Raw genomic sequence first — 118,698 nt, forward strand, 5'->3', positions numbered from 1 at the left:
CCAGGCACTGAGCAGTCCACTGGTGGGAATGAAGTGGCTCTAAGAGTAAAAGCTTACTAGAAATCCCCAGCTCTTTAGGCTCTTATAAATTCTACAGTCCAATACCACATCCAGAATCAGGATAAGTGGATCAAATATCAGCTTGAAATAGTACAAAATAGAAATTTATCATAGACAGTCTTCTTTTCATATATTTATATTTTAATGGTATAATGATATTTTTAATGAATTAGATATATGCATCCCTGTTGTAAATAATGAAAGGTAAAATATCATTTTATATGCTTAAAATAAACAAAATGGGAGTGGTCTCAAGAGACAAATGGTTCTAGTGCCTTTCAATTACAAGGAAGGGGGATTCAATTTTAATAAGGACAAAACAAAGATACAGCAGGGCAATATATCTACACTACATCATGATAATTTTCCCAAATTAAAACTATAGATCTACATGATAATTTTAATAGCTTCATAATATTCCAGTTTGAATATACCACACTTTACTTAACTAATCCCTAACTGTTGCATATTTATGTTGTTTCCAATATTTCACTTTTACAAGCAAGGCTACATTCTTATGCATTAATCTTTACACACTTGGCCAATTATTTCCTTAGGATTAATCTATGGATTTCAAGTTGATGAAGTAAAGAATATAAATTTATTTAAAGGTTTCTGATACATGTTGTTGAACTGCCCTTGAGACAGATCATATTTCTAATCCCACCAGCACATATAGGAGTTGAATAGCAGATACTAATCTAGTGAAATTCAATTTTAATATCCAAGGGGAAGATGTAGCTTTCAACAGTACTGAAAGTACACAGAAATTCAGGACAAAAAAATCCAAAAACCACATAAGAAATTTTAATGATCACGTGTCTTCTTATGTATGCAATTTTTTTAAATAAATAAATTTATTTATTTATTTTGGGCTGTGTTCGGTCTTCGTTGCTGCGCGCAGGCTTTCTCTGGTTGCAGCGAGCGGGGGCTACTCTTCATTGCAGTGTGCGGTCTTCTCACTGCAGTGGCTTCTCTTGTTGCGGAGCATGGGCTCTAGGTTTGCAGGTTTCAGTAGTTGCAGTACGTAGGCTCAGTAACTGTGGCTCATCGGCTCTAGAGCACAGGCTCAGTAGCAACGGCACACGGGCTTAGTTGCTCCGCGGCATGTGGTATCTTCCCAGACCAGGGCTCGAGCCCATGTCCCCTGCACTGGTAGGTGGATTCTTAACCACTGCGCCACCAGGGAAGTCCCTATGTATGCAATTATTATGTGTCCTATCACGAATGAAAAATCCTTTTTATTTTGCTACATGCTTTAGATAGCTAAGAGAAGCACATTTCTAATTTTAAAATTATATTATTCTTGATTAACTCATCAGTTTAATCAAGATTAAATTGTCAGAAAGATGTAGGAATTAACATACTACCAAAAAACTTTAAATTTTCCTAATTTCCTTTTTTTTTCTTTAAACATCTTTATTGGAGTATAATTGCTTTACAATGGTGTGCTAGTTTCTGCTTTATAACAAAGTGAATCAGCTATACATATACATATATCTCCATATCTCTTCCCTCTTTTGTCTCCCTCCCTCCCACCCTCCCTATCCCACCCCTCTAGGTGGTCACAAAGCACCGAGCTGATCTCCCTGTGCTATGCGGCTGCTCCCCACTAGCTATCAGTTTTACATTTGGTAGCGTATATATGCCCATGCCGCTCTCTCACTTTGTCCCAGCTTACCCTTCCCCCTCCCCATGTCCTCAAGTCCATTCTCTAGTAGGGCTGCATCTTTATTCCCGTCCTGCCCCTAGGTTCTTCATGGCCTTTTTTTTTTTTTTTAGATTCCATATATATGTGTTAGCATATGGTATTTGTTTTTCTCTTTCTGACTTACTTCACTCTGTATGACAGACTCTAGGTCCATCTACCTCACTACAAATAACTCAATTTCGTTCCTTTTCATGGCTGAGTAATATTCCATTGTCTATATGTGCCACATCTTCTTTATCCATTCATCTGTTGATGGACACTTAGGTTGCTTCCATGTCCTGGCTATTGTAAATAGAGCTGCAATGAATATTTGGTACATGACTCTTTTTGAATTATGGTTTTCTCAGGGTATATGCCCAGCAGTGGGATTGCTGGGTCATATGGTAGTTCTATTTTTACTTTTTTAAGGAACCTCCATACTGTTCTCCATAGTGGCTGTATCAATTTACATTCCCACCAACAGTGCAAGAGGGTTCCCTTTTCTCCACACCCTCTCCAGCATTTATTGTTTCTAGATTTTTTGATGATGGCCATTCTGACTGGTGTGAGATGATATATCATTGTAGTTTTGATTTGCATTTCTCTAATGATTAATGATGTGGAGCATTCTTTCGTGTGTTTTTTGGCAATCTGTATATCTTCTTTGGGGAAATGTCTATTTAGGTCTTCTGCCCATTTTTGGATCGGGTTGTTTGTTTTTTGATATTGAGCTGCATGAGCTGCTTGTACACTTTGGAGATTAATCCTTTGTCAGTTGCTTCATTTGCAAATATTTTCTCCCATTCTGAGGGTTGTCTTTTTGTCTTGTTTATGGATCCTAATTTCCTTTTAAAGGGGTCTTAACATTTATTTTGGTTCATAAATTTGGTTGAATTTGTAATCAGATGATGCCCTAAAGCCTCAATGATTCTTACTTCAAAAATCTTCAAGTTCAGGTTTCCCCCATCAAAACCAAAATGGCATGTTCTTTGACATATTTTAGCAAAATTCGTCCTGAGAATGAGAAGCAGTTTTGTCTTACAAAGTTGAAAACCACAGGAAAACCATGATTAACCAGAACTCCCACCACACAGTTCCTTACCTCCAAGCCTCGAATTCTACTTTTGGGAGAAATAGACAATGAGAATATAAAAGGTTCATGTAGGGAATTGATGAAAAAGATTCCACAGGATGGAATATTATACAGCCATTGAAAACCATGTTTACTATGAAGTTGTAGTAATATGAGGAAAAGCATATGCCATTATTTTAATTATAAATATATATGTATATATAGATATTTATGTATACATACATATATAACATACATATAAACACACACAAATGTGCTTGTGTTTGTATGTCTTAACTATTTTTAAAAGATATAGAAAGAAAATAAGGAAAAAAACTCGAAGTGTAAATAGTTAATTAAGAATGGTAGAATTGCGGGTCATTTTTTAAAAATTCTTTCCAGTTTTTTCTATGTTCCACATTTTCTGTAATAAATAAATAAATAGACTTTTAAATGCTAGTCTACAAATTCTGTCTTAGGAGCACATGTCCTACTTAATCTACCTTTCTTTGACAACTACGACGATGAAAAATCAAAATTAATGCTCAAAGGAAAAGCTTCAAGGATTCACTTATGTTCGTTATTACTGCTCTTAGCAGCACAGTGCACTTTAGTATTTTCCAGTGTTAACGAAAATAAAATGGTTTTCTACTTAAAACTTCATGTAACTACAAAACCTTATATGCTGACAACTGACCAAATCAAGACGTCACTTTCCCCAACTCTCTCATAAAACATTTCCTAACACAATTGCCCCAGAGCCGCAAATATGAAAAACTAGAAGTTTCTGAATTAGTACTTTTGATTTTTTCTCTCTGCCATATGCTCTCAAGCTTGTTGACAGTTCCCAGTACATATTAACTACAGATTACCATATTCTCTTAGGTGGAAATTACCAGAAACTTTAGTGAGTTTATAACAAATTATCGACATAGTTTCTTTTTTTTTTTTTTTTTTTCTTTTTGCGGTATGCGGGCCTCTCACTGTTGTGGCCTCTCCCGTTGCGGAGCACAGGCTCCGGACGCACAGGCCCAGCGGCCATGGCTCACGGGCCCAGCCGCTCCGCGGCATATGGGATTCTCCCAGACCGGGGCACGAACCCGTATCCCCTGCATCGGCAGGCGGACTCTCAACCACTGCGCCACCAGGGAGGCCCATCGACATAGTTTCTTGACCTCTCTCAAACCTTAAAGTATGATTCTATTATCTAAGCCTAAACATCCCCTCCACAGAGATACCCCTCTCTGACCAATCGAAAGTAACCCCCAGGTCTCGCTATCAGAGAGCCTTGTTTTCTCTACCAGCTGTGATGTATTTTTTGTGTGTGTGTTTGCCTTTATTATTCACCCCCCACTGCTAGACCATTTTGCTCCAGGAGAGCAGGGACCTTGCCTTTTATGCTCATGTCTATAGCATCAGCATGTGTGGAAGGAAAAAAATGAATCTGCACCCGACACTATCTCTTCCCCCAGTAAAATGAAGAGGTTCAGTTAAATGCCTTTGATGACTTACACATCACCCATTAAATATGCCAATTAGAGAACTTCACTAATTAACTATGTGTTCTTGGGTTAGTTACTTAATATCTTGACTTCATTATTACTATTTTTAATTGCTAATATTTGAGTGATTACTTTGTGCCTGGTGTTGGACTAAGCATTTTATGTAGGTCATCTCATTTAATCCTCCCCACAGTGATGTAGATACTACTAGCATATCCATTTTGCAGGTGAGGAAACTGAAGCAACCTCGCCTAAGGTTGCACAACTAGTAAGTGGAAGATCCTGGCTTCTCTTCAGGCAGCTATGCTCCCAGGCTTGTGTGCTTCTCTACAACACTACATTTTCTCTCCACAGACAAATGAAACACCAGACAGAACAAGAACTATAGTCATACTTAACAACAACTATGGGATTACCAAAATAGACTGATCCCATCAAATCACATTCAAAGACTGTCTTGCACTATAAAAAAAAGTTGGGCATTGTAAATACACTTCGGGTTTTTTATTTTGTTTTAAAAGCCCTGAGAAGTACAGAAAAATGAAAATATGTTTTCAAATTTTACAGTAAGCAGGGCACACAATACAATTTCAAGACTAACGTTGCTAAACTTTAATTCTGCCAAATCGCAAGCTGTTTTTTTTTTCTTTTTCTTTTTCTTTTTCTTTTTCTTTTTTTATACTTAAGGTTTAGAGGGTTTGAATAGTTCTGACCCAGAAACAAAAGATGTTAAACTTTGGAGGTATTACCACAACTTCAAACTTCAGTAATTTAAGACTTCATAAGATTATGGTTTAGAAAGTCTATATGTGGAATCCAAATGAAAAATTCAGGAGCAAAGCTTTCATTTAGACTCTCCCAAACTTGATTCTCTGAAAAACTGTCCAGCCAGCCCATAATGTGGAAACAATTATGAAAATTAAGACATGCGAAAACCACTCAAGCAGCTTATTTCGAGCTACATCTTACGAGACAAGTTACTGCTGGCCTTTTAGTTGACTTTCAATAACACTTTCTTTTTCCCCTTAGGACAAAACAGGGTACATCGAAACAAGATCATTTGGTGCTGTGCACATTTTCTTTTCCCGTGGTCTACAAATGTAGAACTATCCTCCCCACTCTGGAAACTCCAGCCAGGTGGGAGTTGGAGATTAGGTTAGTTGGTACGCTAGCGGCCAGAAAAAGAGACCACTCCTTCTAAGCAATCACGTTTGCTCACTGAATTCTTTTAATAATTCATGTTAATGGCAAAATTAGGATAGTATGGGAGATTTAAATCCACATATGATCCTTGAGGTTCATTCTAGCCATTAGTTTCAAGGCCCTTAAACTGCTGCTCCTGCCAGAAGCCTCTTCCCCCAGATACCTTCAGGGCTCACTTTGCCACCTCATTCCAGCTTAAATGTCATTTCACCAGATTCTCTTCCCTGCCCCTTTGTAAAAAAAGCACCTCACCCAAACCCCTGCCCTCAGGGCACTATCACCCTTTCCTCTGCTTTATTTTTTTTACAGCATTTCTCACTACCTGACACCATCTGCTTGGGGTTATGGTCTGCCCCCCACCCCCACCCCATGTGCTTAGGAAGTCAGGGACTTTGTGGTGGAACAATGCCCAGCACACAGCAGGCACTCAGTAAATACTAGTTAAATGTAGAATTAAATTAAGTATCCTTGGACACACGTGCCCCCTACCCAAACTGAGCATTATTACTTTCTTCTACTGCTGCATACTCTCTAATTTGGGTCTCAGAACTCTTTCATTTTCTTCTGTAGACTTGGCTCCAAGCCCTGCTGGCTGAGAGGTGTGAGGAGTGGTGTTTGCCACCCTTGAACAGAGGCTTTACCAGAGCAGACAAGACAGGGTGGTCTGAAGGGCAGTCCCACCGTAGAGACCCCCCACCCACTGTCTGTATGAACATCAGAAATTATGACTTCTCTTTGAACATAACTTCCAAAGAAAGGGAGACCCAATGGCCAAGGTAGAACAATTTGAGCAACAAAATAAATAAAGTAGGATTGGACTATATAACCCAATGTATTTTTTAAAAATCTATTAGTCCATATTGTTGGAAGTAAATGACTGAAAAAAATAATAAATGAAAAAGAAGAGACATATCTTCCATGCAGAAGAATTCCAAATAAATTATGTAGATATTCCACTCTAAAGGAGGGGAACATATCTCCCACTCTGTAAGTGTGGACTGTGCATGGTGACTTCCCCCCAAAGAGGACAGTATGAAAGGGGGAGGCTCACTTTTCAGTGGAGAAACTTGACAAACATGACTTCGGCCAGGTGATCAAGGTCAACAACAACAGTGATAAGTCATGTTGCTAGTCTGTAACCTTGATAAAATATGTTAAGAATGGCACTTTACTCTGTAATCTTCCTTCCCAAAACCCATAACCACAGCCTAATCTGAGAAAAACCTCAGACAAATCCCAGTTGGGAGACATTCTCAAAAACCATCAAGGTCATCAAAAACAAAGAAAATCTGAGAAACTTTCACAGCTAAGAGGAACCTAAGGAGACATAACATCTGAATATAATGTGTATCTCAGATCCTGGAACAGAAAAGGAACATTATGTGGAAAGTAAGAAAATCTAAATAGAGTGGGACTTTAGTTAATAATGATGAATCCACATCAGTTCATTAACTGTAACAAATATACCATATTACTGTAAGATGTTAATAATAGGAGGGGAAACCGTGTGTAGGAGTGGGAGTATAACATGGGAACTCTATTCTATCTGCTCAAGTTTTCTGTAAATATAAAACGGTCTTATAAATAAATAAATATTAAAAATAGATTTTAAAAAGAGAGAGGGGAGAGGATATTATCAATTCTACTATACCACAGTAATTGCAAAATAAATAAAGCCTGCAGATTTCATAAGCAGTTATTTTACTCTTTGCTGTGGTAAAATAACACAAAGGAGTAGCCACCTATAGGAGATTCAACTTAAACAGATATTATCTATGACAGAGTATTGAGATCCTCGATATTCTTGGGTAAAGCTAATACGTTTACTTTAGGGATACCTGTTAAGTGTAGGGCTTTTACAAATCTGCTACTCTATCTTAATACACTAGACCATTTCTCTTAAGAAAGCTGAACTCAACTTTGTTAAAGTTTCATTACTCTGTTTCTTAAGAACGGACGGTAAACTCACGCACATAAAATTGTTCTGATTGTGACCCCCTGCTCTCCACAGAGCAACAAGGTCCCACAGCACACCGAGTGCTTCTACTGGTAGTAAAGTTCCCAAGACAGCAGCCACAGAGGAGAAGCAGGCACACACCCAGTGCGCTTGGGAAATGAGAAACTTCCATGCCTCAAGTCATCTTCAGCTCAATGACACACGGGGGCAACTGCAGCCAGAGCTCAGCAAGATAAACAGGTTATTGTGCCAGTGCACATTTCTGAGTCCTGTAGGTAGGGAGGACCTCCTGTTGCATGTCAGCTGTTTCAACCACTGCTTTCTCTCTCTCCATCGAGTGGGTGGATTTACAAGAGGCCACGGTATATACAAACAGCTGCTACCCTAGGACTTGTTTAATAAACAACTATAATCTAATGTATTGTTCCTCAGATGTCACTGATGACTGAAGACCTCTTAAACCTCTTGGTTAAACAGGAAGGCAAACTTGAAAACATACAGAACTAAACCAAACAAACGAGGTGAGACAGGGATTTTATATGATCAGCAAACTCCCTGACTCAGCTTATCCAAATGTAATGTAAATCTCTAATTGTGTTTACTTTACCAATTGTAAATGATTTTAATCTCATCTAATTCATTAGGCTGGAAAGATGACAGACACATTTTGTCCTCTGACCCTCTTAAAAGTAAAGACACTAATCAAAATGCTTAAAATGAATAATACTTATATATAATATAACCCCATATGTTCTATTATATACCAAATAATCCTTAGATCATCATGTAATCACGTTTGAAGGAGGAGAGAATGCCAAAATTTAAAGTGTGGACATTCATCTCTGAAAGAGATGTTCTTGTACAAAGAACTTCGTCATTCTGTGAAAATATATTTTGAGAAATTTCAAAGTTCCTACTTACAGCCAATGACTTCCCATAAGAAGAAAATTAGATTTCTTTACATTATAAAATTCACAACAGAGAAAATTTTGGTCCAAACTGTTTGTCCTGACTTAACCATGAACTGCATTCATTCCCTGGCTCACTCTCCATTTCGTGACTCCATCTCCTGCCACCAGTCCTGAGAAGGATATTCAACAGCCTCTTGTTCTAAATATCCCCCGCTGTTCCCAGCAATAGGTGAATAGTGATCTGCAGTGACCCATCCTTGCTTCTGGAAAGCACACCAGCTCAGGTTAATGCCTGACTGAATTCTGAAACTCTATACAGAAAGGACAGTCATATTTTCAAAGCATGTGGCTGTAGTGGGAAATGGTTGTTTTAATGAAGGCTTCAGAGGCTCTAAAGGAGGGTACTGCTGTTTCATCACTAAAGCAAGGAACTCATAGCCATCCCCATCCTGCCCCCCTCTCCCACCCTAGGCGTGTCCCGTAGTAAAACAGCACATCTGTGTGAAGGTAACCAGGTCACGGAAATGCATATAAAAGGCATTTGAATGCTGTGCCTGATCTCATCCATTGGTCCCTCCAGCTCCCTCTCCAACCTCCTCCACTTGCTCTTTTCCCTGTGGGACTGAATCAACCGGTTTCCTTGCCCTCCAGCTCTTGCCCTGAGAGGTACAGCGAGAGGTGGGGAGGAGTGGGTGGGGCAAGGCTGAGACATTGCTTTCCCCTGCTCCCTCCCTGCTGGTTTGCTATGGGTTGGCTGGGTTAGTGCCTAGCAGGCAGCCTCTCCTTCTCCCTCCCCTTGGCTTCCAGGTTGAGGGGTGTTAAAAGCTCCTTGCTGTTTCTAGCTCTGGGTCATTGTACTATCTCTTGGTTTCCATGAATTCTGCCCTCCCCCAGTTACCAAGTTACCATCCCCCACTCCAGATACCAAATTAACTATATTATGTTTCCTGTGGAACTCTGAGCAATACAGATATCTTCAAAGACATTGTAATACAACAGTGCTATTTGTAAGGTGTTAATATGTTACAGATTTTTCTTAAATCTTTTAGTAAGATTGAGTACACATAATATTTCCTGGCTATAAGTGTAACAACTCTCAGAGAAGGAAAGAGGAATAAACCGTATTCCCAAAGGCATGGGCCAGTATCACAATTCTTTGGATGCCCCCTATGTCCCCTTAGAGTACCAGAACCCTAGTAAATTTCGCTACACACAGTGATTCAGTCAATGAGTGATTTGCCCATAGTTAGAGGTGTTATATACAATAAAGATGATTGCACTGGATTCCAACAGATCCCTGCATGTTGAAGTCTACCTCACAGATGTCCTCCAGTGTAATCAAGGATCAGTTCCAGCTCTGTGTTCTTGGTCTTGTATACCATGGAAATAAATGACATGGGTTGAAGTGTTTATTGGGACCTAAGTTTAGCCAGGTTTGAATCTAGACACTGCAGAGAAAGAAGCAGTATTCCTTAAGGTGCTGTGAGGAGAGCAGGGCAGAGGGGGTCAGGGTAATGATGACCTGAGCCAAAGGGGACACTGCAGCCTGATGCAAGGCCATACAGCCGTCACTACAAGGACTGCCTTTTGGTGGCACTACTGATCCATCCTTCACGGTGGCATTTCCAGTGGCAGGGCCAGCCATGGGGAATGCTGGATAAGTGCTACTCTCCCAGAAGCTCTGCAGGCTGCAACCTAGGTGGAGATGCTATAATGGCAGATGACCTTTAGACCCTGGGGACACAAGCTAGACTTAGTCTCTGAGTAGACAGAGAAGCATGGGGGCTCAAGGCACTGGGGGGAGGGAGGTCAGGAATAAACTCATTTCTATTCCATCAACAGTCTCATCTTATTCTAGCATTCCTCACCTCTACTCTTCGTAAATGAATACAAACGCACTTGGGGGAGATCGGAGGTGGTCCTTGACTCTGGAACCTGTACACATCTATATACCTGGAACTTTCAGACATGTGTATATTCATTCTCCTAAGGTGACTTTTTATTTACTAAATTCGGACTCTCTTTTAGCCACTGGAGGGGGACTCCCCTGATACTGCACTGTAGAAGCAGCCTCTGCCTCAGTGTCAGCCGTTACCACCATACTGTGAGCTTCTGAAGGGCCACCACAGTTTCTTACTTGTGGCTGTGCACCTGATGCCCAATATAGGTGCGTGGACAATGCGTGTCCGGTTCACGTGTTGGTTAGTTTTAGTTCACTGTTTGAAAGCAGAAGAGACAGAAACTTGATCACACTGTATTGAATAATGCTCGGGTGATATGGAAGTGGAAAGAAAGTATAGGCTATTCTTCCAAGAAATTTGGCTGACAAATACTTGGTAGCTCTCCTGTGGCATTCAACACATCACATTAAATATTGATTCGTCTTAGCCTCACTTCCAAACCCGTTGGAAGCAGAGCTAGTATCCTTCTGTCTCCCTGTTCTTTGAGGCACAAACACAGAACCTTGCCTGTAATCAGCACATAATAAAAATATGTTCAATTTTATTGAATAATTCAATAACAATTCCTTTGTTTCCAGTTCTCTTTTTCTTTGGTTTCACTGTGGACGCTGAGAGAGTTATTCTCTTTTTGAAACTCCCCTCCCAAGCCTCTGTGACCCTACTTTTTCCTGGTTCTTTTCCCACTGTCCTCAGTATTTCTGCCTCCTGTTTTTCAAGGCTGTTCTTCAGCCTTGAAGTGTACATACTCCTAGACTTGGCTCTCAGCCCCCTTTTCTTTTCCCTTTAAACTTTCTTCCACAAGAGCTATGATTGCTCAAGTTTTTTCCTCTATGTGGATGACTCCTGAACTAGCTCAAGCCCTGACACCACTCATGTCCTCTCTCCCTCATGCTAAGCTCCCAAACTGCCTTCAAGATAAACAAGAAGAAAGTCACCATAAGGGTAGCATGTATGCAAATTGGGACCTGAAACCTCCCTCAGTTCAGCTGTCGGATTAGGAATAAAGTTTGAGGTTTAAGCACCAGGTTTTAATGCAGGGGCTAAAACAATGGTGGCCTCAGGCTTCACTAGCTGTTTGTAGCATAGCATTTGCAAGCTGGCAGACAGGTTTGGGATTGGAGAGGCTTCGTCTGGCTGGCTCACACTGGCCAGGACCTTTTGTTCTCCCTCCTCCCGGTGCTTTGCTTGGGCTCAGGGTAGACTATTGGAACCCCTTTCCACTGATCCTGACTACTGCAGTGTCCTAAGCCTTCAGATGTGCCCCTGCCCCAGCACTCTGAATACCACCTTGTGGATTCCAGCTCCAAACCTGGGTATTTGATTTCTAGATTTCTTCCTGAGAATGGCTCTCAGCCTCTTCTCACATGAACTTCCCCCTTGTTAACCTCACTGCACAACCAGCCTCTGACCTCCTGATTGCGTGAAAAGGCCAGCAGGACCCCAGACTCTATTTCTGAGAAGCCCTGTCCTGAGTGACAGGGCACTGAACTCAGAACAGTTCTTCTAACTCATTTGCCCATGATTGTCTGCTGCCCTGCGATTTCTCTCATAAATAATTCTTTTATCATTATTTAGCTTTATGGTCTATGGCACAAAGTGTTAAACCATGTTTTCCTTTTCATATAGAGTAAAAAACTCTATTTCCCAGCCTCCTTACAGGGAGGCATGTGACTAACTTCTTGCCAATGGACTGTGAGCACGAATGAAGTATGCTGCTTCCAGGTTAGCCCTGAAATAGCGTGTGTGCCTCCGAGCTCTTTCAGCTTCCTGCAAGCTGGAGCACGAGCAGCCCTGTGATCAGCACTGAACATTCAGACCAGGGCAAAGCCCTAGAAGCACAACTCAAAGTAGTCCAGGGACAAGTTTCCATTAATGAGGAGATAAGTACAGAAATCGTGAATAAACACCTAGACATGTTTGCGACAATTTGACACTGCTGTGAAATACAAGTGTGTGATCACTGCAGTATAAACCAAAAGTATTGGTCTTCGGCACACCGGCCATAAAAATAATCCAGTCTTTAAACAAAGGGAGTTTGAGAAACATTGCCCTGGTGGATAGTGGAAAAACAAGATAAAAGAAGCCCTTCAAATCCAAACCACTCACCTCAGGACTGTTAACAAGAGAGAAAAATAAACTTCTGTTGTCTTCAAATCACTGTATTTGGAGGCCTCTCTGCCTAAGAAGCCGGCAGCTCTAGGTGCAGGCACTGGAAGGAAACATGATATAAGCAGGCACTGGCTGCTCCTCGCAGCTTTTAGCAAGGCATTCCCAGAAAGAGATGAGCTCAGGCAAGGAACGTTTGTAAGCAAAGGTGGAAAAGAATGGTCAGCATGCAGAAGCTGGAGGCCTTGGAAGGTTAGAAAAGTGAACTGCTTCTTCGACCCCATAGAGCAGAAAATAGTATCACTGCTCACAGACTTTCTCAAAGGCCTCTCAATAAAACATGGCATTGGAACAAAGAAGTCAGGCCGACAGTAAAGAGTAAGCGTGCATCCTCCTGCCCAAGTCCATGTTTTAGAGGACTTCAGGGCAGAAACCACTAAGGAGAGGAAAAGAGAGATGGGCCCAGCATAGAAGTTGGGAAAAAAGAAATGCCTGAGACCTTGGTCCAAAATAGAATTTGGATGTGGTAATTGGTGTATGGAACTGACTAGAAGCAAACAGACCAGAAGCCTATAAACTTTTTAAGGAATTATACTGCTGTGGAAGCCACAGAGTGGCCTGGAGCACACACTTTCCAACACCCATTTCAGATATGGCCACAGAGGGTAATGGACAAGGAAGAACTTCCCAGGGAACAGAGTGAAAGTCAGGACCACCAGGAAGCCTCTCACATAAAGCAGAGGAAGGGACCAGGGCAGGGAAATCTTAATTCCTGCCCAGCGGAGTTTCATCATGTCTGCTGAATGTCTCCCTTTCTTCTGAATGGGAGTTTTGTTTTGTTTTGTTGTGGTTTGCTTATTTCTATTCCTCCAGTGCATAATGGACGTTCATTGGTCAGAATAAATAAAGAAATGGACATTCTAGCATGGGTATTTAAAACAGGGTTTAGAGAATGGAAGGCCAGACCAGTGGAGTTCTGGTCACCTAAACACTTTCAAGGAGAGCATGGCAGGCTGTGACACATAGGAGGGCTGGGTAGCGGGGGGAAAGGAGCAGAAGCTTTGGCATCAGCTGAACCTGGGTCAGATGTAGGCTCATCACTTTCAGCGATGGCTCTAACCTGGCATACTGCCGATCTGGCCAGAGACTTTTCCTTCCTCTCTAAAAATAACTACAACATAATAACTACAACAACTATATACGATTGTTGAAAGGATAATTAAAGCAATGTTTATAAAGTGCATAGCAAGATGCTTAGGACATAGGGTGTACTCAATAAATGGTAGATAGTACCTCCCAAGAAAGTCAACTCAAAATTTCCCCAAAATTCAATAGAGTATACAACTGGCATTCTGGAATTTTAACTGTTCATGCTCTAACACTTCAATTTAACAAGGACCAATAACAAAGGCATCCTATACTTACACTAAAATAACTACAGTCCAGGAAAGACTCTTCTCCTGCCTGAGAGTACGGGCCTAGAGCCACAGTGACTAGGCTTAAGAGACTGCCACTTCCCTCTTCTGTTGCTTGAAACAAAGCAGGGAGGCAGGAGTGTAGAAGGGGGTGAGGAAGCAGAGGAGAGACAATGTGGTGTGGCAGAAGAACACAGGCTTCAGGTTCTGGGTTCAAGTATTAGCAGATAAGCAGGTAAGCAGAGTGGTTAAAGAGCATGACCCCCAGAATGAACATCATACTCAACAGTGAAAAACTGAAAGCTTTTCCTTTAAGATCAGAAGCAAGGCAAGGAGACCCACTCTGGTCACTTCTATTCAACAAAGTATCACAAGTCCTAGCCAGACAAGACAAGGATATAAAAGGTATCTATATCAGAAAGGAAGGAGTAAAATCATGTTTGCAGATGACATGATCTTATATGTAGAAAACCCTGAAGATCCCACAAAAAATAACTGTTAGAACTAATCGATGAATTCAGTAAGGTTGTATGATACAAAATCAACATACAAAAATCAGTTGCATTTCTATACGCTAACAACGAACAAGCTGAAAAGGAAATTAAGAAAACAACCCATTTACAATAGCATCACACTGAATAAAACACTTAAGAATAAACATAACCAAGGAGGCAAAAGACTTGTATACTCAAAACTACAAAACAATGATGGAAGAAATTAAAGAAGACATAAATAAATGGAAAGACATGCTGTGTTCATGGATTAGAATCTAATATTGTTAAGATGTCTATACAACTCAAGGTAATTTACAGATTCAAAACAATTCCTATCAAAATCTCAGCAGCATCTTTTTTTTTACAGAAGTAGAAAAGAAATCCTAAAATTCAAATGAAAACACAAAAGATTCCAAACAGCCATAACAATCTTGAGAAAGAACAAATCTAGAGGCCTCATACTTCCTGGTTTCAAAATATACTACAAAGCAATAGTAATACAAAACTACAGTAATCAAAAAAGTATGGTTCTGACATAAAGACAGACATATAGATCAATGGAACAGAATAGAGAGCCTAGGAATCAACACATGCATATATGATCAATTGATCTTTGGCAAAGGTGCCAAGAATATACAATGGGGAAAAGACGGTCTCTTCAACAAATGGTGTTGGGGAAACTGGATATCAAAAGAGCAAAAGAGCATGGCCTCTGGAGATAACTGGCCTGAGTGTGAAGCCTTACTTACCAGCAAGTTAGTTAACCTCTCTGTGCCTTAATTCTGTCATCTATAAAATGGGGATAACAACAGCACCTTCTTCCTAAGACTATAGGGAGATTTAAATAAGGTGCTTAGAATAGCCTCTGACACAGAGTGTTAATTTCATTACTGTTATTATCAGTGGGGCCTGAGGATAGTTACTTAACCTCTTTGAGCCTCAATTTCCTCTGTTACAAAAGGGAGACAAGATCTAACTTGTCAGGTTACTGGGTTACTGGGGCAAAGTGAATGAAATTGCCAATGTAAAGTCCTCAACCCACTGCCAGGTCCAGAGGAGTGAGACAAGTCCAGTAAAGCAACAGGGTAAGTCTGTTCCCAGTAGGTTGGGGAGAGGGATCCCAAGAGAGATTACCAGGGAGGGGAGGTCAAAGGAGGCAATCCCTCCCTCAGACAGGGTGGGTCACTGGCATTACAACCCCAAGAACTTCTCCCCTCTACCACCCTGTCCAGGGTCACTAACTGGTGTTTTTCACTACCAGTTGAAACTACTTAGTCCCAGAGAATAAGTATAAAAGGAGTTTAGCCAGCTGGGTTGAAAACCTGATGTTTAACCTTCTAATCATATTACCAGGCTTCCTCTAGGCTACTCTAACTGCATCTTAGAGTAATCCATCAAAATATATTCACGAATATACCACTGAACAGTTTTCAAAGTGAGTTCATGTCTCTTTTCCTATTTGATCCCATGGTGAGATGGGCAGTGTAGCTTTCTGCATCTTACAGAGAAGAAAATTAAAACTGGGAGACACTGATTCACTTTGACCAGCTCTCATCCTTCTAGCCCAGGGCTCTTTTCACCACCCTGACCACTGGAGCCTTTTTTCAGTAGTTAATCCTCTAACCCCAAGAGAAATAAAAATGCAGATTTGTTCTCCATAATGACATTCATGGCTTTTGCAAATATTTAGTGATTCTAGAAGTAATATAATGTGGTTGTGGTAAATGTCAATAAAAATTTGTAAATGTGTCTCTACTTAGAATTGTTGACAAGAGTTTATGGGAAAAATCCATAATCAAATGAAAAGAACTGAATAAAACTCTAAACACACGATAGAAAATAGCGATGATTAGTCAGTTTGCCTGCTTCAGAGAAAGCTCAGAAGAGCAAGCAACCCAGTTTACTTCTAACGTGTTGAACGATATAACGTAAGAAACAGTTTCTCCTAAAGCATTTTACTTTCTCCATCAACAAAATAGAGACTACCAGTTGAACTAGGCCACAGACATCAATTATCTGACTATAGAAATTAGGCTGGAAATCAACTGAGAAAGGCTAGTAATGACCTAGTAGCAATCCATGGAAACCTTTAAAAATGTATATGCTGTTTCTATCTTTGCTTTCTTTCATTCCCATCTTCTTCTCTCTTCCTCTGCTTTCTCTTTTCTTCCCTCCCCAGAACTGAGGGGTCAGCATGTGGCTGAGAACGCAGTATGATGGAGAGAGTTTGGGGAGTTGCACAGAAGCATGGGCTGTGGCTGGGGAGCCATACACAGTGAGCTGGAGGGACTGGAGCCTGATAATAAAGCTGCATAGACACCTGGGCTAGCAGGCCTGGCACCAAAGATGAGCAGCAGTGGGAAGAGAGATGGACAGAGAGGAGGCAGGATGGCCTTTGTGGCTGAGAGGCAGGCTACTCTGAGCAAATAAGTAAAACTATTGAAGGTAATGAGAGTCAAGTTTCTAACTGCCAGAGAAGATATGTAAAAAGATATAAAGGGATAAGACTAGAAAGATCCTTGGGTGTTGGATTGGCATTGGAGGTATTAGTATGAACTCATGATTTTGTAATATATGGCCTAATGTAGAAAATATATAAATGTGTATGTGTAACTACATACATACATGTATTTCCTAGCTCTGTCCTTTGAGAGATCTAAGACACCCCAGTAAAAATGGACACAATCAACCTTCTATATCTTGGTTTCTAAATACCATTCTCTACCAAAAGGGATGACTAACCAGGTGAGGGAAAGTACAAGATGAGCCTGGGATGCCTTGTGGTGACAGAAAATTGTTAAATGTTCAATGGATGATAAGGATGTCAAAAGGACAAAGGAGCCAGTTCAAAGGGACTCCCACTGGCCAAACTGAGAACAATTTGAGCATCAGAATAAGTAATTATAGTAAGAGATCTCAACATATTGTATACAAAAGGAATCCACGAATACTTCCTAATATAAATGAATACATGCACGAAGGAGAAAGAAAGTTCTTCCTAATAGCAGAATGCCAACTAACAAATGTGGAAGGAGGGATGGAAATAAAGAATCACCGTTTGGCAACCTTCAGAGAGGTGGCTGATTCGGGCAGAAGTCATCAGTGAATGATAAGGCTGTAGGTGGATGTTTAATGAGAAACAGGCTATTAGCATAACCTCAGAACACCTCCCCACAAATACCAATAAGTTTCAAAGGGAAAAATGGTGAATCTAAGGTGGGGAGATCTGGAAAACACCAACAGAACCAGGTGATTAAGGCCAATATTCCAGTGGTGGACAGGTTGACATTGTGTACCTTCTAATGTGATGTGCTGAGAAGAGCAGAGTACCCTGCCAAGAACATATGACCTAAGTCTGGTTCTGAAGAAACACCTGCTAGACCAGGTTGAGAGTCATCTACAAAATGCTAAGACCTGTACAACTGCAAGGACTTTAGGAACAGGGAAAGTATGAGGAACTATTTTACAAAAGACATGACAAATAAATTTAACATGGATCCTAGATCAGACAGGAAAAAGAGACACTTGGGGAAGTACTGATGAAATGTGGATGGGCTCTGTGGATGGTAGTGTTGTACCCGTGTCATCTTCCTGGTTTGGTGGTGCAAGAATTAATTTTATGGGCCAACTTGACTGGGTTAAGGGATGCCCAGGTAGCTGGTAAATCATTATCTGGGTGTATCCATGAGGGTGTTTCCAGAAGAGATTAGCATTTGGATCTGTAGATTGAGTAAAGAAGACGATCCTCACCAATGTGGCTGGGTATCATCCAATCCCCTGAGAGACTGAATAGAGCAAAAAGGCAGAAGAGCAAATTTGCCTGGTTGCTTGAGCTGGGATATACATCTCCTCCTGCCCTCAGACATCAGAGCTCCTGTTCCCAGGCCTTCAGACTCAGACTGGACTACACTACCAACTTTCCGTGTTCTTCAGCTTGCAGATAGCAAGACCGCAGGACTTCTCAGCCTCCATGATCCCATGAGCCAATTCTTATAATAAACCTCCTCTTATAAATAGCTATATATGTCCTATTGGTTCCATCTCTTTGGAGAACGCTGACTAATCCCAATGTCATATTTATAGAAAAAAAATTATCCTTATTTTCTCTTTGCCAGACCCATGTGACAGTTTAGTTCAGGGAAAGGGCTCCCATTTAAAGGACTGGCCTATTAAAAATCAACCAGGGCAGGAGGCAAATGATTCAGTGATGTTCTATACCTGATGCCTTGCTTTGATCTTCAATAACTAGTTACTCTCAAGGGCTCTGAGCCTTAACGTTAAATTTCTAGCTCTCCTTGGGAAGTGAATGCCTCTGACTGACTCCACTGACCACCTCTGATTTACATGGTCTGAGTCCATCTGGGGACAGCTCCAGAATTTCTGAAGAGGAGGGGTTTGGGGGCAGACTGACTGAAAGGGGGTTTGCCTTAAAGCTGCATTTGCAAAGCAAGCACACTGCTTTTATTTAGACTGCATGTTTGTTTGGAAAGCCTTTGGGAAAACTAGTGGCACTTATGGGGGAGGCTAAAGTGCCCTCTGACCCACCCCCAGCACCTGCCAAGCCACCCTTGATGATACCACTGAATCTGCACACGGCGGCATCAAAACCAGGGCTAGGGCTTCCCTGGCGGTGCAGTGGTTGAGAGTCTGCCTGCCGATGCAGGGGTCCGGGAGGATCCCACATGCTGCGGAGCGGCTGGGCCCATGAGCCATGGCTGCTGAGCCTGCGTGACCGGAGCCTGTGCTCCGCAACGGGAGAGGCCACAACAGTGACAGGCCCGCGTAAAAAAACAAAAACAAAAACAAAAACAAAAAAAACAGGGCTAGTAGGTCCTGCAGCCTAATGTCCCAGGGAACAATAAAAACATAGGACTAGCTGATGAGTAATTAGGGGGCTGACTAACATTGTTTGGAAGGGGTGAGGCAGGCTATACTGGGCAGGCTGTTTTCCAGAGACACCCAGTCTGGCCTGGACTAAGGTATATGAATGATTCACATCTGAGGAGGGGAGGCAAGGTCCATGGGAGCAGGGAGGGGCACAGGCAATGGAGTTCAAGGAAGTAGGCAGACAGGACAAGAGGCTAGGGATCAGGGGCCGCAGAGGCCAGGCCAGGAGATGAAGAGGAATAAGGATGATGACATCAATCTGGGGAGGAAAGAGGGGGTGGGGACAATCCAGGAAGTCAGACCTTCCTCTCACTGGGCACTACTCTCCTGGCTCACGAGGCAGGTCAGGCAGAGAGCAACACACACCTCTCAGATTGAATTAAATAATTAGTTTAATTGTTTGTGGGGGGGTGGGGGGATGCCTTGAGTCAGTTTAGTGCTTTGCAGAGTGAACCTCAGAGACTTAAGTTAGCAAGAAGGTACAGGCCAGTGAGGATGGCACAGGGCACCCCAATTCAACGTCTGATGATCGCCAGTACCACTGTCCTCTGCCTCATTGGCTGATTAGTTAACTCTATGTTTCTGTCCACTAAGAACTGAGATAAGCAGACAGTACAGGTAATTCTAAGAGGGAATTAAAACTTCTTTGGACCTTTGCCCTGTGCCTTCGATCACACAATGTTAGGTAATCTCAGCCCTGAAATTTCTCTTCCTTTCATATTTCCCACAGAGCAGCTTCTCAACCTTTGGCAGGATTTCCTCCTTGAAATCTCATTTGCCATCAGAAGGCAGGAAAGAGGGGTGTGGAGAGACGGCAGCAATGACCACTTAGCACGTCCAACACCCACATGGAGGTCCTCCCACCCCCTACAGCCTGCCTGGGGTGTCCTACATCTGGAGGCCCTGTCTCTTTATCCAACATTTATGTGGCCCTCACCAGGTACAAAGCTCTTTCACATGCCTGATTTAATGGGACCCAACACAACCCACGCAGGTAGCTAGAAAAGGAATTATTATCCCCATCGTGTGAATGAGAAAACTCTTTCAGAGATGATAAGTGATTTATTCTAGGTCACAAGAGCTCACAGGAGTGGGGCTGGGATTAGAACCCAGACCCCTGTACTCCAAATTGCCTCTCTAACCCAGCACTGTGAAAGCACAAACTCTCAGGGCTTCTGCAGACAGCTCTAAACCCCTCACCTCCATCTCTCCCATCCACGGCAGAACTAAGTTCCAGGGGTCTCCTCCACATAAACACAGAATCCAGGATGAGGGACAAAGGATCAGCAAGGCCAGACAGGAGGCAGCTCAGTACCTGCAGGAGAAATGATGGAGGAAAGAGCAAAAGGACCATGGCAAGGGAGGAGGAAAGCAAGTAAGGAAAGTGAGCAGAACATCTCTAAATCACCCAGGACTTGGGAATCTATCTTTGCACTCTCACCAGTGCAACGTACATTTGCACCATGTTTATAGAAATGTCAATACTTTATCTAGGAAAAGAAGAGGGCAACCAACATATAAGGAATACTTCCTGTACATCAGAGACCCTGCTAAGTGCTTTCTCTTTTCATCTTGGGAGGTGGATATAATCTTCATTTTTACAGACAAGGAAATTAAGGCTTAGAGAGGTGAAGCAAAGTATACAAGGTTACGAAGCCTGGCCTAGAACAAAGCCTGGTCTCTCTGCAAAGCCCTGCTCTTCTCTTTACACCACATTAATACCTTAGGCCTGGGCTCTGCCATTTAGAACCTTGCAATCAGACTTAACCACTCTGCTGGGTATAATCACAGGCTACAGAGCATTTTGAACTAATGTATACTCCAAGGAGAATGGTTAATGGGTAATTTGAGCTATAGTAATTCCCATCCAAGTTATAGTGATTCCCCCTGCCGCGGCCCAAAGAAATAAGATGCTGGGCTTAGGTTATGGTGGATTTCTGCTCCAAGATGAAAAACTTGGGGGAGATGCAGCCAGCCTTGGACATGTGTGCACCACTTTGAGAATGTGTGCCTTGATTGCTGCCTGGCTACAATGCTGTGTGTGCAGTGGTTCCTCTGTGCCTGTGTGTTTTGGAAAAATGAGAGAGAATCAGCATGTAGATTTTCAAATAGGCTCTGATGGACATACATGAAAATAATCCCATATTGGAATGTTTTCATTTCAGTCTTCATTCAGAGAAAACATATGCAGATCTGTTCTATCAAACATCTTGTAAAACAGCCAGATACCTAAAATAGATCTGATCTAACAATATAAAGAGGCTGGTAACTACTATTTATGCATTTGTCAGATTTAGAAAAGAAATGTGTTATTTCTCGTTTAATCGAAGCTACAGAGTTTTGAATTCTAAAGACAAAAAAAAAAAAGAAAACCTGAAAATGTGCCAAAATAATCTATTTTCCTAGTTACCTGGTAGTAACAATCGATATAAGTTACGTCCAGATGATTGGATGTCCAGTCCCTACATGATACAGTCATACAGTCTCATGGCACAAGAAACAAGTCCAGAAGCTTATCTCAAGTACATAAAGCCCACTGGTAGGGTCTGCTTGCTGGTCTTTTTAGAATGGCCCAGTTTGTTTAGACAAGCATGGTGTTCATAGAGCCAAGGTTGTGTGTTTCTAACTGTATCACTTCTGTTCAAAAAAGAGGAAAACTCTATTCACAGGACTCAGACCACACAAAGTTGGATGCAATTCCTCACTGTAAGCAGGGTTAGCAACCACTGATAGGTAGTTCACTGGAAAACCCAACAACTCTCCGTAGCAACACAAAAGTTCATGCATTAATGACATGCTGTGCAGTGCATGAAATAATAAGCGACTTGTAAAGAGATCACCTGTTTGGCATTTACTTTATTCTCCAACTTACAAAGAGCAAGTAGGAACTGTGACAAGCTAAGCGGCCCTTAACTTCTAAAGTAACGTTCCAAGGCCAGGTAATGCTCAGGGCAGCAAAGAAGTGAGGAGGGAGAAATGTACGACAATGACAGTAACGAAGCACCAGGAACACACTTCGTGGAAAATACTCAGTTTAAAAATGCTTTTGAGGGCAGCTTAAATGATGACCTTAATAAGACTAAATTGTTTCCAATACTCACAGTCACTCCTCAAAGTACTTGCTTGAGAAATTTCTAAGCCATTTTAGGTGGTCGCAACTTGTTGAAGGAAAGCAATAAAGTAACGCTGCTACAGAACAAAGCACTTTTGTCTGCCGGTGGTGAGAGGGGGACCGCGGGGACCGTCACTTACTCTCAAAGCACAACCCCCAACAGTGTCACTAGTCAGTTCGTAATAACCATTTCCCGAATCTTTGGATGCTTTGCTTGGTTCGAGCTGTTCCCTAACACACCACCGGCTAGGGAGTAACTGAAGGCTGGAAAATGTTACATCCCTAGGCTCCACGAGAGAACCTCAGTTCAAGCATCGACGGCTGTAAAACCGAGTTTGGAAAAGAAGCACCTGTGCAAAAGCAGAGCGGAGCCTGCGCCCCACTCTGCGCTCCTCTGCGCCCAGCCCACCAGCCCACAGCTGGGGCGGGGGCTACGCGGATTCTGCATCCCGACTGCTTCTCCCTCCTAAAATAAAAAAAAAATTTTAAAAAGAAGGCCGATAGGGCAAGATGCGCCACACACCGCTCAAAGAGGGCTGTCCCAGGTACTTGGAATGGGTCTGGAGCCCGGGCTGGACGCCAGGCAATCTCGAAAAGCCTCCCCACGCGCCCCGGCCGGCCGCCGCTACGAGAACCCACTCACCGCTCACGCTCGCCCGCGCCGCGGAGCCCGGGAGCGGAGACACCTGCTGCTGCCGCATGCCCTCGGGGCCGAGCGCGACAGGGAGACCGGGGGCCGGGCGCGAGCAGCCGAGGGCGACGCGGCGAGCGGGCGGGCGGCGGCGCGCCTCCTCTCCAGCGGACACTGCGACCCGCCCGGAACCCGAGGAAAGTTCGGCAGAGCGAGGGGTGGCGCCAAGGGGGCGGAGGGGCCGCGTCCCGCCCTGCCCCTCCCCGCCCTGCCCGACCTTTCCCACGGGAGAGCGCCCCCCACCGGCGAGGCACGGATCGGCGCTCGGGGGATCTTCTGCTGATGCCCTTCTGCCCGGGACTGGTCCCCAGGAGTGTGGCCGGCCTCCAGGGGGAGATGGCGCCCACTAAAGGACCGCTAGCACCCACAGGCCCTACAGGGCCGTACTTCGGAGCCCCGTATTAAATCACTGTCCTCCTGTCCCTCTCCTCACTCTCCTCACACTTCGGGGAGAGATTTGTTTGAAGTGGCTTCAGGGAAGTACAGCCCACGCATGAGGCAAGCTCACCGCCAGGCTGACCGCTTGCTCTAAAACTCCAGCTCCAAAGCTATCTGAGGGAGCAGGCGGTCCCCAGAGGCCACAGGTGTTCACAGACATTTGGCTTGGGACCCTTCCTGGGCACCTTTTTATTGAAACAGGAAACAAAAAATATTTAAAGTTCTTGTAAGAGAAATCTGGGCCTCTTGGGGTCAATAGTCTTGGATACTTTGTTTTTCAAAGCTGAAATATAAAGCCTCCACTGACCCACATTTGGTAAAGAAGAAAGGTACAAAGTAAAACAACGTTTGTCGTGAAGAATTTGTTCTCTCTGAGCTCTGCAAAGCAAAAAGAGGGCACAGGCGTGCAGAGAGTTGGGTTCTCCCAGTGACCTCAGAAGGGAAATATTGTGAGTCCTTCCTCCTCATTCTTTAAAACCTTGGGAAAAACTGAGAGCATATGCGGGAGATGTCTACCTGTAGCCCTTTGCCATTCATTCGTTCGTTCATTTATCATTCAGTATTGATATTGGGTCTTTCTGTATGCCAACTAAGAACCATATCCCAGGAAACAATCTGGACCTGCCTTTTACCATCAAAGAAATTCCACTGTCTCTGAAAATAATGTTTTAATAATGTTTTATTCCTTGTGCAATGGATCTCATCCCATAGACCATGACAGCGTGGTGTGCCTCAAACCTTCACAAGGATTGGGCTATATTTTGATCAACATGTGCCCAAATTATTGTTGCTTCACCTGGGTGTGCAGAAAATGACTCTGTTGTCTTACAGATGAACTGCGTAGAGAGAGATACAACTTACAATGTTAATGCTAAAGAAAGATCATGTTTACCTGCACAAGCAAAATTCTTGCAGATGATATATATGAGAATGAGGCCAGGGGAGTGAACAGCTCAACTCAAATAGCACAGTGCTGAAGGGCAATGTAGTGAACACAAAAATTCTCAGCCACCAGCACTTAGCAAATGCTTGACTCAACAGATGTGTAGTATATTGAGTGAGTAATTTGTTGTAGGCCGGACTGGGAACTGTAAATACCACTTAGAGCCTACTTTTTGCTGGGAAATTTGTTCCAAGTTCCAAACAACTTATTCGCAAAGGCACTTTGGCAACACATTATGTTGTAACTTGAGAACTTCCTGAACTGGATTCTGTAGAGCCAGATGCGATTACCTTTAATGTATGAATCCTTAAAAAGGAAGAAAGGATAAAGAAGCATGGTGAGCTGTGTTGCAAAAGGAAGAAGACATTCTAACTAGATGGTTTTCAACAAATGTGGCTCAGATCTGAGCAGAAGACAAGGAAGTGATGTAGGAAAGAGATGCAGAGGGGAGGGGGTAGAGAGAACATCCAGTTTATTGACCTACAGGCAGGAACAGGAAAAAGAAGACAAGAGGCAAAGTAAAGAGAAAGATGTGGCCCCAAATTCTGGTTTTTAAGAAGAAACTCAGGGATTATCCACCAGAACTTTCTTTAAGTCCTCATAGGGTCTACAGTGTCTCACTTCTCTACCAAATTATTTTTTTAAATCAGTAAAACCAAGTTAAAATTAACATCAAAAAATGGTGAACACAAAGCCTGAGGGTATACTTTGCCTTAAAGAGCACTGGCTGGAAAATCATTCAAAACTTTTTCAACAAACATTTGCTGATCAGCTGCCTGTATACAAAGCGTTGTATTTTGTGTTCCTGGAGACTGTGAAGATTTATAACATTGTTTCTATAAGGGGAAGGGGGGCTGGAATTCTACAGTGCTTGATAGAAAGGAATAGCGATGGCTGAAGGAACAATTATGGCCTTGGAGAACTTGTGTCAGCCAGCATTTACTTGGCAAGGAATAAATGCTGCAAAATAAATAAATAAGCAAATAAAACTAAAAACAGGCCAGCCACCTGCCACAGTGAGAAGCAATGTGGGACAGGAGCACAACTTCTCCCTCTCAGGATTTATGAAAAGAGGTTCATGTTCTTCTGCCCCCAACTCAACTGGGACCTCCAAGTACAAGGGCAGGAGCTCACAGATTTGTTCTTCTTATCTTTGGGAAGTATATGAACTGAATCACTGTTCAGTTTTGCTCATCTGTACTAATTAGCAATGAGGATGCTTATAGCATGTGAATGGTATGAGGAAGTGGAATGGCAGCTGTAAAGTGAGATGTGAGTGGTACTAGAAATAACAGTTAGCTAGAAGGTTCTGAGGAAAGCCTGAGCAAAAGGTTAACTCTAAAGAAACCAAAGGAAAAGAGAGATGGCACAAGCAAGATGATGGCCATGTAGAGTGTCTCTCAACTGCATGTAACTTCAAGTGGAAAACCATACTGAAGATCACAGTAATAGTCCCAAAATACCAAAATTCAACATCAACTTAAACTTCATTTAAATTGAGCAAACCATCTCATATGACATGTGTGAATCATTCAGAAATACTTCTTAGATATTCATCCCATCACTACTTTATTCTGCATAGTTTTATGTTTGCAAAAAGAGTGACCAATTTTGAAAATAAAACTCATGATGGGGATATTGCTTTAGCAGATATGAAAATACATTATAAAACCATAACTAGGATGCCCCGGGACCCAGATTTGTGATTTGCAAAAGATGGGTGCTCTTGAGCTTCAAAAGGCTAAATGCTGAAAGAAGCTGAACATAAACTTTTTGTTCCCCATAAACAATCAACTAAAAGAAAGCAGATGAAGAACCAGACCACCCTCCCTGGAGACTAGATAAGGTTCTCCCTTACTGGAGAGGAGAACTGAGCTGGAGAAGAAGCAACACTGATAGCCTTGAGCATGAAATAGCTGACTTCTCACCATTCCTCAAGCTAAATTATCAAAGAAACGTAGATCCTTTCCTTAAGTTATGAAGCCAGGAATAGTGTGGTAGATTGTATTATTTAAAAACATAAGCTACCCCTCCCTGGGGAAGAATTATACTTCTCTGCTTATCCATTTGACTTCTTTGGTCAATAAAGTGTGAGCTGGACTACTAGCCAGAACAAAGTTCATCCTGTTCTCTCTTCCTCTATACTGATATCAGCAATGTCCCAGACAGAGAGAGTTCCATCATCCAGTTCCTGGATCCAGGAGTAAAGAGGGCATGGACCAGCAGTACCATGCCTGACCCAGGAATGACATACAAGTGAGAAATAAACCTTTGTCCTTTTAAGCCACTGAGATTTGGGGAGCATTTGTCACCACATCATAATCTAACTTATCCTCATTAATACAAGTAGAGACATACTGTGCCCTGCTGTCCATCTGAGACTTGGGTAGGAAACTTTCTTGCATGTGTGCTCCATGCTATGGTGATAAGGGAACAACAATATTGAAGTGGTGACATGGCTTAGTTAGACGTAGGAGGAACTGAATCCACTGTCTAAGTTTTCTGTGGGCCCCAGACTGAGGCAGAAAATCACTGAAGTCAGTTATGTATGGAAAAGTACCTAAAGGGACATATACTGGCAGTGGGTGCATCAGGGATAGAGCCAGAATCCAAAGACTCACCTCTTAAAAGAATGTATACTATGTGTTCATTACTCACCCATTCAACCCCAACACCTGAATACTAATAAGTCCATTCAGGTCTCAGATGTCACAACAGGGAGAAAATGCGAGCAGCAGAAGCCTAAGTATAAACTTCAAATGACCAAGACTGCTGAATTTGCCTGTCAGTGATAGAAATAGGAGGTTCAAGATAGAATTTAAATCCACTTTTAGAAAAATAGTTATATGTTTGCCTGCCTCAGTTTGCAGCCTGAGAAATGTGTACATACTACACCAAGATACTTTAAGAACACATCATGGAGGTTGCATATATTCAACCACTGTGGGGTGCTGAGAGTCTAGGCAGGCAAAGCTAAAGCCATGCATGGACAATGAGAACACCTTATATAATAGGCCAGTTTCTGCTCCCAAACCTGACACTCAAGCTATGACTAGATATTTGCCCTGTCTGAGAAGCCATCAAGAACCTGCTACTAGCAACACTTTCAGCTGAACAAATATTTATTCTGGTAACCTGAAAAAGAAAAAGCAAATAGTTGTAAATAAATCTTGTCAGAATTTTCTGCATTCCATGCACTAAACTTTTTTTCCTTGTTTTGCAAAAGAAAGCTGTAATATGACCCTAACGTTCTCATCTCAGGGATTGATTGTTTCAGTTGGATTTGATGGATACTGTCTGGGTTAATATTTAATGTCTTTTGTATAATTTGAATAATAATACAGAAGACTGAGGCATGAATAGACTATAAAAACAATCTGAGCTATTAACCTTTACTCAATTTAAAACAGAGGATTGATTCATTCAAAATAGAAGATCAAGAGAACTTTTCATTCTTTTTTTTTAATGTAGTAAACTTTGAAACCAAAAAATATAAAATAAAATCGGGTTCTGTGATTTTATGAAAGAAGCACATTGTAATAACTACATCACATAATTTTATACTTGGCTTTACAATCATTAATGAATATTTCTTTCTTACAAACAAGAAAATACGTCATGATACATTATTTTGCTATAACTGAAGATTTTTTTTGAAGGCTCAGTTCTCAGCTCCTTTTAATTTCTGGGTCATGGCTTACTTTGATTATGTTGTGTTATGGTGAGAATGAACATAGTGGAGGCAAAGAACAATGAGAGAAGCATGAATATTAGTAAGAAGAATACTGACTCGTGTGTAGGAATAAATATTAAATAAATAAATATTGTGAAAACCAAAAAGATTTTTAAAAGACATGTTATAGGACTTTATCATAGAAGATTGTTTGAATTAAAGTACCTATAACTTCTAAGACTTGCTGTCAAGTTCAAAAACTTTACTATACTCTACCATATTCACTAGTTATACAAACTTGGCCAGTTTCACTCAGTCTTTACAACTATAAATATAATAATGTACCTACCTCAAACTGCAGTGAAAATTAACAAGAAATATTATACTATAGTAATTCTTTAAAAGATGAGATTATTACTAGAAAAATAAAACAGGGTTATTTCATGATGTTAAAAGGGTCAATTCATTAAATAACAGACCTTCAAAATGTATGAAATAAAAATTAACAGAACTAAAAGGAGAAATAGACAAATCCATACACATAGGTGGAGATTTCTTTTTTTTTTTTTAAGAGTTAGGTGGTGACTTTTATTCCAACCTCCCACCCAGGACAGAAATTCTTCCTGAAGGATGATTCTAGGTCTCAAGTATCTGGTTGAAGGTGACCAGAACTTGGAAAGTTCCTGACATGGTAAGTCAGGACATCCAATTTAAGAACAGATGTAATGTTAGAAAAGTTTTCTTTATGTAGAGCCAGATCTGTCTCCATATGTAACTTCCAGCCATTTGATCCTGGTTCAGGCCTTGGGAGCTGGTTTTGTTTTTTTTTTTTTTTTGAATTTCAGAATTTATTTTTTTATACAGCAGGTTCTTATTAGTTATCCATTTTATACATATTAGTGTATACATGACAATCCCAATCTCCCAATTCATCACACCACCACCACCACCCCAGCCACTTTCCCCCACTTGGTGTCCATACATTTGTTCTCTACGTCTGCGTCTCAATTTCTGCCCTGCAAACCGGTTCATATGTACCATTTTTCTAGGTTCCACATATATGCATTAATATATGATATTTGTTTCCCTCTTTCTGACTCACTTCACTCTGTATGACAGTCTCTAGATCCATCCACGTCTCTACAAATGACCCAATTTTGTTCCTTTTTATGGCTGAGTAATACTCCATTGTATATATGTACCACATCTTCTTTATTCATTCGTCTGTCAATGGGCATTTAGGTTGCTTCCATGACATGGCTATTGTAAATAGTGCTTCAATGAACACTGGGTGCATGTGTCTTTTTGAATTATGGTTTTCTCTGGGTATATGCCCAGGAGTGGGATTGCTGGGTCATATGGTAATTCTGTTTTTAGTTTTTTAAGGAACCTCCATACTGTTCTCCATACTGGCTGTATCAATTTACATTCCCACCAACAGTGAAAGAGGGTTCCCTTTTCTCCAGAGCCTCTCCAGCATTTATTGTTTGTAGATTTTCTGAGGATGCCCATTCTAACCAGAGTGAGGTGATACCTCACTGTAGTTTTGATTTGCACTTCTCTAATGATTCGTGATGTAGAGCAGCTTTTCATGTGCTTCTTGGCCATCTGTATGTCTTCTTTGGAGGAATGTCTATTTAGGTCTTCTGCCCATTTTTGGATTGGGTTGTTTGTTTTTTTAATATTGCACTGCATGAGCTGTTTATATATTTTGGAGACTAATCCTTTGTCTGTTGATTCATCTGCAAATATTTTCTCCCATTCTAACAGTTGTCTTTTCATCTTGTTTGTAGTTTTCTTTGAAAAAGCTTTTAAGTTTCATTAGGTCCCATTTATTTATTTTTGTTTTTATTTCCATTACTCTAGGAAGTGGATCAAAAAAGATCTTTCTGTGATTTATGTCAAAGAGTGTTCTTCCTATGTTTTCCTCTAAGAGTTTTATAGTGTCCGGTCTTACATTTAGATCTTTAATCCATTTTGAGTTTATTTTTGTGTATGGTGTTAGGGAGTGTTCTAATTTAATTCTTTTACATGTAGCTGTCCAGTTTTCCCAGCACCACTTATTGAAGACACTGTCTTTTCTCCATAGTATATCCTTGCCTCCTTTGTCATAGATTAGTTGACCATAGGTACATGGGTTTATCTCTGGACATTCTATCCTATTCCATTGATCTACATTCCTGTTTTGTGCCAGTACCATATTGTCTTTATTACTGTAGCTTGGTAGTATAGTCTGAAGCCAGGGAGCCTGATTCCTCCAGCTCCGTTTTTTTCCCTCAAGACTGCTTTGGCTATTCGGGGTCTTTTGTGTCTCTATACAGATTTTAAGATTTTTTGTTCTAGTTCTATACAAAATGCCATTGGTAATTTGATAGGGATTGCACTGAATCTGTAGATTGCTTTGGGTAGTATAGTTGTTTTCACAATATTGATTCTTCCAATCCAGGAACATGGTAAATCTCTCCATCTGTTTGTATCATCTTTAATTTCTTTCCTCAGTGTCTTAGTCTTATACTTTTCTGCATGCAGGTCCTTTATCTCCCTAAGTAGGTTTATTCCTAGGTATTTTATTCTTTTTGTTGCAACAGTACATGGGAGTGTTTCCTTAATTTCTCTTTCAGATTTTTCATCATTAGTGTATAGGAATACAAGAGATTCCTGTGCATTAATTTTGTATCCTGCAACTTTATCAGATTCATTGATTAGCTCTAGTAGTTTTCTGGTGGCATCTTTAGGATTCTCTATGTATAATATCATGTCATCTGCAAACAGTGACAGTTTTACTTCTTCTCTTCCAGTTTGTATTCCTTTTATTTCTTTTTCTTCTCTGATTGCCGTGGTAGGACTTCTAAAACTATGTTGAATAATAGTGGCCACAGTGGACATCATTGTCTTGTTCCTGATCTTAGAGGAAATGCTCTCAGTTTTTCACCATTGAGGATGATGTTTGCTGTACGTTTGTCATATATGGCCTTTATTATGTTGAGGTAGCTTCCCTCTATGCCCACTTTCTGGAGTGTTTTTATCATAAATGGGTGTTGAATTTTGTCAAAAGCTTTTTCTGCATCTATTGAGAGGATCATATGGTTTTTCTTCTTCAATTTGTTAATGTGGTGTATCACATTCATTGATTTGCATATATTGCAGAATCCTTGCATCCCTGAGATAAATCCCACTTGATCATGGTGTATGATCATTTTAATGTGTTGTTAGATTCTGTTTGCTAGTATTTTGTTGAGGATTTTTGCATCTATATTCATCAGTGATATTGGTCTGTAATTTTCTTTGTTTGTAGTATCTTTGTCTGGTTTTGGTATCAGGCTGATGGTGGCCTCATAGAATGAGTTTGGGAGTGTTCCTTCCTCTGCAATTTTTTGGAAGATTTTGTGAAGGATGAGTGTTGCCTCTTCTCTAAATGTTTGATAGAATTCACCTGTGAAGCCATCTGGTCCTGGACTTTTGTTTGTTGGAAGATTTTTAATCACAGTTTCAATTTCATTACTTGTGATTGGTCTGTTCATATTTTCTATTTCTTCCTGGTTCAGTCTTGGAAGGTTATACCTTTCTAAGAATTTGTCCATTTCTTCCAGGTTGTCCATTTTATTGGCATAGAGTTGCTTATAGTAGTCTCTTAGGATGCTTTGTATTTCTGCGGTGTCTGTTGTAACTTCTCCTTTTTCATTTCTAATTTTATTGATTTGAGTCTTCTCCCTCTTTATCTTGATGAGTCTGGCTAATGGTTTATCAATTTTGTTTATCTTCTCAAAGAACCAGCTTTAATTTTACTGATGTTTGCTATTGTTTTCTTTGTTTCTATTTCATTTATTTCTGCTCTGATCTTTATGATTTCTTTCCTTGTACTACCTTTGGTTTTGTTTGTTCTTCTTTCTCTAGTTCCTTTAGGTGTAAGGTGAGATTGTTTATTTGAGATTTTTCTTGTTTCTTGAGGTAGGCTTGTATTGTTATAAACTTCCCTCTTAGAACTTCTTTTGCTGCATCCCATAGGTTTTGGATCATCATATTTTCGTTGTAATTTGTCTCTAGGCATTTTTTGATTTCCTTTTTGATTTCTTCAGTGATCTCTTGGTTATTTAAGAACGTATTGTTTAGCCTCCATGTGTTTGTGTTTTTTACGATTTTTTCCCTGTAATTGATTTTTAATCTCATAGCATTGTGGTCAGAAAAGATGCTTGATACCATTTCAATTTTCTTAGATTTACTGAGGCTTGATTTGTGACCCAAGGTGTGATCTATCCTGGAGAATATTCCATGCACACTTGAGAAGAAAGTGTAATCTGCTGGTTTTGGATGGAATGTCTGATAAATATCAATTAAATCTATCTGGTCTATTGTGTCATTTAAAGCTTGTGTTTCCTTATTAATTTTCTGTTTGGATGATCTGTCCATTGGTGTAAGTGAAGTGTTAAAGTCCCCCACTATTATTGTGTTACTGTCGATTTCCTCTTTTATAGCTGTTAGTAGTTGCCTTATGTATTGGGGTGTTCCTATGTTGGGTGCATATATATTTATAATTGTTATATCTTCTTCTTGGATTGATCCCTTGATCATTATGTAGTGTCCTTCCTTGTCTCTTGTAACATTCTTTATTTTAAAGTCTATTTTATCTGATACGAGTATTGCTACCCTAGTTTTCTTTTGATTTCCATTTGCATGGAATATCGTTTTCCATCCCCTCGCTTTCAGTCTATATGTGTCCCTAGGTCTGGAGTGGGTCTCTTGTAGACAGCATATATATGGGTCTTGTTTTTGTATCCATTCAGCAAGCCTGTGTCTTTTGGTTGGAGCATTTAATTCTTTCACGTTTAAGGTAATTATCGATATGTATGTTCCTATTACCATTTTCTTAATTGTTATGGGTTTGTTTTTGTAGGTCCTTTTCTTCTCTTGTGTTTCCCACTTAGAGAAGTTTCTTTAGCATTTGTTTTAGAGCTGGTTTGGTGGTGTTGAATTCTCTTAGCTTTTGCTTGTCTGTAAAACTTTTGACTTCTCTGTCAAATCTGAATGAGATCCTTGCCGGGTAGAGTAACCTTCGCTGTAGGTTCTTCCCTTTCATCACTTTAAATGTATCATGTCACTCCCTTCTGGCTTGTAGAGTTTCTGCTGAGAAATCAGCTGTTAACCTTATGGGAATTACCTTCTCTGTTATTTGTCATTTTTCCCTTGTTGCTTTCAATATTTTTTCTTTGTCTTTAATTTTTGTCAATTTGATTACTATATGTCTCGGTGTATTTCTCCTTGGTTTTATCCTGCCTGGGACTCCCTATGCTTCCTGGACCTGAGTGGCTATTTCCTTTCCCATGTTAGGGAAGTTTTAGACTATAATCTCTTCAAATATTTTCTCAGGTCCTTTCTCTCTCTCTTCTCCTCTGGGACCCCTATAATGTGAATGTTGTTGAGTTCAGTGTTGTCCCAGAGGTCCCTTAGGCTGTCTTCCTTTCTTTTCATTCTTTTTTCTTTATTCTGTTCCATGGCAGTGAATCCCACCATTCTGTCTTCCAGGTCACTTATCCATTCTTCTGCCTCAGTTATTCTGCTATTGATTCTTTCTAGTGTATTTTTCATTTCAATTATTGCATTGTTCATCTCTGTTTGTTTGTTCTTTAATTCTTCTAGGTCTTTGTTAAACATTTCTTGCATCTTCTCAATCTTTGCCTCCATTCTTTTTCCAAGGTCCTGGATCATCTTCACTATCATTATTCTGAATTGTTTTTCTGGAATATTTCCTATCTCCACTTCATTTAGCTGTTTCCTTCATCTGGTACATAGCCCTCTGCCTTTTCATCTTGTCTCTCTTTCTGTGAATGGGGGTTTTGTTCCACAGGCTGCGGGATTGTATTCCTTGCTTTGCTGTCTGCTCTCTGGTGGATGAGGCTATCTAAGAGGCTTGTGCAAGTTTCCTGATGGGAGGGACTTGTGGTGGGTAGAGCTGGCTGTTGCTCTGGTGGGCGGAGCTCAGTAAAACTTTAATCCACTTGTCTGCTGATGGGTGGGGCTGGGTCCCCTCCCTGTTGGTTGTTTGGCCTGAGGCGACCCAACACTGGAGGCTACCTGGCTCTTTGGTGGGGCTAATGGTGGACTCTGGGAGGGCTCACGGAAAGGAGTACTTCCCAGAACTTCTGCTGCCAGTGTCCTTGTCCTCATGGTGACCCACAGCCACCCTCTGCCTCTGCAGGAGACCCTCCAACACTCGCAGGTAGGTCTGGTTCAGTCTCCTATGGGGTTACCGCTCCTTTCCCTGGGTCCCGATGCACACACTACTTTGTGTGTGCCCTCCAAGAGTGGAGTCTCTGTTTCCCTCAGTCCTGTCAAAGTCCTGCAATCAAATCCTGCTAGCCTTCAAAGTCTGATTTTCTAGGAATTCCTCCTTCCATTGCCAGACCCCCAGGTTGGGAAGCCTGATGTGGGGCTCAGAACCTTCACTCTAGTGGGTGGACTTCTGTGGTATAAGTCTTCTCCAGTTTGTGCGTCACCAACCCAGCAGTTATGGGAATTGATTTTACTGTGATTGCACCCCTCCTACCATCTCATTGTGGCTTCTCCTTTGTCTTTGGACGTGGGGTATCTTCTTTGCTGAGTTCCAGTGTCTTCCTGTCGATGACTGTTCAGCAGTTAGTTGTGATTCCGGTGCTCTCACAAGAGGGAGTCATAGTTGGAGATTTTAACATCTGTTTCTCAGTAATTTATAGGATAGGTAGGCAAAAAATTACATTATAGATTATTTGAACAACACTATTGAGCAACTTGACCTAGTTGGCATTTATTAAACATTAGACCCATCAACTACAAAATACACATATTTTTTAAGTGCACATGTAACACAGACCATATTCTGAATCATAAAACAAGTTTCAATAAATCTAAGAGGACTGAAATTATTCTCTGGCCAAAATGGTAATAAATTAGAAGCCAATAACAAAAAGATATCTAGAAAATCCTAAAATATCTGTAAATTAAGCAACATATAGAAGAATAACCTGTTGGTCAAAGAAGCAATAACAAGAGAATTTAGAAAATATTTTCAACTGAATGATAGTGAAAACATTACATATCAAAAGTTATGGGGGCCTCCCTGGTGGCACAGTGGTTGAGAGTCCGCCTGCCGATGCAGGGGATACGGGTTTGTGCCCCGGTCTGGGAGGATCCCATATGCCGCGGAGCGGCTGGGCCCGTGAGCCATGGCCACTGGGCCTGCGCGTCCGGAGCCTGTGCTCCGCAACGGGAGAGGCCACAACAGTGAGAGGCCCGCATACCGCAAAAAGAAAAAAAAAACAAAAACAAAAACAACAAATAAAAGTTATGGGCTGCTGCCAAAACTGTATTTAGAGGGATGTTTATAGCTTTAATTATTGATAATAGAAGGAAATAAAGTTTAAAACTCAATGACCTAAACTTCTACCTTAAAAAGCTAGAAAAAGAAGAGCAGAAGTTCTCTTGGGGCCCTTTCCAGTGAATCACTGACCCTCTGATTTCTATCACTATATCTTAGTTTTCTTTGTTCTAGAACTTCATATATAGAATCATATACTATATCTGGCTTCTTTCACTCAACTTAATGCTTTTGATATTTACCCCAGTTGTTGTTGTATTAGTAGTTCATTACTTTTTGTTGTTTTTGTTGAGTAGTATTCTATTGTATGGATATTTAAAAATGTATTCATTTATCTGTTAATGGACATTTGTGTTATTTCCTGTTTTTAGCTACTACAAATAAGACTGCTCTGAATACTGCTATACAAGTCTTTTTGTGGACATATGTTCTCATTTCTCTTGAGTAAATAACTGTAAGTTGAATTGCTGAGTCATGGAGCAGGTGTATGTTTAAATGTGTAAGTAATGGCTAAATAGGTTTTCAAAAGGTTGTACCATTTTATACTCTTCTTGGCAATATACGAGACTCCCAGTTGATTCACTTTTTGCCAACATTTGGTATCTTTAGTCTTTCTAGTTTTAGTCATTATAGTGTGTGTGAAGTGGTATCTCATGGCAGTTTTAATTTGTGTTTCCCTGGTGACTTTTGATCATCTTTTCATGTGCTTATTAGCATTCATTTATATTCTTGAAGTGTCTGTTCAAGTATTTTGCCCACTTTAAAATTGGGTTGTCTTTTTATTATCACTCGTGTCTAAAAGTAATCACAGAATGCCCAATTATCTAATAAAAATTAGGACATTTATGAGACTTGCCTATGACTTCACCTAAAAGACAGGGAAAAGGCCTGATCATACATCAGGGTTAAATGGGAATTTGGGGAAAGATTACAATTATAATCTGTTTATATCTTATGAGTCCTGCTCATACAAGAAGTTGAAAATATAGCAAGACACTTTTAAAAGAAAATAGGACAGTGAAAAAGAGAATCAAGAAGAACTTCTAGAGGGTTTCCCTGGTGGCACAGTGGTTGAGAATCTGCCTGCCAATGCAGGGGACACAGGTTCGAGCCCTGGTCTGGGAAGATCCTACATGCCGCGGAGCAACTGGGCCCGTGAACCACAACTACTGAGCCTGCGCGTCTGGAGCCTGTGCTCCGCAACAAGAGAGGCAACGATAGTGAGAGGCCTGCGCACCGCAATGAAGAGTGGCCCCCGCTTGCCTCAACTAGAGAAAGCCCTCGCACAGAAACGAAGACCCAACACAGCTAAAAATAAATAAATAAATAAATAAATTTATTTAAAAAAAAAGAACTTCTAGAAATGAAAAATTGAGTCATTTGAATTTCAAAAAAATTCAATGAACCACTTGAACAAAAATTTTAAAACCTCTGAAGAGAGAATTAATGAACTGAAAGATATTACCTAAAGAAATTCATTACACTGTAGCAGAAAGAAAAAAGGGGGATTAAAATATGAAAGAAAGATTAGGAGATACCAAAAAGAGAAGGTTCAACAGGTTTATAATCAGAATTTCAGGAAGCCAGGTAAGAAAGAATGGGCAGAAAGAAATACTTTTTTTTTTTTTTTTTTTTACTGTACCGGGCCTCTCACTGCTGCGGCCTCTCCCGTTGCGGTGCACAGGCTCCGGACGCACAGGCTCAGCAGCCATGGCTCACAGGCCCAGCCGCTCCGCGGCATGTGGGATCTTCCCGGACCAGGGCACGAACCCGTGTCCCCTGCATCAGCAGGTAGACTCTCAACCACTGCACCACCAGGGAAGCCCAGAAATACTATTTTTTTATACTACTGACTCAGTATTTTTCAGAATTTAAGAAAGACATACATTTTCTGATTCAAGAACCGAGGTTCTTATGCAATTAAAGAGTAATATTAAAATTTTGATTAACTTGAAGGACTTCCCTTGTGGTCCAGTGGTTAAGACTCCATGCTCCCAATGCAGGGGACTACCTCAAACAAGTAAATTTTAAAAATACACACACACACACACACACACACACACACACACTTGCTGAAGTATTAAAGATGAGTAAATCTTAAAAGCAACCAGTGAGAAAAGACAGTTTACTTAGACTGATAACATTTCTCAACAGCAAGAGACCAAGGCAGTAGAATACCATTACCATTTAATTTAATTTTCAGCTAGAGTTACATATTGACAACCGGCTGTGAAATAAAGATGTTTTTCAAATGAAGACAGAATCGATAAAAGAGCTACTAAAGAAAAAAGGAAATTAAACCCAGAAAGAGGAAGTGGTTTGCAAAAAGCATTTTTACTAAAGTAAGTGGTAAAACTATGAGTAAATCTGAATAAACATTGCCTGTACCAGACAATAAGTAAAAATAACAATTAATGAGGGAAATGAGATAGAAAAAGGAAGTAAATTACTAGACAAGAAAATCATGTAAGACAGACAGTAAATGGAAAATGAGGGTGACCTGAGGCAAAAGACCAAGGTTCTTATGCAATTAAAGAGTAATATTAAAATTTTGATTAACTTGAATGACTTCTCTGGTGGTTCAGTGGTTAAGACTCCATGTTCCCAATGCAGGGGACCAGGGTTTGATCCCTGGTCAGGGAACTAGAGCCCGCATGACGCAACTAAGAGCCCACATGACATAAAACTAAGACCCAGTGCAGCCCAATAAATATTTTTTTAAAAAACTTTTTTTATTAACTTGAGACTTTTCTAAGTCAGGTAAAAGATTCAAAAGTTAAGAGTAAATACTAAAAGAAAAGAAATAGAAGGGAATAAAGAAAAGCTCCACTAATCCAACAGAGGAAAGGAGGGGGAACGAAACAAGAAAAAAAGAGCATAATTTATGAAAAATAAAAATTAGGATTGTAGAAATACATCCAAATATGTCTGTTGTCACAGCAGCGTAAACAAAATAAACTATCCAGTTTAAATATAGATGCTTTGATTTAGCTAACAAATCCAGCTACATGCTCTTTGAATGAGATATATTTAAGTCATAATGATAAGAAATATATACTAAGCAAGGATTAACCAAAAGAAAGCCTCTGGGGCTTCCCTGGTGGCACAGTGGTTGAGAGTCCGCTTGCTGATGCAGGGGACACGGGTTCGTGCCCCGGTCCGGGAAGATCCCACATGCCATGGAGCGGCTGGGCCTGTGAGCCATGGCTGCTGAGCCTGCACATCCGGAACCTGTGCTCCGCAACGGGAGAGGCCACAACAGTGAGAGGCCCGCGTATCGCAAAAAAAAAAAAGAAAAGAAAAAGAAAACCTCTGTAACTCTATCAATATCCAACAAATGAGACCTTAAGGCAAAAAGTATTTGAGATAAAGAGAATCCTCACATACATAAATTATTCTCCAAGAAACTACTTTGCTAAATAAAAAAGCACAGTTTTGGCTATGAAACTGTTTTTTCCTAACTTCCCTTGCAACCTTTAGAGAAGTATTTCTACTGGAAAAAAAATAATAATAATAACCCCTTTCCATCCCACCTCCCAAATAAATCAGATCTAGAAATTACTAAGTTTAGTTCTTTTATCTTTCCTTTTAAATTAACCCCATGGCAATTTAAAAGGTTTTAAGCTGCTTGCAATTTTCAGCAGTGTCAAAGGAAAAGGAAATCATGTTGAGTGCTCGTATTATTTTATTCATTAAATCCTGATTGCAAAGAGCAGCAAAAGGAATTATAGATTTAAGTGAGGGTTCTCTGCAAGTTGGGAACACTGACTATAGTATATCAGCAATTATATTAAATATTAAAAATTATAAAAGAAATGAAAGTTTCCAGGCAGAACAGTAGGTAGTTTCAGAAACTGAGTTCCTCTTTTGCCAGGTTTCAGATGCATTTCTTATAATGCATGGGCATTTCAATTAACTTTCTTTATTTAGCTTTTCTGTTTGTGAAAGAATATAATTTCTCCATATATAAAATAGGGATAATAAAACTTGCTCTACCTAGTGCAAGGTTATTGTCAGAATAAAACTAAATAATACATGTGACAGCCCTTTGCGAACCTTTTAGTTTTTACTATTGAATGTAAGAAGTTATTATGAATCCATGGTCCTAGGATGGATTGTTAGTATTAGCTTTACTCACCATTTCTTGAACATGCCTATAAAATTTCAGTTATCTGTTATTGTGCTTTGTCTAATGTTTAAGAGTAAAACTACTCCCATTCATACAGTTACACAAATATAAGCAAATCATGGCCCAGTAAAACAATTCTCACCATTCATCTCTCTCTCATTGGAAATGCACACACTGGAGTTAAATGTATACCAAAGAGAAAGAAAACTTGTTTCAGTGTTTAGTGTAAAGAAGTGTTTTTTCTTAGTGGTTGGTTTTGTAGCTCTTGTAAGTTTGGTTAGAACGTCTAACCCATCATTCTTATTTAGGTGACCCTGAATTTTTGAGGTGGAGACATGAGTCTGGCAAAAAAAAAAAAAAAGTGGTCAAAATAGTAGAGAAGAGGGGGTGCGATGGAATATGCAGTGGATATGATATAGCAGTGTTCCCTCCAAAAGCAATGGCCGCCTTCTCTTTCTGTGAAGTCTGTGGATTCACACAAACATATCTGCAGAAAGAGCAGGTGCGCTGACCTGTCAAAAAGCTGGGAGCTAGGTGAATAAAGGCAAGTCACTCCATCTCTCTGAGCCTCCATTTTCCCACGTATAAAATAAGGATAAGAAAGTCTACTAAATACGGTCTTCAATCCACAGCTCAGTCTGTCTGCTTTTGCACTTCAGGAGATCAAGTGCTTTTTGTAAGCTACCACCAAGACCTCTGGCTCTCACACTAGGCCTTTAACTACTTCTCAGCCTTAGTTTCTCACCTCTCTGCAGAGGGCCAGTCAACTTAGAAGTAATCAGCCAACTCTACTGTCTTTGTAAGCATTCTTCTCCCCATATCTTCAAAATGACTGAGTCATCCTGAATCATCGCAGCTGCAATGGCATTCCTGACCACCAGGACGCATTCCCAGGTCACCGGTAGTGAAATCTTTGGCAACTGGGCCACCACCTTGTATCAGAGACTATGTGTGCCCCACCTACCACTCAGGACGGTATCCTCTTCACCCACCAGGGATGAGTTAACCAGTCCCAAATCTCCATCCTAACACCTGTTTTCAACCACCTCTTTCTGTATCATTTTGTGTTAGTTCAGACCCTCCAAGAGGCAGATGCCGGGAAATGCAAAGGAATTTGCAGGGAAAAGGAGCGGCTGTGAGGGGAAAAAGGGGAGTGAGCCACAGGAGGCAGGGATGGCTGGCAGACAATGTCAGTCTGACCTCACGAGGGAGGGAGGAGAAGATGAAGTGCTGGGTAGGAGAGTTTTAGATGCAACCCAGTTCAAAGAGGAATTCAGCCAGGCTGCTGGGAGCCCATCAGAGGGGTCCCCGTCTGGCAGGAATGGGCCTGACTTATGATTGTTGCTGTGTTCACTCATTGGCCAGAGCAGTTAGTGGAAAGTGGGATCTCCACACAGATGGATTCTGTGCACAGCAGCCGGGACAGTCATCAGTTAGGCTTCTCACGTTGGGAGGTCTGAGTTGTGCATTTTTATGACCACTATAATGATGGAGAAACCAGATAACATCTTGACAGGGTGATCAAAATAGATATCACCCATGAGGAGCACACCAGTGTCATGTGCTTCTAGATATGATACCGTGAGGAGGACACCACAACGCTTCCGTGGTATTCCTACCAAAAATATATAACCTATATGTAATCATGAAGAAACATCAACAAATCCAAATTAAGGGGCTGTACATAAAATAATGACCAGTATTCTTCAAAAATCTCAGTGTCATGAAAGACAAAGTCTGAGAAAGTGTTCTAGATGAAAGGGAACTAAGGAGATATGATAACTAAATTCAGTAGAGACTCTGGATTGTATTCTGTGCTGGAGGGGAAAGAATGTTATGAAGAATATCACTGGGACAATTGATAAAACTGGAATATGGATTGTAGATTTGATAAAAGCATTGTATCAATGTTAAATTTCCTGAATTTAATTATTGTACTATGATTATATAAGAGGCGATTTTTGTTTTTTGTTCGCTTTTTAATTGAGATATAGTTGATGTACAATATATATAAATTTCAGGTGTACAACATAGTGATTCACAATTTTTAAAGGTTATACTTCATTTATAGTTATTATAAAATATTGGCTATATTCCCTGTGTTGTACAATATATCCTTGTATATAAGAGGCTATTCTTGATCTTAGGCAATACACACTGACGTCTTAAGGCATAAAGGGACATAATATATACAACTATCTCTCAAATGGTTTAGAAAAATAAATTATATAAATTAGACAGACAGAATATGAAGGGCGTTTTCCAAAAGGTTCGTTGATTGAGATGCACATACAACTGCTGACTTTGTCAATGATCAAATACTGCACAGAGGCATGAAAAGTACATGAGCAATATTAAAACAGGTTTTAACACTGACTCTCCTGGCTTCCCGCCAGTGAGATGAAAGAGGTGCTGAGTCGAGGTTTTATGGGGTGGCTATCTTTTCTCAATCACAACTATATGGTGATTCATCATTGCACATGCCAGAAACTCCACCCCAGTGGATGCAATTATCTGTTTTATTTTCATTTTCTTTTTTCTTTTGAAAAAGCTAGTTGGGTATGATTCTAAGTGTGGGCACGTTGTCTTTAATCCATTAATCAGTACTGCCATACTGGTTTACAAAAAGGGGATGGGAGGGAGGGGATGATCAGACTGCCAGTGTACATTTTAAGCTGTAGAAATTTTAAAATAGATACTAGGTCAAGAAGGACACACCCAGACATCTGAGATGTCCCTATCAAGCTCTTATTTTCACAATGCTTGCACACACAAAAAACAGGTTTATAACTTTAATTTTTATCTCCGTTCACCCAATGTGTCCAGTTTATCCTTTTCAAACCTTGCTGACATCCCTTATCTCCTAGACATTACATCAACCTTGTGAGCTAGCCAGCTCTAATGATGGACTGCCTGGGTCTGAGTCCCAGCTCTGGTGATTACTGCTGTGTGACCTTGCACAAGTTACTTGACCTCTCTGTCAAGAGAGTCTCAATTTTATTATCTCTGTATTAAAGATAAGGATGCTCAGGTTTCGAGCATCTTGACAACTTGTTTAAATCACTTGGCAATTTAATGTAAGAAGTGGGAACTTCTATGGAGCTTTTAACTCTCCTACAAAGATACCGATTAGTTTCCACTAGCACCAGCATTGTGTGAGTTCAAGGAATGTTGCTTAACAGGGTGTTGTTTGAAAATAGAAGTCACATCTCTTATTAAGGAGGTTAAACATTTTTTTCCTGCCATTCAGTTCTATTCAGCAAGCATTGTTTAGAAAGCAGGCAGAAGAAAGGGAAGATGAGAGAGAGCTTTGGAGTCAGAAGCTTTGGATTTGAAGCCAGGCTCTGTCACCTAATCTGAAGTTTTCTCTTCAGTAAAGTGGAAATCCTGGTACATAAGCTGTAAGTTTGTTGGGAAGAGTAGCAATAATAGGTGTACGTAGTAGGCATCCAGCTGAATATAGCTTTTCAAAAATATACTGTTTTTTGTGTGCTTGCTACTCGTCAGGAAAAATGCTATACACATGAAATACAGAAACACAAAAAATTTAGTCCTTACCTTTGGGGCTCACCCTCCAGAAATTTGTAATGTTTCTTCTCTGAGAAAGGATACTAAGCCAGTCATATATGCTGCAATTCTTTTTTCCCAGGGCATTTTAAAATTTTTGTTTACGTTCTTAATTCTCTGAAATTTTCCCTTTTTGTGTAGTAAATCTGTCTGATTTTTCTCTTATGGTTTATTTGCAGCTTTAAACTCAGAAAGCCCTTCTCTACTTCTTAGGTCAGATCAATATTCATCTATATTTCTTTCTAGTTCTTTTACAGGCTTAATTTTTCATGTTTAAACCTTTAATCCATCCAGAGTTTATTTGGCTACATGGTTGCAAGGTGCTGAATAGTTCTCTTTTTTAAGACACATTTCTGATGATGCTGGTTGATGAGACTAGCTCATTTGGCTTGTATGCATTTCTATCTCAATAACTTACTGTCTGAACTGCCTGCTGTGAACATGAATTGCCCTTCTTGGAAAAGGCCCATGGGGTAGAAGTATATATCTACGGGGTTTATCCCATTTAGTTGCTTCATTTTTAATGCAGAATAACAAATATCAACTCTTTTGTCTCAATCATATGCATGTGGAAACTGTGACAGAATATTTTGCATAAGGGCTAAAGGTTAGAGCCTCCTGAAGCCCAGAGAAAAGTGTGAGAGAGATCAAGCCCTGTCATCACCCATTAGCCATAACCATGCCTGCACCCAAACTTCCCTCACCTGCCTGTCATCTCTTCCCATGTGCTCATCTTTCCCAGATGGACTCTGGAGCCATTTATGCAAGGGAGATAAAAGTCTAGTACAAGAATCATCACTGATCCACCCATCCCTTCCTCAGTCCATTACTATGGTTCCTTAAGTACTGTTCCAGGAACTTGACTTTCTCAAGAAAAGATACAGGAAACAGTCTCCGAGTTAGTCTGCCTGGAAACTCCAATGCATTTTCCCCAGAGATCAGACTCGGGCTGGGCAGCCTCACTGTCCAGGAACAGTTGTGGACAAGACAGTTTGCCCGCATAGGGTCTTGCTGGTCACCCAGGGTCACAGTGCTGGTGTAGAGTGCCTGAAGATCACGGTTTGGCCCTCTGAGCATGCTGAGAGGGTGAACCTCCAGCAGCCGAGCCAGGCTGCCCACTGTGCCCCTCAGGATGCTCAGCCTGTAGAGCTTCGAGAGTTCTCTCTCACCACCAATGCCCAGCCTGGCTTCCCTGACCTCCTACTTTGAGAGGTGAGGAAACCCCTGATAGGGTTCCCACCCCCTGCCCCTCACCCATTCCATGAATAAGGAAGTGTTAAGAGTCTCCCACCTCTAGTCCTCATGAGGTGAGTTCACTGGAGCAGGTAGACCTTGAAAGGAGGAATGACTGAGGTTGGTCTCAGCACAAACTGCTGACCTTCTCTGCAGGGGTCTGGAAGGAAACAGTGCACCTGAGCACTTGTACATGCCAGGTTTTCTACATTTGTGAGATGGAAGCTATGCCACCCTCTCTGCCCTGGCTCTCCTCCCAGTCTCAGGCTACTTGAGACCAGGAATATTCCTCTAACATGACCACGTTCACTACAGACCTCCAAATCACACAGTCTCTTCTCAGAATCCTTTTCTCTTTTTTCTTTTTTTTCTTTTTTTTGCGGTACGCGTGCCTCTCACTGTTGTGGCCTCTCCCGTTGCGGAGCACGGGCTCCGGACACGCAGGCTCAGCGGCCATGGCTCACGGGCCCAGCCGCTCCACGGCACGTGGGATCTTCCCGGACCGGGGCACGAACCCGTGTCCCCTGCATCGGCAGGTGGACTCTCAACCACTGCACCACCAGGGAAGCCCTAAGCTTCTTTTTAAATATGTGGGAAGGATAAATACCATGTGATAGAAATATGCATTCAACCCATTCATCCTAATAAATACATTTCTCAATAATAGAAGTTATGAAAAGAGACCCTCCCTCTAAATGCATAGGCTAAAAGCACAAACTCTCAAGGAAATGACAGAGTATTTAGCAGAGAAACCTTTTAAGAAAGAAAAAATATACATACAGATAGATAACACATATATGTGAGAGCTGATATATTCCTCAGAGACAGTTTTCAGGCAAAGTTTCTCATTGTGTTTGTTTTTGAGTTTAATTACAGGGTAATAGCATCACTTTTTTTTTTTAATTTGGATGATTGCAGCTGCTTTGTAATGGATTTCCTTGCTTATCTCATACCACTCTGATCCATCCTTCCCAGTTCTGCCTTCTCTGGTCATGGACCTACCGGGTCTAAAGCCCTCCTTTGTCATTTCTCGAGTTTTGTCTTCTATCATTTTCCCCAACATGTGACCTATATTCTGACCACCCCCAAAACATAGTTTCCCTAACTGGCTGGGTTCTCTCTCAGATGTCCAAGCCATTGCCACACTGTTCCTTTTAGCCAGAAAGCCCTACCCACCCACCCTACACCATGGCCATCTGGTCAAATAAAATGTGTTATTCAAGTCTCAGTTCTAGCATTGTCTACTTCTCCTTCAGAGGCCTTCATTTATACTCCAGGCAGGCAGGAGCTACTGCCATTCTGCTCTCATTTAGTACCGTGGGTGACCTTGTATTATCCTTGCTTGGTACATGGCTGTCCCTCCCACTAGACAGCAAACTTCGTGAGGGCAGGGATCGTGTCATTCATTCCTTACTTCCTAAGTTCCCAGCACAATGTTGGAAATCAACAAATATGTATTGAATTACAGTCTTTAATAGCGTCACCATTTTCCATCTACACACGTCTTTATCTAATATTTCCCAAAATTAATGGTGCTTATCACTTCCCTTGCTTAACTTGTCATCCTGGAAATGTCCATGTTTCTTGTCTAAGTCTACCTTTTAAACTCCCAAGCTGGAAAAGATTAAATATTGATAGCAGCTCCCTGATTTTTCTCCAAAGGCAGCCAAGAGCTAAGACCCAACACACTGTCCTGTATTCATAGATAACACATGCAGGATAACACAAAGCTGGAAAAAACTAAATATTGATAGCAGCTCCCTGATTTTTCTCCAAAGGCAGCCAAGAGCTAAGACCCAACACACTGTCCTGTTTTCATAGATAACACATGCAGGATAACACAAACAGCCGGTGCTGGGTCTGAAATCAGGCATTATTAATACCCTCTCCTTCTGTAGACCCGGCATGGCAGGCTCACAAGTGAGGATGTAAATTCACTTTGTCAAAGCAAACATTTCTCTTGGGGGACATGGGCTCAACCACCAGGAGAGAGTAATGACCGTAGCCCACAGGAAGCGGGGGATGAGTAATTTACTGCTGCTAGGCAATTAGTGCTGCTAGAAAAAAAAAATTGCTTTCATTTAAAATTCTCTGTAAACCATATGTATCATGGCTCATGGGATAATTTATGTATCATTAGAAACTAAGGAACATATATCACGCTAACAAATTGTCTTTTCCATCCACCACAGCTGATAGCTCCCAGGGATCTTTAAGAACTCAGAGTTTTGCTGTCCTTATTACAAAAGGTGGTGTGGAAATGTTCATGTGTACCCATTTACCTTCTCGTTCACTCCCTGGTTCTCTGGCAGAGACAGATGGCAAGAGAAACATTGGCCATCAGTTTCATCCTCTGGTTTGCAGCTTCATTTGCTGTAAATGAGCCTATGGTAGAAATGCCATGAGTTGTATTGTTTTCCCTAACAACTTGAGTGTCTGTTTTGAGATTTGGTTCATCTTGAAGTCTTCCCAGTGCTACTGTGTTATTTTCTCCAATACACAGCAAGCTGAACAATTCTACAGCTTCCCATTCAAAGATGGGTCTTTTATTCTAAAAGCAAATGACTGCAAAGACCTTGGAGCGAGTGCTTGACTATCCAGTGGGTGGAGCAGGTCCCAAAGGACTTTGCTGAGCAAGGTGAGAGGTCATATGGCAACTAGGCAAACATGCTCGAGTTTAGAAGAACCACCCTAAGCTGATTCTCTGTCAAGGGAAAAACATGAAGTGGAAATTGGGAAAATGAGGCTCTTCATTGATGGGGGGTAGGGGGCAGGGTGGTGCACAGGGAAGGGGGTAAAGTTGAGCAGCCCAGCTCCAACCTGCCAGCGTGACATGCAAATGATATTGGCCAATATCACCAACCACAGTAGTTTAATCTGTGAAACAAAGATGTGAGATGAAAAGAAGCCCCACAGCCACTTACTTGCGAGAATAGAAACTGAGAAAAATGATGCACCCAAAAGTCTGTTAAAAAGTATTCCCGGGGCTTCCCTGGTGGCGCAGTGGTTGAGAGTCCACCTGCCGATGCAGGGGACACGGGTTCGTGCCCCGGTCCGGGAAGATCCCACGTGCCGTGGAGCGGCTGGGCCCGTGAGCCATGGCCGCTGAGCCTGCGTGTCCGGAGCCCGTGCTCCGCAACGGGAGAGGCCACAACAGTGAGAGGCCCGCAAAACAAACAAACAAACAAAAGTATTCCCACTCAGCTTCACTCTTTCCTTTTGTTACATTTCAATTATTTGAAAGAATGTACAATGCTGGGATCCTAGTCTTTTCCTAAAAGGCCATGCTTTAATCATTTTGTTAGTCGCTGAGTTACACAGTCCCATCATCAGAATTTGCTACATCAATTGTGAGGCCCTCTGTTAAAAAAATATTGAGAATTTCAAGACTGTGAGGGCAGAGCATTAAACCTTTTCAGATGCACAGGTCACACAGACACGAAGCTGCCTTTTATCAGTACTGAGAGCCCGGAACCTCTCAATTAGAAAAAAAACAAGGAGGGGAGGCAGAGGTGTTCCCACGAGCTCCAGCACCAGTTCCCAGGCCATCATTCACTGTCCTTAGGTGCCTAAGATTAGGATGCCGCGCTTAGGGTTTCGCCTGTGAGGTCCTCAATCATCCTGTCACACAAGAGCAACTTCGTGCATGTTCTACAATTATGGGAAATTCTAGATATTTGCTAGAGAAAGACTCTGCGTCATTGGAATACTGTGGTCGAGACGTTCAAACTTCAAGTCAGGGGTAGCAAAATAAGATTTGCTCAAGTTACATGAAAATAAAGGTGAACCAGTGAGTAGTAAAATGGGGTCTAGTTATTCAATGGTATTGGAAGAAGTGGCCGACACACATGAGTGATACAGATATCTGGAATCGTATCTCTAAGCATCACGGCTCTTTATATTGTCAGGAGCAATCCATGGCCAAGACCATAGTTGCAGTTCAGGGAACATACTTTCCCAATGACTCTAGGGCCCCTAAACCTCAATGACAGTGCTGGGCTATTTTTACAGGGAGGCCCTCGGGTACTATAGGGTGACTGGCTAGTAACCTCTAAATCAAGAGGCTGGATCACTGTGCTTTTCATAAACCTAAGATGCTAAGCCTAGGCCTCCTCGGGCAGGAGGGTGGGTCAGGCAACCCTCCCACGATTGTTATGATGTGAGCCTTCAGCAGGGGTTGGGGACGGTGACTGGAATCTCTTGAAGACCTTTTCCTAAATACCCTTTCTCACCTTTTCACATTTGCTACCTCGGATCAGCAATAGCTGACCTGTACTTCACACATTCTGACAAATTTGGTTGAGACAGTGGGCTCCTAGCTGAGGACAGAGGGTCTCACCCAAGGTGAAGGACTGGGGATTTGTGACACTTGTACACCTTGGGGAATTTTACCCTCTCATCAGGACTGACAGCTTTGCCCCTGAAGGCAGGGTATTTAGGCTGTTCATGTCCACAGTCTCCTGTACAACTGTGTGAACTTTAGAAGCTGAATTGATCACTGCCTCCAGGACAGGGCTGGATATGGGTGTCTACACACTTAGAGTCCTAACAAAGTCCACCAAAAGTGTGTGATGAGCTCACTTCAAAGCAAAGATCTTCCTGGCTGGCCCAGGTGATAGATTTGTACATTTGTAGACCGTGAAAGAAAAGCTTTTTGAAGATCTAACATTCACTGAGCACTTATAAGTCATGCCCTGCTCTACTCACTTTAAATTTGACTCATTTAATCCTTGTAAGCCCCACTTTACAGATGAGGAAGCTGAGGCTGGTATGACCTGTCCAAGGAGACTCAAATAGTAGGAGGACAGGCACCCAGGCAGACTAAATGTCTTAACATCTTCACTCCTCCATGATCCCATGGAACCTACTTACTAACATGGCAGAAAATCAAAAGAAAAGAATGGCTCAAGTTTCAATTCAGTGCCAGGCTTTGCATGAGTTACCTGACTTAAATGCCAATCCCACAGTTTAAGGTTTGTCATCATCACTTAGAAGCAGAAAGTAATTTGCTCAGGGCCCAAAAGCTACAGGATAAACTGGGATTTTGACTCAAGTCTGTCTAGATGTCCTCCACGCCCGTGATCTTTTCTACCACCCCAAGTCAACAGGCCTAACGATGCTGCATCTGGCTTTGAGCAAGTCACTGCAAGCCAAGGAGGTACATTCGAAAAGAACAGGAGATCCCATAATGAAACCAATAGGCAGAAAGAATGTGTCTCCTAACTTTCACAGTGAACTCTCCAAGTGGAGGCCTAGGGAAGGAGAGAAAGTGGATTGTCCCAGATGTGTCTATTAGCAGAGTTATGAGAAAACATTGTTCAATAAAATCCAAATAGATAATACAGTTGGCAAGGTGACAATTGTTTAAAATTATTAAAAAGAGAGAAAACAATGTTTCCACAGATACAGGGTAAACTTGAAAAAAGATTTTTCTTCCTGAAAGTGTTTTGTCCAGCTGGAGGGAAAAGAAATAAAAGGAAACATGAAAGCCAATAAAAGAAAAATATGAGCATAGAAGACCGTCATTAATCTTCAATTCAAATGGTAGTCACAGCGGCATCACAGTGGCAGATTACATAAAAGACATTAATAGCAATTCTATTCAGAGATAAATGATGTACTGGGGGTATACTGAGGTGAATAAGTGATCTAACTGCACACTGATTTTGGAGTCATGGGAATGACCCTAGAACCACAGGTTAAATGGTTCTTAATTTTAAAATTGAGGGCTTCCCTGGTGGCGCAGTGGTTGAGAGTCCGCCTGACGATGCAGGGGACACGGGTTTGTGCCCCGGTTCAGGAAGATCCCACATGCCGCGGAGCGGCTAGGCCCGTGAGCCATGGCTGCTGAGCCTGTGTGTCTGGAGCCCGTGCTCCATGACGGGAGAGGCCACAACAGTGAGAGGCCCGCGTACCGCAAAAAAAAAAAAAAAAAAAAAAAAAAAAAATTGAATATAATTCTTGACATTTTTGGTAAGTAGTTTATAACTAAAATAATTTTAGCAAAGTATTTTGTGTATAGACCTGAGTCACCCACCTACAGACTTTAATGGCCTTAACTGGAAGACTTTCCTGGCCTAGATTTGGTGTGGGCACATGAAGAAAGTATGGGGGCATGGAGAGAGGAGTGGGGCACCAGAAGGACTCTGGCAGGGGCTTGGTGGGGAGGAGCAGGATAAAAAGAAGGAGAGCCCTGGGATGAGAGTCTTACTTAATTCAAACCCTACTCTTCACCAGTAAATTTAAAATAGTTGACCCCTAAAATAGCTCAGGTATGAACTAAATCTATGCATGAAGTGATCTTAATCTGAAGTCATTCTCATAAACATTTCTTGAATAACTAGCCCCTATATCTCCTTCACTGTTTTTAAGAAAGTGGGAAATCCCTTTTGGAGACCAGATAGCTGATAGAGATGTGATCTGAATTTTTCACTAAGTGTATGTTAAGAGACAATACATTTTAAAAAAGTAGTAGTAGTTCCATATATTATGATAAAAATTAATTTAATTTATTTGGGAAAAAATACCCTCTTCCTTGCTTGACAAGGGTAAATCCCCACCACGGTGGAGTTTGGTTGTTAAAATGAGTGACCATTGCTGTAGTATAATGTCCACATGTCATGTGTGTACAATCAACAATTAGCACAAGTAGTAACAAGGTGTCCAAATGACTGTTTCCAGTTTAACCCACTGACTTTACCGATAGTTTCATATCATGCTGAGAAGAAGACCACAGGAAAATAAGCCAAGAAATGTCCACTGCAAGAGGTCTTTTTGTTGATTTAAGTGTAATCTTTACATGGCTTAACAGTTCTCCAGCTTTGAGTGCCTAAATTGTTATTGCAACCAATTTCAGTTTTGTGCAGACCATGAATTAACAAATGTCTTCTAACCCAAGAATCACTTTTAAGACAAACCCATATTTGATGATAAACTTATATCTTCAAATGCATGGCTTTAAACACCATTGTTTTGCACACTCTGAAATGTGATTTTTTTCCATCCCAACATTGTGATGTCATAAATTAAAAGACTAATACAGAATTTCATCATCACTGCTCTATTACACTAATGCCCAGTAGCTGACTCTGGTCTATTCTTCATCATCCAAGTTTATTTAAAGGAATTTTGAAACTTCAGTTCTATTCAGACAGCTCATAGCCAGTCCTCTTTCCCACTCCGCAATCAGTATTTTTGGAAGTGTTGGTCCAAGCCATTTGGGATCCCTCTTCATTGTCACTTGATATGGAGACCTGAAACTTGATTATCTTCAGCAGGAGAATTTTAGTTAATAAGTATCAAGTGGTCATCGCTTCCATTCCTGTAATAGAAAGGAAGACAAGGAAAGAGAAAAGAACAATGGCTTAAAAATCTTTAAGATGGAACAGGAATACATACTCTATCATGTATGCATACATAGGTTATTGACATGCTGAGTGTGACATTTAAGAGGAAGAAAACTTAAGAAGGACAATTTACATTATTGGGGGTTTGACTAGATGCTTTTGGTAATTTTGAGGAGCTGTCTACCCTCCATCTCCCTTTGACAAAGCTTCTCAATGGCTAGAACCGCAGATTTGCCTCCTTGTGGTAGAGAAGGAGAAAGATTAACTCTGCATCTGCTCAACCAAGCACATCTCTCCCAAGAACCAGATCACATTAGAACTAGAAGAGGTTGCAGAGGCTACCTGTTCCACTCTGATGACACTGGAGGAACCAAGAGGTTTAGGAAAGGTCAGGGGACACATTCAGTAATTGGCAGGGTCCAAAACGAAAACCCAGGTGTTCTGACCATCAGGCTAGGGGCTCAGTCAACTATTCAAGGGAGAATCAGTCTGTGGGAGATTGAATCTGTGGTGGTTGCTGGACTGCTTGGTTGAAAAAGAGCAACCCAGCCACGCTCTAGAGTAGGTGGAGCTGTGATAGCTGGGTTGTATGTCATGGGCACTGGAGAGGGGCCCAGACACCAAGTCTTATGATGCCCTTAATTCCCCAGGTTCCCTCAGTGAGGTCTGTCTCCAATATATACTCTCCATTCATAGCTTTCCTCAATTTTCTTCCATTCTTAGGTTTCTGGCTGTTGAACACATCCAGGTGTATTTAATTTTTGGTGATTTCAAAGCCATCACTTGTTCCAAGGCCCCAGTACAACCCATTTCCTTCATCAGGCCCTATGACCCTCATTGACTCTCTGCAGGGTCCATCCAGACTGCCCTAGGTTCCAGGCTTTGATCTGATTATTCAGCTAAAACTGATCTAGCTGACTTTACCCATGACCACCTTCAGCCACTTCTGTTTTCATTTTTGATATCCTCTGTTTTCAAAACTTACAGCATCTTAGTTCTTCACCTGATTTCCTTTGGTGGACTCTTCTGTTCCATTTAATCCTTTCATTCCTCACAATGGGCGGACCTGCCTCCGCACCAGGCACCCTCTCTACAACCCTTAGCATGTCTTAGGGAAGACTGTCTGCTGATGTTGCTCTGTTCTTCTCACCACTCAGGTCCGATCTTATCACTCAGTCTTCCAAGTTCACTCCTTAAGTCTTTCACTCATTCCATATGGCTGCAAAGAAATCATTTAACAACCTCCCAGGGCTTTTTGTGGTATAAACTGAGGCCCAAAAATCAAACACCAAAACCTATCCATTACTTTCTAGAATTCACAACTACATTCTCAAATGCTTTTTTTTTTTCTTTACAGTTAACTACATATTAGAAAAGCAACTTTGAGAGACTTTCCTTATAATACAAGGTGCCTCCTAGGAGGCAGCTGCCTATTACGAAAAGTAATTTCCCTTTATCCTTGCTTCCATGGCAACACTTTAATGCTCTGAGAGGATAAAATGTGATTGTAAAAACTTAACTCTTCTCAGAAGACCTCATTTCATATTTACCAGACATTCTTTGGAAATGCTCCAACATACCATTTCAAATCCCAAGTTGCAGTATGACTTGATTAACGGAAAATACATCCTGTGATTTTAAGTAGCAATTATGTTCTCCCATCTTCCTTCAGGAATCTGGTTTAGAGAATCCTTCTCGAAACACATGAGTAGGGGGCACCTGCAGTTAACAACCTCTACTCCTGACTTCAGACGAAAACAAACATGGGCATAATTAAGAAAATTATCCTCATCTGACCCCCTTTCTAGTCCCCAAGCCACTATGTGGAGGCTTTGCCACTGAGGTCCAGACTATTTTTGTAAGTGCACTGATGAATGGCGAGCAAACAGCAGGTGATCAGCTCATTTGTGTTTGCAGCCAAGGACACTTACTGCTTCCTGTCAAGCAAGTTTCCTGCTCTGCTCAAGGAAGGTTATTTGTACTACAGATTGCGAAAAGGGGAAAACACCTTTGACATTCCCAGAGCTCCACCTCTAAAAAGAAGGGCTTTGACCTCTTCCTTTGGCCAGCTCACCCTCTCGACTTCAGGGACATGGTTCATGCCTTCTCAAAACAGTCTCATAATATTCCCAAGAGATTTCAACCATGTCATGTACCTTTCTACCTTGTTTTATAAGAAACAATTCATTTCTAAAGTCAATTACAGTGGGAGGAAAGCAAGAAGGGATGCATTATTTCCCCCAGTCAGCTGATTCCTGAGTGTAGCATTTGAACTGGGAGGAGTCTTTGTTAAGGCAGCAGGGCGTCTCATCCCCGGAGCACAGAGACCCGACTGAACACAGTACTGACCTCCTCAGACAGCAGATGCAGGACAGGAAGGCTGATGACTCTTTTTGACACTTCTCTTTGCTACCACACTCCTTCAGGAATTCCTGAAGATCTGTGGCAGGAAACCCATTCTGTTGGTATTTCTTTAAAAAATACACAGTGTTGTTACCTTAGTTATACTGAGAGAAATTGCTTCTTGTCAACAAACCAAATCCATCTCTGCTAAAATAAAACTCTCCTACGTTGCTAGCACAGATCCAAGAACTGACATTAACAATGATCAATCATCAATCAATGTATCAGTCCCTTGAAAGCCAAGCCAGGGTCACCATGGCTTCAACAGAGAGCCATGGGAACAGACAGCTATCCAGAGGAAAACTCCAGAAATCAAGCTTTGGTGGGGCAGGGGAGGGGTGTGTTAATTAAAGGAGTGAAGGAAATAGAAGTCTAAAGCTTTCATGTTAATTGCAAGACCAAGTAAGACCTCTTCTTCCCCACACTGCCCATATAGAGTCTGGCTGGGAAGTAATCCCTATTTCCTTTACTTGTGTAGAAGTTGGTCACTTAGTGAGGTAGAAGGCAGTAGGTCCCTCCAAGCAGACATAAAGACCCTGAGAGACCCCTCCCCTCACACTTAGTGAGGTCATCCACCAGGTCACTGAGGCTTGGCGCACTCACGGGGACATGGCCGCATCAAGGACAGGCTCCCACGGTGAGCAGGGCACTGCTCATCTCCCCACGGCCAGCCCCGCTCTGGAGCCAACCACCCATTCCTACAGGAACACTCATCTCCTTGTGCACAAAGTGCTCAGAAGTATTTCCAATGGACTGGCTTCTTCTGAGATAGTCTGAGAAGGGTTCAAGAAGAGGACAACACCCCAAGACACGGACATGGCACCCCTGGTTGCTCAGATGCTGGCCCCGAAAGAGGATTTTCTGAGTATGACCATCTGCTGCGGAGACACCACTGCCCCCGAGGCAGCAGAGCTTCCTTCACGCTACAGATAAGTTAAATGGACCTAGTCTGAAAGGACACACAACCCACCGGGTGGCTTAGGAAGGCAGGAAGCTAAACAGCCACAAAAGCCTTAGCTTTCAAAATGTAAAGGAAACCTGCACCACATGAGCGGCATCCAGTGTGTGAGGTATGCCAATATCTGGACACTTGTCAGGATGACGGTCACCCCTTATCACTGAAACTTACTACTCAAAGTCTAAGTTCCGGGACAGGCAGGTACACCTGTCAGTGCCAAGACCGACAGCCCAACTACTTGATTTACCAAACTCAGCCCATCTTTACCCATTTCCTTTCTCTTTCCCACCACACCTCCAAACCAATCCACTGGGCACCAGGGACAATGTCCTAAATGCATATTTAAATTAACCTCCAGCATCTAAAAAGTTTCTTTTCTACAAAACCTCAAAATCTAAGTAAAACTACAGTATTTTAAGTAAGTAAAACATTATAGTATTTTCCCATGTTCTGATCTATACAGAATTTGCAATAGTTTTTTGGCAGGAAATAATAACTGCTTACCTTAATGGTGTCATAAGAATCTGTAATAATTGCAATGAAAAGGCTGAGAATCATATATATGAAAAGACTGATGAAGGAATATAAATACAGGCGACTGAACAGCCACACCAAGAGGCTCTTCTGCTGGATGTGAGCAAAGGTCGCATACATGTCATCACCGTTGACCAGAGAAAACAAACACTCAGCAACTGTGTTCAGATTTTCAAACTGTGCGGGGGAGACCAAAAGTAGCTTTTGAGACATATTAGCCAAAGAAGCAGAGAAGTATCTAGTTAGCTGGTTTTGTTGAAGATGTTGCTGCCATTGTTATTAACATTCACTTTAGGGAATCTGGAATACCACGCGTAGGAAAGCGTTACTCAAAACTTTCCTCCACACTCACAAAGATCATCTCTTGACACTTCCCTCAGTTTTTTTCCTTTCTACTTTTTATATATTTGTGGTCATATCATCTAACAACTTTGGATCCAGATTCTTCTTTCTTTTCTATTTAACATAGTCTTATGTTATTCATACTTAGCATTTGTTAGATAATGGAACCACTCCTTGGAAATGTCAAATTTAACTATTTCCCTGTCACTGGACATGCCAATCATGTTTGCTATTATAAAGAACAATGCAATGCACGTTTCTTAGCATAATGTTTTTTTTTCCTATTACTGGGTCTAAGCAATTAACTTTTTTTTTTTTTGGCTGCGTTGGGTCTTCGTTGATGCACGCAGGCTTTCTCCAGTTGCAGGTTTTCCCGAATCAGCTGCTCCTTTAACCCCATTCTGTCTGAGCTAAGAACAGATGCCCTCAGGTGACCTACACGCAGAGGTAGGGTCAAATCCAAAGCTGAACCCCGGGAGCTGTGCGAACATAGAAGAGAAAGGGAAATCTCTCCCAGCAGCCTCAGGAGCAGTGCATTAAATCTCCACAATCAACTTGATGTACACTGCATCTGTGGAATACCTGAATAGACAATGAATCATCCCAAATTGAGGAGGTGTACTTTGGGAACAATGATATATATATATGTATTTCCCATTTTCTCTTTTTGTGAGTGTGTATGTGTATACTTCTGTGTGTGATTTTGTCTGTATAGCTTTGCTTTTACCATTTGTCCTAGGGTTCTGTCTGTCCATTTGTTTTTTTTTTTCTTTCTTTTATTACTTAAAAATGTTTTTCTTAATAATTATTTTTTATTTTAATCACTTTATTTTATTTTACTTTGTTTAATTTAATTTAATTTTATCTTCTTTCTTGCTTGCTTTTTTTCCCCCCTTTTATTCCGAACTGTGTGGAGGACTGGCTCTTGGTGCTCCAGCCAGGCGTCAAGGCTGTGCCACTGAGGTGGAAGAGCCAAGTTCAGGACACTGGTCCATCAGAGACCTCCCAGCCCCACATAATATCAAACAGCAAAAGCTCTCCTAGAGATCTCCATCTCAATGCCAAGACCCAGCTCCACACAACGACCAGCAAGCTACAGTGCAGGACACCCTATGCCAAACAACTAGCAAGACAGGAACACAACCCCACCCATTAGCAGAGAGCCTGCTTAAGATCATAATAAGGCCACAGACATCCCAAAACACACCACCAGACGTGGACCTGCCCAACAGAAAGACAAGATCCAGCCTCATCCACCAGAACACAGGCACTAATCCCCTCCACAAGGAAGCCTACACAACCCACTGAACAAACCTTAGCCACTGGGGACAGACACCAAAAACAACAGGAACTACAAACTTGCAGCCTGAGAAAAGGAGACGCCAAACACAGTAAGTTAAGCAAAATGAGAAGACAGAGAAACACACAGCAGATGAAGGAGCAAGGCAAAAACCCACCAGACCTAACAAATGAAGAGGAAATAGGCAGTCTACCTGAAAAGGAATTCAGAATAATGATAGTAAAGATGATCCAAAATCTTGGAAATAGAATGGAGAAAATACAAGAAACGTTTAACAAGGACCTAGAAGAATAAAGAGCAAACAAACAGGGATGACCAATACAATAAATGAAATTAAAAATTCTCTAGAAGGGATCAATAGCAGAATAACTGAGGCAGAAGAACGGATACGTGACCTGGAAGATAGAATAGTGGAAATAACTGCTGCAGAGCAGAATAAAGAACAAAGAATGAAAAGAATTGAGGACAGTCTCAGAGACCTCTGGGACAACATTAAATGCACCAACATTCAAATTATAGGGGTCCCAGAAGAAGAAGAGAAAAAGAAAGGGACTGAGAAAATATTTGAAGAGATTACAGTGGGAAACTTCCCTAATATGGGAAAGGAAATAGTTAATCAAGTCCAGGAAGAACAGAGAGTCCCATACAGGATAAATCCAAGGATAACCACACCAAGAGACATACTAATCAAACTATCAAAAATTAAATACAAAGAAAAAATATTAAAAGCAGCAAGGGAAAAACAACAAATAACACATAAGGGAATCCCCATAAGGTTAACAGCTGATCTTTCAGCAGAAACTCTGCAAGCCAGAAGGGAGTCACAGGACATATTTAAAGCGATGAAGGAGAAAAACCTACAACTAAGATTACTCTACCCAGCAAGGATTTCATTCAGATCTGACGGAGAAATTAAAACCTTTACAGACAAGCAAAAGATAACAGAATTCAGCACCACCAAACAGCTTTACAACAAATGCTAAAGGAACTTCTCTGGCAGGAAACACAAGAGAAGGAAAAGACCTACAATAATAAACCCAAAACACTTATGAAAATGGAATAGGAACATATATATCAATAATTACCTTAAATGTAAATGGATTAAATGCTCCAACAAAAAGACGTAGGTTGGCTAAATGGATACAAAAACAAGACCCATATGTATGCTGTCTACAAGAGACCCACTTCAGACCTAGGGACACATATAAGACTGAAAGTGAGGGGATGGAGGAAGATATTCCATGCAAATGGAAATCAAAAGAAGGCTGGAGTAGCAATTCTCATATCAGACAAAATAGACTTTAAAACAAAGACTATTACAAGAGATAGAGAAGGACACTACATAGTAATCAAGGGATCAATCCAAGAAGAAGATATAACAATTGTAAATATTTATGGACCCAACATAGGAGCAACTCAATACATAAGGCAAATACTAACAGCCATAAAAGGGGAAATCAACAGTAACACAATCATAGTAGGGGACTTTAACACCCCACTTTCATCAATGGACAGATCATCCAAAATGAAAATAATAAGGAAACACAAGCTTTAAATGATACATTAAACAAGATGGACTTAATTGATATTTAGAGGACATTCCATCCAAAAACAACAGAATACACATTCTTCTCAAGTGCTCATGGAACATTCTCCAGGATAGATCATATCTCAGGCCACATATCAAGCCTTGGTAAATTTAAGAAAATTGAAATCATATCAAGTATCTTTTCCAACCACAACGCTATGAGACTAGATATCAATTACAGGAAAAAGTCTGTAAAAAACAAAAACACATGGAGGCTAAACAACACACTACTTAATAACCAAGAGTTCACTGAAAAAATCAAAGAGGAAATCAAAAAATACTTAGAAGCATATGACAATGAAAACACGACGACCCAAAACCTATGGGATGCAGCAAAAGCAGTTCTAAGAGGGAAATTTATAGCAATACAATCCCACCTTAAGAAACAGGAAACATCTCGAATAAACAACCTAACCTTGCACCTAAAGCAATTAGAGAAAGAAGAACAAAAACATCCCAAAGTTAGCAGAAGGAAAGAAATCATAAAGATCAGATCACAAATAAATGAAAAAGAAATGAAGGAAACGACAGCAAAGATCAATAAAACTAAAAGCTGGTTCTTTGAGAAGATAAACAAAATTGATAAACCATTAGCCAGACTCATCAAGAAAAAAAGGAAGAAGACTCAACTCAATAGAATTAGAAATGAAAAAGGAGAAGTAACAACTGACTGCAGAAATACAAAGGATCATAAGAGATCACTACAAGCAACCGTGTGCCAATAAAATGGACAACCTGAAAAAATGGACAAATTTTTAGAAATGCACAACCTTCCAAGACTGAAGCAGGAAGAAATAGAAAATACGAACAGACCAATCACAAGCACTGAAATTGAAACTGTGATAAAAAATCTTCCAAAACACAAAAGCCAAGGACCAGATGGCTTCACAGGCGAATTCTATCAAACATTTAGAGAAGAGCTAACATCTATCCTTCTCAAACTCTTCCAAAATATAGCAGAGGGAGGAACACTCCCAAACTCATTCTACGAGGCCACCATCACCCTGATACCAAAACCAGACAAAGATGTCACAAAGATAGAAAACTACAGGCAAATATCACTGATGAACGTAGATGCAAAAATCCTCAACAAAATACTAGCAAACAGAATCCAATAGCACATTAAAAGGATCATACACTATGATCAAGTAGGGTTTATTCCAGGAATGCAAGGATTCTTCAACATATGCAAATCAATCAACGTGATACACCATATTAACAAATTGAAGGAGAAAAACCATATGATCCTCTCAACAGATGCAGAGAAAGCTTTCGACAAAATTCAACACCCATGTATAATAAAAACCCTCCAGAAAGTAGGCACAGAGGGAACTTTCATCAACATAATAAAGGCCATATATGACAAACCCACAGCCAACATCGTCCTCAATGGTGAAAAACTGAGACCATTCCCACTAAGATCAGGAACAAGACAATGATGTCCACTGTGGCCACTATTATTCAACATAGTTTTGGAATTTTTAGCCACACCAATCAGAGAAGAAAAAGAAATAAAAGGAATCCAAATCAGAAAAGAAGAAGTAAAGCTGTCACTGTTTACAGATGACATAATACTATACATAGAGAATCCTAAAGATGCTACCAGAAAACTACTAGAGCTAATCAATGAATTTGGTAAAGTAGCAGGATACAAAATTAATGCACAGAAATCTCTGGCATTCCTATACACTAATGATGAAAAATCTGAAAGTGAAATTAAGAAAACACTCCCATTTACCATTGCAACAAAAAGAATAAAATATCTAGGAATAAACCTACCTAAGGAGAAAAAAGACCTGTATGAAGAAAATTATAAGACACTGATGAAAGAAATTAACGATGATACAAATAGATAGAGAGATATACCACGTTCTTGGATTGGAAGAATCAACATTGTGAAAATGACTATACTACCCAAAGCAATCTACAGATTCAGTGCAATCCCTATCAAACTACCACTGGCATTTTTCACAGAACTAGAACAAAAAATTTCACAATTTGTATGGAAACACAAAATACCCCGAATAGCCAACACAATCTTGAGAAAGGAAAACGGAGCTGGAGGAATCAGGCTCCCTGACTTCAGACTATACTACAAAGCTACAGTAATCAAGACAGTATGGTACTGGCACAGAAACAGAAATATAGATCAATGGAACAGGATCGAAAGCCCAGAAATAAACCCATGCACATATGGTCACCTTATCTTTGATAAAGGAGGTAAGAATATACAGTGGAGAAAAGACAGCCTCTTCAATAAGTGGTGCTGGGAAAACTGGAAAGCTACATGTAAAAGAATTAAATTAGAACACTTCCTAACACCATACACAAAAATAAACTCAAAATGGATTAAAGACCTAAATGTAATGTCAGACACCATCAAACTCTTAGAGGAAAACATAGGCAGAACACTCTATGACATAAATCACAGCAAGATCCTCTTTGACCCACCTCCTAGAGAAATGGAAATAAAAACAAAAATAAACAAATGGACCTAATGAAACTGAAAAGCTTTTGCACAGCAAAGGAAACCATAAACAAGATGAAAAGACAGCCCACAGAATGGGAGAAAATATTTGCAATGAAGCAACTGACAAAGGATTAACCTCCAAAATTTACAAGCAGCTCATGCAGCTCAACATTGAAAAAGCAAAAAACCCAATCCAAAAATGGGCAGAAGACCTAAATAGACATTTCTCCAAAGAAGATATACAGATTGCCAACAGACACATGAAAGAATGCTCAACATCATTAATCATTAGAGAACTGCAAATCAAAACTACACTGAGATATCATCTCACACCGTTCAGAATGGCCATCATCAAAATATCTACAAACAATAAATGCTGGAGAGGGTGTGGAGAAAAGGGAACCCTCTTGCACTGTTGGTGGGAATGTAAATTGATACAGCCACTATGGAGAACAGTATGGAGGTTCTTTAAAAGACTAAAAATAGAACTACCATATGACCCAGCAGTCCCACTACTGGGCATATACAATGAGAAAACCATAATTCAAAAAGAGTCATGTACCAAAATGTTCATTGCAGCTCTATATACAATAGCCAGGACATGGAAGCAATCTAAGTGTCCATCAACAGATGAATGGATAAAGAAGATGTGGCACATATATACAATGGAATATTACTCAGCCATAAAAAGGAATGAAACTGAGTTATTTGTAGTGAGGTGGATGGACCTAGAGTCGGTCATACAGAGTGAAGTAAATCAGAAAGAGAAAACCAAATACCGTATGCCAACACATATATATGGAATCTAAAACAAAAACAAAAAGGTCATGAATAACCTAGAGGCAAGATGGGAATAAAGATACAGACCTACTAGAGAATGGACTTGAGGGTACGGGGAGGGGGAAGGGTAAGCTGGGACAATGTGAGAGAGTGGCATGGACATATATACACTACCAAATGTAAAACAGATAGCTAGTGGGAAGCAGCTGCATAACACAGGGAGATCAGCTTGGTGCTTTGTGACCACCTAGAGTGGTGGGATAGGGAGGGTGGGAGGGAGGGAGACGCAAGAGGCAAGAGATGTGGGGACATATGTATATGTATAACTGATTCACTTTGTTACAAAGCAGAAACTAGCACACCATTGTAAAGCAATTATACTGTAATAAAGTTGTTAAATAAATTTTAAAAATAAAAAATAAAAATAAATTCCAGAACAAAAAAAAAAAAAAAAAAGAAGAGGGACAGGATCTAATCTGGGTTTCTAAACGGTAACCACGGCTTGTGAAGATCTCCTAGAATGAGAACAGCCCAGGGCCTGGATGCCAATGAGAGTGAGTGCAGGGGGCCCAGGACTGCAAGGAATCCACAGGAAACTGAGGAGGAAACTGGGGAGAAAGTAAGTCCAGAAGGGGGAGGGGGAGGGAATCTCTGCTGGACTTAGTTCTAGACGAGGCGAGTTTGAGGGGCCAGGTAGAAGCTGTGACATGAGGTAGTTAGCTGGAGGCTGACTGAACACCTGACAGCCCTGAGGGGCAGAGCTAAGCAGGGGCCGGTGTGGAATGCCCCCGGAATCCCTCAGCCCCCATCTGGCTTACGCAGTTGACAAACGACTGCCACATCGACTGAAAGCAAACAGCAGGTGCTTAATGAATGAACATCTCTGGGGTCAGAGGGTTAAACATTAGATGAATGCAAAAAACTTCTATGTAAAGAATGATAATGACTTAATAGGCAAAAGGCAATATAGTTTTCAGAAACGCAGATGCAACAAGTTACTGTAGAGTTGTGAACCAATTCTGTCCTTAGTGGTGGGGGCCTATACATCCATCAAGTCAGTAAGTGTGGCTTTGGGGACAGCCAAGTCCCTCATGAATGTCTCTGGGACATTTCCAGTTGGCAGTCATGCTACTAGTTCACATGCAACACAATAAAACCTCCTACCACCTGAACCCAGAAAACATGCTGTCCTTCCAAATTTCCCTATTTCTGTCAGTGATTCCAGTCTCCTACCAAAGAAAAATTACTCCAAAATAATCAAGTGCTTAAAACTGTGTGTCGCTTATATGTGGAATCTCGAATATGACACAAAGGAACCTACCTACGAAGCAGACTCATGGACATAGAGAAAAGACTTGTGGTTGCCAAGGGGGAGGGATGGAGTAGGGGGGTTGGGTTAGCAGATGTAAGCTACTATATAGAGAATGGATAAACAACAAGGTCCTACTATTTAGCACAGAGAACTATATTCACTATCCTGTGATAAACCATAGTGGAAAAGAATATTGAAAAAAGAATGTATATATATATATATATATATATATATATGTATGTGTATATATATATATGTATGTATGTATAACTGAATCACTTTGCTGTACAGCAGAGATTAACAGAATATTGCAAATCAACAATACTTCAATTTAAAAAAAACAAAACTGTGTGTTGAATCCATTTATCTTTGCTGCTCTACAATCCAATAAGGTCTGTCTGTTCCTATGATGCTTCTCTGACCCACTCTTTCTACTCCATAAAAAAAAAAAAAAAAGGGACTTCCCTGATGGCGCAGTAGTTAAGAATCCGCCTGCCAATGCAGGGGACACGGGTTCGAGCCTTGGTCCAAGAAGATCCCACATGCCGTGGAACAACCAAGCCCGTGCGCCACAACTACTGAGCCTGCGCTCTACAGCCCATGAGCCACAACTACTGAAGCCCATGTGCCTAGAGCCCGTGCTCTGCAACAAGAGAAGCCACCGCAATGAGAAGCCTGCTCACCGCAATGAAGAGTAGCCCCCGCTGGCATGGACTTATACACACTACCAAATGTAAAATAGATAGCTAGTGGGAAGCAGCCGCATAGCACAGGGAGATCAGCTCTGTGTTTTGTGACCACCTAGAGGGGTGGGATGGTGAGAGTGGGATGGAGGGAGACCCAAGAGGGAGGAGATATGGGGATATATGTATATGTATAGCTGATTCACTTTGTTATAAAGCAGAAACTAACACAGCATTGTAAAGCAATTATACTCCAATAAAGATGTTAAAAAAAAAAAAAAGAGTAGCCCTCGCTCGCCGCAACTAGAGAAAGCCTGCTCGCAGCAATGAAGACCCAACACAGTCAAAAATAAATAAATAAATAAATTTATAAAACAAAAAACTGTACGTTGAATCCATTTATCTTCCCTGCTCTACAATCTAATAAGGTCTGTCTGTTCCTATGATGTTTCTCTGACCCACTCTTTCTACTCCACTCTGATGTCAACACTTACATACTTATTACAGAAACCTCCAAGGAAGCCTTCTTTACTTCAGCCGCTTCAGCTTCCAGTCCAAGCTGCAGTAAAATCTAAACTTCAGAGAATATAGCCTTCAGGTCATGTCTCTTGCTTAACAATACTCAAAGTGCGGAGGCAAAGTAGAAATCCAAACCAAGAAGTTTGGAGTAAGTTTCCTCCTTTATGTGGCCTCATTCCATCCCTTCATGGCAGTATTAACATCCTGTGTGTGCCCCCTCCTCTCACAACACCCAGTCATCTTCTCTGTCTTTAAATCATGGGGTTTATTCTCTTCATCTGGTATGTTCGTTGTTGTCTGTGTCCGATGAAGCTAACGTTGAAGGGCCATTTCCAAGTCTGCATCAAGACAGACTGCCCTGGCAGCTCTAGTCTGCTCTCTGTGTCAGTAAGAACCACAGAGGAAACTACTGGTTGGTCTGCTAATTGTTCTCTACACGCTTCTCTGTACCCCAACCAACTAGCAAACACCAGGCCCTACCCTCCCTGCTCCACGGCTGGATGCATGGGGTAAAGTCTGTAACCAAGGGAGAGTACATAAATGTACCCCAAACAAGAATCATGCCCATGGTCTTGCTGCATCAGCAGCAACTTTGAGAGCAGTACTAAAGTCGCTCTCTACAGAGATCTGGAGGGAACATCCATCTGAGCGAATCACTTATTAATATGCAGATAATTTACCAGTAAGACAGCCAGTTCCCAGACTAAATAGTTTCCATCCCCACCACTAGCCTTAAGACAATGAAGTTCAAGTTGGTTTCTATGGACGTCAATTACAACTCTGACAGCACCATTAATAATTCATATTTCTCAGAGTTTCTTTTGGAATCTGGCCAATTCCTTTCTGCCCTACAAGTCTGTGTTTCGGGTTCCAGAATTGCAAGTTGGTGGGCACAAAGCAAATTCATCCCTTAGTTTTCTGTGTAGCTACTTAGAATCAGTCTAGACACAAAATCCATCTCAGCATTAATGTTATTCATCTCCCTCTTCTCTGGGCATGTGAGATTTATTTTAACCCACCAAAAAGTTAAACAGAGACCCAATAAGGTAAGTAATTGGTACATACTCTATCATTTCGTCCCACAAGAAGTGGCTGTGAGCCAGTTTCAGTCGTCAAAATCCATAGTAGAAATCAGCTTTTAAAATACCCAAGGTGGAGAACAGTATGGAGATTCCTTAAAAAACTAAAACTAGAGTTACCATATGATCCAGCAATCCCACTACTGGGCATATATCCAGAGAAAACTCTAATTCGAAAAGATACGTGCACTCCAATGTTCATAGCAGCTCTATTTGCAATAGCCAGGACATGTAAGCAACCTAAGTGCCATCAACAGATGAACAGATAAAGAAGATGTGGTGTATATATATACAATGAAATATTACTCAGCCATAAAAAAGAATGAAATAATGCCATGTGCAGCAACATGGATGGACCTAGAGATTATCATACTAGTGAAGTAAGTCAGACAGAGAAAGACAAATATTATATGATATCACTTATATGTGGAATCTAAAATATGATACAAATGAACTTATTTACAAAACAGAAATAGATTCACAGACACAGAAAACAAACTTACGGTTACCAAAGGAGAAAGGCTGGTGGGGGGAGAAATTAGAAATTTGGAATTAACAGATACATGCTACTATACATAAATCAGATAAACAGTAAGGACCTACTGTATAGCACAGAGAACTATATTCAATATCTTGTAATAACCTATAATGGAAAAGAATCTGAAAAAGAATATGTGTGTGTGTGTCTGTAACTGAATCACTTTGCTGTACACCTGAAACATTGTAATCAACTATACCTGAATTAAAAAAATTAGAGCTTAAAAAAAATACCCAAGGTAAGGAGAAATAAGGTCCTAATGTGCTTCTGGTCTATAAGGACTGCATTCATAGAAAATTGTTTTTTGGTTCTTACAAGCTTGTAAGTCCTTGGAAAGCAGATACTGCTGTGTCTCTGTTTCTGGTTCATTCAGCAAACTTGCTGAGCCCTTACCATGTTCTATGCACCACACTCAACACGGGGAACGCAAAGAGCAATAATCCATGGTCCCTACCCTCCAAGAACCTGGGCTAGAAGAACCCGATAGTGTTTGGTGCAGAGTAGACATTTAATAAATATTAAATGAATATCTCCATAAAGGGTCCTCCCAGGTTCCAGAGGAACACAGTGAGAACCCAAGCATTTGTTCCACAAATGATAATTTTGCAGTTGAGCCAAAAAGAACTTTCATTTGAATGAAAACATAACCTGCAATGGCTTATGTCAGAGAATGACATAAAAATTTGCTTCAAGAGCTGGTGCTAAGAACCTCATGCAGCATTCAGATAAAACGTTTTAAGCAGCTAATAGTTGTTTTGAATAAGAGAGGTGCTTGGCTAAAAGCAGAGGCCTTGAAAGCACAAATGTAACACGGGTGCTGCTGAACTTTTACCGAGGGCATCAGCCAAGTCCAACGATTTTTCAGTGCTTTGCCTTCTCATTTGTAAAATGGGGACAATGAACGCAAGACAATGGTTTATTCCTCGGAAAGTCCTCGGGAAACGTCCAAGCCACATGAGAGTAATGTTCCTCCTTTCCTCATCTTGAATTATTAAACATCAACAGTCTCCAGCCCGCCGTGCCCAGACATTTTGAAAGGGCGCTGTGCCAACGCCCATTAGTGCTGGAGTTAACATTGGTGGGACATGTGTTGTATTTTTATACTCTTTCAGTTGAACCATTGAAATCCGATGTCTCACCGGAAAACTCGAAGCTGAAATGTGGGATTCCTGCTGCCATACAAACAACAGGGTGAAATTCTAGTTTTCCCGATACCTCCTCTTTAGAGTTTTTTGTTTGTTTTTTTAAAGAAAGAGTTAGCTCCCACACCCAAGCTAGCTGTGGTTCTAGAAATTCTAGAAAATGCTCACTATGGTGCTGTTTTTCAAGGCTCCAGGCAATCCTGAAGGTCTTCTGATTCAACAGATACTGACTGACTGGCAGAACCTGAAAATTCTGACAATTTGGGTTAATTTGGAGAGAGACGTGCAGGGGCAGTAAATATTTCTAACTTCAGACTCAAAGAAGAAGTAACACAGAGAAGAAAAGCACATACGTCCAGATCCAGACTGAAGGTTTTCTCATTTTACTGACTAGTGCATTCACTGAACTAACTCAACTCTGCATTTCCACAATATATCAGCCTGGTTAGAGCCGGGAGACAGAAGCCATAAACAGACCTGCTAGACAACCCCAGAGATACAGTTCTTATCTCTCTACTCCTCAGGGGGAGAAGTGAAAGGCTGGCATTAAGTAAGAGACACAAGTCGAGAGGTGAAACGTCCAATATGGCAGCGACCAGCTACAGGTGCCTATGGAGCATCTGATGTGCAGCCAGTCCAAAGTGAGATATGCTGTCAGGATAAAATACACACCACATCTCAAAGACTAAGTACCTAAAAAAAAGGACTGTAAAATATCTCAATGTTTTATATTGAATACAGGCTGAAGTAATATTTTAAATATATTGGGTTAAATAAATATATAAGTAAAATCAATTTCATTTGTTTCTTTAAAAAAATTTTTTTAATGTGACTACTAGAAAATTTAAAAGGATAGACATGGCTCTAATTTGTAGTTCTCGTTATGTTTTTCTTGGATAGTGCTGATCTAGAGTGTCCCAATCTCCCCTGGATTTGAAAGGACAGAGCTGAACATATGAAAATGCAGTCAGACTCACAAAGCAAACAACATCATTTTTCACAAGGTAACCTTGATGCACACTGAAAGAAATAAGACTGATTACTTGGCTTTCCTCTCACGGTTGATCTACTCTTGAGTCAGACTGAATGCTCTCTTGTAATGGTCTGTTTTAGATAATACCAAGAAAAGAAGAAAAGCCCTCCAGGGTATTGCTCAAAGCATGTGTATTAGGGTCAGGCAGACCTGGGTGTGTGTCCTATCTCTGCCGTTCACTAACTATACAACCTCAGGAAAATTAACATATTAAGATCGCTATTTTCTATCAAAGGATAATATTTCCCCACAGGGCTACTGGAAGGGTTAACCTAGCAAGGGAGGTAAAGAACATGGGCACCATATCTATCTAGCACACAGCACTTCAGAATGGTAGCTAGTTTAGTGAAATTCAAGCAACATTTTCTGAGCACCCTCCAAAATAATGATGGCGTAGGCAAGACAGAGGGCAGCGGAGATAGGACCACTTGATTCACTCACTGGCCTCGGAGGCTCAGTATTTATGCCGCGTGGCGCAACACTGCCCTCTAGTGGCAAAAATGTGGCAAAGCATCCAGACCATAAAGCAAGCAAGGAAGAAAAATGTAAAATTTCCTGGGCACTAAGACAGTTCTCCGGATCAGAGAGATCACATCGAAGAACAAGTTTTACTCATGAGTCACCTTTAAAGCAGTGGAATGGAACTGGAAAGCAATAAGATTACCAAGATTTACTATTAACCCAGAGATTGGCACTTTGTTGATTATACGGTTTCTCAGATAGGAAAATGGTAATTCTCTTTGGACGTATTAAATGAAACACTTAAAGAGGAGCAAGCCTGGGTGGATGCCAAGTTACTAGGATTTATCTTAGTAGGACAATACCGAACGTTTGAGTTTTGTGGATTGCTCGATTTTTGTGAAGAGTTTGTCAACTAGATTTGACCGTGTTTTGTTTAATGCAACTATCAAGGTCAAAACTTAAGGCTGAGCTGTTATACCAGCATCATTATATTTTTATTTCTCTCCTTGTAGAGCACCTAAGCCAAGATAACAGTACTCTGGGCTATTGACAAGATTAAATGAGAGAGAAGAGAGAAATGCTTAGTATAGCATCAAGTGTTAGCTGCTATTATTTTTATTTTTGTTGTTTCTGTTGTTCCAACTGCCAGAGGCCCATGGAAGAAAAACTGTAAGATGCAGTCATTGCTTTTACTTTTTTTGGTTTGAAAACAAGGCCTACTTAATTTCATTTCCCGCTATATCTTTGAATCAAATTTCTCATTTTAAAACAAGAACATCTGAACATAACTTTGATGTCCTTGAGATTATGATACTGACTGAAGTCCAGCAATAGTTTAGAATTCAGATACTGACCTTTAATAAGGAGCTAAGAGGACACTGAAATCAAAACCACCTGCAAAGGCAAGATGTGTTATCATTTTAATCATAAACCGAACACGGTCATTCTGGGCAGTCTTTATCCTCCTCCAGGCTCCTCAGTTAATTTGGATGAAAACCTTAATACTTTGAATTAGAAAGATTTTGTAATACTTTTCCTCATTTAATTTTCATTTTTATTACAGTGATCGCACGTCCAAACACTTCTTACTTGGTGACTGGCTGGGTTAATATGTGACCCCTTAAGCCAGACCCAGACAACCATGAGACGTGATTTCTGGTTCCCTGCAGTTCTTGTTTCAATATCCCGAAGCCACTTCAATATCCAGAAAAGGGAAAGAAAAAGAAAACCGATGCAAAGATACATGCTTACTGATGTCCAGGGTATGTGCTGGAGAAAAGTGGGATGAAGGTCAGTGCTGGAAACCCACATTTAAGGGTCTCAAGGGCTTCATGTGTAGAAGGAAGAATGAGGCTACGCACCTTATCATGATATGGTCCTAAGACAATCCAGCCGCAGAAGGTGTAACCCAGATAGATCATACCGGCACACGCGCAGAAGCGAAGAACTTTTGGCAGTGAGGCTTGCATTGTTAAAATGAGCACCTGAAAAAAATCAGCACAATGGGGGGGAATTAAAAAGTAGCTGCTAGAGCCCAAAGAAATGGACCTCAACCCCAGTGGTGCTACCCAACAGCCATATCCTTACATTATATGCTTGGAAGTAACCCAAGTATCTGATGACGCCAAGCCAGACAAAGAGCGTAGAAGTTCCAAGCAAAATGCTGCACAGATCGTAATTTGTGAGATTCTAGGGAATGAAAAAACAGGCACGAGTAAAATATTCTACTCCACTCAGCTTATGAATCTCACTTTAAACTGACAAGAATGGACCGCCTGCCTCTCTGCAGTGATTCTGAGAGTTTTTACACTGAAGAAGGAAATCATAGAGAGCACAATTCCAAATGTGTTCCTCAGTTCCTTTTAGTATTAAGATTGGTTGAACTGAATTCTTGTTCAAATAATATCCTGAAATAGAAATTGCATTTACCACTGACCTAGGCACTAAAGCACATAAACTAATGGTGTTTGTTAAATATCAAACCATACCTTTCAGCTACTTTTGAAAGAACGCTCCAGCGTGATTTCTTAACAGTTCCTGCTCTCAAGGACTCTAACTGAGGAGACGCGCACACAAGCGTAATTCTAATACAATATGCTGTGTGCACTGAGAGACACAATGCCGGGCTGGTCATGGAGGGCTTCCCGAGGGCGTGACCCCAGAGCGGTGTTGGGCCTGGAGGACAGGCTAGGGGAGTCTTGCAAGCAAACGGAGAGAGGCTGAACAGGGCCCAGTGCTGACAGCCCGCACGACGGGCCAGAGGGGCAGCACTGAAGGGTCAGGGAGAGCGAGGGCGGGAGGGGAAGGTAGAGCTAGATCATGAGGCCCCTGGAGGCCACGCTGAAGAAAGGCCACTTCATCCCAAAGGGGGTCCCTGAGGCAGAAAGGATTGTCACGGCAAGACAGACACTCCCAGAAAAATGACTCCGACAGCTGTGTGAATGGCTGCGAGGGGTATAAGCTGAAGGCAGGACAACAATGAGGCAGCTGCAGCGATCGGGTCAGAGAGGAAGACGGCCTGAAGGAAGCCGAAGCAGTCAGGGTGTACAAGACAGAGGTACCTCGAGGTCAGGAGGGAAGGCTGGTAAGATTTGCTAGCTGACGGCAGAGCACAGAGGAGAGAAGTCAAGACTTAGGAGACTGGGCCTCCCTGGTGGCGCAGTTGTTGAGAGTCCGCCTGCCGATGCAGGCGATACGGGTTCGTGCCCCGGTCTGGGAGGATCCCATATGCCGCGGAGCGGCTGGGCCCGTGAGCCATGGCCGCTGGGCCTGCGCATCCGGAGCCTGTGCTCCGCAACGGGGGAGGCCACAACAGTGAGAGGCCCGCATACCGCAAAAAAAAAAAAAAAAAAAGACTTAGGAGACTAAATTGACTAAGTTACCCAAAGAGCCAGGCGCCTAGAGGCACTCAAATATTCCTGCCCTCGCGCCATCCATCAGAGCCCCCATCACTCAGGGATGGGCACCTCGGCTCTTGACGTGATTGGTTCATGGGCCAGCTGCTGCTTTTTTTTTTTTTTTTTTTGCAGTACGCGGGCCTCTCACTGTTGTGGCCTCTCCCGTTGCGGAGAACAGGCTCTGGACGCTCAGGCTCAGCGGCCATGGCTCACGGACCCAGCCGCTCCGCGGCATGTGGGATCTTCCCAGACCGGGGCACGAACCCGTGTCCCCTGCATCGGCAGGCGGACTCCCAACCACTGCGCCACCAGGGAAGCCCCAGCTGCTGCTTTTGCAGCTTAAACAAACAAACAAAGCCTGCCCAAACAACCAGTCTTCTCAAACTTCAGTTCCTATTCTGAAGATGCTGTCAAGTTTCCTAGAGGCTATTCATAGGAGTATCACCTTCCACAGAACATCCGCTTCCTCATTTTCCCTTCATGAGAAACCAAGTCAGAGGAGGCTTCCATTTTATGGGCGTGAGAAAAGAGAAAACCTGAGAATCACTTCATATCTTACAGTATTTGAGATCATCCAGAAGAACAGAAAGAACAGAAGATTTACAATGGGTTGCCGCTTACCTTGGCTTTAATTTCCATTTTTAATATGGATCCAATTATTGTCATTAGGTCGCTGATAATCACCAGGATATACCATCTGTTGATGAACTCCCATTGGTCAGCGTTACACACACATCGCTTGTACTTCTCCAGGAAGAAATTTAAGAATCTCTGCGGCAAACATTTTAAAAAGCATTTCTTACAAACCACACTGCCCTCTGGAAGGAGAAAAGTGCAAAACAGTGCTCTCGCCTGTCCAAAGACACGGCATTGCCTTTTCCAATGTGATGGATCCTCACTTGGAGGGTAGAGATTACAGCCCACACCTTCCTCCACCATCCACCCCAGCTAGAGGTGAGCATTCCAGTTGACTAAGTGACTCAAACACTCAATGCTGTGCTCTCACTCCAACAGACTCTTGTTGAAATAGCTAACACAGAGCACATTCCAAACACTTTACATATTCTCAACGCATTCAACCAGACGACAACCCTATGAACTAGGCACCATGGACACTTCTCTCCAGAGGCGGCAACTGAGACATGGGGCGGCCAAGCCAGGACTTGAGTGCAGGCAGTCCGGCCCCCGAGCGTGTGCTCCCAATGGGCCACCCTAGCATCAGCAGAACCCAGACCCTGGCTTTGGATTCAGAATATCAAGCGGCTTGTGGGGTGCGGGAGGGTGGCTAAGAGGAAGTGGATATTTACAAAACAAATCGACACAGGTCAAGCCCTGGAAAAATAGAATGTAGACTGCTTCCTTCCTCTACATATGGTATTCTGATGACTTCCTATGTCCACTGACCCCAGTATGTATTTACATACATGCCAGACACCAGAATAAGATTTGTGGTGACCTACAGTATATATTCACAAGAGCCCTAAGGGTAAAAAGGTAAAATGAAACTCAGGGAAGAATTTTTAAACTAGTTTAAATAATAGAATAAAGTCTTTTATGCTTCATTATAACCCATTTACCATGCCTCCCTGTCAGAAAGAACTCTGATTTGAAGACAAAAGATGAAACCCACACATGTTATTACTCTGTTCTTAAGATCACTCCTGAATTTAAAAGGGTCTCATTTATTCTAGAAGCATTCAAAAGCTTGATCATTCACCACTGTGTATCTGTGCTTATTAGCTCAGGTTTAAGCGGTATAATTGTCTGATTCCACCTGACACGCTAGGAGCTTTGACTCACTCTCTACACCCCAGGTTGATAATGCCTCGTAGGGGGACAGTCACTCAAAGGAATCCAATTCAGTCAAGGGCCCCAGAAAGGGCAGGATGACCCAATGTCGAGGCCCCACTACTTGGACAAACTGCAGGTGGAGGTCAGGAAGGGAGGGAGGAAATTCCAACACACACTTACCTTTCGTAACCTTAGACCAAGAACAATGGATCTTGTGCACAGAATAAGAGATGCCAAGCAAATCACAATGACAAATGCATCAAACACCAGGACATACTGAGTATTTTTCTGAACTGAGAAATGAAAACAGAATTCAAACGTCAAACACGCCTTACTTGGGAATAATTTCCAAACAAGATGGCAGCTGGAAAATAAGATCAAATGATAAATGCTTCAACATCAGAAACAAATCACACTGCACTCAGTCAGAGGTTCACAAAAAAGGTAATCATTCCCTGATGTCGAGTTATACATTTAAAAACATATAAATTCTTAAGAGATGTACTAAAGTGTATTCATAAATATTTCCTATAGAGTGGAATTCAGTAGAAGCTGGTCCATTTGGGCTCCATTCAAAAGAGGCAAAACTACTGACATACTCTGGGTTCTTTCACATAAAAACAAACATCAAGCTCTCCATTAATGGGGGAACACACGTTTTAAAGTCCCACCACTCAGAATCCCCATGTCTGCTTCTCAACCTTACTCTGTACTTTGCCAGCAAAGAGTGCCAATTCAATACGCTTTTCCTGCATGTGGGAAAAATCACTTCTCAGAATGAAAGTAAGGAGAGTAGTAATCAGATTTTTGCCTTGGAACACAGTAACACAGGGAAGGAACTGGAAGAAGATTAAATGTAACCTTCGCTTCGCTCAGATTTCATGGTATTGTCCCAAATCCCAACCACGGCTCTCCCCTGCCCAGCCCCTGCTCACCCCCTGTGGTGTCATCAGCTGCCGCCTGCTGCTTTCTCCCGGGCCCCACCTTCCCCACCCTGACGCCACTCTCTTCCTCCTTCCCTGCTCCTACCAGGCACTGGAGCTCTCTCCCTCCCTCTCTCCTCTCTCTGTTTCTTGCCTCAGGGACTTTGCACATGCTGATCCCTCTGCCTGGAACAGCACCCCCTCTCCATCACACATGGGGATTATTCAGCCTTGGGTTTCAGACTGAGTATCTTCCTCCCCAGAACAGAACAGGACAATTCCCTAAATTCCCATCCCCATCAGCCCTCCCCCCAATACCCTATCATAGCCCTGTCCATAAGTATACACACCTATATCTCCATTTACTCCCCTCTGCTTGATGGTCACTGAACTTATAGTTGTTTCTTCAAAGACAGCACAGCAAGGAGCACAGAGACAGTGTGAAATGAAAAAGGACATCGTCTCTGGAGTCTGAGACTTGGGTCTGAATCTCCATCCTGCACTCAGAAGCTGTGGAGCCTTGGGGAAGTTGCCTCAGTTTCCTCATCCAAAAAATGGGTAGAACGAAAAAATACCTATATTGTAGGGCTGTTGTGAGGGTTAAATAAGTTCACACATGAAAGCACTTGGAGCAGCCCCATGCACACAAGAACAGCAAACTCAGTGGTTATTATATCATTCAATGTCCATCTCCCCCCGGACATGACTGGCTCTGGGAGGCAGGGACTGGGTGTGTTTTATTCAGCATGACAGTGCCTGTGCTTATGTGTGTCCCCATAATGCTTCAGTACGCTTACAGATAAGTGCAGAGACCCCAGCAGAGCACAGGAAGACCACTGAATAATCTAAGTCAGAACTCGTGAAGGTCTGAGCAAAGTTAGAGGCAGAGAAGGCACACAAAGATAAGGCACAAAGTGGTGAAAGATGACGAAGAGAGACTCGACCTGGTCTTTAATGGGACTTAGGGAGTAAGGAAGGACTGACCAAGAATGACTCCTTTTCTGTCTTGGGTCAACTGAGCTCAGTCTGAACATTCATGACAAGAGCGGACAACTTGGTGGCAGCTGAAACCATGGGTGTGGATACAGCCACTCAGAGAGATGACAGAGCGTCATGCAGACTAGGAAGGATGGGAAGGCATGGGTGGCAATGTTTGGGAATTAGGAGAGGAGATGCACTCAGGAACAAGACAGAGAAAGGCCAGGGGAGAAGGAAGCAGTGCTGGGGACAGGCAACCTTCAGGAGAGTCTAAAGTCAGGGTGTTCCACAGTGACACCTCTGCAGAGAAGGCATTTAAGAGAAAGATGGGAGTGTGTTCATGGATTTAGAAATAACAGCAGCGTGAGTGACCATGGCACGGGTGTCTGAGGGCAGCTCATCCTAACCCTAAGTGGGTTAGGAACATGGCCAGCAAGTAAATGTAATTCACTGAGTGAGTTATTTAGCCTTGCTAAGCTTCAGATACCTCGGGTACCAAATGGGAGCACAGCTGTACCAGCTTCACGCGCTGTCAGGAAATCAGGTCAAACAATCCCTGTTGAGTGCTTGTCAGTGCCTCGTACGGAGCACTTACCTCCACCTTTGGCCGTTTTATCCTTCACAAGTTTAAGTTATCTGGAGATACCATCTAATGGGTAGGTAAGAAAACAACCTGACCAAAACCCAAGACCATTTTTGGGGGGAGGAGCCATGGAATGAGGCAGAGGGAAGAGGGGCAGTTCTTGGGAAGACGGGACTGCAATCTTTAAAAAAATGCAAGAACAGCCTCAAGTACCTTCCTTTCTGAACTACAGCTAGAACAAAATCTCTAAGATTACTTGAATTGGGCCTTATTTACAGATGAGAAAACTGAGGCCCAGAACTAGGAAGATAAACCATCCCTCCTAACAGAGAAATCAGTATTGTATTGTTTCAATTTGATTTATTGAGAAGACTAGTTTGATGTGGCTACAAAAAGTATCTTATAAACATCATAACTGCTTTCTTCTTCTACTGAAATTATGTTATTCTCACAGGAACAGTTCCTAAACCTGGGTTTGTATAACACTAGTCCAGAGAGATGCCTCTGGAAATGTGGTTAAGAAAATCCTACCCCACCCAGTCCTTCCAGGGGCCTGAGAAGTCCCACACACACCACCACTGCCGCCTGTGTGACCCTAACCAGGGCTTCCCACACTTACTAAACCCCATTTCCCTGGGACATATATTTACATCACCCATCGGTGGGGAGTCCTGTCCATCAGTACCTACCTCCTCCAGCTCCCATGCCCAAATGGCTACATTTATAAAATCAAGTTAATGTGAATATTGGTGGTACACTGGGCATGGGTATTAGAAGTCAGAAAAGGCAACTTCAAGTTTGTATGTAAAAATGCACATTCCCTTATATTTCACCTTGAGATCACATAGGTAATGACAAGAAGGAGAGAGAAGCTTCAAGGTAAGCACATGGATATGAATGAACCTCAGAATGTTTTGCAAATAGCACAAGGATCCCACCAGCTGTCACCCTTGCCTTTGTCCTACTCCCCCAGAGCCAGGGCAATCAATCCACCAGACAGCTTCCTATACAAGAAAAAAAATCCATTTCCTAAGCTGGTTTCCAAACTTCAGCTTTTTAAGACTTGTCACATCATCTTAAATTTGTGCTCTCCTAGTGATGGCGCAGCCCTGGGAGAAGCATATATAAATGTCAGTGCTTCTAGCTGTGAGATTGTGTTTCTCCTCACTGGCCACAGGAGGGAGCCAGAGCGCCTCTCTTCTGAGCAAAGGCGAGGACAGCTCCCCAATATTATAAGGACTCCCGTGGAGAGGAAGGAAACCTTGTCCTGGCAAACGTGTTTGACTGACTAACTTATTTGGTCAAATGACTATACCAAACCACATTTCCTATTTGACAAGGGTTAGCTTTTATCACATAAAATGGCTGCAGCCTACACTCGGACTTGGAAGACACGTGTCTGACCTGCGCGTTTCTGCTGGGGAGTGTGTCTGCTGAGGAAGAGTACCCACTTTTTAACAGAAACTAAAACTGTGTACTCTGATGAGAGGCTGGAGTCAGCTAATGGGACTAAAAAGCCAAAAACTTCAGGGGGCTTCCCTGGTGGCACAGTGGTTGAGAATCCGCCTGCCGATGCAGGGGACACGAGTTCGTGCCCCGGTCCGGGAGGATCCCATATGCCGCGGAGCAGCTGGACCCGTGAGCCATGGCCGCCGAGCCTGCGCGTCCGGAGCCTGTGCTCCGCAACGGGAGAGGCCACAACAGTGAGAGGACCGCGTACAGCAAAACAAAAACAAACAAACAAAAAAAGCACCAAAACTTCAAAATCATCAGGACATATTATGCAACCAAAAAGCAACAGGCCACAAATTGAGTCTAATTTAAAACTAATATAAAATAGTTAGGAACCACAGGTATTTTACATTTTATTTTGTTCTGATAATCTGGTCAAAGGCCGGTTTAGTTAAACAAAACTTGTAAATGAAAAAATACTGATCACCCATCATTAACATCATCCCAACCCCCCCAGTGAGAATGGGGTCTGAGTAGCCCACTTTAGTCTGTGGATCAGGAGGTATTTCCTGAGTGATGACTGAGTAAATGACCCAGGTTTGTCCAGGCTGCTCTCTGGGCTCTGAAGGCCTTGATCCCACTCCACTGTCACAGGCTCAGATCAAATCATACCTTCTCCAAGAAGCATTGCTGGACTCTATGTCTCACTCTGTCCCCATCAAAACGAACCTTTGCTTTTTTTTTTTTTTTTCGGTACACGGGCCTCTCACTGTTGTGGCCTCTCCCATTGCGGAGCACAGGCTCCGGACGCGCAGGCTCAGCGGCCATGGCTCACAGGCCTAGCCGCTCCGCAGCATGTGGGATCTTCCTGGACCGGGGCATGAACCCGTGTCCCCTACATCAGCAGGAGGACTCTCAAACACTGCGCCACCAGGGAAGCCCCGAACCTTTGCTTTCTAGATCCTCATATCTTCTGTGCCTCCACCACTTACTCCTAGTCAGGACACGCTAGAGATTTTATAAGCATGCCAGTGCCCCTCACGAAGGCGTTTTCTTTCTTTTCCAGAGCACCTACAATTACTGTATGCCAACTGTTGTTCTCAATGCTCTGCTTTACATACTCATTTAATACTCAACATCCTGGAAGGTAAGTACTATTATTACCTTCATTTTGCGGAGAAGGACCCTGAGACACAGAGAGGTTAAGCAATGTGTCCAAGATCACAGGCACAGGAAACAGAACCAAAACTCGAACCCAGGTAGTCTGGCTCCAGAAACTGCTCTTAACTGCTGGGCCACACGACCTCTCCTACAAGGTCTGTAATCAACATTTGCTGAATTGAACAAAAATGCAAAGCTTCGGGGTATGCTTAACAGAAACGAATGCTCAAAATGTGGTTTTTTGGAGCCCTTTATTCTTGTCATCATCCAAATAAACCATTTATATACCCCAAATCCCAAAATGAAGTGATAAAAATCTTCCATAATCCACAATGGGCAAGCATATAACATACTTACTAGATCCGGAGATGTTCAAGTCTTTACATTCCTCGATGTTAGCGTCAATGTCGAAGTAGATTTTGATTTTGCCACTGTGAGCTTTATTGTCAAAGATAATCTGGAGACACAAATTGATGAAGAGGTTACGGCCCAGCAGAAAGTATGACTGGTTAGATCAATTCTGCTTAAAATATCAATGGCATCCAGATAGCGTGCTGATCCAAAGAGAGTTAGACTGAGGAAAATGTCCTCATCACATGATTCCTTCACAACTTCCTATTCCTTCACAACTTCCTATTATTAACGAAAAAATGTGGTCCAAGGGGGGAATACATGAAATTCTACTAAAAGCACATTCGGATTCAGAGAAATTCTAAAGCTAAACAGCCAACCAGTCCAAAGAACAAAAATGAGAATTCACCACCAATTTTTGACAAGAGAACACAAAGACCTCATTTATTACACTGAATAGAATTTACAAGCATTTGCCTTAATTTAGTCCTTTGGGTATAAAACTCTAGATTTTCACTAGGCTCGAAATTATATTTTTATTTGCTTCAAACGCTATATATATGTTTTCAGAAGTGCTACATGTGCTTTCAGAAGTGGCAAAGATTGCTCCAGGGTTATGGGTTGAATTTAAGATTTCCAAGTGCCCTCAATCTTCCACATTATGTTTCAAGCATTTAAAGTTTATAAGTGAAATATGCAGCGTATTTTAGGGGCTTTCCTGGGGGAAAATGAGGCCTTGACTGCCAGGGCTAGTGAAAGTTTTGTCCTAGCTCATAGGTATAGAAATGAGGTCTGTATAGCTTAATTCTTGAATCTCTGTTTTGGTCATAACGATATTCTTAGATTACACTGAGAATGTGTAATGTGCACGTGGCTTGTGCTCAAAGATGTCCAGGCACCTGTGGATTTAATCGTAGATCACATACACGTTCAGCTAGCTCTCCAAGCTTTGCCTTGCCTTGGATTTCATAATGCGTTTTGTAATGTGTGGGTCACCCCAGGGAGATTAATCATGCTACTCTCTGGGGGAGACATTCTTCCTTACTACATGTCACAATTTATAATTAATTTTTTTGTTGACTTGTTTTTCTATCTCTTCTACTAGGCTGTAAGCTTCCTGAGGGCCATGGTACCTCTAGAGCATGGCAACTTGCCTGCTGCCTCGTAGGGACTCACTGAGTATTCAGCGATTGTTGTTGAATGAAGCATGCTTCTGAATTGCTAAAACAGCAGATACATATAACGTCCAACTGAGCATTCAGTTCTGCCCATCAGGAAACATGAAAGAAGGAAGGGAGGGAGAGAAGAAGGGAGTAAGGGAGGGAGGGAGGGAGGAAGGAAGGAAGGAAGGAAGGAACGGAGGGAGGGAGGGAGGAAGTCCATGGCACATGCCTGCCCCTCCCAAAATAAAAGCTGCAGCAACTGATCCTTTGCAGATTGGCCTTCAGATCAAGGGGGCACTTTCTGCCTTGAGGTTTGAAAACATTTGCTACAACATTTGCAAAGACCTTCCTCCGAAGGTGGGAAAAACATTATAGGCACTTAAAACACAGGTCATAAGCCGTTTTTAAAAATGTATTCGGAGAGTAGGAAGTCAAAGTCCACTTTGAAAACTCTTTTCAACCCAAAAATCTAGTTTTAAAAAGTTGGAATGGGCTTGTATCATTTTTAGAAGTCACGGCCTCTGGACCAACGATGCTATAAAGTGTCATTAAAGCTGTTTTAAACACAACTGCATCAAACACATCTATAGGTGGATGTGCTTTGCACTCTGCACCTACAAAAGGCGTAGAGAAAAATGATAAAATGGATTAGTAAAGCAGACACTTGCCGTATTCTGAAAGATGTAACAGTCTGGTAGCTCTCGGGAATGAATCGTCTGCAGGTCAATGCCTTTGAGATGAAAGGAGATTTCAACTTGCAAGAGGCTGAATAAAAAATATTACAAGGTATAAATTGCCACAGTCTTCCTACCCTACTCTCTTTTCCCCATGTGCGTCTCCTGGGCAATGAGACTTTAAAGCATATTTACCGATAAAATGCCAGTCTGAAGAATGATGAGTTCTTCCAGTCCTGAGGGTTCTTGGAGAGGGTCTGGAGGTCTAGGTGAATGCAGTCTAGGGCCATGAAAAAACCACAGTGACTGTCAGGCAAGAATCGGATGCTAAAACCAGTGGGCCGAAGTGTGATGAGAACAGAAGACTCAACAAGTTCCAAAGCATCTCTCCACAGAATACTTATTAATCACAACAGGGAGACCAGTAACTTTACAGTGGGGAACCTGGCAGATCCCACCCTAGCCACGTGATCAAAGTTCACATCACCAGGATTGAGATAAAGAGACATCATGTGCCTCCTGAAATAACGTACCATTTGTGTGGTATTTCTGCCCCAAATGTGTAACCTCAATCTAGTCACAAAGAAACAGGAAAACTAGGGGCTTCCCTGGTGGCGCAGTGGCTAAGAATCCGCCTGCCAATGTAGGCGACACGGGTTCGACCCCTGGTCTGGGAAGATCCCACATGCCATGGAGCAACTAAGCCCGTGCGCCACAACTACTGAAGCCCGTGTGCCTAGAGCCTGTGCTCCGCAGCAAAGAGAAGTCACGGCAATAAGATGCCCACGCACCGCAACGAAGAGTAGCCCCCGCTTGCCGCAACTAGAGAAAGCCCACGTGCAGCAACGAAGACCCAGCAGAGCCAAAAATAAAAATAAATGAATAAATGTATTAAAAAAAAAAAAAACAGGGGGACTTCCTTGGTTGCACAGTGGTTAAGAATCCACCTGCCAAAGCAGGGGACACGGGTTCGAGCCCTCGCCCAGGAAGATCCCACATGCCGCGGAGCAACTAAGCCTGTGCGCCACAACTACTGAGCCTGCACTCTAGAGCCTGTGAGCCACAACTATTGAGCCTGGATGCCACAACTACTGAAGCCTGTGCGCCTAGAGCCCATGCTCTGCAACAAGAGAAGCCACACAATGAGAAGCCCACGCACTGCAACGAAGAGTAGCCCCCGTTTGCCGCAACTAGAGCAAGCCCACGTGCAGCAACGAAGACCCAGCACAGCCAAAAATAAATAAATTAATTTAAAGAGAAACAACAGGAAAACTCAAAGGAGGGACATTCTACTCTTTAAAAATGTCAAGGTCATTAAAAAAAAAAAAAAAGCCAAGAACTCAATTTTTCTCCAGATTATAGGAGACTAAAGATACATGACAACTAAATGCAATATGTGATCTTGGACCAGGGAGGTTAGGCATGGCTTTTGCTGTAGATAATGTTAGGGCAATTGATGAAATATGAATAGGGTCTGTAGATTATAGTACCACATCCACGTTAACTCATGCTTTTGAGCACTGTTCAGTGGTTATGAGGAGGACGTTCTTGTTTGGGGAGATGCACACAAGTATTTAGAGGTAGGGGCCTTGTGTCTGCACCTTAGTCTCATAGATTTCAGGAGAAATTTTTTTATGTAGGAAGAATGATAAAGCAAATGGGTAAAATGTTAGCATTTGGGAAAGTTAGATGAAAGGTATACAAGGACATCTTTGTGCTATTTGGCAACTTTTCTGTTTAGTCCAATACTTTTCCAAAAAAAAAATTAAGAGAAAGAAAGGAACTTAGATTGTATTCAAATAAAAATAAGTTATGAGCTGTAAACTATAAAAGAATGATTCCAAGAGCCGCACATAAAAATTAGTCTCATTATTGTGTAGCCTAACACCTTGGCCAGAAACCGAGGAGGTCTGGAGACAATGAACACCTTTCATGGTCAACGTCCTTCAAGGTCACTCAGCCCTGATGCCAGAACTGGTGTGAACCAGCCTGGCTGACTCTCACCTGGGCTGCTGCTGCCCGCTTTGTGCTGCCTCAAAAATGGAAAAGTCAGGGCCTCCTGCAGTGCCCGACACTCAGTAGGTGCTTGAGAACCCGAGTAGGCCCTATGGCTTGTTCTCTAGAATCTTCTCTCACAATTTGACTCTTTATTTGCTTATCTATCTCCTCAACTAGAAGATAAGGTCCTTGAGAGCAAGGGCACAACTGCTGTGGCTGTTGAACACCCATTGCCTAGTATATAGGACACTCAAAATATGGAGGACACACTTACATTTTATGACAATCAGGCATCCTGGGCCAAAAACAAGGACACAGAGCTGAATGGACAGCTCAACAGCCACAATATTTAAGAAAGGCAGATGTCAGAGGGGGAGTCTCCCTGTGTTTGGCAAATGGACCATTAGTATCAAGAAACAGTTCAATGCTGGTTTTCCTGACTGGGCCTTGATTGATACAGTGAGGGCAGTTGATCAAAAGAAGCTTTTTTTATAGGAAACTAAAGATAGGATGATAAAGATAGCAAAAACATACGGGGACTTACTCTCTGCCAGGCACTGTGCTCGGGGCTTTATCGGTTCTCTCATTTAATGCATCATCCTGTTTAACCCCCGAAGCAACCTTGTGAGAGATACACTATTGTTGCCATTTTACAGATGGACAAACCAAGGCACAGAGAGGCCAAGAAACTTCCTCAAGGTCACACAGCTAGCTGGTGGCCAACCAGAATTTAAAGCCACATGTGCTCAGCTCCAGAGCCTGAGCTCTTCACCAGTACACTGATGAGGCTGACCTCTGAGCACCTATTTCGGAAACTCAAAAGGCCCAGGCTCCCTACCTGACTCATTCACTTATTCAGTAAATATTTACTGAAAGCTTTCAGGGAGCAGGCATTGTGCCAGGTACTGAAGGTAGAGCAATGAACGAGACAGACGAGGTCTGTATGGAGCTCACACTGTAGTGGGGGAGATAAACCAAGAGTGAAAAAATATACACAAGACAATTTCATGGTGTGCACAGTACTGCCAAGACACAGTGAAGTGATGGAGGTTAAGTGGGTGGGGAGGCCCTACCTGAGGATAACTGTCGGGAAGGGCTCTGAGGCACTGGGGCTGTTTAAACCGACACCTGAGGGAGGAAGGAGAGCACAGCTGAGCACAGATCCAGGGGGAGCGCTCCGGGCAGGACAAAAGTGAGCACTAAGTCCCAGGCAAGAAAGAGCCTGACTTGTTCAACAAACAGCAAGGAGGCAGGACCAGGGAAGCGGGGACTTGGAGAGGCAGGCGGGTGGCTGGTCCTCCAGGGACTTGCGGGTTTTATTCTAAAAAGATGGGAAGCCACTCGTGGTTTTTAGGCCAGGGAATGAGATGTCCCAATTTAGCCAATTAAAAAACAAATATCATTCTGATTGCTGATGGGCAGGGCAGGGGGTGGAGACCAGTCCAAGCAAGAGTGGCAGCGGCTTGGACTACAGAGGTGGCAATGGAAATGGAGAAACCAACACATTCAAGTTTGGGGCTTGAGCAACTGGGAATATGATGGCATGATGTGAAAATGTTGGTTTCGTTTTCTGAGATGGGCGAGAGTAGAAAGAAACAGGTTGAGCCAGGGGTGGGGGGTGGAGGAGGCTTGAGATGTTCTGTTTTGGACACAGCAGGTTTGAAATCCCTATTAGAGTCACAGCGGGGTCGTCAAGTGGCCTGTCAAGCAGCCGGCTGAATGGAGGAGGAGTCTGGAACTCAGGGAGGAACTGAGCTCAGAGATGCGAATATGTGTGCAGAGAGAGGGAGGCGGCTTCGCAGAGCTGAAAGGGGTGGGCCCTGGTGCTGTGGGAGGCCTTTGGGCGCGGCCTCGCCTCTGCAGCACCGGGCTGACGGGAAGCCTGCTGGAGGTCCTGTGTGCGGAGGTGTGGCAGTGTAAGCGTGTTCCACTCTGGCCCGTTTCTCCAGGAGGTATCAGCAGCTGGGGCACCGGGGCTCGGCCACAGAGGACCCTGGTGATGGCTGGCAGGATCCAGGTGAGAAAGAAGGGAGAGGCAAGCGCCCGAACTGCTTCTGTAAGGGAGTGATACTGATGGACAGAGGTGTCCAAGCTGGTACAGGGGGCACTGAAGGCCGATGGTGATGGACAGTATAAAATGTGTGAAGTTGGTAAAAGAGAGGTCAGTGCGAAGTCAGAGACCTGCAGCTGCAGAGTACTGAGCCGGTGCTTCCCAAGCTTAATGTGCGCATATGTCATTCAGGGATCTCGTTAAGATGCAAATTTGGATTCTGCAGGTCTGGGGGAGCGCCTGGAGATTCTGCATGTTTCACAAGCTCCTGGGTGATGCCCATGTTACCAGGTTTAGAGTAGCAAAGACCCACGGTCACTAAATCACTACATGACCTTGACCTAGTCACCAAGCTTGACTGAACATCAGTTTCCTCAACTGTAAAGTGAAGGCCAAACTGAGGCTATTTAAGGCCCTTCTACCTTTAACATTCTTATTCTAAAGTAAAGGAAAAGGAAAAAATAATATTTAAATTAAACTTATCTGGGTAAATGACTGTATTCTGAAAGAAGGAGGAATATGTTAAAAATCTGTGTGCCAGATACTGTCCTAGGTCTTTTTCTCCTGTATTTCATTCATTCTAAGACATTAATTCACTTCACTGTACAGTATAAACTAACACAATATGGTAAAGCAACTATACACCAATACAAATTTTTTAAAAAATGAAAAAAGACATTCAGTTTTTTCACTTTCAAATGTTTATAAAACAGGTGAGTTTTCTAAAAATTGATGATGGATTCAGAGAAATATGACAGCCCATGTTAGTTAATGTTACACTATCTGTAAAATTTGCCTTATAAAAGTCTATTTGATTATTCAGATTCTGTAATTGTAATGGGAGAACTACACTTTAGCTACATACACATTCAGAACTCTCTGGAGTCTGCCATACCTCATGCTACAGTCATTGCTCATGAGGCCACCAAGCACCTGGTGGCAGCAAAACCTAAGAACTGAGATTTTTTTTTTTTAAGAATGGCAAAAGCCCTGAGTAAAACCTCAAACCTCAAACAGAACAAACTGATATTGGAGTAGCAGCCTCATCACTCAAATGAACCTCATTTACAAGGCAGAACACTCCAGCAAATGAAATAACAACCCTCTCAGAGACAAAGGGAGGGTGGATTCAATATGTTCTTAAAATGACAGGTAAAATGATGAAATGGTCATAATGTTTCATGCTAAGAATATGTGGAAAGGAGAAGATAAGAAATTCAAAATCTGCATTATAGAAAGTGAAACACTGTATTAGAATGATATCCATCTAAATGTTGTAAAAAAATATATTTTTTAACGGGATTCATTACAGTGCCCCCAGTGAAGCTGAACTGTAAAGCTATAGGTCTAGAGGCAGGGATAGAGGGACATGCCCTCAGCATGAATTAGGGGAAACCCTTAGCTTGAACTGTACAATCAGTCATGCAGCTAAACATAAACCCACCAGGAAAGCAGCACACAGGCAGATCTCTGCACTGAGCACACTGAAGGATGCTTCTCTTAATCATAAAGATACTGCAAAATTCATAAATAGGTAATCTAGAACAGCTTCTGCTAATTCACCTATTTAAACTATAATGCCACACCAATGAAGTCAAACTCAATCCCTATTTATACCGTCTGCAGGCTTCCTCCAATGTGTCCAAGACAAGAAAGTCTAAAATCCAGTATCAAGCATTTTTGAGATGATTTTTTACACCTTTTGAATAGATACATTAAAAAGTTCTCTTTGATAAGTTATATTTAATAAGTCCAAAAATATAATTAGCTTGCTTCAACAGTCTCTCTTAAAATAAAGTCAAATTAATAGTCAACTTCTCTCCATTTGGTTAAAAATATTCCATATGATGGAAAGGAAATGACCAAGGACACCACTGTCCCATGGTCAGGGAATAAATCCTGCTTTCTGCTCTGTCTCGCCTAGCCACTGATACTGACTTTGGCCACATTTCTTTAATCAATTTCCCAAGAAAAATCAGTTGAGGGAAACAACACATGAATCACTGGAAAATAGTCGTATGATTCATCCAATTAAGGCTCACATTTTTCAGAGGACAAGTGGCCATGGCTCATTTGGAGCAGAGGGTCTCTGCACAAGCCTTCAGCTCCACCTCTCAGTACTCCCAGTCACAGGAACTGCCCACGGCGGGGAGCACAGCTGACAGCTCAGGAGAAAGATGCAGGGTGAAACTGGATCAGCCCCTGCAGACTGACTACCACACAGATCTCAGGATAGCAGAGCCTGCAGGGCAATAAGATAAGGGACATTTCAAGGCTGCTGGCCACAGAATCAAGCTACTGATGGGTCTCTGGAAGCAACCTGGGGACCCTGACAGTGCTGGCTTATGGGCTGTTTTTTTTTCGAGTCAAGAGGGTAGGACACATTTACTCATGAAAAGATTCTAAACAGCCTGTGGAAAATGAATTAGAACCTTTGTTTTACAAGGATGTTCTTCTATTGTATTACCAAGGCACCTTAAAATCAGGTTATAGGAAATATGGTCAAATGAACTCTGGTGCTCTCTTTTTAATAATACCACTCCAAATTTACACTGCTACGAGGACCCTGATTTCTGACCTGTTAGCTACTTGAGGAGCCATGACTGGTTAATCTCTGCAACCCCAGTTCATAAAACAGGGAGTGCTTTAGGAGTGATAACTGTACACCAAAGGTTTGTTGAATGAAAGACAAAACCTCCAGAGCCTCAAGTCAAATACTTTGCATTTATATATGGTATGCTTTTAAATTCTTAACAGAATGTCACAAAACAATTCTACTTGATTAGATGTTAACTTTTTGCCAATCTCCAAACAGAGAAAATGAGTTACTAATCACAATTCACCTCTGAAGAGCATTAATATATTTAACAAATGATAAAAGCAAGAGTACCAAGCATTTTAACTCACATTATTTCATTTAACAAATACAGTCTCATTTTTTTTCAAATAGCCTAATCATGGAGGGAAAAAATTAAACAAACAGGAAACATCTGTGCATTTACCCCCAAAACCAACGATCTTGAGTTGCACCAAAGAGATCCACAAATGTTCCTGGTCCTGTCACAGCAGACCCATAGTTTCCTGAGCCAAAGCCCTTTGCAGGCAAATGTTAAAGCCTCAGATAGGTCAGCCGTCACAAAAGCAAAGTTGTTTCATTTGGGCTGCCAGTGCATGAGGGTGTTTTTTGCTCTTACCACAGAAGATGATAAAGAAATATAATGAAATTATCACTGTAGTACCTATTTCAATGTCGCTGTCAATATTTAGCGTCTCATTAGAAGGAAACATGGTCCCTTTCTTGTAATGCTGCTTACAGACTTTTAATCCAATTCTGTTGTCTTCATTTTCTCCATAACCAAGGGTCCCCAGAGATAAATTCTTTAGCCGATGAAACTATTAAAATAGTTAAATAAAGACACTTATGAGTTTAACAAGTTTCATCAGAAGTTACAGCACATGGAATATACTTTTAGCTATTTTTTATTGTTTGTCTCATATCCCTCAGTAGAACTCCCCAACGTAAAACACCACAAGGTAATTTTCTTGGGTTGAGCAGAAACACGTGGCGTCACAGAACTCGAAACTAAAGTGCAGCCAGAGGCTCCCACCTACTGAGAGCCAAAGACAAGGTCCTGCCTATCTCTCTGAACTCCCAGCCCACTACTGGCCACTGGCTCCACACCCCCACCTCCAAAGCCACACTGACCTCCAGGCAGTTCTGGAGCTCTCTAGGTACACTCCTGCCTGGGCCCTTTGCTGTTCCCTCTGCCTAGAAGCCCAGGTATCTATCTGCAAGGTTCACGTCTTCAGACCTGACTCAAATATTACCGCCTCCATGAGGCCTTTCCTTACCACCCAAAGAAAACTGCAAACATCCATCTCCAGTGCACATGCACCACCAGGCAGTCCAGTCTCTTCCCCTTCTTTATTCCAGTTATCATTTTCAACATACCTCTGAGGACCCAAGCCATCCACACCCACCGCTTACATTAACACAGCTTTACCATCTGCCTATCTGTACTACCAGGGCCTTACTGGCCCCTATCTTCACTAATATGAATTTATTATTCCAGGAAACTTTTGCCCAGGAACATAAAAATTGCAGATAACTGTATTGTTTACTTCAGGAACATCCCAAAACCTCATTTAAATAGATGATCATTTTGAGGATGTAGTCTAATAACTCCCAAGACTCTCTGAACATCCCCCACCAAAACCCTCATCTTCTTATGCCCACCAATCATAAACTATTATATGATGATCTTTACTCAGTTCTTATCCAGCTCCCCTCACACTGAAAGACATGCCTTAAACCAGACTTCAAAGTCTATAGCCAGACTTTGCACTCTACAGCCTATGGAGAATCATCAAGGGACCATCTCTGCTACCACTGTTAGCAGTGAGCTCAGTCTTGCTTCTCAACATGCGTTTTTTTGTTTGTTTGTTTGTTTGTTGTGGTGGCGTTTTCAAGGAGTCAGCATTCTGTACTGTATTTCTCACTTCTTTTCATTTGTCTGGCTCTACCCTCTTGAATTAAGCTCTATAAGGACAGGAGTTTTGTCTGTTTTATTCATGCTATATTCCCAATGTCTAGACCAGTACCTGGTACATACTAGGTACCCAAATATTTACTGAATTAGTAAATGAATGAATGAATGAATAAGAAAGAATAAGAATTTCTCTCCTTTAAATATTTTCTTCAGGCCTACCAATCTGGTTTCTCAATACTACCTAGACACAAATATTATCATATCCTACTCTATATTCTTAAGGTTCAGCTAGGCTTATTAATGCTAAGACATCAAAATTGAGATGCTAGAATCTTAGATTTGGTCTCTCATTCATCAAAGCTTCTGAGATTATAAGCCTACTTTTAGCTATTTGGCTATTTGATCTGCGGTAATCTCCCAATTGTAGTGGGTGGGAAGGGATAAATACAAACATAAATCTTAAAGAAAAACTTAGAATAGGCAAAATCTATTGTGTGGAAATGTAGCTACAGAAAAAGCAATAAACATTTTTGGCAGACTATGCAAAACTTAAATCAGAATATGTTAATATATGTATAATTTTTTCTTTGCTAAGACAACAAGGTCAAGGATCAACATATTCTCAAAGCATAGGTAAGTCACAACAAAATACTTGCCTGACTAATAGCAAAAAAGATGCTCTCATAGGTGTCCTCTTGAGTATATACACTGCAGCTGTATTCATCTTCATCTACACCAGAATATCCTTTCAAAAACAAGTGCTTAAAAGCAACAGTGTTTTCTTCTTTGAAAGCAACCACCAGCTGGTTACTTAAACCAAAACGAACAAGCTAGGAAAGAAAATCAAATAGAAGTATATGAATTTTACCGTTTACCAGGGGAGGCAAATGTCTTCTTATTATCATGAATCCTCACCTATAAACATCAGCCAGAAAAATCTCACTGCTTTGGTTTTTACTAATCATATCAAGGTCAAAATACAGGAATTCTTTCCCCCCAGAAATAACCTCATCAAGCTAAATCAGTAATTCAAAATAGCATAAAATTAGAAGAAATGAGCACTCTCAGTGACTAACAACCTTATTGGCCTTTAATGATGGAGAAGAAGAGGAAGGAGGAATCCAAATCAGTTACGTCTGAATCCATTTTTCTTTTTCTTTTTTTATAGTTTTGCTATTTTTTTCTTTTCAAAAAAATTTTTATTGAAATATAGTTGATTTACAATGTTGCAATAGCTTCAGACGTATGGCAAAGTGATTCAATTATACATATATATATATATATATATATATTCTTTTTTATATTCTCTTCCATTACGGGTTATTACAAGATATTGAGTACAGTTCCCTGTGCTATACAGTAGGTCCTGGTTGTTTATCTAATTTGAATCTATTTTTCTTTTTTTTTTTTTTAGAGGGAAGGATTATTTATTTATTTATTTATTTATTTTTGGCTGTGTTGGGTCTTCATTTCGTGCGAGGGCTTTCTCTAGTTGCGGCAAGCAGGGGCCACTCCTCATCATGGTGCGTGGGCCTTTCACTATCGCGGCCTCTCTCGTTGCAGGGCACAGGCTGCAGATGCGCAGGCTCAGTAGTTGTGGCTCGCGGGCCCAGTTGCTCCGTGGCATGTGGGATCTTCCCAGACCAGGGCTCGAACCCGTGTCCCCTGCATTGGCAGGCAGATTCTCAACCACTGCGCCACCAGGGAAACCCCTGAATCTATTTTTCTTATACTTGCATTTCAAATTTATTGTTTTCAAAACCGATGGACATTTGAGCCTTGAACAATGCGGGGGTTAATCCAAGTATAATTTATAGTCCAACCTGCGAATTCGAGGATTCACCCAACCATGGTTCATGGATCATGTAGCACTGTAGTATTTACTACTGAAATACATCCTCAATATAAGTGAACCTGTGTGGTTCCAACCTGCTATGTTCAAGGGGCAACTGTGCTTAGTAAACCACTAATTCACATGCTTGACTACTATTGGACAGTTAAATCTAAATGATTTCACATTTAGAAATTGTAAGTATTTTAACAAATCATAACAATATTTTGCACGTGGCTTTTGAAGAACATTTTTGAAAAGTGGCCTGTATAGTACTTCCTCCAGCTAAGAGGTAATTGTTGTCAAAGGAATTCAATTCCTCTAGCTCTGCGAGAACTCGTATGAGATTTACACCTAAGAGTTCCTGTCTCCAAGATCTACAGCATCAAAGCACCACAAAGGATAACAGGGGTCACTCCACCTCCATGATGTCGACCCAAACATTGTCACCACGCACCCACCTTCTTGTGATAAGACTCCTACTTATTCCTCCTTATACTGTATCATAGTACAGGGTTAGATGCCAAGGGCCCTCTTCACCAGGAATGAATGTATTCTTTCTGCCCTTAAGTTTTCTTCTTGGAATCCAACAAGTAGGGAAAATTAGCAGGCATTAAATGTTTACCCCCCAAACCCAGGAAATTCCATACACAAACAGCCTCTCTCTCCACTCACAATGCACACTCTGTCACATACTCTTTTGCACTCACTCTCACACACCCTCTCTCACACGTACACCCTCACATGTGCTCTGCTGCTCTTGCTCTCTCTCCTTCTCACATCAACACACATACAGACACACACATGCCATGGCAGAAGTCAAACCTTTATAAACCCTGTCCCACACACCCTTCCCCATCTACCCACTTATCTCCTCATCTGCTTTATAAGACAATGAGAGTCCAGAAAACTTAACCCAAACCTTCACCATGCTAAGTCACCAAAACAATCTGGGACTCTGCTATCATGTGTGAAGCCAGCAAGTTCAACAAGATGACCTTGATATTTGTGTTACCTGCTGTCACTCCATGGTTCAACTACCAGACCTTTCAGATGAAACAAATGTTAATTTGCACATGCAAACTTACATAATTTTTTTAGTGATTTGTATTTTTTTTTAACTTATTTAATTTATTTTTATTTTTGGCTGGGTTGGGTCTTTGTTGCTGCATGCAGGCTTTCTCTAGTTGCGGCGAGAGGGGGATACTCTTCTTTGTGGTGTGCAGCCTTCTCATTGCAATGGCTTCTCTTGTTGAGGAGCACGGGCTCTAGAGCGCAGGCTCAGTAGTTGTGGCACACGAGCTTAGTTGCTCTGCAGCATGTGGGATCTTCCCGGATCAGGGATCAAACCCTTGTCCCCTGCATTGGCAGGCGGATTCTTAACCACTGCGTCACCAGGGAAGTCCCTGTATTTTCTATCTTTTAAATTTTGCCCGACTTTTTAAAAAGGCTAAATAATTAAAAATGATTACCACTTTTCAGCAATTATCACACTCCAGGCACTGTACTAACTGCTTTACATGCACTATCTCCCTTATTAACACAACAATCTTATGAAAATGTTAGTACTGTTAACCCCACTTTACATATGTGGAAACTGAGATTTAGTCTCATTACACTGCCCAAGACACCTAACTAGAATGAAAACCAGGCCTAAATCCAAAGTCATTTTTATTATGTTACAGGAGTTCCATCTGCTGAAAAATCTGACTTTAGGACTCCTGTTAAAGAATTTAGGTGTTAGCTTTCCAGACCTGCAACTATTGTTCAAGAATGTACATAGATGACACTCTTTAGCATCTGAGCCTCACCAGATCACATTCCTCAAATACCAAGTCAAAGGATTGAGCCATTGCTTAACCCAGCTATTCTAAGGAAAATATCAGATAAGAAGTCCCACAACATCCAACCTGTGCTGAAAGCTAAGCAACCAAAGGCTAAAGATTCTTTCAAGCATGTGATGTCTGTCAATGGTGCCTGTAGGAACTGCCAGCAAAGGAAAGGTCACGTTGCTTTTCAAAAGCTAAAAAAGTAAACCAGGGAAACAATACACACATGATTGTTCGGGGGGTTTATTAAATACTGACATACAAATGAAAAAAAAAAAAACTGGTACACACACATGAATCAAGCTCTTCAGTCGAAGTTTACTGAGTGCTTATTCTGTGCCAAGCGGGGATACAAAGTAGGCAAGGTTGACACTGCATAGTGTTGAATAACAGCTCTTATGTCCTGAGTGCCAGGCACTGTGCCTAAAATTTACAACTTTTATTTCTCACTTAATTTCCCAATACCCTCTGAAGGAGATATTACACTAGACTCCACAAGGACAGGGATTTTTTTTTCTTTTTCCCACTACTATGCACTCAGGAAGTGGAATAGTGGCCATCACAATGTCAGAGTCAAATACCGAATCTGTCCACCCCATTTTATGCACCTGCAACCTGAAGTCAGCTACTTTATCCAGGTTGAAACAGAAAAGTGTGAGAGTGGGGATCCAGACCAGGTTTGTTTGACTCACCTGTTCTCTTGACCACATGGCCTACAACCTCTCAAACTGAAATGTTGCCAACTTAACTCTAGAAGTGGGGAATATTAGAGCCACTCTTCCCATGCTCCTAGCTAAGCTAAAGAAACCCAAAAAGTGAGTGGGGAGTGAATAACTTGACCAAGACAGCAGCATTCAATTTGCTGCTATTTTAAGCTACCACCTTATTTAAACTCAAAGCTCATTACCTCAATTTTGGGAATGAGAGAACATGGAGGTATAATCTCTGCTTGGAACCACCTCCATCTGGCATCAAGAACAGGAAATGTTCTCCATCCTGTTGTTCACAGAACAAGCAAAGATCCACATGTATGGCCCCAAATCAGGTCAGGGGTAGGATTTTCCAAGCATCTCTCAGTAGAGGAGCGAAACCCTGGAGGGGGAGATCATGAGGTCCCCTTCCTGAGATGGCAGAACAAAACACCCCCTACAGAGCAAGAGTGAAGAGATGATGGAGGATTGGTCAAATAATTTCATTTGTTAAAAGGGGCTGACAGAAAAGTGCATTCTAGCCCCACTAACTAGATCTTAAGATTTGCTGAGGTTATAAGACAGAAAAATAATTACACATTAAGTGCAGCCTGGCAAAGATTGTGAATTTAAGACCTGATTATGAAATCAATGGAGGAGAAAATATTCTGTACCAGGTAAAAACAAGATACCACTCTAATAATATACAAAGAATATGGGAGAGAAAGAGCAGATCTAGCAAAAGAATGTAGACACCTCTCTCAAGATTATAAATCACTGCAGAATACAGGGCAGGAATGTCTAAAAAAAAAGTTTCCTTCCCATCAACCATGATAAAACAGAACCCATCCCATTAGACTTGAGGATGGAGTGCTAAAAGAGACAGAAAAAGAGGAGGAGAGAAAAGTGGGATTTGAAGGAAAGAAAGATATTTGAGAAATCTGTTCCAATTACATATCACCCAAGTAGCAAAACTTATTAGAATGACCCTACAGGGGAACACAAGTTTAATCCACCACAGTTTTGTTAGGGGAGGCCGGGTACAGTTACACAAAAAAGTAAATGATCGATTCCCAGAAATATCCTATTAAAAGTGAAATCAGTGATGTGGCCAGCAAGGGGTACTAGTGGACCAAGAAAAACTACATGTTGAGTGATCAGGCAAGGCTGGCAGGGGAGGTGGACTTCAAAAGGGAGAAAAAGAATCCCTCTGGACTTGGAGAAACAACAACAGGGCAGGGACAAGAATCACTGGGTGGGTCCATCTGTCTGGGATGTGGGGAGGAAACAGGAAATGAAAACCTGTTGGAAAGGCAAGTTGAAGGAGACTGTGGAAATCTGTGAATTTCAGGCCACAGAGTCAAAATTTTGTTCTGTGGAAAATAGGGCTCTACAGAAGTTTCTGAGAAGGAGAGACACAATAAAAGCATTCTAAGAAAAATTAATCTGACATGTATTGAATGGACTGGTGCATATGGAGATAAAAAAGGTAGGCCTAAGATGAATTCCAGAAGCAGCCTAGTTAACTTATGTGTATTCCTCGAGTGCAAACTCTGAAGATCAACATCTAGAAAGAAACAGTATTTGAATAAGAGTGCAGACTCTGGAGCCAGACTGCCAGAGCTCAAATCCTGGCTCTGCCACTTACTGGCTGAATGGCCACAGGCAAATTACTCAGCTCTTTTTGGTTCAGTTTCCTCATCCATACAAAGGGGGTAAAAACTGAACCTACCTCATGGATTTCAGTGAGGACGGAATGAGCTAACACACATAAAGCACTTACTGCGCCTGGCACATGGAACGGCTGGCTACATGTGAGCTGTCAGCAGCGGTAACACGTTCACAGCTTATACTCCCAAGACAATGCAGAGCATACGAGGTGCTTCATACACATTTTTAATTAACTAACAGTGTAAGAGTTTGTGCTAGAGAGAAGATAGTGAATATGGCAAAACATAAAGAGATACAGTTTTGAAGGAAGACTCCATGGGATTTAGTCGTTATCAGGACAAAAAAGGTAAGTCAAAGAGGGTGATGATATTTTATGCCTAGGTAAGTTACAATTTTAATAACATTAATAGATCAAAAACTTGAAATGACAGCTGGTTTGGCAAGAGAAGTAATTGGGGAAAAATTAAAATTAACCAAATAGCAAAAGGGGACATTATTTCTCCTTCTTCCAAACAATACTAGCAATGCACCTACTTTATAGGTAGGTTGCCAAAATTAAAACTTCAAAACCAAGAATTAAAATGAAAAAAATTTTCAAAGAAAATAGCTAAGCATATACATTTAACACTGGCCCTGCCTCTCATCTTTGTCTCTTTGGAAGTAACTTTTTACCCTAAAACGTGATGAGCTGGTACAGCATGTCATGCAGTGACAAGACCTCTTTATGAACACAGGATAAAGATGCAACTTCAGTTATGGCAGGAGCCGCCTCTCTCATTTCTAAAACTCTATGGAAGTGATTTTTAGAAAGGTATTTACTTTTGTGTTCCAGAAATCACATCTTTACAAACAGTTGTTACACTGATGACAGAATGATTATTTTCCCATGGAGCCTAATATCCCAAATTAGTACTGTTTTTAAAAGGACACGTGTTTCAAATGTAGTTACCTACAGAGAAGCCTCCCTAAAACTGGTTCAGTAGCACAGGCCCAAAAACTAGATGACAACTGATAATAAAGTGCTTAACAATATGAATTTAAGCAAAAGGTCCCAGTGTAGTCTTTAGACATTCCTTATAGAGCCTGGGAAAGGGGACGGGGCATAGGTAAGGTGGGGGAATGTTTAGTTAAGCACTTAGCTACTGATGAAAAGAAAACTTAGCATTCCATAAATCCAAAATCAAAACGGTCCAAAATGCAGATTTCCGAAGTGTATTTATATAAGATGTATTTGAATAAAGATAAAAGATTTCAAGAACACAGATCACTTTGGACTGGGCAGCCTTCACAAGCCCTGTGTCTCATTCAGATATAGAAACCCCACACCCCCTTCAGATCTAGTATTATCTATATTTACAGAACCTGTGGGAGATGACTTCAGAGTCCCTTATTAAAACAAAGTCGGCATCTAAACCAAACTTCGACCTACCACCTGCCCTCCAGAATCAATATAATTTTACAGGTTTATGAACATGAGCGTGGCCTTTTCAGGACAAAAGTCAAGTGGCGGAACATGGGAAAACAGTTTCATCCTGGGGTAAGAAAAAGAACAAATGAACTGATAATATAATTTACCTGTGTGGTGACCATGACTATCTTCAAAATCTGCAAACCCATTTTCCACGGAATCTGTTGTCTGGCTCGGAATTTTTCACAAGGGTTCATGAAGTAAAACTTCAGGTCTTCTCTCAGACATTCTTCTGTCACCTCAGAATCAAGATGAGCCATTGCATCTCTGCCAAAGAAGATGAATGTGTTTTTGTTGTTGTTGTTCTTGTTTTTGTGGTACACGGGCCTCTCACTGCTGTGCTCTCTCCCGTTGCGGAGCACAGGCTCCGGACGCGCAGGCTCAGCGGCCATGGCTCACGGGCCCAGCCGCTCCACGGCATGTGGGATCTTCCAGGACCGGGGCAGGAACCCGTGTTCCCTGCATCGGCAGGCGGACTCTCAACCACTGCGCCACCAGGGAAGCCCGCTTTACCCATTCTTACAAGCAAAACTCTCTCCAGCCAGTGAAGTCCTTTTCACTTTAGAAATCTGAAAATGATTCAGGACCTTCTATCACCTGCCTTTACATATAGCTACCCATCTTGTTCCAAGTGACCATTATCAAAATTACAAAAATAGGATTTTATTTGCAAGACTTGTCAATTCCTACATCCTAACAGATAGCATTCACTTGTCACTGGAGTATTAACAAAAACTAGGTGGGATACTTTTGTAATATGCCAGGTGTGAAATCACAGAAATGTAGTACAGACTAATGGAATTAAATTGTTATGGAAATAGAGAATCTCTGTTCTATAATCCTTGAAAGAAGGATTATGTCTCTTTTTTTTTGCATGATATATCAGTGATTATAAGATCCCAAATTATAAATATCTTTAAAGTTAAAATAGCATCTCTCTATTTATGCCCAATCAGATAATCGTGTCATCCTATATATTAGCAAAATTTTGCTTTTACTATTTCAAGGACTCTGGACTCAGAAATGGGCACATGACTCAAGCTAGGCGAAAAAGAACCAATGAAATGTGGTCACAGGACTGTAATTATAACCAATGGAAGAGACGTGGTCTTTCCACTGAGTAGTCCCCAAAATGGGGTGTGCAAAACAATCCACTGGGAGAATAGAAAATATTAGTACTTCCATTTTATTCTTTATCTTAAAAGCCTCTTGGAGGCTTTTATTAGCTTTTATTAGCTCTGCTAATAATATAACATATAAAATAACAGTGGAATATAGTAGCATATAATTTATAAATAATATATACACATTGGGGATATGTGCTTAACTTTTACTGTTGAATGCATAATCAGTAAAGTTTGGGGATTACACACTTAAAGCATAGGCTGAGTCTAGAATTCCTGGAAGTCAGCTCACCATCTCGCCTGGAAGCCAGCATAGAAGAGCTTGCCAAAGAGTGGAGCTAACATAGAAAAACAGTTAAGATTGCCTAATGCAATGTTTGAGTTCCTGGAGCTAGCTGTGCCTGAAGCCATGATTCCAAGACTTTCAAGTTGAGCCAATAAACACCTTTTGGACCTTAAGCCTGTTTAAGTTTGATTTCTGTTTCTTGAAACAGGAAGCATCTTGATGGTAAGTTTAATGAATAAACTCTATTAAGTTTAGCCGATCATTCAAGTTACTCATTTCTTAGAAAGATTTTATAATTGGGGGTCATTCTTAGAGATCTTTTCACCTAAAATATCTTAATGACATTTTTATATTGACTTAGGACCTATGTTATTTAGCTTGACTAACAAATTTAAAAGAAGCTCAAAAAAAAAAAGAGAGACTATATTAAGGCTTATTTTAAGACTTTTTAAGGCTTATACTCAGTTGTTAATGATTTTCTATTTTTAAGTTAATATTTAGACCTCCTATTTCCAGAATTAGTAGGCCAGGTTATTTTGCTGGAAAGAAGAAGGGAGGGAAGGAAGGAGGTAGGGAGGGAGGGAGGGAGAGGGAAAGGAAGGGAAGGACCCATACTGAGAAATGATGGTCACAACCCAGCCCTTTGAGCCTCTTGCCTGGATGAGCCAGGGAATGTTAAACTGTGAGCTTGCTTGGTTCAGGGGGCTCCAGACTGGAATTGCCCTCATCTCCTGGTAAACACATGCAGACCTCTCCAGACGCTCATCCTAGGACTTGGGGAGCTCTAACAAATAACTTGTAAAACACGTTGACTAACAGGTACTAATACAAACCAGGCCCACGAAGAAACCAAGTAGCGTAAAGCAGTCAACTTAAGAAACAGTAGAAATAGGGCCAAGCATATCAGAATCAGACACAGATTAGAAAACAACCATGCTTACCATATTTAAAGACATATAGGTAAAAATATCTATAAGAAAACCTTGGGAAAAACAAAAAAAATGAAAAATCAATGGCCAAAATGAGTCTCATTTCAAAAGAATAAGAAGACTTTTTAACTGTGTTTGCCCTGCAGCTGCTATAGTTACCTCCTGATTTGATCTAACCAACTTACTGAACACTTACTGTGCTGAGCAATTTTGCTGGGTGCTCAGAACCCAAAACTGAATAGATGCTCAGCATCCAGTAGGAGAGACAGACTTGTGAGTGCAAATTCACAAGTTATCAAATAGCTCAGTGGCTGCTGTACCATAAGTAAACAAAGTATTATGGAAGCAGGGGTCTGCCTCTGGGGAGACAGGTTCAGAGCCAGAGGGGGAATCCTGTAACATGTCCTAATACACGGAGTGGCAGGTGCTACCTTCAGACCCCTGAGAACATGCCTGTGGAAGCTTCATGGGCATGTTTGAGCGATACCGAATTCAGTGTTAACCACCATCACCTCAGTGGATCTGTGTTGCTAATGTATTCATCCTGATGATTCACAATGTCTTTTCATGTAGTAAAATAAAAAGGGCATCTGAAAAGTTGTGATAGAACCCTGAGAATAAAGGCATGGAAACTCCTCCCCACAACATACCCTCGGCCTCTAGTGTGAGAAACACTGTACTGAAGAAAGAGGAAGTTGTTTCCTGGAAAACAGTGGTGTGAAACACAGTGTAGTAGGTCAAGTGCTTGGTGAATACCTTGTGAGCCAAGCTCTGACAGAGACATTTTCCTGCCTTCCAGGAGCTCAGTCCAGTGGAAGGGAGAGATGTGAAGAGATAAAAGTATAATCAAATGTGTCAAGTGATATAATTGAAGTATGCTTTGAGGGCCCTGGAACAAAGAGAAGGGAATTGATGCAGCCCAATTGCTCCAAGAGGCTTCAAGTAATTCTTCCAGCTGCTGGTTTCCTCAACTAATATGGCCACTCAATGTTCAGGAAATGATAACTGCTCTTAATATTACCCTAAGAAACTTGATTAACAAGGTAAGTCTCGGCCAAGAAAAAAAAAAAAAGGCAAAGTAGCAGATAATGAACATGGGGATCACTCACTGTATCAAATTATTTACACTAATTATTTAAAAACCTCCCAAAGTTTTTCACTTAGGTGTTTAGAGAACCGCTGCAGTACTCATACCACTGCGAAGAATAAAAAGAAAAATGAAAAAGCTAGCATGAAAACCTTTCCCCTCAAGCGTGCAGGAGCCAATAGTTGAAATATAGGATAGTACTAGTCAAATGTGATCAACTGATGATACAATGATAAAAATACAGAAAAAATATTAATGATAGTTTGGTTCAAAAATTCTGGTATCTCAAGGAAAATGCAAGTGTGTAAGCTTTCTAAACTCTACATTTCTGAAGGCACTTTACTGCCCCACTCTTCTCAACTTGTGGGTTTTCCCTAGTTCCCCAGTAGGTGAAGGGTATTAAACATGGGCATGCACAGGTGCACACACAACCACACATCTTATCACTATATCAAAAATACAACAGTGCCGAAAAAAAAAGTGCCAAGTGAAAAGAGGGAACACTACAAAACAAAAGAGAGACAGGACAATATCATAAGACTAAAACATTAAAACATTCCTGCATTTGACACATACTTATCCAACACACTCTAGGGCTGAGCACCGGGCTGGATGTTTGGTACAGGAGGCTTGAAAGCTGCAATCACAACTTGGTAAGCAAGAATTAGATCAGCAGGAGGAATACTGCAACTTCCAAAGGACAGAGAGTTGCTAATTGGTGGGAACACAACCAGGAGAAGTGACTACACCATAAAAACAGTTAAGGAACAGAAATCCATGAAGATCTAAGTCACACTGATCCATCAGTTGCAGGGCAGTCACGCAACTGAAATTGCAGGAAATAAATAAAAGCAATCACGACACTTATGGATTATTTTTGTTTCACGAAACCATAGGAAACATAGATTTGTGTAAGCTTAATAAATGGCACAAATACCCAAATATCAAAGGAAAAGAACACAGTATTTGTAAGAGTAAAAACAAGATCTGGGGCTTCCCTGGTGGCGCAGTGGTTGAGAGTCCGCCTGCCGATGCAGGGGACACGGGTTCGTGCCCCGGTCTGGGAGGATCCCACATGCCGCGGAGCGGCTGGGCCCGTGAGCCATGGCCGCTGGGCCTGCGCGTCCGGAGCCTGTGCTCCGCAGGGGGAGAGGCCACAGCAGTGAGAGGCCCGCCTACCGCAAAAAAAAAAAAAAAAAAAAACAAGATCTGGAATAGAATGGAAAGTCATCTGCACAGTGAGCTAAATAAAAGCTAGAGAAGCTGGACTTAGGAAGGAAGCCTGATACTGGTACTGTGGGGAGAAGTCAGGAAGGAAGCCCATCAGAGCTACCATCAGTTATTAAGAAAATCTACTCTTTGCCCAGATAATCAGGACTGGATGATGTCAGCTAATTTTAAGCCTATCATACGACCAAGGGCAACTCCAGCTTTATCAAATCAATGACCAAAGGAGTCTATGGAAGCTTGAAGTTTTGAAAAAAGCAAAACAGAACAAGTTACTGGAAATTCTTAACCTCAAGGAACTTGTGAAGGTTTTCGACATTTGCCTCAGAAAAATGCACACATCAGTTTCAGTGATGGTACCTTGTTCCCATTAGCACGATCTACTTAGCAAATAAGCTAACCAGCTCAGACTGCTACTGATTTTCAGCTTGTATGACCCTTACCTTACTCAAAAGGAGGGATGAAAGTTTGTTTTCTACTGCAGTGGCCTCCAAAGTGGGGTGCGTGCACACAAGTCACGTATGCAAGACCATCCAATCGGATGTGAGAAGACAGGGCTAGGGCTTCTAATTGTATTAACCAAGCAAAAGTAAGTTAAGATTTACAAGTTTCAATGTATGAATTATACACCTAACATACCCTCATGTGGTCAGAAAGCCAGATGCCTGTATTTCGATTAGGTGCACAAGGCTATCTGGGGGAAGAGTGCAAGTTCCCGGAGTATGGTGCCCTCATGGCTTTTCAGCAGATTCCCACCACTTAAGGTTTACATAGGCCCATTTAAGCATTTGTTAGAGTATATTATCCACTTTAGCTAACCCTCACAAAATGGACATAAAGATTCTTGCAAAACATTAGACTCCTTGTAAAACTAATGTAAGCCTAAATTAACATCAAGAAAATGGGAGAGCTAATACTCCCCTAATACAACCTTTGTTGGCCATGAGTTAAAAAGAGATGAAAAGCAAATCTGATCTGAAAAGAAGTTGGGAAAAAAACCCAGATTTATCACAAAAGTACTTACAGTATTGACTAAATCTACTATTGTTGAACCTTGCCCTAAGTGTATATATTGCACCTAAGATATTAGGTAATGATACTGTGAAGTCATAATGATATTATGAAGTCACTGCATTTAGAATTTTTCCTTAACATCCTCATCTATCTCAGCCCTTAGAATGTTCATTTTACCTGTTTTATAGCATATATGGTTTTACATACAGTATGCAAATAAATATCCATTCAGAGAGAGTAGATGTTCTTTTAACTGCTGGGGATAAGTTATCAAAAATATTTGGGACTACTTCTCTAGTGTTTCAGAACTGCAGCTACACCTGAGATGTGGTTTCTCTTTTGTTATCCCAGCTGATATTATACACTCCTTAGCTAGAGAGAAATTGATGTCTGTTCCCCCAGCTCCAACAAATAAATGGAAAATAATCTGAATAGGTAACCCTTCTCCTATCAGGCCGTAGCAGCACTAGAAGTAGAATGTTTTTTCTAATCCACAAGTAGCACTTCCTAGTCACAGAGGATGGGGCAGGGGAAGCAGGGCGAACCAGTTCCCACATCTGTCCTTCTTCCTGCATCCTCATCACAGTGAAGAGTACCACCAGGCTGCCTTCTCAGAACGGACATCTGTGTAGCTCTGCATGACCTGGTCCCACTGTCATCTCCCCCCCAAACTTAAGTGTGTACTTCATTTTAAATGGACTATAATGAATCCCTCTTCTGATTTCTGCCCCTTAAGGGGCAACCACTTTTATCTGCTTTGTTGATGTTGTTGTTATTTAACATTTCTAAATAATACCATTTCACTATTTTTTCCTCTTTAGTATATTATCAATTTATATCCTCCTATGGAAAATAGGGATGTAGCTCTTAGGGCTGCCCCCCCACCTCAGCCAACACACACATTTCACCTCCCCACTCATTGTCTCAACAAAGTTTTAATAAAAATTTGATAATAAATAAACATTCAGATAAATTAACATTCAGAACTTATGAAGTGAATATGCAAATACTCTTCAGAGTTGAGCTATCAGTACAACTACGATTTTATTTTTATTTATATATATATTTTTTAATAAATTCATTTTATTTATTTATTTTTGGCTGCACTGGGTCTTCGTTGCTGTGCACGGGCCTCTCACTACGGTGGTCTCCCTTGTTGCGGAACATGGGCTCTAGGCACACAGGCTTCAGCAGTCGTGGCACGCGGGGTCAGTAGTTGTGGCTCACGGTCTCTAGAGCACAGGCTCAGTAGTTGTGGTGCACGGGCTTAGTTGCTCTGCGGCATGTGGGATCTTCCTGGACCAGGGCTGGAACCCATGTCTCCTGCATTGGCAGGCGGATTCTTAACCACTGAGCCACCAGGGAAGCCCCCAATACACTATGATTTTATATTCTCTCTTATAAAAATTTTTTTCTGGAGTTAATTGCCTTTTTCTCCATTTGCTTAGTTTTCCATATACCAACCAGGACTTTATCACCAAACTCCAGCTGAATCTGCCACCTCCTTTCAGTACAGTCAACCAAGCTGGGCATCCTGTCAATTCCCTTCTCCCAGATACATCATCCCTGGAGCCCTCATCCTCCTGTTCCAACTACATGGGTTGCTTTCTAATCCTTATTCAAGGCCATCAGTTTGGGAATTCCCTTCACCTCTTTCCTAAATTGGATTCTGCATTCTCCTATCAGGCCCATATAGGTATCATGTATTGATGTAGCAGCACTAGAAGAAGAAGCATTTCCTGGATCCCATTTCCACCTCTTTCTTTACTCCCTCATTTTTGTGGAGAGTATCCTTCAATCCCTTCCTGTGAGAGGAAGTCTGGAAGGTAAATTTTGAGACCTCCCATGACAGACACTGCTAGCTGCCACCTAGTATCTATTCATTCCTCCCTTTTTTCTGATTTTGTCTAAGGCAGGAATGTATTTATACCCAGGACAGAATAACTCAAAGTATTAGAGCTAGACAAGAACTCAGATCATTGTTTTCACCCCTGATTGCACACCAAGTCACTGGGGGCACCTCAAAAGTACTGAAGCCCTGCTTCTCCCCTCAGAGATTCTGGTCTGATTGGTGTGGGTGCAGCCTGGGCATGGGGGTATTTAAAAAGCTCCCCAGGTGATTCTAACGTGCATCCAGTTTGAAATCCTTACCTTAGAGATTACTTGTTCCTATCTCCTCATTTTACAAATGAGGCAACTAAGGTGCCCTGAGGTTGCGACTTGCCCCCAACCATAAGGATCCAATTTAGAATAAGAATTGGACCCAATAATCCAATAAGAATCCTTGTCCAGTGTTCCTTCTGATCCCTGAATTAATATTTCTTAAAGGGCAATGGCCTGTAAAATGGTCACGAATGAAGGGAAAAAAATGTTACATTCAAATAAACTAATGTTTCCAACATAATTTCTCTTATTTAAAACAGTGTGATACTTTGGCAGACCACAGCATCCTAGTCTGTAAATTCAGGAGACTTCTAAATGTTACTGAAAGGAAAAGGAAAAAGCAAGTAAAGCCATGATGGAATGAATCCAGCATTTACCTTCCTCGAGGTACTTTTGTGCTTCAGGTTCTCTACAGCAAACACTGGGTTTCCGTTCTAAACCCGCTCAGAGGGAACCATCGCCGGCTGCAGATTCCAGCGGCCATTTCTCAGGTCTCGGCTTGGTGGCTTGGCAGCACTTGATCCAGCTACCCACCACGTCCCTGGAACAACCTCATCTCTCCACTTCTAGGATATCCCACTCCCCTAGTTTGCTTCCTGCCTCACTGGGCTTCTCTGGCTCTCCTTTACTGGCTCCTCTTCCATCTGACTTCCAGATGCCAGAGTGCCTCAGGACTGTCTAGGGCACTTCTATCCTCTATCCTCCCTTCTAGAAGAGTTCATGGAGTCCTGTGGCTTTAAATACTATCCACAGGATGTGGACTTTCACATTTGCACCTCTGGCAAATCTCTCTCTTGAACAGACACCCTTATCCGACCTCTTCCTTGAAACTCCACCCACATGACTAATAGGTTTCTCATACCAACCTTCCACCCTCTTCTCCGCACATCTGCTCAACGCCTGATCACACACTCTTATCTATATGTTTCAGCTGCAATCCCTCACTCTGTCAATGGTTCTCCACATTGGCTTCATAGTCGTCTCCTGGGAATTTTTTAAAGGTTTCAGTGTCTGGCTTCCAACGCCTAGACATTCTGATTTAATTGATGCCTAGGTATAAGCTGAGCATTGAGATTTTGATAAGTTTTCCAGGCGATTCTAATGTGCAGCAAAGTAGAGGAACTTTTGCTCCAGAGTCATGCTTTGATTTCCCCTTTTCCTCAACCCTCACACCCACTCGATCAAGTCTTCCTCCAAAACACTACATGGAGTGGTCCCCTTCTCTCTACACTGCAGCCTCCTTGGTCCCAGCAGCAGCATCAACTCTCACCAGACAACTGCAACAGTTTCCCAATTCTCCACATAGTAGCCAGAGGGGTAATTCTAAACGTGTTAAGACAGACATCGCTTCCCTACCCCGTATAGCTTCCCCCTGCTCTTAGACTAAAATCCAATCCTCTTACCATGGCCTGAAAGTTTCCTGTCCATTCCTTCCCATACCCTCTCTTCCCCTTCCTTACTACCCCACTACACCTCCTTCCTGGCTCTAAGCATGTGCACTTGCTGTTTCATCTACCCCACTGCTACTCCCCCAGCTCTGCATGTCTGGATCCTTCTCACCTTCACGTCTCAGCTCAAGTGGCACCTCCTTAGAGCGGGCTCCTTGATCACTCTATTAAAAGAGGGCTTTCCCACAGCCTCTCTCATCAATTTCCTTCATAACTGAGACTGCAATTTTTGTCGGTCTTCCCTACAAGGGAACTCCATGAAGGCCTGGTCTCGCGTATGACTATATCTCCAGCATAAAGCAGACTACCTAACACATAATAGGTGTTCAGTGAATAATTTTTTGGAAAAAAGAAATGAGTCAGTGAAAAAGATGGCAACCCTAACTATGTGAACTTTTCCTTAGCCAGTACCCATTAAGATCAAATTATAATAATAAAACAACAAATATAATAAAAACAACAAAACAATAGAAAATCTAAAATAATTGATATGAAAAATTACGTTAAAAATATACTGAAAAGTATTGCTTAGCCAAGATACATTAGAGGGTTTTAGGTAATCTAGTTGCTTGGTTTGCCGATAAACACCCTATTTTGTTTCAATTAATATTCCTGAAGTCTTTCCAAAGAATGAATTATTCAATGAATTGTTATGAAAACTTGCAATCCACTGGGGAGAGAGAAAGTTAGAACCCACCTTGAAAACAAATGCAAAAATAAAACTTAGACACATTTAAAAAATAAAATTGATAGATGCATAAGATTTAGAATTTTTAAAAATATAATTTAACATGGCTTTCTAAGCATGAGAAAATTCAGAAGCCAATAAAAATAACTAACAGATCTTAACCAAAATTAAGACTTCAAAAAGTCAAAAGACAAACATTCTCCAGGATAGATCATATCTTGGGTCACAAATCAAGCCTTGGTAAATTTAAGAAAATTGAAATTGTATCAAGTATCTTTTCCAACCACAACGCTATGAAACTAGATATCAATTACAGGAAAAAATCTGTAAAAAATACAAACACATGGAGGCTACACAATACACTACTTAATAACGAAGTGATCACTGAAGAAATCAAAGAGGAAATCAAAAAATACCTAGAAACAAATGACAGTGGAGAAACGACGACCAAAAACCTATGGGAAGCAGCAAAAGCGGTTCTAAGAGGGAAGTTTATAGCAATACAATCCTACCTTAAGAAACAGGAGACATCTCGAATAAACAACCTAACCTTGCACCTAAAGCAATTAGAGAAAGAAGAACAAAAAAACCCCCAAAGTTAGCAGAAGGAAAGAAATCATAAAAATCAGATCAGAAATAAATGAAAAAGAAATGAAGGAAACGATAGCAAAGATCAATAAAACTAAAAGCTGGTTCTTTGAGAAGATAAACAAAATTGATAAACCATTAGCCAGACTCATCAAGAAAAACAGGAAGAAGACTCAAATAAATAGAATTAGAAATGAAAAAGGAGAAGTAACTGACACTGCAGAAATACAAAAGATCATGAGAGATTACTACAAGCAACTCTATGCCAATAAAATGGATGACCTGGAAAAAATGGACAAATTCTTAGAAATGTAAAACCTGCCAAGACTGAACGAGGAAGAAATAGAAAATATGAACAGACCAATCACAAGCACTGAAATTGAAACTGTGATTAAAAATCTTCCAACAAACAAAAGCCCAGGACCAGATGGCTTCACAGGCGAATTCTATCAAACATTTAGAGAAGAGCTAACACCTATCCTTCTCAAACTCTTCCAAAATATAGCAGAGGGAGGAACACTCCCAAACTCATTCTACGAGGCCACCATCACCCTGATACTAAAACCAGACAAGGATGTCACAAAGAAAGAAAACTACAGGCCAATATCACTGATGAACGTAGATGCAAAAATCCTCAACAAAATACTAGCAAACAGAATCCAACAGCACATTAAAAGGATCATACACTATGATCAAGTGGGGTTTATTCCAGGAATGCAAGGATTCTTCAACATATGCAAATCAATCAACATGATACACCATATTAACAAATTGAAGGAGAAAAACCATATGATCATCTCAAGAGATGCAGAGAAAGCTTTCAACAAAATTCAACACCCATTTATGATAAAAACCCTGCAGAAAGTAGGCATAGAGGGAACTTTCCTCACATAATAAAGGCCATATATGACAAACCCACAGCCAACATCGTCCTCAATGGTGAAAAACTGAAAGCATTTCCACTAAGATCAGGAACAAGACAAGGTTGCCCACTCTCACCACTCTTATTCAACATAGTTTTGGAAGTTTTAGCCACAGCAATTAGAGAAGAAAAGGAAATAAAAGGAATCCAAATCAGAAAAGAAGAAGTAAAGCTGTCACTGTTTGCAGATGACATGATACTATATATAGAGAATCCTAAAGATGCTACCAGAAAACTACTGGAGCTAATCAGTGAATTTGGTAAAGTAGCAGGATACAAAATTAATGCACAGAAATCTCTGGCATTCCTGTACACTAATGATGAAAAATCTGAAAGTGAAATCAAGAACACTCCCATTTACGATTGCAACAAAAAGAATAAAATATCTAGGAATAAACCTACCTAAGGAGAAAAAAGACCTGTATGAAGAAAATTATAAGACACTGATGAAAGAAATTAACGATGATACAAATAGATGGAGAGATATACCATGTTCTTGGATTGGAAGAATCAACATTGTGAAAATGACTCTACTACCCAAAGCAATCTACAGATTCAGTACAATCCCTATGAAACTACCACTGGCATTTTTCACAGAACTAGAACAAAAAATTTCACAATTTGTATGGAAACACAAAAGACCCTGAATAGCCAAAGCAATCTTGAGAACAAAAAACGGAGCTGGAGGAATCAGGCTCCCTGACTTCAGACTATACTACAAAGCTACAGTAATCAAGACAGTATGGTACTGGCACAAAAACAGAAATATAGATCAATGGAACAGGATAGAAAGCCCAGAGATAAACCCACGCACATATGGTCACCTTTCCTTTGATAAAGGAGACAGGAATGTACAGTGGAGAAATGACAGCCTCTTCAATAAGTGGTGCTGGGAAAACTGGACAGGTACATGTAAAAGTATGAGATTAGATCACTCCCTAACACCATACACAAAAATAAGCTTAAAATGGATCAACGACCTAAATGTAAGGCCAGACACTATCAAACTCTTAGAGGAAAACATAGGCAGAACACTCTATGACATAAATCACAACAAGATCCTTTTTGACCCACCTCCTAGAGAAATGGAAATAAAAACAAAAATAAACAAATGGGACCTAATGAAACTTCAAAGCTTTTGCACAGCAAAGGAAACCATAAACAAGACCAACAGACAACCCTCAGAATGGGAGAAAATATTTGCAAATGAAGCAACTGACAAAGGATTAATCTCCAAAATTTATAAGCAGCTCATGCAGCTCAATAACAAAAAAACAAACAACCCAATCCAAAAATGGGCAGAAGACCTAAATAGACATTTCTCCAAAGAAGATAAACAAACTGCCAACAAACACATGAAAGAATGCTCATCATCATTAATCATTAGAGAAATGCAAATCAAAACTACAATGAGATATCATCTCACACCATTCAGAATGGCCATCATCAAAAAATCTAGAAACAGTAAATGCTGGAGAGGGTGTGGGGAAAAGGGAACACTCTTGCACTGCTGGTGGGAATGTGAATTGGTACAGCCACTATGGAGAACAGTATGGAGGTTCCTTAAAAAACTACAAATAGAACAACCATATGACCCAGCAATCCCACTACTGGGCATATACCCTGAGAAAACCATAATTCAGAAAGAGTCATGTACCAAAATGTTCATTGCAGCTCTATTTACAATAGCCCAGAGATGGAAACAACCTAAGTGTCCATCATTGGATGAATAGATAAAGAAGATGTGGCACATATATACAATGGAATATTACTCAGCCATAAAAAGAAACAAAATTGAGCTCTTTGTAATGAGGTGGATAGACCTAGAGTCTGTCATACAGAGTGAAGTAAGTCAGAAAGAGAAAGACAAATACCGTATGCTAACACATATATATGGAATTTAAGAAAAAAATGTCATGAAGAACCTAGGGGTAAGACAGGAATAAAGACACAGACGTACTAGAGCATGGACTTGAGGATATGGGGAGGGGGAAAGGTAAGCTGTGACAAAGCGAGAGAGAGGCATGGACATATATACACTACCAAACATAAGGTAGATAGCTTGTGGGAAGCAGCCACATAGCGCAGGGAGATCAGCTCCGTGCTTTGTGACTGCCTGGAGGGGTGGGATATGGAGCGTGGGAGGGAGGGAGAAGCAAGAGGGAAGAGATATAGGAACACATGTTTATGTATAACTGATTCACTTTGTTGTAAAGCAGAAGATAACACACCATTGTAAAGCAATTATACTCCAATAAAGATGTAAAAAAAAAATTAAAACAGCTTTAATGAAAAAAAAAGTTAAAAGACAGACTGGGAAAAAATGTCTACAATATATTTAAACAGGCAAAAGTTTACTATCCATTACCTGTAGGGAGTTCCAAATTATTAATAAGAGAAAGTCAACTCAATATTTATCCTGTTATATATAAAGGACCCGAACAGGCCAATGAACATTTAACAACAAATTTACTAACAGTCAGAATGGTGAAAATCTACCTATCTTAAATTTTATTTATCAATAACGCAAAAAAAAAAACCCACCTCTATTGAAGGGAAATGTAAATATTTTGAAGGGCACTTGGCAGTAGAAGAGAATGAGATCAGAAGAGTATCTGTGATCTAGGAATCAAACCTCTATGGATTTATCTTACAAGTGTTTAAATAACCAGTCAAAAGGATGGTTACAAAAATGTTCATTGCAAACCTATTTGTAACTCTGTGTTGACTCAAACATGTCTATGACATATTGTAAAATTTTTTCAAAGTTACAAAATAAACACATTGAGATCTCATTTTTCCAAAAATGTGAACATTGATTTCTATATGTAGATGTTTTAAAAGTCTAGAATTACATAATCCAGAAAAAATTTTTTGGTAATCTCTGTGAAGTAGTATCATAGGTAATCTTAATTTTCTTCTTCAAGTTTTCCATATTTTCTTGATTTTGGATAATTAACATGAATTCTTGAATTATCATTATGAGTTAAAATAAGCTATTTCACAGAGTCTAATAATACATATCAGGTAATCAAATATTTCCCTGTCCTTAGTTTGTGTGTGGTGGATGGGAAGTGGAGAGTCAGGGGAAGTAAAACCAGAGACTAAAATTTGGTGTTTCTACAGCAATGATCATGTAGGGTGAATGTCCCAGGGCAATCTGGCGGATGGAAGATTTTAGCCCAATCCCAAACTCCCACATGGGTTTTTTCTTTGTTTTTTCTTTTCACTCCAGTTCCTACAATGAACTGATTTTCTCATGATTTGCTAATCTCACGAGAGAGAGAAAAAAAATGTTCAGATAGCTCAGGCCCTGGGTAGTTGGGCCCCAATTAAAGGAAGTTAAAAAGAAGAAAAAAAAAGGTCAAAGAAAGAAACCTTAGTTACCTTCTCAGCACAGCTCTCAGAACATAAATGACATGGTCATTCTAATTCTGAGAAATACCCAGAAAAAAGACTGTAGGGGCTTTTCATTTTCCTGTAGAGCCACCCGTAAAAGATGAGCATGCTACAACTTTCAGGAATTTCCCTAAAGACAACTGTGCCACCAAGTTCCTATAAAATCATCTCTCATCACCACTTTGCTGCCTCAGGCCAGCAGGAAAGCAGAACTAGGACTTGACATCTTAAAACTGCTCGTTCTGAACAAGCCATACCTCCTATGAAAACATATCCTGAAGCATCAGCTCCCTGAAAGGAAAGAGAGGAAAGTAAAGCAAAACTCCATTTCTAAGCAACACAGGATTCCAAATGCAGTTAAAGCTGGAGAAGATGACTGGAATTATGGCATTCCTTCCATTTTGCTTTCTCTAACATTTTCAGTAAGTGCTCAATTTCAATAAGTGCTCAATTTTTCAATAATGCTGATGACTCTCCCTAAGGAAAAGTAAAATTAAAAGAAGGTATAAAGCCTATGAACCAAGAGCCAAATGTAGCCAGTAGACTGCTTTTGTTAACAAAGTTTTATTGGAACATAAAAAAGTTATAAAATTATAACTAAAGTTATAATTAATCATTTTTCCTCAAACCACTGGATGAGTTTACCTTATCTTCGGACAAGCCCACCTCATTGCCAGTTGGGGAACCCCTAGATGCACACTATCTCTAGCAATTCCCTCTAGTTGCTATAGGTGACAGGATTTTTTTAAAGCTCACCCCTTAATTTGTGGGTCTTCTGGAATTATACTGAGGACAATTTTCCAGAATCTTTAGCCTCACTAGTCACCAATTCTAGCCTGACAGGATTTTTTAAGCTGAAACCACTAGATGTATTCAAGGGGAGATAACAAAATACAACCTTCAAAGGAGAAAAAAGGAAGCAGTCCCCCCAACTGAAGGGAGAGAAATATCTATGGGCAACATACCCTGAAAGCTCTCTCCTCACACCAGGGAAGAGAAAATGGGGTCCAAGCTCAAAACAGAGTAGAAAGCTCAGCTAGAGTTAGGCTGAGGAAAGTGGGAAGGAAAAACCCCAGAAGATTGCCAAAGCAAACAAATATGTAAACAAACCAAAACATGGCTTTACGCATTTGATACTGAAAAGAATACTGCAGTTTGATAAAGAAAATGAGATCTGGAAATAAGATTACTTTTCTCTATGAAGCCCAGAACACATGATGTAAGAGCTCACTGAAGGGTGATCTCATTCTTGGGAACTGACAGGTGGGGCTTGGACTCCAGGCCTCAGCTAGAGAGAACAGCCCAGCCTCAGAGAAGATTCCACATTTAATTTTTGTAGTCAAAAAGGCTTTCTTTGGCCACTATTTTGGTCACTTTAAAAATTGTAGCCGGGCTTCCCTGGTGGCGCAGTGGTTGAGAGTCCGCCTGCCGATGCAGGGGACACGGGTTCGTGCCCCGGTCCAGGAAGATCCCATATGCCACGGAGCGGCTAGGCCCGTGAGCCATGGCCACTGAGCCTGCGCGTCTGGAGCCTGTGCTCCACAACGGGAGAGGCCACAGCAGTGAGAGGCCTGCGTACCGCAAAAAAAAAAAAAAAGTAAAAAAAAGTAAAAACTTGTAGCCACAGAAAGGCACCTGTTTTTTCATTAAGTTTCAAAAATTGTCTTATTCTGGGTTTCACTTCACTGAGACCTAGCCAAAGTGATTAGCTGCCATATACAATCATCCCTGGCTTTCAGTTCTGTATTCTCTGCCATTCTGTACAAAATTTGTCTCCCTACTCTTCCTACTTGCTTCATTAAGACATTTTATATGCATTATTTTATTGTTAAAAACAACACTTTTTATATGCTCCTCCTTGGGAGAAAAGAACATGGCCCCCTCAAACACTTCATCAGGATTTACCCGTTTTTATGTGCAGGAGACTAAATACGATTGGCACTATTACTATGGCCTCTGCATGGAAATCGTCAGGAGACGTGTGGGAAATGTGCCTGTTTTTAAAGGATCCAAGCCACAGAACCTGCTTTACAGAAGGTTTGCTAAAGAAGAAGGGAGAGTTCACAGTAATGGGAGTTTAACTCATCTTAAAGTATTTAGAGGAAGATGAGCTAAAATCTCGAGAATGCTGACTCAATAGGAAGAAGCTACCAGATTCCCCCAAACTTGTGCTGTGGGGTTAGTGCATCACAGAGATGGTGAGCGGGTCCTGAAGTGTGAAGTCCACATCCCACGTCTGGGAGAACCATATAGTTGATTCCCGCAACATTACATATCAGAATTTGCATCCTAACATCCCTCTCCTACCTCTTTCTTACAGACTTACTCCATTCTCCGTGTGTGATGAAACAAAATCCTGTCTCCCACTGGTACTGTACAACCGGACATATGTATATTTCAAATTAGAAACCGTTCAAAACCTACTTTTGTGCACACCCAAGTGTGTTTCCTCTACTCTAAGAATGGTAGCTTCTGAAGATACTCACTGGACATGATAAAACCATTTAAGTCCTGAGGAAATGTGCTAAGAAAAAACTTAAATTCAAGTTAAAAAAAAAAAAAAGTTTATACACACCATACCTACCATAAGCACAAGCCTGTTTATCAGTCCAAGCAAAAGATAGTAAATAAATCCAGGGTCAATTTGCTCCCTACCTTTTAGGACAGTGATTTTAGGGCTACGGTAGATGGAAGCAGTGTATAACTTCTACCCTTCTGCTCTATTAAAAATAAACACTTAGCATTAAGAGAGATGGTTTATAAATTACACGATACCCAGTCATTTTGATGTGACATTCACAGGTATCCATTTGTCCAAAAAAGCTGCACCAAAGTTTTGTCTTCTAATTCAAAATTGGTCTGTCAAAAGACTAAAAAACATATACCACAGTTGCTTGGAATTAGTGAAATACTTATCTGGACAGTGACCAGAGATCAAATAAATCCTCCTCTTGAATTCTGGCTTTCCTTGCTAGCGTTAAGTTCATTTGTATTTAATATCGAGAGCGCTGTGCAGGAAAGTCTCCACGCTATTTTAAGAAAGTTTAACCACCCACCACTGTACTTGTTTTGCGAGCTTTAAGAGGGGAGCGAAGGCCTGTTTGTACGCACTACCCGCCCCCGGCTCAGCTGCACGGCTGGGTGGTTGGAGCTTTGACCAAGAAGTTGGGGCCCACTGGCAGCGCCACCGGGCTGAACTGTACGCCTTTTCATAAAGGCAGAGGAATTGGGGTTAAACACGCTATCACCCTCCCACCTGAGGAAAAGGCCTGTTTGTTCCGGAAGGCAAAGCCCAGCCTGATTTAGCTAACTGCAAGCAGTTACTATAAGCAAGGCAGCAAGAAAGCTCTAGTCTAGAACAGGAAAGCCATCCACTTGATGAGGGTTTCTCCAGAGTCCAATACCCAAAAAGACACAGCTCAGGCGCCTCATCTGACAGTTAACCTGAAATCACCTGGTCTTTCCTCTGCTTCCTGGCCTGGGGAAAAGGACGGGGCTGCCGGGCCAGGCCTGCGCCTTCAAAACTTTCCACGGCTCTCGGGATTCGGAGCAGGAGAAACCGTTCACTGCACGCGTTTCAGCCTTGCCGGGAACGCCTCCCCTGAAGTCGGATCCCTCCTAGGCGGGCCCCCCTCCTCTTAGCGCCTCTCTCTTACCCTTCCTACCAGCCGCCCGGGGCGCGCAGACCCCGGCCCTCTGGCAGACGCGACGAGTCGCGGGGGCGGCTGGTTCCCCTCGGGCGGCGTTGGCGGCGGGCTGCCGGGCGGGTCGGTGCGCGCCGGCGGGTAAGGGGCTCGTGGCCAGGCGTTCCCGCCCCTTCCCGAGTCCCCACCTCCCCCCAGTCGCCTCCCGCCCGGGCTGAGGAACCTGCGGAGAGCGTCTCAACTTGGTGCCCTGGGGCACTTTTTCCTCGAGTCAGCGAGCTGGCCTCTCTGAGCCCCGGGAGGCAGGTGGAAGGTGGCGGGCGGTGGGAGATAGAGCAGAGGTGCGCGCGTCAGGAGACCCGTGGAGAAAAGTAGCCCGGTGAGGGGGTGGCGGTGGGCGCCCGAGGAACTGCCGTGGGATGGAGGGGGGCCCCACGGCGATCGCCCCTGGGGTACTGACCTGCACTGAGGCCCCCGGGACGGACCTGAGGCTCTGCTCCACACCTGCAGGTCCAGCGCCTCCACGCCACAAGCCATGGTGCTGCCCGGAGCGACGGGGGAAGGAGGCCTCCTGGGTGACGGCCAGGCGGTAGGGCCGGGGAGAAGCGCCTTCAAAAGGGGCCCACGCGGTGGAACGCTGGGCTGCCGGTGCGCCCTCCACACCGCCCCCGGGCGGCCGGGCTGTGCACTCCCTGCCCTGCGGGGGCCCCTGACTCTACATTCTTTCCTTGATTTCGGCATTCTTTTCTTGTATCCTACCTCCATTCCTTTGCCCATTTTAAAAGTCACTTGTATTTTGATGCGTTCAAGACACAGGCCATATTCACTGAATGCCAAGCCCAGGGCTGAGTACTGTGGGCACCGAGATAAGAAAGACCAGATCCTTTCCCTCCAGGACTTCACGTTAAATGAAAAGTTCGTTCATTTTGACGTGTTTTTATTCTGAAGTGCACGATCACAAAACTCTGTGACAAGGGTCATGCTTCGGAGATGTTAAAAGTGCTACGGGCGCACCAGGGAAAGAGAAACGAATCGCTGTTAGCTCGCGCGGGGAAGGTGGGGTGGGCCTCCTGCGCGGGGAGTGAGTGTCCACGTGGCCGGGGCGGGCACAGAGGGACGTAGACCTGCAAGACCGGAGCCTTGGGACTCGGTAAGCCCACGTGCTGGTCTGCAGCCACTGCTGCTCTTCCCTCCCGGAGCTTCAAAGGAAGACGCCTGTCGGAAACGGGACATGAATCTTAGAGATGAGGGTCGCGGTCACTTACCCAAATGCCACTTTCAGCTGTGGGTGATGTTGACTTGGAAGTTCCGACCAGCCAATAGCCTCTTTTCCAGGGAGGCCTATTCCTACTGGTGGCAGCAGCAGCAGCAAAGTCCGCTGAGTTCCAGGCTGTTTGAATCAGCAAATGTTTAAAAGGTCTCTGGGTTTAACAAGGGCAAAGAATATTCTGCCAGGTAATTATTTTAATATGCATCTCCAGGTAGAAGCAGTTGGAGATACATAAGGTATATAAAAGCATACATAACTGACTCCCCTGTCCACTGAAAGACAAACACACGACTCAAAAGTTGTGAGTTAAGTTTTATTCAAGGACCTTACTGAGGACTATAGCCCTGCAAACAGTCCATCAGATAGCTCCGAGGAGCTGATGTGAGGTAAGGGAGGTGCCAGGATATGCCTGAATTTTTTTGCTGTGGGAAAAAACAAAACAAAACAAAAACACGTCCTGGAACATCCAAAGATTACTGCTAATCACAAAGAACAGACATCTCAAGTTAATGATTTTAGTGCTTTTCTATGTATGAAAAGAATCTGGGGTCACTGAAATTTTCCCTTAGATATGCATCTTAACTATCTAGGTGTATACAAAGCCCAGAATGCTCCCTATTTTTCTTCATCCTGAATTCCCCTCAGGGGGCACTGTTCATGGGCGACTGTAGTGGCTAATGGCTTGATCCTTGTAAAACTGAAATGGCAGGCAACATTTTTTTCTTTTCTTTTTTTTTTTAAGATTTATTTTTTTAATTAATTAATTTATTTTGGCTGTGCTGGGTCTTCGTTGCCACATGCAGGATCTTTTTAGTTGCGGCATGTGGACTTATTAGTTGCATGCATGCGGGATCTAGTTCCCCTACCAACAATCAAACCCTGGCCCCCTGCATTGGGAGCGCAGAGTCTTACTCACTGGACCACCTGGGAAGTCTCAACATTTTTTTTTCTTTACGCCCCCTTTTGAAAGTCACTTCCAGTAGGCTATTAGGCAAATGCCTTATTTAAGAGTCCGTTTCATCAGAGATGCCCACTGGGTAGAGACAGGCTTGGGAGTTCCTGTTTGTGTAGTCACAGTCCCTGCAGGTGGGTGCAAAGTTGGCATGGCTCCTTTTTAGAAGAAAAGGAGAGGAAATGTTACAGCGCTGTTCTTGTGGGAAGGATGTGGACTCTGGTGTAAAGAGGCAAACTGTGACTTCATTGGAGAGTGTTGGAGGAAGTATAAGAAATATTATATTTATACATATAAGTATATATATATACTTATATGTATTATATATATATAGTATCTATATATACAATTTTTATGCTAAAGAATTTTTAAGCCTTTTTAATTCAAAGAAAAGCCACTATAAAGGGACATCCCTTAACTTCAAAATCCTAGGACTCCATTAGGGACCACAGTCCCTTTAGAAGGGGATTGTAAACTGGGATAACATCTTTTTGTATCAGCAAACTTTTCATTATAAGTGTTTTCTAAAGGCAGGGCAATTCTACTGAATAACATACCAGTGGGTAGTTAAAAGGAAAATCCATTGTTAACGTTGCATTTATTAAGAACATCTACCATGTACAAGGGCCCTGTGCTTCAAAGGGGCCAGAAGAAACCCTGAGCCCCACTAGGTACCAAGGTTGATTTATACGTTATCTCACTGAATGCTCAGCGTTCTGTGTACTGTCATCTCCCTATCAAAATGAGGACATGGGTTCAGAGAGGTTTAAGTTACTTCCCTGAGGTCACCCATAGAATATGTAGTAGGTCCTAGATTTTTATTCAATCTTTCAGTCTCCTAAACCTTTATTCTCACCACACCACTACACTGCTAAGACATGACTAACCACTGCTACACTTCGGTAGCTCTCCTAATTTGGAGCAGTTTCTGTAAACAGTTTCACATCTGTAATAATCTACAACTAGTTTCACAAAGTAGAGAAGAGATACATGTACATAAATAACTGTAATTGGTGATGCATATATTATTAATAGACATAAAAGTATCATTTAAAAAATAAACCATAGGTAAGTTCT

The 118,698-nt window shown here is 41.6% G+C and overlaps 1 protein-coding gene across 4 annotated transcripts; it reads right to left on the minus strand.

Annotated features, from left to right (window-relative positions):
- Positions 1 to 50,879: 50,879 nt before the first annotated feature.
- Positions 50,880 to 116,036, minus strand: MCOLN2 (mucolipin TRP cation channel 2). 4 transcript variants are annotated; one of them, XM_082614273.1, is made up of 14 exons: positions 115,860 to 116,036; positions 96,988 to 97,147; positions 90,049 to 90,222; positions 88,142 to 88,295; positions 81,050 to 81,134; positions 80,849 to 80,945; positions 79,024 to 79,123; positions 73,750 to 73,862; positions 72,400 to 72,549; positions 70,469 to 70,570; positions 70,243 to 70,365; positions 55,604 to 55,810; positions 54,088 to 54,209; positions 50,880 to 51,713 (listed from the first exon to the last, which is right to left on the minus strand). In XM_082614273.1, exons 1-14 carry the CDS (start codon positions 115,934 to 115,936, stop codon positions 51,677 to 51,679), a joined length of 1,701 nt encoding a protein of 566 aa, XP_082470399.1. In that variant the 5' UTR covers positions 115,937 to 116,036; the 3' UTR covers positions 50,880 to 51,676. The 4 variants fall into 4 exon arrangements, with proteins under 4 accessions (XP_082470399.1, XP_082470400.1, XP_082470401.1 ...); XM_082614274.1 differs by lacking the exon at positions 115,860 to 116,036 and adding an exon at positions 115,412 to 115,483; XM_082614275.1 differs by lacking the exon at positions 115,860 to 116,036 and adding an exon at positions 115,210 to 115,235.
- Positions 116,037 to 118,698: the final 2,662 nt, after the last annotated feature.

The sequence above is a fragment of the Mesoplodon mirus genome, assembly GCF_964341445.2.
Source record: "Mesoplodon mirus genome assembly, chromosome: 3".
NCBI lineage: Eukaryota > Metazoa > Chordata > Mammalia > Artiodactyla > Ziphiidae > Mesoplodon > Mesoplodon mirus.

Coding starts and splice junctions, on each gene's coding strand:
- MCOLN2 (XM_082614273.1), bottom strand. CDS start 115,936: ATGGCTTGTGGCGTGGAGGCGCTGGACCTGCAGGTGTGGAGCAGAGCC. Junction 72,550..73,749: donor TTGGTCTAAGGTTACGAAAG/GTAAGTGTGTGT, acceptor TGTTTGCCGCAG/AGATTCTTAAATTTCTTCCT. Junction 51,714..54,087: donor TGCATCTGCTGTCTGAGGAG/GTCAGTACTGTG, acceptor TTTCTATTACAG/GAATGGAAGCGATGACCACT.